Source organism: Schistocerca piceifrons, chromosome X (genome assembly GCF_021461385.2).
Source record: "Schistocerca piceifrons isolate TAMUIC-IGC-003096 chromosome X, iqSchPice1.1, whole genome shotgun sequence".
Lineage (NCBI taxonomy): Eukaryota > Metazoa > Arthropoda > Insecta > Orthoptera > Acrididae > Schistocerca > Schistocerca piceifrons.
In genome coordinates, this window is record NC_060149.1 from 561,529,079 (window position 1) to 561,673,257 (window position 144,179).

The 144,179-nt window shown below is 42.2% G+C and overlaps 1 protein-coding gene across 1 annotated transcript; it reads left to right on the forward strand.

The window, feature by feature from the left end:
- The first annotated feature begins 2,849 nt into the window (after nt 1-2,849).
- LOC124722520 (adenosine receptor A1-like) lies at nt 2,850-73,570 on the forward strand. The gene is made up of 3 exons (XM_047247671.1): nt 2,850-3,271; nt 28,591-28,791; nt 71,710-73,570. Exons 1-3 carry the CDS (start codon nt 2,850-2,852, stop codon nt 72,137-72,139), a joined length of 1,053 nt encoding a protein of 350 aa, XP_047103627.1. The 3' UTR covers nt 72,140-73,570.
- The last annotated feature ends 70,609 nt before the right edge of the window (nt 73,571-144,179 follow it).

The window sequence follows — 144,179 nt, forward strand, 5'->3', positions numbered from 1 at the left end:
CCTTACACGATGCATCACAACAACGTTTCACCAGCGAACGCCGGTCAACTGCTGTTTGTGTATGATAAATCAGTTGGAAACTTTCCTCATGTCAGTAAGTTGTAGGTGTCGCCACAGGCGCCACCCTTGTGTGAATGCTCTGAAAAGCTAATCATTTGCATATCACAGCATCTTCTTCCTGTCGGTTAAATTTCGCGTCTGTAGCTTTTTATCTTCGTGGTGTAGCAATTTTTATGGCCAGTAGTGTATTTGTTCACAAGCTTTGCGTAATAATAATTTGCACTTCGCCGAAGTCACTTATATCAGTCGGTTTCCCCATTTGCAGCCGGTATTTGGGCTATCTGCTGCACATACATACTTTTGTTACCGTCTCATGTATCCACAACGCCACCAACGGCATCAAACGTTGCGGTGGACAGTGGTCATAATGTTTTGCCTGATCACTGTAAACAGTGTTATGTGTGTAGAAGCCTGGTCTGATCTAAAGGAGAGTCTGAAGGCACTTTTCTGATCATGCCAAATTAATAAATAAATTAGAAATGGCTTGGCTCTGAGCACTATGCGACTTAACTTCTGAGGTCATCAGTCGCCTAGAGCTTAGAACTAATTAAACCAAACTAACCTAAGGACATCACACACATCCATGCCCGAGGCAGGATTCGAACCTGCGACCGTAGCGGTCGCTCGGTTGCAGACTGTAGTGCCTAGAACCGCACGGCCAATCCGACCGGCTAATGAAAATAAATCGAAGATGCTCTGACGTGATGTGAAATCAGAAAAAAGTTCAGAAATGGTGAACGTCGGAGTGTCGTGACAAATTATAATCTTTACTTAACCTGGGTTTCCAATTTTCTTAAATTAAATCAGTGAAGATGCTGATGCTTAAATAAAACTCTTCTCTGTGTTACGTATAAAACAACTAAAATTTTTCTATGATTTTCAGCTTAATCGAAAAAGAACACAAACTGGATTGTGTTTTGATTCTTGTGCTTAACGTCCCTTTTGCATATTCATGTTTCCCTTTGACTTGATGCTACCTCTGAGTTTCGTTGATAATTATCTGTAGGATAAAATGAGTTAAAACTTAGATAAAATGTTAACGATCCCGGTTTGTCATAACTGCAACATCAGTGTTTCTCTTCTTTCAAATTCCTACACTCTTACTGCTTTATTCTCCCTCCCTCTCTCTCTCTCTCTCTCTCTCTCTCTCTCTCTCGCTTTTCGTTTATAGCTATATTCCGTTATCCTCCGGAACCAGTAAGTTTTCTGTTTACGTCTTTCAACCTGACTCATACTTTCATAGCCATTTTCATTTTCTACTATTAGTTCGAGTCACTACAACCATGCCGACCGGTGTGGCCGTGCGGTTCTAGGCGCTTCAGTCTGGAACCGCGTGACCGCTACGGTCGCAGGTTCGAATCCTGCCTCAGGCATGGATGTGTGTGATGTCCTTACGTTAGTTAGGTTTCAGTAGTTCTAAGTTCTAGGGGACTGATAACCACAGATGTTAAGCCCCATAGTGCTCAGAGCCATTTGATCCATTTGAACTACAACCATGGGAAAAGCACCACTGGGAAACCGATTTGGGGGAAGACCGTGGCTTACTCTGCCACTAAATTAAATTCATTGAATATTATCCAGGATAAAATCATGAAAAGTTATCAGTGAACACTGTTCATAGATGCCGAACGTGCAATGTAATCAGTGTTGTTTGTAGCTCCATGGCAGGATAAGCACTTCCCTATACCAGATCCGATCCCCCTTGTTAGTATTCCTATGTACTCAGGAAAAGTGCACGGTTTTAGTATTTGAAAGTAATGGGAGAAACACAAGTGACAACGTAGATCTGTTATTTGCGAATAAATTCGTATGGTTCGCTTATCGTACTTATTATAGTTATATTACGACGTTTGGGCTACTGCTGTCACTAGAAAAAGGCTTAGAACTCGTAAACAAATTCCGGTGTTGACAGCAGTAAAAATTATGCCTGGTTAGACATAGGTTTTGTGGCAGCTGAAACTGAAGTTAGTATTATGACTTCTATGTTTTGATCTGATAATAGCAGTAATCAAGACGTTGTAATTGTTGTGTGCAGCTTCATACCCAACTGTAAGGAGATGTGAGTTACAGAGTGGGGAGGCAACTGTCGACGTAGGAAAACTGGAAAGAAGCAGTAATGATTAGCGAACATTTTAACACAGTCAAAATGGGATTTAATTGTATATCTCATTAAAAATAGTACAGCAAGAGACAGAGTCTAGTTCTCAATGTCAACAAGGAAGAGGCCCTATGAACTAAACCACAAAAGATGCTGCTGGAGCCGCGATTAGACGGCGTCGGCATAGCATCATATAGCGAAAATGTTATACGTGCGTGCTGTGTTTGATGAGTGGCTCCTACCAACCATTCTATATTGCCGCTCATAGCCCAGAGTCACGGTAGGTGTGGCTCAATGGGCGCACACGATTGGGTCCACCAGGTCCCGCGTCTGACGTTAACTTGCTATTTCATTGCCAGCTTTGACGCACGTCGGGTGGTATCAGTGTGTGCTGTCACAATAATAAACAAAAAATTCAGTACGTGATCTAGACGGTTTTCTTTGCAAAACTCCACCATGGTTGCAGACCTACAGTATTAAAGGGATTTATTTCATTTGTTAATTACTAGGTTTGCCTCAAAACTGGGGGCGAGCTTAGAAAGACTAATGTTTAAAGCCGCTACTTAAAGCAACCTGAAGATTCGGGTTGAAATCCCATCCCAGTAAAAATTTTCATGTGACGCAATATTCATTACGTTGAAAGATGGTCGCTATATGCGCAGTATTGTTGTCTGACCAGGACGTAGCTGGCATGGACCAGTCGTGCCTGCACGAGGGCCTGCCCGCCGTGCCCGGGGGGCTGCCGCTGCTGGCGGTCCACGCGGCCGTGGACGGCGTCATGCTGCTGCTCATGCTGGCGACGAACGCGTCGATCGTTGCGGCCATCGTCCGCCAGCGCCGCCGCCTCGCCGGCGTCTCCCTGTCGGCGCGCTTCGCCGCCAACCTCGCGGCAGCGGACGCGTTCGTCGGCGCTGCCACCGTCTTCTACCTGTCCTACCGCTACGTGTGCGCCTCGAGGGTGGGGCTCGGTGGCTACAAGTACACGTGCGTGTTACGCTTCGTGGTCGTCAGCAGCGCCCACATGACCTCGGCCTACAGCCTCGTGGCCATAGCTGTCGATCGCTACATCGCAGTTGTGCACGCACTCCGCTACAAGGAAATCATGAACGTCAGGTACGTGTAAAACGCTAGAGCCCGACGCACTCAGTCGGTGATTTTTATTTACCGATTATCAACACTGTTCAGCCAAAACTTCATGACCACTTAAGAGTACAGCAACCGTATGCAGAATATCTGAATTAAAAACAGTCTTCGCTGCAATTAATTTTCGAATAACAACGCGTTTCGCAGTACAGCGGAATGAGGTTGCATACAATGTCTGCTGAGGATGCACATAGGTGGGGCTCAAAGTAGTTAACTAACAGTCAGTATATTCAATGCTTACGAAAAAAGATCTAACAATGGTTGATTGGCTATAATGAAAGGAAGCGATTACAATTAATCAGACCAAAATCTCCCCTAACGAATTTTAAAATTATTCCAAGTAGATAAAAAAGTGACATCAGTCTTAACTAAATGAAACTGTAAGATAACCACCAAACATGGACGTCAACCCGATGACTAGGGATAAAAAAAGTTATTAAAACACCAGGTCCCTACCCGACTTTAAAAATATGTTGTTTAGGAATAAAACATTCAGAGTCAGGGAGAAGGGTTGATGAGAAAATAGGTGAAACCGAAATGTAACCCATTAAAATAGCATAACGAAATTTATGTAGAAGCTTCAAAAATCGACATTATTGAGTGTTAATAGCCTTGGTTCCTAACCAGTGAGCTGATAATTCAGCAATAATTCGTCGACCGTACACATATGTTTAAGGATTTTCAACTCTTGCAGCAATTCAGCCCGTGGTTACACGATTTATTAGTTATTTTTGACTAGGTCTCAGCGAGTTCGTCTTATGCGACTGGTGCTTCAGTATAGCGCAGAGCCGTTTTATGGTTTCTAAGATGTTGTAAAAGGAAAAGGTCTCTGCGTGTTCATGTCATTCGATGTGTGTTTCAGTATAGCACAGAGACATTTTTTAGTTTTTATACGTTGTAAAAGGAAAATTTTGGGATTAATAACGTTGTTGTTGTGGTCTTCAGTCCTGAAACTCGTTTGATGCCGCTCTCCATGCTACTCTATCCTGTGCAAGCTTCGTCATCTCCCAGTATCTACTGCCGCCTACATCCTTCTGAATCTGCTTTCTGTAGTCATCTCTTGGTCTCCCTCTACGATTTTTACCCTCCACGCTGCCCTCCAATACTAAATTGGTGATCACTTGATGCCTCACAATATGTCCTACTAACCGGTCCCTTATTTTTATCAAGTTGTGCCACATACTCCTCTTCTCCCCAATTCTATTCAATACTTCATCATTAGTTATGTGATCTACCCATCTAATCTTCAGCATTCTTCTGTAGTACCACATTTCTAAAGCGTCTATTCTCTTCTTGTCCAAACTATTTACCGTCCATGTTTCACTACCATACATGGCTACACTCCAGGCAAATACTTTCAGAAACGACTTCCTGACATTGAAATCTATACTCGATGTTAACAATTTTTTCTTCTTCAGAAACGCTTTCCTTGTCATTGCCAGTCTACATTTTATATCCTCTCTACTTCGACCATCATCAGTTATTTTGCTCCCCAAATAGCAAAACTTCTGTACTACTTTAAGTGTCTCATTTCCTAATCTATCCCCATAGATGCCTCATGAAAGCTAAACGCGTCGTTAATGAAAACATTAATTGTTTTTAATTCAAAAACTACGACCACTTCCTTACCAGAGTGTGTGTCTACCTTTAGAATGCAATACAGCTGCCATTCTGCGTGGCATGAATTCAACAACTGATGTTGATACAGAGTGATTAAGCAGACCACAATGGTGCGGCCATCAGTCTCCTACTCAGCCCGCAAGACAAGCAAGTGTAACCAGTCTTTCTGTTGATAAATTCTGCATACAAGTGTGAGTAAGTATTATAAATGTAGGCATAGAATGTAACTAAGGTGTAACATGGTAAACAGCTTTGTATTGACTTAGCGGGACGTAGGAAACCGCCTAAAAACGACAACGATGCGCGCCAGCAAACACACACCTCTTCTTAATCCGGGTAGATACGATCAGGAAGCGGTCGCGGTAACACGTGCAGCTACCCGGGCGGCTGATTCGAAAACTCCTTGGTAGTGTTGTGGAGGTATGTTTCACCGGACGTCTATGCACAGGTCATGCAATTCCCGTAAATTACCGACCGGTAGTTTGTATGCACAGAGCTGGCTCCCGACAGCAATCCAGTCGTTTCCGATGCTGTTATGGTCAGATGAATTACGTGACCAGAAATCAACACGAATTCACTATCACTCCCCACATACTTCTGTAACACAGTTCTGACCTCGTTAAACAGATATTTATCCTGATGGAAGATGTTATCGTCTTCGAGAAATACATCAAGCACGATGGGATTGAAGTGGACTGCTGTAATGTTCATGTAGACCACAGTTGTCACGATACATATGTTATCGTCATCGAGAAATACATCAAGCACGATGGGATTGAAGTGGACTGCTGTAATGTTCATGTAGACCACAGTTGTCACGATACATTTGATTGCTACCACAGCAGAAGTCTCTCCCCACCGGCCTGCGTCTGTAGCACAGTGCATGTTTAGAAGACCTCTTCGCCTCGATGGAGTATCCTGGAACGGCTATTGATCTGTTGTAACTAGAAACTTAATTTATCCGATCAGGTGACAAGTTTACACTGATATTAGGTCCATTTTGGATCATCTTGCGCTTATTAGGATCGATATCGACGTTTGTAGGTGAATCAACATCGGAACGTGGCCGCGCGGAGTGGCCGTGCGGTTAGACGCGCCATGCCACGGATTGCGCGGTGCCTCCCACCGGAGGTTCGAGTCCTCCCTCGGGCGTGGGTGTATGTGTTGTTCTTAGCATAGATTAGTTTAAGTAGTGTGTAAGGCTAGGGACTGATGATCTCAGCATCCTGGTCCCTTAGGAATTCACACACATTTCAACATAGAAACATGTAGGTGTCGTCTACCTTGGAGCTCCACATTTAACAATGTGCACTGAACAGTTTAGTCCGAAACACTTTTGCCTGCGCCAGTATTGCACTCTGCCGTCAGATTTGTCATAAACCGCCGCTTGTTGTGCTTTAAAGATTGAGCAAGCTCTGTTTCTATTGAGAGGCGTGAAAGTCTAACTCCTTTTCGTCTACTCATAGTTTCAGCATCCTTCAACCACTCTATAAAGACGCACACGATAGCAGCACACGAGCGGCAGACCAGTTTAACTTTTTTCGAAATGCTCGTTTCGAGGATGTAGGCTATAGCAATCAGCCCTTTGTCAAAGTTACTTATATCACTGTGTTTCATCATTTGTGACCCATGACATAGCTAGAAATCTCTCATTCGTCTCTGCTCTGTTTACACATAGGTAATAGGTATAAGTGCATGTATTTCTATTGGTGAGAAAAGACGGTGTAGTGATCAGCATAACATCAGTATTTATGTCATTTGCAGACTAATAATTAGAGCATTAGAAGCCATATACTTTTAGATTGGTTAGTACCATCAAGGGCATGCCATCAGTGCATATTTATTCCTGGGCAGCAGGTCAGATGTTGAAGTGACGACGGGTGGACATAAAACAGTTACACTATACTCACAGGCACTGCGACCACGCAGAAGAAAATCAGATCGTAAGGTTCGTGGCGTGCTTGTGCGAAGATTGTTGCACGCAGAGGAAAAAATCAACCAGAACACAGATGTGAGTACATATTAAGGTACCACATATAAAATTATCTGCCCTTACACCCGTTACGACCTACATATTGTCGGTACTGCGTTACATGCGCACAATGGCATTCGATCTTGCAGTGAATGGCGTTCATAATTCTTTGGCTCGTCGGTGTACACCCATTGTCTTTTCATGTATGCAGCCTGCATTTGTAGAAGACATGTTGTTAATTTTATGTTTCCAAATACGATCCTTAGCTTGATTGACTGCTTATGTATACCACTTACAGAAATCTGGATGTGTAATATAATTTTCAACAACTGTAAAACTCAGTAGTTGTGGAGCTCTAGATAGTATGACAGTAGCGATAGGCCGTTCGTCAGCTTCAGGGGTCATAACGATTCACTCTTTCAGGAAGTGAAATGGATGGTCAGGATTTAATTGCCCCTCGACGATAAGATAATTTGAGATGGCGCACAAACTCGAATCGAAGGAACTGTCCCGGCACTTGCCTGTATAATTTAGGGAATCCATAAAAAACACAAGTGTTGATGGCCGAATGGGGATTTGCATCTCTTTACTCCCAAATCCCTGAGTAGAATTTACAGAACGTGGTCAACATACTTACGGAGACGGTCCGCTGTTTTTCACTCAGTTAGGCTGCACTCACGTTGAAATCCCTACTTCTGGAGGCTCATCTGTTGTTATGCAATCTGCGGCACACCTTCCTTCCATAAAAAGGAAAAAAACGTTTTCCATACGTTTCCTGCATCACTAGTTATTTGTAAGCTTGTGCTTGTTTTTCGTTTTGTCCTGCCGGTTGACAAATCCATGCTGCAAACCGTGCTTGCTTGCATTTCTCATGTCTGCCTGCTGCTTCCTTCACGTCATCCGGATGAGCGAGTTACCTCCGTTAGATAGTATCCTTCCTCCATGGTCCCGGATACTGTGCGACTGGTCAGCAGGTAACATTCATTGCAAAACATACCAGGACAGGAAAGGGTAGAGTGGAAATCCTAATAGCTTCTGGCTTAACTCCTCAGATACAAGACTAATTTGCGGCTGATTAATTCCAGGTGGCGGCCTGTTTGGTATTTATGCAATCAGCCTTATAAATCACAGCTCTTCCCTGAAAGGAGAACGGGAAGCTAAGATTTTAATGTCCTTTCGATGAAGAGGTCATTAGGGACTCCTGGAGCGGCCAAATAAATCTAAATATTAATTTAATCGTTGATAAGATAGGTGCCAAACACACATAACTAATCGTAGGAAAGAAAGGTGCTACACTAAGATTCACTTGAAGGTTCAGGAAGTAAAGTGTAGTCTACCAACTACTGAGGTATCTTGCAAAACCCTCATTTAATTGATGTTTGAGTATTGCTCCTCATGCTTGAGTCTTTACCGGATAGGATTGATAGACGAGACAAGGAAGAGTCAAAGAAGAGCAGTGCGGTTCGACATGGGTTTGTTTAGTAAGGACGTAATCGTCAGGGGGATCCAATTCCATTGGCATATAGTACCAGAGAGACATTGTGTATCACGATTTGGTTTATTGTTTCAATTCTGAGAACTTATTCTCCCACATCAACCAACCAATGTATAGCTCCTTCAGCCGGCCGTTGTGGCCGAGCGGCTCTAGGCGCTTCAGTCTGGAATCGCGCGACCACTACGGTCGCAGGTTCGAATCCTGCCTCGGGCATGGATGTGTGTGTGATGTCCTTGGTTAGTTAGGTTTAAGTAGTTCTACGTTCTAGGGAACTGATGACCTCTGATGTTCAGTCCCATAGTGCTCAGAGCCATTAGAGCCATTTTTTTAAATATATCTTCTTCCTACAGATATCACACGAAATAGTATGAAGGTAAAAGCAAAGATTTCCGATGTTACACGAATGTTTATCATCAGTAGTTATTCCCACATACCATATGCGACGGGAAGAGAATGGCAAAGTAATAGTGATACCAAGATATTACCCGTCACACACTATAAGGTGGCTGGCAGAGTATAGCTGTGGATTTAGATGAATTTGGGATGGATCTGTTTCTACCATTTTTGGCCGCAATATGATTTGGGAATTTGTAACGATTAACACGCAGTGCAGTCTCGTAAAAACTTTTTCTTTGCTTTACAGTAATGTTGATACATACAAGACAAACATCTCATTTATCTCAGGTTGCACCTGATAATTCGTCTACATGTAAACTTTTACTCTACTATTAAGCTGTCAGTTTTACAAATTTCCTCAACCAGGTGTGTTGGCTTTGGAATTCAACATGAACTGTCAAATTCTCTAGCAAACATTCAACACTTAAGATAGTCTGTATAGTGATCAGATGACTTGAGGTTTAATGACAGCAGGTACGAACTGATCTACAAGAGGCGTAGCTGTATTTAAAGAAATATTTCTGTATACAAATTGGAGGTGGAGAGGGGAAGAACGGAAAGGAAAGGGAGAGAATCACTGTCAACTGAATCGGGACATTACGCAGAAACAGAGGCGTTGAGTGGAAGTGTCTACTATACCAGGACTCGAACCCAAGACCTCCTGCTTACTAGACAGGTGCGTTAACCACTGCACGATTCCGGACACAGCGTTAACGCAACTTCGCGAACTATCTCGACACGCCTCGCTGCTGATTCACATTCCCACTGAGCGCCACCTATCTGCAGTCTCTGTCCATTTTCTCAATGTTCGCTCTATGAGATTTCCAAAAAGAGGTCGGACGTATTTGTACATCCGTAATGAATAAGGTGGATCCATTGCCCCACTAGGCCTATTAAATTAAATGAATATGTAGTGTCTGTTCTCTCGAACGTGTTCATCATCGCTGCTGTGAAATACATCTCTTTCACTGAACAAGTGCCCATAGTTCATAAGGTATGCTTTTTAGAGTCCATGTTTACTGGACTTATTTTCTTAGAATGGTATTTCCTGTCATATCCCTGAATGCTGACCATTTCTGCTGGGACATCCTGTAGAGACGGACTCGTAAAGTTCCAGCGATGTAGTATGTACGGTCCGTAGTTCCAACTGCAGTAGCTGCAGGGCCTAGGTGTCGCTCATATTGATCACATGGACATAGCCGTTACTCCTCTTCCTAGCTTTTGATGCAGGTTTAATAGTCTTTATTTGATTACTGAAGCCATAATAACGTCAGCTCTCGACTTTAGCTATTAACTCACTTTTTGAACCCAGTTGTTGATTTTGGAGCCCCGCTGCCGTCTGTGGCGCTTTGTAAGACGATTCTGGGTATTGTTCGCGGCACTGATTCGGGCACACGTTAAATGATGTCGTACTGTTTCCTCGCCACTGTGTTTTCGGATATCGAATCATCTTCGATCTAAGTTTCAAGACACTACGTGGACAGCGACAATGACCTGCCTAGCTTACTGACAGGCTACGACACTTCAGTTACGAATTACAGAACGAAGTATGTGCACAGTCGTAAACATTCCCCGTCAATAAAACTGGTAATTCTGGGGAACTTCCCCCGTAGCAAAACACGAATTGTATTCTAGACTGACATATGAGACAAAACAGAAGAAATTTACTCTCTGATTAAAGAGTGTTAGTCTGGATGTGAATTTAAGCGGTTTCCTATAATACTTTAGATGACTGCGGGGCTCATTCTAGTTTTGCTCGTGAAACAAGGCACACCGCCAGTGAATAACATAAAACACACATCAAAAAAGTTTTGCATCACCCCGGTTTCCCGAACTCTTGAAGATAGACGTTGACTGTGGATATTTTATCACAGACACAGTCCCTTTGACTGTTCAGAGATATCGCTAAATCCGAGCAAAGATGTAAACAACCATGCATGAGCAGCACCTATTAGACGTAGGAGGTCCGACAGCCGATCAGTTCCACTCATTCCACCAGTAATGCGGCTCGTGTTGTCTGAAGTTCAACCATGCCTAGAGGGTCACTACCGCTGTTCGATCACGTCAGCATTGTTACTTGGTGCCAGGAAGGGCTCTCAACACGGGAGTGTCCGGACGTCTCGGAGTTAACCAAAGCGATGTTGTTCGGACATGGAGGAGATACAGAGATACGGGAACTGTCTATGACATGCCTCGCCCAGGCCACCCAAGGGCTACTACTGCAGTGGATGACCGCTACCTACGGATTATGGCTCGGAGGATCCCTGGCAGCTAAACTATCGTGTTGAATAACGCATTTAATGCAGCAACAGGACGTCGTGTTACGACTCAAACTGTGCGCAATAGGCTGCATGATGCGCAACTTCACTCCCGACTTCCATGGCGAAGTCTATCTTTGCAACCACGAGGACGTGCAGCATGGTGCAAATGGGCCCAACAACATGCCGAATGGATCGCTCAGAATTGGCATAACGTTCTCTTGACCAATGAGTGTCGCATAAGCTTTCAACCAGACAATCGTCGGAGACGAGTTTGGAGGCAACCCGGTCAGACTGAACGCCTTAGATACACTGTCCAGCGAGTGCAACAACGTTGAGGTTCCCTGTAGTTTTGGGGTGGCATTATGTGGGTCCGACGTACGCCGCTGGTGATCATGGTAGGCGCCTTAACGGCTGTACTATATGTGAATGCCATCCACCTACCGATAGGGCGACCATATCGGCAGCATACTGCCGAGGCATTCGTAATCATGGATGACAATTCTCGCCCCCATCGTGCACATCTTGTGAATGACTTCCTTCAGGATACTGACATCACTCGACTAGAGTGGCCAGCATGTTCTCCAGACATGATCACTATCGAACATGCCTGGGATAGGTTTAGCAGGGCTGTTTAAGGACGACAGGACGCATCAACCATTCTGAAGGATCTACGCCGAATCACCGGTGAAGAGTGGGACAATCTGGAGCAACAGTGCCTTGATGAACCTGTAGATATATGCCACGACGAATACAGGCATGCATCAATCGAAGAGGTCGTGCTACTGGGTATTAGAGATTCCGGTGTGTACAGCAATGTGGACCATCACCTCTGAAGGTCTCGCTTTATGGTAGTACAAAATGCGGTGTGTGATTTTCATGAACAATAAAAAAGGCGAAAATGATGCTTCTGTTGATCTCTATTCCAATTTTCAGTACAGGTTCCGGAACTCTCGGAACCGAGGTAATGTAAAACCTTTTCTGATTTGTGTATTTATGTTTGTATTACTAGATCTCGCCGCGCGGGATTAGCCGAGCGGTCTAGGACGCTGCAGTCGTGGACTGTGCTGCTGATCCCGGCGGAGATTCGATGTTCCGTCGGGCATGGGTGTGTGTGTTTGTCCTTAGGATAATTTAGGTTAAGTAGTGTATAAGCTTAGGGACTGATGACCTTAGCAGTTAAGTCCCATAAGATCTCACATACATTTGAACATTTTTGAACTAGATCTCGATGAAAGATAAAGTACAATGCCTCGATCTTGGTAGAACAATGATGTGGGTTCATGAAGGCTATCGCGTCACGGAAAGAAAGGAGCACATCCGCCATCAGGAAGTCATCGACAGGCGTGGAAAGTGCAGTTTCAGAGCTACTCGACGAATAACACAAATAACGTTAAAGTGCTGATTCGAGACTGCAGAAGATAGGGAGGTAGGTTAGATTCTTTATTTCTTTCTCACTTCGGAGCACGGACCACACAGCGAATACCATCTACACATGTGTTTTTGTTGACACCCATCAACACATACCTATGTCTTCTACATACAAGTTTTCATCTTTCTCGTTTAATAGGTGTATATTATAAATGTGGATGTACGCAAGTGTATGCAGACACGTATATATGTATGTCTGTCTGTATGTATGAACTGAAAACTGAGGTGACAAACCGTGAGAGGTGGCGCAGTGGTTAGCTCAGTGGAATCGCATTCGTGAGGACGATGGTTCAAACCTGCGTCTGGCCATCCAGATTATACTTTCCCGTGATTTCCCTAAATCGCTCTAGGCAGATACCGTGATGTTTCCTTTCAAAGGACACGGCCGATTTCGTTCCCTATCCTGGACGTAATAAGAGATTGTGCTCCGTCTCTACTGACCTCGATGTCGACGGGTCATAAAAGTCTATTTTTCTTCCTTCTTTCCTGAGATGAACAAAAGTCATGGGATAGCGATAACATATATACAGATGACGGTATTATCGCGTCCACAGGGTATAAAAGGGCAGTACATTAGCGGAGGTGTCATTTGTACTCAGGTGATTCATGTGAAAAGATTTCCAACGTGATTACTGCCACACGACAGGAATTAACAGACTTTCAACGCGAAATAGTAGTTTGAGCTAGACGCATGAGGCAATCCATTTCGGAAATCGTTAGGGTATTTAGTATTCTGAGATCTTCAGTGTCAAGAGCGTGACGACAATACCAAATGGAAGGCATCATCTCTCACCACAGACAACGCAGTGGCCTTCGCTTAACCACCGAGAGCAGCAGCTTTTGGGTAGTGCTGTCAGTGCTAACAGACGAGCAACGCTGCGTGAAATAACCGCAGGTTTCAGTGTGGGTTGTACGACAAACGTATCCGTTAGCATAGTGCTGCGAAATTTGGTTCTAATGGCCTATGGCAGCAGATGATCGACGCGAGTGCCTTTGGTAACCGCACGACATCGCCTGCAGCACCTCTCCTGGGCTCGTGACGGTATCGGTTGCGCTCTAGACTACTGGAACACCGTGACTTGTTCAGCTGAGTTCCGATTTCAGTTGGTAATAGCTAATAGTAGGTTTTGAGTGTGCCATAGACGTCACGAAGCCGTTGACCGAAGTTGTCAACAAGGCACTCTGTAAGCTGATGATGTCGTCATAATGGGTGGGCTGTGTTTGCATGTGATGAACTTCGTCCTCTAGTTCATCTAAACCAATGATTGAATGGAAATGGTTGTGTTCGGCTTCTTGAAGACAATTTGCGTCCATTCATGGGCTTCATGTACCCAGAGAACGATGGAATTTTTGTGGATGACAATGCGCCATGTTAGCCGGCCACACTTGCTCGCGATTTGTTTAAAGAACACTCTGGACAATTCAAGGGTATTAATTGGTTAGTGCTTTGCCCCGACATCAGTCCCATCGAACACTGATGGGACATAATCGAGAAGTCATTTCGTGCATAAAATCCGGCTCCGGTAACACCTTCGAAATTATGGATGGCTAAAAATTCAGCATGGCTCAATATTTATGCAGGGGACTTCCAGCGACTCGTTAATTCCATGCCACGTAGAGTTACTGCACTATGGAAGACAAATGGAGGTCCAACACGTTATTAAGAGGTATCCATGACTTTTGTCACCTCCGTGTATGTATGTATGTTCACCATCTCCTGCAACTGGTCGATTTCTGCCAAACTTGGTACACCTTTCACTCTTTGTCCGGAAAGAACCACTATGGGTGAAGAACCATCTAACTCGCAAAAGAGTGGCGCTGGGGCTGAAAGAGTAGCGTTGCTCACGCCGCGCAATATAGGCAGACTTCATTCGCTCAGTATTTGACAATGAGAGCACACAGTAATTTGGAACCATGTTTACACAAAATGTCCATCCTATACGACCCTTTTTCTCGCTGACACGACCCACAAAACGGTGAAAGAATAAAAGTTTATAGCTTACTACATTTTCCCCGTTCATGCAGTAGAACTGTCGCATCAGGCAAAAACTTTTAATATATTACTTCTTTACTGTTAACTCTATTTGTAACGCATTTTTACAGACGGCATTAACATACACCACTATATGTACCTGCAAAATTATATCGCTATACGATACATCGTTCAGGAGATATGACGTCAAAAGAACTGTGATGTATGAAAAACTGCCACTTCATTTATGACGTTTTAATTTATTGCGTCTTTATTACCGTTACTGTTCGCAACAAATTTGGCATACAGTATCCACATGTTTCGCTGAATGTTCCTACAAAAGTATGTCATTTTATGACACATATATCACGAGATATGATGTCAAATAGTGATATGCGTGGCAAACTGCATCATGACTTTTCAATTTATAACATCTTTATTACTAACTGTACACAAAACGCATTTGGTAGACACTATTCAAGTATACCACTAGATGTACCTGCTAAATTATATGGCTGTATGAAACATGCACCGGTGCCCAAAATTAAAGCAGCGAACATCTATTTCATCGTCTCGTGTCTAATTCACGGCATAATCATACACACTGTCAACAGACGCCCGTACGATGGTGTTTCGCGCGGAAGGTGGCATTCCGGCCAATGGACAACCACGCTAACGATGACACTAGGGCACCTATCTAACGGGGCAGTGTTTGCCGCTTAGTCCTACATCCACAATAGCTGTGTACACAGTCGAAGTATGGCACAAGGGAGACGCCTACCAGACTCTCTGCTGTGGAGGGCCATGAGGAGAATGGAAGAAATATGGGACTTAACTTCTGAGGTCATCAGTCCCCTAGAACTTAGAACTACTTAAACCTAACTAACCTAAGAACAGCACACACATCCATGCCCGAGGCAGGATTCGAACCTGCGACTGTAGGGGTCACGCGGTTCGAGACTGTAGCGCCTAGAACCGCTCGGCCACTCCGGCCGTCAAAAATGGAAGAAGGACAGTCGCAAACCGATGTGGCCCGATGGTTGGTTGGTTTTGAGGAAGGAGACCAGACAGCGAGGTCATCGGTCTCATCGGGTTAGGGAAGGACGGGGAAGGAAGTCGGCCGTGCCCTTTGAAAGGAACAATCCCGGCATTTGCCTGGAGCGAGTTAGGGAAATCACGGAAAACCTAAATCAGGATGGCCGGACGCGGGATTGAACCGTCGTCCTCCCGAATGCGAGTCCAGTGTCTAACCACTGCGCCACCTCGCTCGGTGGCCCGATGGCTTCATGTGAATCGTTCTGTTATTTCCCAGATATGGCGATAATTTATAGAGACCGAAACAGTATCCAGAAGATCCGAAGATCAGGGCAGGACCGACCAAGTATGATATGAAAAAGAGAGGAGGGTTATTTGGCTGTAAATACACGACGGTACCCCCTTAGTACTGCACGGCAACTGGCATTTGACCTCGCAGGGTCCGCTGTATGTGTTGTATCGAGATAAACGGTGACAGGAGGCTTCGGCATAGTGGTCTTTATTGTAGGAGAACTGCTACATGTGTACCTCTGATGCGTTTTCGTAGAAGGAAACGTCTAGGCAGGAGTCGTCAACATACCACGTCGAATAGTGGGTCAATGTTCTTTTTTCGGAGTTGAGTTCCGATTGGGTCTGGAGAGTGATTCTCCAAGCATTCGTATCCAGGAAGGAATGTGGAAAACGATTTCGGGACCCAAAAACTGTGGAAAGAGACCGATATCGAGGAGGATCCCTTATGATGAGGGCAGGAATTATGTGGACCTCTCGAACACTACTTCTTGAAATTGTAGGGATGTGTCGGCAAGGTTTAAGATCTTGGGACCCTATGAGCCGTTGTTGCGAGGTGGTGTGGACCCAGACTTCGTATTGATCGACGATAATACTCGACCTCATAGAGAACGGGTGGTTGATGTTTCCCTGGAAACGGAAAATGCTGCAAGCATGGCGTCTCCCGGTTTGATTCCCATAGAGCATGTCTGGGATGCACTAGAGAGACAGGTTGCATCACGTCAGCAACTACCAACCACTCTCCAAAACTTGCAAGTAGCTGTGCAGGAGGAATGGGCGTTATTGCCTAAACATGAGACTGATGACATCATTCATAGCATGCTCGGTCGATGTCGGACCTGTATTGCTGGCAGAGGTGGTCACACCCTATACTGAGCACATTCATCACTTGTCAGAATTTGTGCGCAAATCCGTTACGTGGGAAAAAACGAGAAAATTTTCGTCTACCGTTATACATGTAGGAGCTATATATGTTCTACATCTGCATCTACATCATACTCTGCAAGCCACCTAATTGTGTGTGGCGGAGGGTATTTTCGGTACCACTATTTGATCCCTCCAACCCTGTTCCACTCGCGAATAGTGCGTGGGAAGAATGATTGTCGGTAAATCTCTGTATTGGCTCTAATTTCCCGAATTTTCTCCTCGTAGTCAATACGCGAGATGTATGTGGGGGCAAGTAATATGTTGTCTGGCTCCTCCTGAAAAGTGCTGTCTTGAAATTTCAAAAGTAAATCTCTCCGTGATGCACAACGTCTCTCTTGTAACGTCTGCCAGTGGAGTTTGTTTAGTATCTCCGTAACGCTCTCTCGCCAGTTAAACGATCCCGTGACGAAACGGTCCGCTCATCGTTGGCTCTTCTGTATCTCCTCTATCAGTCCTGCCTCATAGGGATCCCAGATAGATGAACAATACTCAAGAAACGGGCGAACGAGCTCCCTATAAGCCACTTCTTTCGTGGATGATTTACATTTCCTTAAGATTCTTCCAATGAATCTGTGTCTGGTGTCTGCTTTTCCCGCTATGTGTTTTATATGGTCATTTCACATAAGGTCGCTCTGGATAATTACGCCAAGATATTTTACGACAAATACTGTCTCCAGCTGTATGTCGTCAATAGTGTAGTTGTACAGCAGTGGATTTGTTTTCCTACGTATGCTCAAAATGTTACATTTATTTACGTTCAAGATCAACTACCAGAGTCTGCACCATTCATCAACTCTCTGCAGGTCGTTCTGCAAATTCTTACTATCTTCTGCCTTTGATACTTTGGTATAAACAACTGCATCATCTGCGAATAGCCTTAAAGAGCATCCGACGCTTTCTACTAGATCATTTATATATATTGTAAACAGGAATGGTCCTATCACACTTCCCCGTGGAACTCCGGATATTACCTTTACATGTGTCGATCTAGTTCCGTTAAGAGCGATGTGTTGAGTTCTATCTGCAAGATAGTCTTGAATTCAGTGGCAGATCTGCTCTCCTCAAGCTCGTATTTTTTTTTCATTAAACGGTAATGTGGGACGGTGTCAAAAGCATTACTGAAATCAAGGAACACGGCATTAACCTTAGTGTCGTTGTCCTCTGCGCTGTGGATCTCATGGAGGAGCAGAGCGAGCTGAGTTTCGCAGGATCTCTGTTTGCGGAATCCATTTTATTTTTCTAAAGGAGCTGTTCATTTTCCAAGAACGTCATAATACTTGAACGTAAAACATGTTCCATAATTCTACAACAGATACACGTCGACGATATAGGCCTATAATTGTGTGGATCTGTCTTACAGCCTTTTTTAAAAACGGGAATTTCCTGCGCTTTTTTCCAGTCATTAGGTATTTTTCTTTGCTCAAGCGATCTACGATAAATTACTGCCAGAAGGGGAACAACTTCTTTCGCATAATCCTTATAGAATCTTAGAGGTATCTCATCTGGTCCTTAATCCTTTCCACTACTAAGCGATTGTAGCTGCTTTTCAATTCCGCAATCGGTTATCTCAGTATCTGCCATTTCGACGTTCGCACGACGATTGAAAGGAGGGACAGTGTTACGATCTTCGACGGTGAAACAACTTCGGAAGACCGAATTCAGTATTTCGGCCGTCTCTCTGTTATCTTCCGTTTCGGTGCCGGTGTGGTCGCTGAGATAATGAATAGATGATTTTGACCCACTTACTGATTTTACGTATTACCAAAATCTCCTAGGGGGTTTACTCACATCGGTTTACAACGTATTACTTTCAAATTCATTGAACGCTGCTCTCATTGCTCTCCTTACACTCATTTTCGCTTCGTTCAGCTTTTGTTTGTCAGCTAGATTTTTACTTAAATCTGAGATGAAGAGTTCTTTGTTTACGTAGCGCTTTTCTAACACGGATATTAAACCTTGGTGGATCATTCGCATCCCTTAAAAACTTACTCGGAGCATACTTCTCCAGGGCATATCGAACGAGGCCTTTGAATTTTTTTCCATTAGTTCTTCACATCTTCGTCCTCAACGCCGAATATTTCACGCTTACTTCTGATATATTCTGAAATTTTTATCCTGTCACCCTCGCTGAGCAAATATATCTTCCTAACTTTCTTAACATTCCTTGTAGGACCCGTCGTTACAGATGCTGCCACAGCCTTATGATCACTGATACCTTCCTCTACGTTGACTGATTCGACAAGTTCAGGTCTGTTTTTTTTTCCAGGAGGTCTAAGACGTTACCCTCACGAGTTGGTTCTGTAAGTATCTGCTCAAGGTAATTTTCGGACATGACACCAGAACAATGCCACACGGTTCCCTGTCTCTGGCACCAGTTTTGATGGCATAACACTCCCAATCTATACCTGGCAAGTTGAAGTCACCCCCTATTACAACGGCATGATCAGGAAAATTGCTAATGATGTTCTGCTAGCTCTGTCTGAAGCGTTTTACATCTACAGATCCTGACCGAGGTGGTCTATTTAAGCATCCGATCACCATTTTTGACCGTTCTTTAATACTCAATTTCACCCAGATTAATTCACATTCGGAATCCGTGATAACGTCGCTAGATTTTTATCGAAATTTTTACTGCAATAAACATGCCGCAACCACTGGCGATTAACCTATCCTTACGATAAACATTCCAGTCTGAACTTAGGATTTCGTTGTCACTGACGTCTGACTTCAACCAGCTTTCTTTTCCCAATATTATCTGTGCATTATAACTTTCAATAACCGATAATAATTCTCGGACCTTTCTGAATTCTTTACGTTGTTTCGACTTTACTATCACCTGTTTATACCGTTTCGTGGCAAAATAAACGCAACGTTGCAAAATTTCCGCTTGATACGTTAATTCTGGACAGTAGTGTAGTTCACAAGATATGACGTCATAAACATTGAATTGGATGGTAAAGAAACTGCAAGTTGAAATTCACATGAGATACAGGTGAAATATGTGTACAAATACGTGTGAAATATGTTAAATATATGTGATGTACATTGGATATGTGCTTACACAAGCAAAGCAGTGGATAAATGCTGCTCCTAAGCCCCTGGATAGATTTTAGGGATACTTGGTACAGGTATTTTTACTATCTAGAAAGGAATATTTCGTGGACAAGAACCAGCAACGCCCTATTGAGAGGAGGTGACGGCTTGGAGAGAGAAGGGGAGAGGAGGAGATGAACAGACAGAGGGAGTGAAGTAGGTGATGCATAGAAAGGGATGAGCAGGAGATGGACACCGTGGGCGCGCAGATTGAGAGAGAGAGAGAGAGAGAGAGAGAGAGAGGGAGAGAGAGGAGGTGCAGATGGACAGAGAGAGGGGCAGGAGGAGATAGAGAGTGGAGGGTGGAAGAAGTGTGCAGAGAGAGGGGGAAGAAGAGTTGGGCATAGTGATGAGGACGGAGAAGAAGGACTAATAGATGACAGAAATAAATACATACCTGGGCAACGCCAGGCACTCAGCTAGTCTTTCGTTAAAAGTCGGAGTCCATTGTAAAAATTTATTTTAAGTAGGCTCTCGGTTATGTAAGTTACTTCGTTAAATTGTCTGTACATAGGGCAGATAGTGCAATTAGAAGAATCGACGTTGATTTTTACTGTCATAGAATGCCTTTACAGTTTAGACAAAATTTCATTCCATTCCCAGTAGCTCATTACTAAATATAATTAATTAGCATTACAAAGTAGTACTAAATACAGTGATACACAGCAGGCAAGAACAGCTAGAGAAACAAAAATTCATTTGTTACCCTCTAATCTAATGATTTTTCTCCTTACATTAATAAAGAGAAACTTGAGCACATTTCAGTTAAGAAGATCTCCTCTTCATACTCTACTTTCCTTATACTACAGAGTATTTCTTTTTTAAAATCTAATGTCGAATCGTTTTATTCAACGTCTGCTTTGGTTGTTTTGAGACTCGCAATTCGAACAGTCCGTATCTGCCCTAACACGATAAAGTTTCGTGGCAAAGAAAGTACACCAGAAGACTAGCCCCACTATTAGGAGTCATGAAAATTTTGACTTTCGTTCTAGTCAACATAAGGAAGGCGTTCTCTCACATAACGTCCCGCTATCACTGATAACTTAAGAACGCTGCAGTACACTTAGCTCATTTGTTGAAACTCCTTAGATGTAATGCAATGCGAACATTTGCAATTTGTATGTTAGGAATGACAGATATTGTGTTCCACGTGAGTCACTGGTAAAGTTCAAAGATATTACTAAACATAACACTGATATTTGAATTACAATTAGTTAACTATTGAAACTGTTAAATTAAAATTAATTACTGTCACTAATAACACCATATAAATATCGAATAGTTGATTAGACTTACACTTTGGATCTCTCTAGAATGTCATTACCAACTTTTTTAATTACTGAAGCCATGACTAGATATTGGAGTAAATATATGAGAACGTGTATTGGAGTAAATTTGTGGGAGCGTTGTGGTAATGAAATATATGCTATAATTTCGATTTATAGCATGTTATGTGAAATAATTTTACAAAATTTTTCCTCGATTACTGTATGAAATTAATTAATACGTTTACTTTTATGCTGCAAGTAGCTTTTATTGGGATGACTTCTTGTGATGTGCCAATCCTCTTAACCCTTTGTCACAATATGGGCTCGAGGACTTGATTTAAGAGTGGATCTCAGGTATTTCATTGGCATGATTACATAATTGTCACTTCGTTGGCTAAGATGGACGTACCATATGAAGTCTGTTGCCACTTCCGTGTAAGTTAATGGTGCCTTCGTCAGCCTGTGTTTAGCGATGATTCATCTGTGACCGCTTTTCATGGGTTAGTCCCACCCTATTTCATATTCATAGCAGGCAGTATCTTGTGCAGTTAAGTGTTTCTGTCCCACCTACTTGGCTCATAAACGAGAAGTAGCAATTTCGACGTTTTAAATGCTTTCTAAGAAGCATCAAAACTGCTTTCATCAACTCAAATGGGTAGACTGGTCCGTCTCTGAGAGGCTAACCATATATTTGACTTGACACGACAAGGGATGAATTAAGTACATAAACGTGTAAATGACTCACCGTAAATATAGCATGAGAGTAAAATTTGCAACGTGCATCCACAAATGCTCTAATGATATAATCAGTAATAAAACTTGCTGTAGGGTATTCAGTAGTGAGTGATATTGGAATACACTGTTTCAGAGGAAACTTATAAGAGGCCATTATTCTAAGTGAGAATTTTGGAGTACTTGCTTAATACGTTTCTAATTAAGTAAATAAAAAATTACTTCCTTCGCTGTCGAGAGAACTAGCAGTACTGCGCGCAAACGAGAGCAACTGAGAAGAAACTTCGGACACAGTTCAACGGAGCTTATATTATTAGTAAAGGAGCAGTAATATTCAGATTTTTCCACCTAGTCCGAAAGACGTAAGAATTTGAAAGAATATGTAAATTTATTAATATTTTAATAGGACTGTGCTGTCCCGATTTTCAGTACACTATGTGTGTAAGTGCGTCACTCTGAGCAGTTATCAGCTGACGCTTACTTTTAGTGTGGCTACCAGAAAACCGAAAGCACCAGTGAAAAAAATCGTTCCATCTTTAGCAACTTAACTTCTATGTCTTACATGATAACTTACTCACTATGATACGCAACAAAGGATTCAGAGCGCTTTCCATTATTCTGTGGTTGCTTTGATATTGTCATCCTACTAACGCTACATATTTACCAGCAGCTTGGGAGACATTTGGTTTATCTAGAGTAGAAAACTCCATTACATAAGACGTCACTATAAACACGTCAGCAAGTCAGCCCAAAACTACAGAAATGCTACGTGGATGCTCGTCAGAGAAACCCATTACGCGAGCTACGGCGTTCTGCGCCAGCGTCGGGTCCCAGAAGTCATTAAGACGACCAAGTCAGTCTCAGCAGTTGTTTTCCATTCGCTGCTTCTGCACCGCCTCTCACCGTGTTCCACTTTAACAGTTCCAAACAAAGCTACGTAACCGCATGTTCGACAAATGTCATTTCCATGTTAATCGGTTCTTCAGACGAACTGATTTATCGTCTTACCGGGCAGGTCTCCAACCTGCCCCTCAAAAAAACATGAAACACACAGAACGAAGCTTACACGAGGCAAACGAGTTTCCTGCCTTACGTTAACTGGTGGATGTTGAAGCTGTTAAGTCACCAGAACCACCAAATCATGCAGTATGTGTACAAGCAACAGTCTTCTTTCCTTTTGTAGTGCCTTTGTTGCGAATCGGCGCAGGGTCGACATGATTGTTAACGAATTTGGCATGGCTGATTTAAGGAGTGGCCGAATGCCCTTAGTCTCGTCACTCCCTTACCATCCGTGGCGGCATATGTCTACCCAAACTTTCAGTATGTAGCGTTATTCGTGTGAGTTCTCTAAATGTTTATGAATCATGTAACTGTGGCGTGATTTGGATACCAACCCGTAATACACTTACTGGTATGTGGGAAACAGCCTAGAAACCACATCCAGGCTGACAGGCACACCGACCCTCATCGTAAATCCTCTCGCCGGATTCGATCAGGGGTCGCCGCACATCCCCGTCCCGGAAGACGCTCTGTAATACACCCAGGTATCCCGGTCGATTTATAATAATAATAGTAACAACACTAATCTAAATAACAACAAATTAATTATGTAACCGTATCCATTCACATAATAAATTTCGTATGTTTCATTTGTTATAACACTACGCATATCGATGTTTCGTCCATCACCTAGTTACACATTATATACAGAACTGTCAGACAGTATATTTCGTACCCTGTAAAATAGATCCTACTTTACTTTAACCTACTGTAATAGTCCATTTATTGCATAGATGTGAACCCAGTGTTTGTCAGATGCTGTGTGGCTTCTGCGGACGCACTAAGTTCAATAATGCTGAAATAGATAAAACAAATTTTCAGCATTATGTGTCAATACGGACAACACAATAAACAAACTGATAGTGTTGCCTAAGCGTACAGAAAGTTTCAAAAGGTTTATCCTATTTCGCAAGATCATGCATGAAGACAAAAAAATGGTTCAAATGGCTCTGAGCACTATGGGACTTAACTTCTGAGGTCATCAGTCCCCTAGAACTACTTAAATCACACACCCATGCCAGAGGCAGGATTCGAACCTGCGACCGTAGCAGTCTCGCGGTTCCAGAATGTAGCTCCTAGAACCTCTTGGCCACCCCGGCCGGCTGAAGACAGAAACTGGAGACGATTTTCAACTTATGCTCATCATCATCATCATCATCATTTAAGACTGATTATGCCTTTCAGCGTTCGGTCTGGAGCATAGCCCCCCTTATAAAAAATTCCTCCATGATCCCCTATTCAGTGCTAACATTGGTGCCTCTTCTGATGTTAAACCTATTACTTCAAAATCATTCTTAACCGAATCCAGGTACCTTCTCCTTGGTCTGCCCCGACTCCTCCTACCCTCTACTGCTGAACCCATGAGTCTCTTGGGTAACCTTGCTTCTCCCATGCGTGTAACATGACCCCACCATCTAAGCCTGTTCGCCCTGACTGCTACATCTATAGAGTTCATTCCCAGTTTTTCTTTGATTTCCTCATTGTGAACACCCTCCTGCCATTGTTCCCATCTACTAGTACCTGCAATCATCCTAGCTACTTTCATATCCGTAACCTCAACCTTATTGATAAGGTAACCTGAATCCACCCAGCTTTCGCTCCCATACAACAAAGTTGGTCGAAAGATTGAACGGTGCACAGATAACTTAGTCTAGGTACTGACTTCCTTCTTGCAGACGAGAGTAGATCTTAGCTGAGTGCTCACTGCATTAGCCTTGCTACACCTCGCTTCCAGTTCTTTCACTATGTTGCCATCCTGTGAGAATATGCATCCTAAGTACTTGAAACCGTCCACCTGTTCTAACTTTGTTCCTCCTATTTGGCACTCAATCCGTTTATATTTCTTTCCCACTGACATTACTTTCGTTTTGGAGATGCTAATCTTCATACCATAGTCCTTACATTTATGATCTAGCTCTGAAATATTACTCTGCAAACTTCCAATCGAATCTGCCATCACAACTAAGTCATCCGCATATGCAAGACTGCTTATTTTGTGTTCACATATTTTAATCTCACCCAGCCAGTCTATTGTTTTCAACATATGATCCATAAATAATATGAACAACAGTGGAGACAGGTTGCAGCCTTGTTTTACCCCTGAAACCACTCTGAACCATGAACTCAGTTTACCGTCAACTCTAACTGCTGCCTGACTATCCATGTAAAGACCTTTAATTGTTTGCAAAAGTTTGCCTCCTATTCCATAATCTCGTAGAACAGACAATAACTTCCTCCTAGGAACCCGGTCATATGCCTTTTCTAGATCTATAAAGCATAGATACAATTCCCTGCTCCACTCATAACACCTCTCCATTATTTGCCGTAAGCTAAAGATCTGGTCCTGACAACCTCTAAGAGGCCTAACCCCACACTGATTTTAATCCAATTGCTTCTCAACTAATACTCGCACTTTCCTTTCAACAATACCTGAGAAGATTTTACCCACAACGCTGATTGAAGAGATACCTCTGTAGTTGTTACAATCTTTTCTGTTTCCATGTTTAAAGATTGGTATGATTACTGCTTTTGTCCAGTCTGATGGAACCTGTCCCGACTCCCAGGCCATTTCAATTATCCTGTGTAGCCATTTAAGACCTGACATTCCACTGTACTTGATGAGTTCCGACTTAATTTCATCCACCCCAGCTGCTTTATTGCACTGCAATCTATTGACCATTTTCTCCACTTCCTCAAACGTGATCCTATTTCCATCATCATTCCTATCCCATTCTACCTCGAAATCTGAAACATTACTGATCGTATTTTCACCTACATTGAGCAACTCTTCAAAATATTCCCTCCATCTGCCCAAAGCATCCACAGGATTCACCAGCAGTTTTCCTGACCTGTCCAAAATACTTCTCATTTCCTTCTTACCTCCCTTTCGAAGACTGCTAATTACACTCCAGAATGGTTTTCCAGCAGCTTGACCCAATGTCTCCAACCTGTTTCCAAAGTCTTCCCAAGATTTCTTCTTGGATGCTGCAATTATCTGTTTGGCTTTGTTTCTTTCTTCAACATAACTTTCTCTGTCTACCTGAGTTCTAGTATGTAGCCATTTTTTATACGCCTTCTTTTTCCTTTTACAGGCTGCCTTGACTGTGTCATTCCACCAAGCTGTTTGCTTCCTCCTACTTTTACACACTACTGTTCCAAGACATTCTTTAGCCACTTCTAGTACTGTGTCCCTGTACCTTGTCCATTCCTTTTCCAATGACTATAATTGACTACATTCAACTAACTGGTACCTTTCTGAGATCGCTGTTATGTACTTGTGCCTGATTCCCTTATCCTGAAGTTTCTCCACTCTTATCCTCCTACATATGGACCTGACCTCCAGCGCTTTCGGCCTCGCAATCCCAATTTCACTGCAGATTAAATAATGATCAGTGTCATCAAAGAATCCCCTGAATACACGTGTGTCCCTCACAGCCTTCCTGAATTCCTGATCTGTTATTATATAGTCAATGACAGATCTGGTTCCCCTGCTTTCCCAAGTATACCGGTGAATGTTCTTATGTTTAAAAAAGGAGTTTGTGATTACTAAGCCCATACTGGCACAGAAATCCAAGAGTTGCTGCCCGTTCCTGTTGGCCTCCATATCCTCTCCAAATTTACCCATAACCTTTTCATACCCTTCTGTTCGATATCCAATCCTGGCGTTAAAATCACCCATGAGCAGAACTCTGTCCTTGTCCTTTACTCTAACAACTACATCACTGAGTGCCTCATAAAAGCTATCCATCTTATCTTGATCAGTCCCTTCACAATGCGAATATACTGACACAATCCTAATTTTCTTGCTAGACACTGTCAAATCTATCCACATCAGTCGTTCCTTTACATACCTTATTGCGACTACCCTGGGTTCCATTTCTTTCCTGATATAAAGCCCTACACCCCATTGTGCTATTCCTGCTTTGACTCCTGACAAGTAGACCTTGTTTTCTCCCACTTCTTCTTTCTCACCCCTTACCCGAATGTCACTAACAGCTAAAACGTCCAGCCCCATCTTACTTGCAGCCTCTGCCAGCTCTACCTTCTTCCAAGAGTAGCCCCCATTCATATTAATAGCTCCCCATCTCATTACCATTTGTTTGCCAAGTCGTATCTTAGGAGTCCCTGGTTTGTCAGTTAGAGGTGGGACTCGTCACCTCCAAAGGTCCGAGGCATTTTGCTCTGATTGTTGCCAGCATCATATTTAAAGTACCAGGGAAGCAGGTTGCTAGCCTTACTTGCCCCGAGTCCCATTGGGTTTTACCCTTAACGGCTGAGGGACTAACCGGTGGATTTGGTAGTCTTTGCCGTATGAGCACAAAGGTGACCATGACTTACAATATGTCCGAGATGCCCAGCCTTATTCCAAAGTAACTGGTATCCCGACTGTCGGGACCACTTACTTGGCCACTCATACGTTGCCCGTGGTTCATGAACTAGGACATGACTACAGGAACCCACACCATGAACCACTTATGCTTTTAAAGTAAAATTTTACCGTGGCGACAGTTGTAAGTTTCTGCCGGTAGGAGATTTCCTGGTGCAGCTCTCTCATTCTTTCATTACCCAGTATGAGTCGAGTCTTGATGCCGATAAAACAGGAAAAAGTCGAGTCCTGCAGTCACCGTGTCGTCAGATGGAAGTACATTATATGACGTTTTAGTCTTATAGTCATATAATGAAATTCAGTACAGAGTAAGACCTTATTCAGAGTATAAAAAGCGAGTAATAAAACTTAAAATTATATGTGAAATCCAATGCATTCGACTTCAGTCAGTTACTGAAAATAAGGGCCCCGCAATGAATTGAAAACGACTGACAGTGCTACTCAGTACAGTACGCAGTCGGTACTCTGAAACAGGTTACTTTAAACGGAAAAAAATGGAAATGAGCGTTTGGCGTCGTTGGCATGGAGGCCCATTGCTGGCAGGTCCGGCCGCCTTGGTGCAGGTCTTATTACACCCGACGCCACATTGGGCGACCTGCGCGCCGGATGGGGATGAAATGATGAAGACAGCACAACACCCAGTCCCTGAGCGGAGAAAATCGCCGACCCAGCCGGGAATCGAACCCGGGCCCGTAGGACGGCAATCTGTCACGCTTACCACTATTTTTTTAAATCTCATTTTTGATCTATATTTTTCGTTGAATTTGTTCGGGGCGGACGTCCGATGACACTCGTTTAGGTTCTACGTTGATCCCTTCACTCAGTTTTTTGTTACAGAGGGTAGCTAACCCTCTGACCCTACACGCTGAGCTACCGTGCCGGCATAAAAATCTCATTTTGTTCGCTTTCGTTCGTTGCATCTGCTCGGGTCGGACGTCTTCAGACACCCGTTCGTCGTTGATCGGTTAGTTCAGTTCTGTTATTACAGAGGGCAGCTAACTCTCTAACCGAACACGCTGAGTTACCGATCGCTCAGCTATCGGGGCGGACACTTTAAATTATCACGCCAGATTCGCATGAGCGGTAAACAGTGTCAATGCCAGGACAGACTGTCAGAAGTAACAGCATAAGGAAAATCTAACGAAGTTACGATCGGTATAAATCAGATAGCATGAGAACAGGTTTCTCAAGATACAGATCGTATGACGAAATATGCGACCAATATATGTTACGAGGCTTCTGGGGTGGTCATGACATTTGGATGAATTCCCTGTATTTCTTGACAATTGTCGTACAGTACTTCCTATATGAATAATGATAATCTTCAACTCAACAACCAAATCCATTGTTTTACAGGCGATGGGCTGTCATAATCGCAACTGTATGGCTGGCCTCCATAATGATAAATCTATCACTCTTTGCGTGGAATAAATGGGAGCCTGGAGCTGAATGCGAACTGGACAAAATCGTTCCTCTGGGTTACATGATAGCAGCCGGGATCGCAACCCACGGTGGCATCATCGTGGTCGTGGCACTGGTGCATTACCGGATTCACAGGTTAGTCTGCCTATCTAAACACATTCTGTACTACAGTTCTTAAAGCTCGAGTATTTTTCACCCAGGGTCGAGAGAAAAATTTATCATCATTAGATCTACCTGATTAAAATATGAGATAATGTTGTTATATCCTCCTACATGCTGAAAAACGAAAGCAAAAAAATGGCTCTGAGCAGTATGGGACTCAACTGCTGAGGTCATTAGTCCCCTAGAACTTAGAACTAGTTAAACCTAACTAACCTAAGGACATCACACACATCCATGTCCGAGGCCGGATTCGAATCTGCGACCGTAGCGGTCTTGCGGTTCCAGACTGCAGCGCCTTTAACCGCACGGCCACTTCGGCCGGCCGAAACGAAAGCACAATATTCAAATACTGGTGAATATTTATTCCTGAATTGCCACTGTAACCAGGATTATTTAATTACAGTATCGTTCTGATAGCTGACCAGAAGGTAGCATAGTCGAATGGCGTTTACAAAATAAATTTCCCTTGCCTATTTGGCAATCAAAAGGGGTATATACATTGATTTATGCACTGAGAACACTAGACTCGTATTCGGGTGGAGCTGTTTTCTGAACCCCGATCACCCGACTTGCTTTACATTTTCTATATTATACAGATGTCATTTGAACCGAACAGTGAAATAACTTATTCAAAGAGACAAAGACTGGTTTCCTTCACCATCACTCTGCAATTAACCTAATAATCAGTCTCTAACGGTCTCAAGGTCAACGGGACGCTAAATTACAAACATTCTTAATATTTCTCTGCAGCGCGATATGACACTCTTCATGGTGACTGTTCCACGAGATATGGACAGAACGGGCTGAGACTCCCTTAGTGCCCTGCTAGAGAAGTACGTAACGAGCAGTCACAAGGTTTCGTCTAGGTCTGTTGATTTCTTAAAAATATCGGTAATTCGATGTATCTGTATTTAAAGACATCATTATTGCCTCTCGATATATCGAAAAAAGAATCTATGTGTCGCGGGAAAAAATACCGACGTACCGGCCTATAATAATATCGGCCACACGTTGTAAATATAGTGCCAGTTTCAGAGTTTTATACTGACGTATTTTATTATAAGATATCCTGTACATCAACAAGCTAGGATTCTGCATGTCCTCCTTAGTGCAAGAATTGAAAGGAAAACGATGCGCGTTCAGGACTGGCGATAACCACTTTGCTAACAATGGTAACTGTATATAAGTATCTTTTCATTTCTGCCAACGCCAGCGACCTGCCAGTTGCAGTTTCAAAGCTGCGTGGTGAAGCTAAACGTTGCAGTTTCCGCCCGTACCGCCGAGCGCGGGTTACGTCACCATTTCACCTCACACGTCCCCACCTACCACAAAGACCAATCTCGCCATTATGATTTTTGTTCAGTATTTCCAGAAACTGTTTTTGAAGAATGCCGATGTGGAGAAATAGCACACTACTTGCGTTAAAAATCGTTTTTTAACGCAATTTTCTTGTTCTTCACATCGGAAATCTCGTTATTCCATTCACATCGTCAGCCCCACCTCCCCCCCCCCCCCCCCACACACACACCCCTTCCCAGGCCCCAGTAAAATCGGACTTCTTCTTTTGTGCGATCTATATTTGCTTCACACATTAATATACAAAGACTGGACGTAACGAAAGCTAACAATTAGTAAGATTCCTTCACACAGTGAAAGTGAAATTATGCTCTACCACTACTTCAAAAGAAAAGCGTTAAATATTTACCGAAAATTGTGAAATAATATAATGTAAAAAAATATCGGCACTCGACATTAACACTTTTATAGCGATATATCGATGTATCTGGGAAAATCCTCGCCGATATATATGGAGACATTTTGGAAAATATATGGACATATCGATATTTTATCAACAGCCCTAGTTTCGTTCATTCTCTCTCTCTCGATCCGATAATCACCGGTAACAATGCAAAAAAGTCTCTCTTCCCAAACTAATTGTTCCTCACTGTGGCATGCTACTGCAGAAAGTGATAGCGCTTCCTCCATGTAATATGATTGTATGCATTGGACGCTTTGCTGACGTTCGTAAAGATGCGCAGATTTACGTTCACGCTGTTAGCGTGCTCATTATTTCCGTAACATTAGGACTATCAGTTTCGACATGCGTTAGTGAACTGGTGTTTTTTCATAGCTGCTAAACGGAATAAATCTATTACCATCTTCTAACGGTGTATAGGTCGTTGAGTATGCAATCAGAGGATTTTATGAAACTGGAGAATCCGGGATGAGGCATGTGCTAGGTAGTGAAGAAATGTCTCCCTAATTATCATAAGACAAACTTGTTTTAGCAGTAATTCAATGCCCTAATAAGTAAATATGCAGAGGAATATAAACATAAATCTATCAAGAAAAATAGCAAACCATCCGTGAGTGTTACAAGCATTTTTAATATCCATACAGTGGATAGTCTTAATCGTAAATAGTAGCTTCTGTTTTGGGAGTGTACTTCGCTCACGTCCTTATCTCAGCTCTTCGTAAAAATCATAATCATAATCTTCTATTAAATTCCTCGCATATTGAAACCATAAGAAAATGTCAGATATCACCATCTCTCTGTCACTGTTGTAATGTTACAGTCCATAAGAGTTTTTCCTATAAAAGATATATCGTTAGTTTTCTTTTTGGCACTGTTATGTTGGACGAACCATGCAAACCGTCTCCTTGAAACTGGGCTAGAAGGTTTCCTTTTCTATAACACAGTTTAAATCAAATCAGTCATGACTGTTGAGCTATGATACTGCCCATAAGCAGGTTTCGGATCTCTGTTTACAGCACTTCAGCATTTTACAAGGCGAACACTGGGAACGTTCGTAAAATACGGCTAAGCCTGAAGCTAAATTGTCGTTTACCTTAAGTACAAGATATAAATTTAAATCGTCTTGTTCGAACTTTAAAACTACAAACAGGGTACATTTGATGAAAGAAAGAAGGAACATTACAGCATTATGATTATCATTCAGTCGATAATGAGACATTTGGAGACAGAAAACAAGTTGGAACTGAACGAAGATGAGTCGGGAAGCTCAACATTTTCGTCTTGGTTGCTAGACCTTCTATCGCTACTTATTTTTCTATGGAGTCAGATCTTTGAGTTCTGTATAGTCATGATTTATAGCATAGAATTCAGTTTGTGTTACCTTCAGGAATGAAATCTTATTCCAAGAACAAAAATGATTATAACGTATGTGAGAGAAGTTCATTGAAATAAGATTTCGGCCGAGCAAAAATTCCTGTTTCCCCGTAATTTTAAAACCCGTGTATTCAGATAATATCAGTAAGATCTATATTTGTTCAAAGCTATTTAGAATACAAACTGATTTTTTTTCTCAACAGATTAACAGCAGTTGTCTATAGTCTCATTTTCACAACATCGTATCAGCAACCACTGGTCACATTGGATGAAAACTGAAGATTCATAACATAACAGTAATTTACAAACGCATTTAGACACCTCTAACTGTCATAAAATATCATAAATGAACGTTAATAGTGAAGTAACACTAAGGATTCAGCTTTACTGAAAAATCTGTTTTCACCTTACCGAAGGAACGACGTTGGAGTTGGCTCACAGTCACTAAAACAGCGGAAAGCACAGATCTGCTTGGTCAATCTGGAGTTAGAGTCCATTTCTCCTCGAAAGCGACATCATTGCCTTGATAACTGATTCAGACACTCAGTTATATGTCATGAGGCAATAAGAACAGTCACTGGCCGGAAGTCACATAATTTTCAGCAATCAGCTGCACACAGAATTTGCTAACTTCTACCTTAAATCTAGTTCATCTTCAGATTCATAGGACAGCGTCCATTCAAACGTTTAGTTTTATTTCATACGATTGGAGATGCCACCTTAATCTCAAACATAATTTTAGGATGCGCATCGCCGTGGCCGATCTTCTTATTTCTTTGACAAAACTGGCAGTAGAGAATCTGAGACGGACATCGTCCCAGAGCCGAATCTCAGTATGAATTCAGATGTGCGCTACCACCTTGAGAGCCATCAAAACTGGACCTACGTCCGTGCAGCTTAACTGTCGGGATGAGTCCACTTCTGTTGTTATCCGAAGCGATTTCTGAACAGCGACGCTGCAGAAGCTCCACACGGCTCCTAGGTATCACAGCGTACTTCTTTTCTCTGCTTGTGGCATAGCTGTGTTGGCCGTATAGTTTGAGCACTCTGCTACCTTCCCCTTGTACAGTATAAACTACTTTGCCACGGCCACTCTCAATATCCGTAGAACAGAAGCGATATTTTAAGACACTTCGGAAGCTGAACACCAGTTAACTAAAGAGTATCGCTTCTTGAAATAAAATCTTCTTTAATACCGTAACTGGCCCAGCATCATCACATAACTATATATTCCCATACAAAAATAGTAAGTTGAAACAAGACGCTTATAGAATCTACACAGCAATTCTATACCCTATTTTGTCTCAAAATTCAGAGATAAATTACAATATTAACGATAACCGAAACATTAATGCACAAGTGCCGATCATGGATTTACCGTAGAAAATATAGCAAGGTCGAATTCCATCAAGCTAAATGTGCCATTTCAGTACAGCACTATTAATGTCACCAATGACTATGAGTATCCAGACCACATATACAGCACAAACATCAAGGTAACATATACTGATAACAACGGTCTATGTGAGATGCATAGGAATAAATGGAATGCCTCCTTCAGATTTTCTATCACCGTGGAAATGATTTGAGGAATACAGTAACGTATCTCTCAAGATCAACCCAGCGGCCCTAAATAGTAGGCTGTTGAAAATATTTTTCCAGGCCACAATCTCTGTGCGATTGAACGTAAGTTGAAATTATCAATCACTGCATAGAAGTAAGGACGCAAAATATGTTTTGAGAGTACTGCATGTTTATACAGGTAGGCTGATTCAAATGACTCTGAGCACCATGGGACTTAACTGCTGAGGTCATCAGTCCCCTAGAACTTAGAACTACTTAAACCTAACTAACCTAAGGACATCACACACATCCATGCCCGAGGCAGAATTCGAACCTGCGACCGTAGCGGTCGCGCGGTTCCAGACTGAAGAGCGTAGAACCGCTCCTCCACTCCGGTCGGCATTTATACAGGTAGGCCCAAGAGGAACTGTCAGTACTGAAGGATATGGCAGGAACGCTCAGTCGAAGAAAAAATGTCTAGTAAACATTGCCTCTAAAATGCACACCTTACAAGGTATGTGCACTTTTTCAGTAGAGGAGACGTATTTCACAGTAGTGAAGATGAGCAAATGCTCATAGTTCTTAAAGTAAACATTTACAAATAAGAGCCCATGTTTACAAGTCAGTTTCCTTGGAATGATCGTTCCTGTCATTGCCCTGCATATTGACCCTTCCTTTTGGGACACTTTGTGTACCGTGTAAATGCCTTAACTGTGGATACATCGAAGCTGCACTGCGTCATTATTTGTTATTTTATTCTACATAGCCCTTTCGTAAATGCAACATGCACAATTGCCGTGTGTCACATAAATATTAATAAGATGACTTCCATGGAATAAAATGCGTTACATAACGGAAATTGCCTCTGAGGTGGCTTTTGAATGAGAGTCTTGAAGTTGTATATCACATAGCGTAGACGAGCTCAGATAGTCATCTGCCGACAATGTCATGTAAGATACAATTTCCACCATCGGGGTCAATACAACTGTTCATATGTTTTAATGCGTACCACAATTTATATCAGGCCTCTCACGACAGAACTGACCTCCAATTCATTGTCGAAGAGATGGGCTACTGAGCTTATGTGTTTCTAGGAGGAACGTTTAGTAAGTAATGCAAATCATGGTTAGAAAAGGCGGAATTTGTTGTGGGACATCGTAGAATATTCCTGCTTCAGCTCTCATAGTTTCCTGAAGTTCCGCTAGGTGACGGCACCAAACATAGCCTTCTAATTGGCGCCGGTAACGGAGGTGGGCTCCAAGCAGAGAGCTGTCATAGAGTTTCGTTTGACGGAAAACTAGGGCATCGTCTACTGAGACCTGGAAGAGATCAAAAGCACGGTGAGTCGTTCGATGAGGCGTCTGTCATTATCGCAACAAGGCAGCGCCAACCTGTCCGAGCTTCCTCTAGCCAGCCGGCAGCACACAGCATACAGCAGTGGCTCCTGAAGTGTTGGAAGGTGCGAGCAGTCGAATTCAAGGTGGTCAACGAATCACGATCAAACAACTCGTTGCACAACTGTACGTCTCTGTTGGTAGTGCTCGCTGAAATTCATTGGACTGTTCTTTCTCATACACCATACAGCCCGGATCTCACACTTTCTGGCTTCATTTGTTTGACCCAATGAAGGATGCACTCTGCGGAAAGCTGTACATGGTTGATGGGTAGGTTATTGAAGCAGCAATAGTATGGCTCCGACACATAGAGCCCCTTCCAGCAAGGTGAAGTGAGGCTGCGCAACCGAACGGAAATTATGGTGAAAAGTAGGGTTTGGTAGCCAAAACACTGGGGATTAATACGACGTATCTGAATCCTGAATGAAACCAACCTGCTTTCAGAAAAAAAATGTGTTGCGTTACTTATAGAGTGCACTTCGTACATGGAAGTACAAGGTAAAAGTATTTCTCTCAAATTTAGCTGCTCAGTTACATACCTCTACGTACGTATCTTCATGTCGCGAAAGCTATGTTGCTAACATGCTGTATCTACTATCACATCTGTACGTTGTAAACCACTAAAAGTGCACGGCGGAGAATACTTACCATCATACTACATACTAGCGTTTCTTCATTTTCCATTCGCGTAAAAAGCCCGTGAAGATTGGCTGCTTGAATGTCTGTGAAAACCATTAATAGACTGGCCAGTGTACCAAGCCAACTGTTATTAGTCAGAAGCGCGGTTTCGGTACGCGTCTGTTGTCTCGTTCAACGAGCGCTAAGAAATCTTAAATTCGTGTAATTGCAGATTCTTGTACAGTGGTAGGTGGGGGGTGCCACGAACCGTATACTAAATACTGTGACCGGTGGGATGTTAGGGGGGGATGGAGGTCGTGTAGGGGTCGGGTGGAGGTTTTTTTGAAGGTAAATTTTTGCGTGTTTCTTGAACAAACTGAAAACGACATCCACTAGCCAAAATAAAATTAACTTAAATTTACTATATAAACAGAACTTACTCATTTTTTCTTGAGGACAAATAGTTTACACGATGCAAAAATCGCAAATGGTTGAAAATTGTATGTTACTTGTACAAAATTACAGTTCGTTGTTAAATTAAGTGAGTAAATAACAAATAATAGATGAGTGTACCACGTTTAAGTGCAGCAGAGACATATTAAGGGATATATTGTGTTATGTTGTTGTGACGCCATGGAAGGGGAAACGGGTGTAGGATAGAAACCTGTGGAATAGAACGTTTTCAGAACCACTTCCCACCTTTAACGGTCTGCAGCCTAAAGAGAGAACAGGTCAGTCTTCATTTTTTCTACCCGATTATGCTACAATAAGCAACTGCAGGATGTTTCACATGTTGCGCTGACGCTTTCATAGCGCACCTTATAAATCAGTGGCAACACAGTGACCAATACACCAGAAAAGAGGATGTTTATTTTTCACAAAATGGTACTAACTCTAGACGGAATACAGATATGAGTCACTGATAATACAAACGCGAGATACACATACAGACAGAATCTACATAAATCACTGCACACTGCTAGTCGGGAAATTAGTTCTTAGTTATCCTATAAAAAACTGTAGCGTACTTCTGAGGAAAGTCACTTCACCCACCACGAGCTCTCCTCATTCTGCAGTGTTTACCAATACACCATACCTCCCCAGCATTTTCCATCCAGTTCTCTTATGTAAGTATTCAAAATTCCACTGTGATCCCCTATATATATATATATATATATATGGTGAGGCAGCTAAGTCATAACACCCCTTATATCTCCCCAACCGTAATAGATAGTAGATACAAAGATGCCGTTTGCATAGTGAATTAGCCGGCCGGTGTGGCTGTGCGGTACTAGGCGCTTCAGTCTGGAACCGCGTGACCGCAACGGTCGTAGGTTCGAATCCTGCCTCGGGCATGGATGTGTGTGATGTCATTAGGTTAGTTAGATTTAAGTAGTTCTAAGTTCTAGGGGACTGATGACCACAGATGTTAAGTCCCATAGTGCTCAGAGCCATTTGAACCATTTTTTGCATAGTGAATTGCAGGGACAGGGGCTACTTGAACATAAAATATTTCATGTTTGTGTTATTTTTTTATTACAGAGATATGAGGCCATCTTTGGTTTTTTTTAAATGGAACCCTATGTTAAATTTTAGCGTAAGATGATGGGCCTAAAAAGACGGTTTCAAATATGTTTATATCATATTATTTAGGCGAATAGTTTTTGAGACACAGATATGTTCTCGTATCGTGTTCGTCCTTCGAAGCGGCGTTGACCAATACGACCTTCCCTGTTGCGTAGACTAAATGGTAAACGTCGCGAGTTCGTCCTTACACAAACACGCCCATTTACCCGACAATAGTAATGCATACTGCGATATTTTGCACAAAAATTAACTGATGATGTCGCGCAGATATTTATCAGTTATTTGACAAGTGTGGTACCTAAATAACAGACAACATACAGTATTAAAATACTACAATATGTTGTTGCATTTTAAGTAACAGAAATACAAATGTAAATGAGGAGGCCCTTATTGGTCACAATTATTTCCTAAGTATTTGTTTTTATTTGACAATATTTACTATAGATCACAATACGAAGCAAATACACACAAAGATACAAAATACATATCGTACTGTACATGATAAAAAACTTTACTGAAGCATGTGCTCAAGATGCTTCCCCTCTGCTGCAATGCACTTTTGTAGTCGCCGTTCGAATGATTTGTGAACGGCGGCGAGGGTGTCACATGAGATATCACAGGACGCTTCGATGATGCGTTGCTTCGTATCGTCTGGCGTTGTTGGTATTTGAGCATACACTTTATGTTTGATTGCTCCCCACAGAAAAAAAGATCAAGAGTGGTCAAATCAGGAGACCGGGCAGGCCACTTCACTTCAGCACGTCGTCCTATCCAACAATACGGGAACTTTCTATTTATCAGCTCTGTAGCCACACACACACACACACACACACACACACACACACACACACATATATATATATATATATATATATATATATATATATATATATATATATAGTGGTGTTATTTTTAAGTTTATTGAATGATTACTCATTTGCAGTTATTAAATGAGTTTTAATGGGAAATACGTTCCTATAAGCAATATCTGGGAACTGTTTAACCTGTAAGTGTGATATTGTCAGTGACCTATTTAATGTTGGTGGGAAATTGATTGGACTGGTAAATACAAGATATTTGAAGAAGAAATTCCAGTTACGAATGCTTCAAAAACCAAAAAGCATGGTGTTGTTCATGCATCTTGCTGAAAAGAGTAAACCAGAGCAGACTAAATTAAATGAGGTGACTCACTTCTGAAAGAAGCTCTGGCAGAGTAACAGCCTACGTTATAGAGCTTCAAGTTTACATTCAGCTCACATAAAATTTTGTTTTATAACTATCTATTCTGTGCGGAACGTGGTGATGATGAGTTTCTTGATAAACAAAAGTCAGAAACTCAACAAATGCCGCGAAGGAGTTTTATGTTGACTCCTCCATTAAGGGCAATATAATTGCAGCTTGTGCACAGCAGAGGACGGGCGAATGGGGAGCCACCATCTGAAGACATATCGGCTCTGTTGTGGCTGTGCAAGCAGCAGATGCAGATCATCATGACGATAACTATACAAAGTTCTTAAGAGACATAGGATATACATCGAGAAGAAGACGACACCTTGACCATAAAGAAATATCTGCATCAATGGAGGTGATTTTCAGTTACATAAAGATAAATGACAACTGCTGATTCATCTTGGATGAGCTGTTGGCGTTAATTTCCGGAAAAATACCTCGTATAGTGTCAGTCACGGACAGAACGAAAGACACAAATGGGGTCTGTGGTAGTACTTATCGATACCATCCCAGAGGCGTGGCGAAGTTAGCAACGGAATTGTAAGTTTCCGTCAGACGTCGATAGTGGTGGTGGTGGGCAGACCCAACAGTCAACGCTCAGTGAGCCACGCCTCCAGCGGCTCTGGACTATAAGCGTCCTCTGCCACACCGATATAGGACGGCCGGCGACAACCAGACGACCCACTTGCACTTGGAGGCCATTCGATGTGACGCCACTGTCTGTGCTTACTACAGCGAGGATCTTCGTTGTTGATTCTAATTCTTGCTGCACTATTTGTAATAAGTCTTCGTATATCCATCATTTTAATTTGCCGCTCCTTGTATTGGCCGCGTTTGCAGTTAAAATTGTTGGATTTGAGGTCCGCCAGTTATGCAAACCATCGTTTTTCTCGGTACCCAAACATGTTTCGGCACCACTGTGCCGTTATCAGTGGGTTTACGTTTTTATTTATTCTTTACATTTGGTGTGCTTGAATTTTCTGGATCAATTGTGTGTTAATTACTACAGGAAGCTTGTCATGTTTTCGTGTGGCAAGTACTTCCATTCTCCGCATAATGCTGAGATGATGTGACGCAAACGTAACTATAACACACACTGTGTTCTAGTGAAGTGAAAAGTGTTTTACTACGTTATTTGTGAAAAATACTTTTTATAGTTACGTGTGCATCACAACACCTCAGCATTATGCAAAGAATGGAAGTACTTGCCACATGAAAACCTGTGGTAATTAACACACAAGTGATCCAGAAAATTCATGCACACCAAATGGAAAGAATAAATAAAAACGAAAACCCACTGATGATAGCACAGTGGTGCCGAAACATGTTTGAGTACTGAGAAAAATGGTGTTTTGCATAACTGGCGGACCTCCATCCAAGAAGTCTTCGTATGTTTGGAGAAATGCAAGTTAAGTAAATCTTCTGTGTGTTAACTTGTTCGCTAATAATTTCGGCTCCCCTCCAGCTTTCTCTATGAAGAAAGTTGCCACACCACTCTGTAACCCACACCTCCGTATCACTGAGTATGAAGTAGTAAACAACACGGAGCACAATGTTTTCAGCACAATTCGCAACACAAAATCGTTGGTGTGCTTTTGTAGTACAAGGGAAAATTTTTAAAATACGTGTGCCATTCTGCAAAGAGCAAAGACGAACAAGAAGAACAGAAGTGAATAGTAAAATCATCTGCCACAGTTATATTGGAAGATAATAGCACATGATAGTTTGTAGACACCTTTTTTTGTACAAAGTATAAACAGTGTATATGGTATGTCGACGACGGAGAAAGAATCCTGCGATGGCTGCAGATAGCGCCGCTGGTTGCCCCAAAGTCGTAACACAACACACACGTCTTATACTAACACGTGTAGGTCCAACTGATGATGGACGTTTAAACCATAGAGATATGTTGTGGATATAAATAAACAGTGACTGGGAATAGTAAACTTGTTGTTTCATTCGATATCTTGAAAGATATTAAGTCACTATCTTATCACAACTTTTTTTCCATTTGTCACAAATTCTGTCAAGAGGCTAAGAAAATAGTACCTCATATAGTCCTCTTCTTCATGGACTGCATTTCAACGAATAATAGGGCTAAACAGCAAACTGAAAAAAGTGGATATTGCAGCCATTCGCCATCAGTCGTCCATATCACTTGTCGTCCATATCGCCAACCACATCACTCACCGTAAATACGGATCAGAAACTTGATCAGTCTCCTTTCTGGCCTGGGTTTCAGTGAGCTTACTACAAAAAACAACATTGGAGCTATAAGCTGTCTGCCACACTGAAGATACAGTACTAAGTGAGATATTCTGTCACTGCATACTGTATTTTCGAAAATGTCGACTACCTTTTCTCAGTGACTGGGATGCTTTTCACAGCATGGGGGACAAAACACAGTATCCCGACCTCAACTCTCCATCATATGAAGAGCTGCAAGGCTTAAATCAACTCTCTCTGCAACAAAAGTAGACCATCAAGTGTGGGGCGGCGGTTAATTTGTAAATATATATAATTGCTGTATAAATGCTTGCAATACAAATGTTTGAATGTTGAATCAGTTTCAGGCTTTTAGAATGTTGTTAATGCTGTCTTTCGCCGTTCTCAACATTGGCTCTCTATTTCCTTTTTAGCACCCAGAAAGTGATTTAACAAAACGTGAAGCCTGTAATTAGAGTTCCTAGTGCCCACTTCATCTGAGAATACCATTATAGCTGCAGCTTATAGCTCTGAGGAATTAGGAGATTGTCCGGGATATCTAATCAAAAACGATTTTCCAAAATAGTTGAGTATATTCTGAAATTCACTGATGAAAAACACAAGTATCCCTACAACCTAACTAACAGAGCAGTTCAGAGTCTAATGCGCTGATGCAACTATAAATGTCCGAATTAAATGTTAAAAAGAATGCTCGCCATAATTTGATGAGAGTATTTCATCAAACACCACGCTGAATAATTGGTAGAATGTCTGTCCCGCGACGGCACGTGAAAATACGACAATACGCAAACTGAAGCTAGATAATGAAAATCATCCCAGAATTAACCCTTCACTTGAAATGATTTCATGGTTCCGCGTATCTCTAGTAACTTAATACAGCACCCGAGGCTGTTTGTAGCAGTGATACCGATGCGACGCGACTCCCGACACAGATGACGTGTTATTCAGCGTCTGGAGAGAACTGGGGCCTTCCTTCCTCGCGCAGCGTTCTTATATATAAAGCCGCGGTGCGGACGGCTAAGGGAACGCCTGATCAAATCGGCTCTCCCGGCTAGCCGCTGGGCTAGTAACGCACCACTTCAAGTTACATAATAATTTATAGCTTCTTTTGCTGATGGCCGATGAAGCTCTTAATTTAAATGTGCCTTCAGCACGCAGGTAAGTATTGATAATAAAATTTTGACGTGGCTAAGTTAAATATTTTGGGCGAGAGAATTAATTTAATTACACTGCATGCAGTAGATGAGCTCTGACCTGGTCCTTTTGAGATTCGCTATCGCTATAATTTTATAGGTATTCAAAAGAAACTTTTCACATCTTTATAGTCATAGCGGACCTCCAACCCATTTAAATCTAAACATCCTAGCCTTATTTATTAGCCTACTTAATCTATCTTGCTTCCTCCAGTTTTGACACGAAAACCAGAAAATCATGAATTTCCACTAAAATCTTAATTTGTGAAATCCAAAGTACTGTTTTTATTAAATCATTATGAAAGATGAATCTAAATATAAATTTTGAAGTCTCTAGCTCTTTTCTGTTGCACCAATGATTTTTTTTAGAAAAATGTCCAAATTTCGAAAATGGCTGAAGTTATCGAACTGATATTTAACACACATTAACTTAGTATTATTCCTGACATGCTAGAAAAGTTTTAGGTCATTTGCTTGATTTTTAAGGTATTGCACAACATTTACGACGTCAGAGCTAGTTACAGCAGACTGGCTGGCACAGAATGGAAACTGATGTGAATTTACTACAGCGTGAGTAGGCTGCTTCCCTACATCACCCTCTACTTAAATTTTTTTTGTTTATGAATGTTAATGAATGAAAAAAATATTTAATTACAAAAAGGGAAGCAAGAGTACAGTTTAACTCCCTATGAAAAATCAAAATTGAAATATAAACATGTAGAAACATTAAAGAAAACTGATTACCTACATTAATTAATTAAATTGTGGGCATGTTCACTGCCTTTTAAACAATGTCATTACTCAAAATTTTTACCAAAGTCAATGAAATATTTTGGCATACATATTGCCTTAGACAAACAAACACATACAAATTGAAAAATTATGAAAATCTTAGATACATTAAATACTTTAAATACATTTTTACATACACAAATTCAAAGAAAATAACATGATACATAAACAGATGATTATCTCTTAGCAGTCTTTTCTAAACCTGAAAGAAAAGTTCACAAATACTTTTTACACACGTGGTTGTAGCCGCTTTGGCTGGCGTTCTACACTTCCATTCACAAGGGTAGAGGAGGGGAAGTTGCTATGGTGTGCGTCCTTCACGTGCTCTCTAAATTACATGGGGGAAAGGGGAGGGGTCACTGTGAGTTGTGTCCAAGTCACTCCACGCTTTCACGCAGCTACCAGGCTGCCATTATCTGGTTTGTCCTGTAGAACAAACAAAAAGAGTGCCTCAGACTCTGTTCACTTAATATCTATGGGTGGGTCACAATGAAATGGGGATATATACATTTTATCCTTCAATATTTTGCTGGAACAAAGTTAACAGAACTTTTTCAATTTTACTCTTACGGTTACTTAACTGTCATAAAATCGTTAAACAAATGGCTCAAAACGCCTTTAGTCATGTACTAGAGAAAATTTATGCTCGTAAGGCATATAATCATAAATCATATTTAATCTGAATTTATTATTTCTGGGCCGGAACACTGAACCAATGCTCGGTACATTCCTGATAAATCTGCATTTTATTTACTTAACTGACTCATCTTTGATTACCTTATTCTTAGAGATAGTATGAGTATGATTAGTGGTTGTTTTCTCAGCTTCTTAGTACATGAGGGTAACTTTTGGTAATAGCACAGTTCTGAGTGTTCAAATCACACTACGTTTAGTTGACTACAAAATCCACTTATTGGTCCTCTGTTGTTGTGTTAGTTCCACATCTGCAGTTAGGTACTTACTTGCTTTGAAGTATATTTATGCTGAGCTAAAATAATATTTCGCGTCTGTCAGTATGTTATTTATTTATTTTGCTAGTGTATGTACTTATTTAACACTCACTCCATTAATATTTAAAGCATAGGATAGCACATTTATTTCATATTCATAGTGTATTGCAGCTTATTAGTTTGCTCACGTGGCAATCCATTTCCACTCGATCGGACGCTGAAACCTCAGGTAGTCTCTCTCAGGCCTACCACTAAAGTGCATCAAGTAATTATGGACGAGCGTAATGCTAAATTCCTTAAACCTATAGGACACCATGAGCTGCTCTGTCTCATCTAACATAAGGGTACCTATGGTCGCATTCACGCCTCCAACTCATAACCTCAATACGTGTAGGTCTATCCTGTCACACACTACACTAAAATAATGGCCAGCTCCAACCTTATAAATACTTCAGGGACGTGTCCTTCACGTCTCAACCACAAACACTGCTCAATTCTATTACACTGCCTTTCCTTGCTACACAAGGTGATTTCATCCTTACAACTCATCTGCATATTTTTCATAACACTAAGCAATCTCTTTCTTACTGTTTACTAGTTAGCTCTAATGCATACACTAGGTTTCACTACCACTTCAGATCCTGCTTGTACATGAATTCATATATCTTTTTAAATTACTGTTGGTGGACCATTTCCAATAAAACAACACTTTGTAGTTACTATATTACCAGGGTACTATACATAATTGTTACTCAAATACATTTGTATCTTAATTACGTCATACTTCCCTATTGTTTGTCACTATTAGGTTTGTCACATTAGGTATTTTTCTTCACTAATCGGTAGATAGAATGGTTACATAACTCATGGCTTGATAGCCATGACAGAAAATTTTCATGTCTGGAAAGCAGAGGTCGAAATTTTTGTGGATAGGAAAGATGAAGAATGAGTGAGACCTGAAATGGAAAGAAGATCTCACACAGCTGGGACTGCACAGCTGCCACACTGTGTAGAGGTTACAGAACAACCTCCTCCCTACAGCATTCATTGGTTTAATGCTGTATTGATAACCATACCGGAAAATTTAATGTATGAAAGAAGAGGTCGAAGTTTTTTTTTGAGGACAGGAAAGAGGAAGAATGAGTGAGACCTGAAAGGGAAAGAAGATATCACACAGCTGGGACTGCACAGCTGCCACACTGTGTAGAGGTTACAGAACAACCTCCTCCCTACAGCATTCATTAGCTTAATGCTGGCTTGATAGTCATAACGGAAAATTTTAGTATTTGGAAAGAAAAGGTCGAAATTTTTGAGGACAGGAAAGAGGAAGAATGAGTGAGACCTGAAAGAGAAAGAAGATCTCACACAGCTGGGACTGCACAGCTGCCACACTGTGTAGAGGTTACAGAACAACCTCCTCCCTACAGCATTCATTCATAACCTTTGACCACGCCACGTCGATCTGAAAATACCTTATGATGCCTCTTTAGAACCTGTCTAATTTCTTCCTTTTGATTAGCTGAAATCTTCTCGACTTCCTGCAATTTAGCTTCTATTTTGTCTAAAATAATTGCTTCTTCTTCTTCTTCTTCTGTGTTCAGCTTACTGTTACTAAGATTAACACCTTCGTCCCAATACCTCCTATTTTTCAGAACTCGTATAGGCAGCTCCCAAGTTTCATCATCAGTTATTACATGTTTATCACTAAAAGGTACTATAATTACTCCGGTTATTGGCAAGACCATTTTTAACTGCCTTCTTTCAAAGTCAACAACATTCTGATATTTTGTCAAGAAATCTATGCCAATTAAAACCTCAATACTGAGATAGTTTACAATTAAACATGGATGATCAATTAAATTACCATCAATGTTAAAGGGCAGTAAAGCTTCTTGCTTTACCGTTTGTGACACCTTGCCAGTAGCACCAATTATTCTTAGTCCTGATACCCTCATTACTGTAAGCTTGTCTTTACCAGTCAATGCATCAAAGAAGGACTGAGATATTGCACTCACCTCACTTCCACTGTCTAAGAGACTACGTACATTGATACCCAACATATTCACTATTATTATAGGGTGGCTTATTCTAGGTTGTACAGGTGGTTCGTCAAATTCATCTAGTAGTTCCTTTTGGATTTGTCTCCAACTAAAGTGATCGACATCTGTCTTCATCACATTTAGGTCACAGTGTGTAGGGGTTTCCTGAATTACATTTTCAGCTGCCTTTTCCAGTCGGTCTATTAATTTCAAATCGAAACACCGCACGACTTCATTACATTTAGCTTGCTGAACATAACCCAAATTACTGTAGTCTGAGCGATTCTGCGCCTCCAGACCGGGCATAACACTAGTTACAGCTAAACAACTTTCACCATTATCGTCGGTTTCCTTCTCAAGTGACAACTGGTCACAGCTACTGGGTTCATCGACCTCCAACAGCCTACCCTCTACATTCTCACTTATCTCCTGTCCAAAATCTGTTAGTAAATCATCAACATCCTGCACAGGCACTTTAGATAAGAGCACATCATCTTCATCGTAAATATAAGCATGAATTTCTTCTGCTTCTTCACCTGTCAATTCAGTATTTTGTAGCTCCTTCCTATCGTTACACTGCTGCGCCTTCTCTTTCTCTTCCCACTTAGAAAGCGTCTCTAACACGGTATCTATCAAATACTGTGAGTGATCTAAGATTTCTGTTGTATCCCTAGATGCTACCGACACTTCATCCACATGTTCAGTTTGAGTATTCTGATCTGTCTTACCAATTCCCTTAACTACTGGCATAGGAAAAGTAACCGCCTGGTGAACGCCAGTGTCCTCATTGACGGGAGCTAGTTTTCCTGCCTCGGCCTACTGCTGTTTCCTTTAGTTTCATTATAGTTGACTGGCACAGCATTACTTTCCGTACTGTTGTTTACATGCATATTTCTGTTTGGAACAAAATTATTATCCCTTGGACGCCATTGTTGGTTCTGATAATTATTTCCCAAGTTCCTACCTCTCTTAGGATGGCGAACACCTACTGTTCTGATGTTTACATTGCCATTTTGCTCGTTCCTAAAATTACTACTATTGTTATTAGCATTTCTGTTATTACGTGCTAGCTCCTCATTGGCAGCAACACGTTCTACACGTTCCAGATATTCAATGAAACGATCCAGATTGTCTCTGTGGGCAGATATAATTCTAGTTTGCCAATACCATGGCAGTTTGGCTTCAAGACCTAGTATAATCATTTCTGGTTTTAGCTTTTCCGCCAAATGTGACAAACGTGAAATCCATGACCTAGCAAACTCTTTAATTGATTCCTTGCCTGCATTGAAGCGTTTTTCCACTCCAAAATTCTCTCAACACTTCATTTTGCTTATTGCTAGACCAATACTCATTAATAAAAGCTGTTTTAAATTCCGCTAATGTTTTACACTTTAACATAACATCAGCTGACCAACGCATGGCGTCACCTGCTAAATGCCTTCTAATAAATGAGATTTTCTCTCGTTCAGACCAGGTTGGTGGAATCACATCTTCAAAATCGTTCCAGAAATCTAGCGGGTGGATATTTTTATCTGGATCAAACCGCAAAAACTGCCGACACCCGATAAAAGCGGCATTTGCAGCTACAACTTGCTGTATACTACCATTACCAGAAGTTACTGAAGCTACTTTACTCTCAATGTTAGCAATGTTAGTACTTATATTTTCTACTTTCATTTCCACATTATCTACTCTTTGTACAATATGAGTAGTATAAGTTTTGATTGCATCTATGTCTGCTTGACGTATGTTTACTTTCATATTAACATCTTTAAATCTATCTGAGCACAGTTCAGACTCCGCCTCGATTTTTTCTGTTAACTTGTGCTCCAGCTTCGCATCTTCCATTTGGAAGTCCTTGCGAACCTCAGCAACTTCGGATTTAACTGTTTTATACATTTCAGAAAACTGTTGAGCAACCTTTTTCTTAATATCCTCATGATTGTAATCAATTTTACAATTCAAAATGTCTAGATCCTCTTTCAACTTATTGCAACCAGCCTTGAAGGTATCGTCCATTACCTCCAATCGTTCATTAAAATTTATTTGGCTGGCCACAATTTCATTCTTTAATTCAGCATTCATTCTAGCTGACATTTTTGCATGACTGCTTTTGACCTCAGTTATTTAAGATTTTAATTCAGCATTACTACTTTTGACCTGTTCACTTATTTCAGACTTTAATTCAGCATTATTGGATTCTAATTTATTGTCCATTGCCTCAAACCGCATATTAAAATTTGTTTGACTGGCAGCTATTGCTTGTAATATAACATTTAGATCAACAGCCCCAGCATCTTTGGGTTGCTCATTAGCTGGCTTTTTATCACACTCAGATGACGAAAAACTAGCTCCAACACCAGAATCATCAAAACTAAATGAAACTTCTGATTGATTAGTCATATCTAACTGCTCCTTCTTAAACTCTACCATCTCTGATGACTGTTTCATTTTTAATTCATCAGAGAAACTATCATCCAATAAATTTACAATTTCTACTTTCTGCTTTACTACAGGGGTCTCTATTATTGAATCTTTGCCCCTTCGCACACTACTGTCAGGAGACAATACTTCATGTTTCACCTTAACATTACTACTTTTATGCATATTTACACTTGAATCGTTGTCTGAATTTACAGTTCCCTCAACAGACATAGGTTCTAATTTAAGTTTAAACTCGGTTTCTTTTGACGGTTCCATCGCCGACAGTCTTTTAGTGCAGGTTAGTAAAATTTTCAACAGCTTTTCACTTAACTTAGTTCCTTATGCACGACGTATGGCGTTGCCGGCGCGGCGTACCAGGATTCCTGATGCGACGTGGCACGTTGAACTGCAGACGGCTCTCCGACGGCTGTTGTGTGTTTGCGTGGCCCGCAATTGCAGGCGCTGCGCCGGCTGCTCCAGCGGACGACTGCGGTGCGGCGAGACTGGCTTCTCGCGATGCCGGCAGCACCGCTAGACTCGGTGCCAGCTCCGTCAATCCAGATGTGTTGTTAATCCAATTGCGTCGTCCACATGCACACGTAACACATTCACTGTTCTATACTCAATTGCGTGTCGCATTTCATTCGCGAATCCGAATAGTTAAAAAATCACTTTCACTTAGTTGATTTCCCGGTCGATGCACCATATGTGGGGCGGCGGTTAAGTTGTAAAAATAAAGAATTGCTGTATAAATGCTTGCAGTACAAATGTTTGAATGTTGAATCAGTTTCAGGCTTTTAGAATGTTGTTAATGCTGTCTTTCGCCGTTCTCAACACGGGCTCTCTATTTCCTTTTTAGCACCCAGAAAGTGATTTAACAAAACGTGAAGCCTGTAATTAGAGTTCCTAGTGCCGACTTCATCTGAGAATACCATTATAGCTGCAGCTTATAGCTCTGAGGAATTAGGAGATTGTCCGGGATTTCTAATCAAAAACGATTTTCCAAAATAGTTGAGTATATTCTGAAATTCACTGATAAAAAACACAAGTATCCCTACAACCTAACTAACAGAGCAGTTCAGAGTCTAATGTGCTGATGCAACTATAAATGTCCGAATTAAATGTTAAAAAGAATGCTCGCCATAATTTGATGAGAGTATTTCATCAAACGCCACGCTAAATAATTGGTAGAATGTCTGTCCCGCGACGGCACGTGAAAATACGACAATACGCAAACTGAAGCTAGATAATGAAAATCATCCCAGAATTAACCCTTCACTTGAAATGATTTCATGGTTCCGCGTATCTCTAGTAACTTAATACGGCACCCGAGGCTGTTTGTAGCAGTGATACCGATGCGACGCGACTCCCGACACAGATGGCGTGTTATCCAGCGTCTGGAGAGAACTGGGGCCTTCCTTCCTCGCGCAGCGTTCTTATATACTGTATAAAGCCGCGGTGCGGACGGCTAAGGGAACGCCTGATCAAATCGGCTCTCCCGACTAGCCGCTGGGCTAGTAACGCACCACTTCAAGTTACATAATAATATATAGCTTCTTTTGCTGATGGCCGATGAAGCTCTTAATTTAAATGTGCCTTCAGCACGCAGGTAAGTATTGATAATAAAATTTTGACGTGGCTAAGTTAAATATTTTGGGCGAGAGAATTAATTTAATTACACTGCACGCAGTAGATGAGCTCTGAACTGGCCCTTTTGAGATCCGCTATCGCTATAATTTTATAGGTATTCAAAAGAAACTTTTCACATCTTCATAGTCATAGCGGACCTCCAACCTATTTAAATCTAAACATCCTAGCCTTATTTATTAGCCTACTTAATCTGTCTTGCTTCCTTCAGTTTTGAGACGAAAACCAGAAAATCATGAATTTCGACTAAAATCTTAATTTGTGAAATCCAAAGTACTGTTTTTATTAAATCATTATGAAAGATGAATCTAAATATAAATTTTGAAGTCTTTAGGTCTTTTCTGTTGCGCCAATGATTTTTTTAGAAAAACGTCCAAATTTCGAAAATGGCTGAAGTTATCGAACTGATATTTAACACATATTAATTTAGTATTATTCCTGACATGCTAGAAAAGTTTTAGGTCATTTGCTTGATTTTTAAGGTATTGCGCAACATTTACGACGTCAGAGCTAGTTACAGCAGACTGGCTGGCACACAATGGAAACTGATGTGAATTTACTACAGCACGAGTAGGCTGCTTCCCTACACAAGGTATTACGGAACTTAAGATATCAGTGTTCTAGACTTGAACACGATCAGTCCCATTCCACCCGACATATTCACACGCAGCTTGGAAGATGTGTTGTGAATGTCTGGTAAGTGACAACAGTCAGTGTAGCCTACACTATAAGGACCAGTAATTTCTGTTGCTAAAGTCAGTGAATGAAGTGCAGTAAGTTTGCTGCCATTCATCGCCAAGCAACTACTACACGGTGTACACAGGTTCACATATCTATTCCATTTCCCATCAGCATTACATAGGTCACTGACAATATCATATTTCATATTTAAACACTTCCCCGTCATTGTTCCTAGGTAAGTATTTTACATAAAAACTAGATAACTGTAAACATGTACTAACTTAATAAACTGAAAATAGCGCCATTATATAAACACGAGCAGTGTGCGAGTTTGTCTACTCACATTAGAGAACAGGATGGGAAACCTATGAATGTGTGTCTTATTGCATGGACGAGAGACCTCAGCTGATGATACATGTGAGAAAAACTACCACCACAGCTGTATCTTGTGAATGTCTTTATTCTATCACACGACTACTTTCGGCGGCACATTACCGCCATCCTCATGCCCCACGACTGTCAGAAAAGTATTTGATTTCCTTGGCGCATTTACTGTGGGATCCTTGTTACTAGCACACGTGTCTACAAAACGGTGTCGAGTATAGACTCTTGATGAAAGCTAGACCACGTGTGGTAATAACAAGGATCTCATAGTAAATGCGCCCAGGAAATCAAATACCCTTACGGCAGGGGTAAGGCCTGAGGATGGCTGTAATGTGCCGCCAAAACTACTCGTGTGATAGAATAAAGACATTCTCAAGATATAGTCGTGTTGGTACTTTGTCTCATATAGGAAGCGAAACGCTCGGGTGGCACTGTCTGTAAACCCCAGTAACAGCAACGCTTGTTATGGGAAAAGTGGCTTTTCCAAGAAGAACGCTATAACTGCCATGAGGGATGACAAGTACCACACTAGCACTGTGCAGCGATTTATGTAAATTTTCTCTCTACCTGTTTCATGTGTTAGTATTGTCAGTAATCCCAGTTTGCATTTCATGTAGAGTTCAAAAATGGTTCAAATGGCTCTGAGCGCTATGGGACTTAACTTCTGAGGTCATCAGTCCCCTAGAACTTAGAACTACTTAAACCTAACTAATCTAAGGACATCACACACATCCATGCCAGAGGCAGCATTCGAACCTGCTACCGTAGCGGTCGCGCGGTTCCAGACTGTAGCGCCTAGAACGTCTCGGCCACTCCGGCCGGCCATGTAGAGTTGACCCCGATTTATGAAAACTAAACATCCTCCTGATGGTGCATCTGCGCACTGTGCTTCCACTGATTTGTAAGTCGCGCTGTGAAAGAGTTGTTGAACCTTGTGAAGTATACTGTAGTTGCTTCTCGTGACATAGTGGGGTAGAGAAAGTGAGGACTCACCTGCTCTCCAGTTTGCAGGTGGAGGTGTTTGACCACATTCTGGCAACCTGCTTTCCCTTACACTTCTACCGTCCAAACCATCACAGCCCCATTTTCAAAAATGTTCAAATGTGTGTGGAACATTACGGGACTTAACTGCTAAGGTCATCAGTCCTTAGGCTTACACACTACTTAACCTAAATCATCCTAAGGACAAACACACACACCCATGCCCGAGGGAGGACTCGAACCTCCGCCGCGACAAGCCGCACATTCCATGACTGCAGCACCTTAAACCGCTCTGCTAATCCCGCGCGCCTCACAGCCCCATCACATGCTTTAATTGTTAATGCGACTCTGATGCAATTAGATACGGTACACATATTTAATAATTGTTGTTAAGACACTTAATTTTACAATAAACATAAATTTTATATCTTTAAAACACTAGTTTTAATAATTTCTGTTTCTGCTATCCCCTGCATCACTCAACCTATTTTCATAAGGGGAAAAATGAACGGGATTTCTGTTAGTAAATTTAGTGTAGTTTTATTTTGTATTGGAACACGTTTTCGCTAGAGGATATGCCTTTCGAGTTATTCAAGAAGAACTTATAAAAATCGACCTTCATACGCCACGCTCACACCCCCTCTTGTCCGTCAAGGAATTTTAGTGTGTTATTAATGGTTCTCCCACCTAAAAAAATTGTGACTACACGAATTATGTATCCTATTCTTCATTCATAGGCTGTACTATGTTGCGTAACGTAGCGTGTTGCGTGTTAAGCTAGGCGACTTAGGAGGTCAACTGGAGAGTATGGTACTAATTCCAGGTAGTGCTCCTCCTCCTACTCCCCTTTCTCCCCCCCCCCCCTCCCTTTTCGACAGCGTGGCGAGCCGACGAGAAAACGGAAGAGGCGCTTATGTGACGAAAGGAAGCGTACAGGCATTGACATGGTGGTTATAATACACCTTGCGTTTGATACAGAGTAGCAGGTATTTTAAAATTTATGTAGATTCGCAGATTCTTCTTGCAAAACTGCTTTACCTGAGAATAAGAGGGTCTGATGAAAAGTAAGGCCTCAGAATTTTTTATGTAAAAACTGCTAAACATTTTAAATAAACAAACGCTATTAACATTCTACAAATTTCCGAATTGTAGTGTGTAGCATCGTGGTGTGTAACGAACTATGTCGATGCTCGAGAAACAAGGTGCTGTAATCGAGTTCCGAATTCGAAGAGTTCGTCCACACATGGAGCGCCCTTTCCTTCAGGCACCCGGCCAGCTTCTCGCTTGTGGCTAGAAAGCGCTCACGGTACTGTTTCTTGATCGCTGGATAAGAAGTGAACGCCTTATTGGCTGGTCAACACGTTCACCTACTTTGGTGCCTCTGTACATTTCTTTTTCGGTCAAACTCAAATATAAATTCTATGCCCAAGTTTCGACGACTCGATAAGATCTAAAACATAGCGTTATAGCAGAATGTCCGATCATAGCGAATGAATATCTTCAGTCTATTCACGCTTCCTTGAACCAGCGACTGAAAACAAGTACTGCTATAGACAGTGGCCATTTCGGGCACCTGGTGACATAAATGCTATTTTAAGGTTGTGTTTGTGACCACACTCTTTTACGATTTCATTTTATTGCTATTTCTGATTTAATTTTTCCAATTTGAGGAGTTCTCTTCACTTTAAACGAAGTTATTATGTGAAATATCTGTACCTGTTTTCAGTTTTAAAAATACATGTGGCTGTTGGCAGACATCTTTCATTCAAGTCTCTGGCAGAAACAAGTGCTGAACATATGAATAGTTAACTGGTGAATCATCTTCAGATGCCACGTCCTTTGCTCTAAGTTGGTGTGTTGGTCCAACTTCATGTAACCACGTGTGATTAGCATCAATTTCAAATTAAACTTTTCTCCACTATTCCGATTTTGTAAGCAGATTATCTTAGTTGCGTCATGTTGGTGAATTTCATCAGCCTGACGCGACGGTTCCATACAACTACACGATCTTCCATGGAAGGCAGCAAATTGGTTCAAATGGCTCTGAGCACTATGGGACTTAAAATCTATGGTCATCAGTCCCCTAGAACTTAGAACTACTTAAACCTAACTAACCTAAGGACATCACACAACACCCAGTCATCACGACGGAGAGAAAATCCCTGACCCCGCCGGGAATCGAACCCGGGAACCCGGGCGCGGGAAGCGAGAACGCTACCGCACGACCACGAGCTGCTGACGGAAGGCAGCAATTACATGCATGTTTAACGAGAAAGATCTTAAGTTCTAAATACAGTAATTTCTCCTAACTGCTAGTCGCATTTTGCAGAGCGAAACGTGATCGAATTTGTATAATTTAGATCTACTATAGTAACAGAAGAAATTACTATAGTTTCACTGGAATCACGATATCATGAAAGGTGTATTGAACCCTCAGCCAGGTACTTTGTTTTGAATAGCAGAGTAATCACGTGGATGTAGAAAGGCTCGGGAAATATCTGAGGTCACTAGCTGACCTGAATTGTCAGGTGTTCAGATTGAACTACGTAAAGCGTGAACCCTTTTTATTCCATGAACCGTCCAAGATTCCAAAACGAAGTTCTCGGCATATAATTGTACGCAGAGGTACTGAAGCAACTATGTATTTTTTAAAGAAACCATTATTTTTTGACGGTATTAGAAAGTACGTGAAAAGTCGAGTACAGTGAATTAATGTTTGCGTTGAAACTTTCACAGAAGTATCCGAGAAAGGAGCTAAAATTAAAACGTATGGCGGTCGGAATCGGGTATTGCCAAACGAAAACGGCAAAGTGGACCTCTCATTCCACGATCCGTCGGTATATACAACAGAAAAATAGTGGATTAAACTCAGAACAAAATTACGCGTCTGTCTTCTCACTACCATATGCCTAAAAATTCGTGTCGATTTCTTGAACGGTTCACGCAGTAAAATGATATGGCTATGTACATGAGACAGAGGGTGTGTGTGTGTGTGTCGGGGGGGGGGGGGGGGAGAGAGACTGTGTGTGTGTGTGTGTGTGTGTGTGTGTGTGTGTGTGTGTGTGTATATTTGTTGTGTTTATGTGCGTTTGTGTTTGTGTGTATGCACAATTCGTCGGACCGTTTTACTGGTTTCACCAATACAATGCTTTGCCAAGATACGTGATAACTGATTAATTGCGTATTGATCTTCTGAAGCCTTCAATGAAGTACAGTGGAGAAAATGGTTCAAATGGTTCTGAGCACTATGGGACTTAACTTCTGAGGTCATCAGTCCCCTCGAACTTAGAACTACTTAAACCTAACTAACCTAAGGACATCACATACATCCATGCCCGAAGCAGGATTCGAGCCTGCGACCGTAGCGGCCGCGCGGTTCCAGACTGTAGCGCCTAGAACAACTCGGCCACCCGGGCCGGGCGAAGTACAGAGGAATCAGTCTACAAAGGTCACTAATACTGAGATAAAGCCAAAGTTTATTTAATTTATGCTGTTCGTAAGATATTTAATATCGTAGCATCATTAATTTCTTAACTCTTTTAGGTTTGCAAATGAGTTTTAGGAATAAGTATTATCTGACAATGTACTAACTTATGGAGAATGCATAAAATGCATCAGAACATACCTAGAACTCCTATTCTGGAATCAAAAATACCGTACAGTTTCCTTCTAAAAAGCTGTTGATATCCATATCTCGGAAATATTCTTAATATTTGGAGCCATTTTTCATCAGTTTGCGTCATTCGAATATATTTTAAGGTGCGTTGTTTTTCTAAACGAGATACCAGTGTTACGTTTTTTGAAGATGTTGCCAATCTTATGACAGTTAACTGTGGTACGATATGGTGCACCATATTGGTTTCCGTTATGGTAAAATGTTTCTGGTGTGATTTCCATTGTGTGTTACTGCTACGTGTTGCTACATCGCGCTCTATAGAAGTTGAATCTCCATCGATGAAAATCTATCTAGATGGCCGTTAGGAGGCATAGTATTGCCGCAGCGTTGTGCTCTCATTGCGAGCGCTCCACCAGTCTCGCCACGTGATTACGTCGCCACTAGTGTTCCTTGCAGCCGGGGTAAATATCTCCCCAGAGTTATCTCTGTACTCGCAACTGATATTGTCGGTTAATATCATCACTGTAACATGAACTACTCGATAAAAACCTCGCTCCACACTTGGTTCTTCTCTTTGGCCATGTCACGATTTGTGTCTCTCTTTGTTGTTGACCTGTTGACATCGTTGTGGCAAAGTTATTGGCTTTGCACCTCGTTGCTGTGTAGGCCGTTGTGGGGTTATCGTAGTCTGAGAGTTGTCCACCGTCAGTCTACCTTGCTTAGCTCGACTGCTGCTTGGCACCGTGTTTTCCTCCGCAGGCGGCCTTTCCTCCTTCAGGCTTCACCAGTTTCTCTCCTGGGTCTAGGTAAGTTCCTGTGGGACCAAACTGCTGAGGTCATATGTCTCTAGGCTTACACACTACCCGGGGGGGAGGGGGGGGGGTCGTAGCAGCGCGAACCGTGGCAAGGCGCATAACACCCCGCGGCTTTCCTGGTTTCCGACGCCTCCACTCATGTCTTGATCATATTATCCATTAACTTCTACAATGCTAATGATCATAGTTTTCCTTGACAGTCCTTTTTGCCTAGAGGTGTTCTATATACACTGATAGCTGCCATTTTTTCCTAATGAATAACACTGAAAAGAGATTTTTTGTAGATATAGTAGAAAAAAATGCTTCAAATGGCTCGGAGCATTATGCGAATTAAATTCTGAGGTCATCAGTCGCCTAGAACTTAGAACTAATTAAACCTAACTAACCTAAGGACATCACACACATCCATGGCCGAGGCAGGATTCGAACCTGAGACCATAGCGGTCGCTCGGCTCCAGACTGTAGCGCCTAGAACCGCACGGTCACTCCGGCCGGCTATAACAGAAACAAACAGGTACAGATATGATACACTGACAGACCACAAGAACATACGAACAGTTAACAGGCATATAAATACTATACACTACAACATTCAGTCGACTATGGAAATACAGACAGAAGACACAATACTGTATCTCATCATCCAAATCACAAAATCTAACAGGAGACACAAATTCAACATTTTCAGAAGCGAAACAGCTACAGACATGGTAATTAGCTAGGAATCAAACCACCCACATTCTCAAAAACTGCAGCCAGATATATGATATGCCTACTATGCAGAACAGCCGTAAACAAAAATAACTATCAAGAACAACTAAATATTGTTCAAATGTGTGTGAAATCTTATGGGACTTAACTGCTAAGGTCATCAGTCCCTAAGACTACACACTACTTAACCTAAATTATCCTAAGGATAAACACACACACCCAACCATGAGGGAGGACTCGAACCTCCGCCGGGAACAGCCGCACAGTCCATGACTGCCGCGCCCCAGACCGCTCGGCAGCTAAATATTATCATCAGTGTAGCACATTACAATGAATTCAACAGCAACCCGGTATCAAAGCTTCACAACAGCCTTGAAATTAATATAAAGGCAGAAGACAGTTGTCCCATTTTCAAATATGACGCCTGACTATTGCAACTAGATGTGGCGAATGGCCTTGTGTAGATAATGAACAGTCTGTTTCACAAACGTTTGCAGGGACCGTGGCGACAGGTAGAGGGTTATCCGACTTTGAAAATGGGACGGTAATCTGTGCAAGGCGGACAGGTCATAGCATATCTGCGATTACATACGAATTCTAGGTCAACTGTCTCTAATGTAGATTCTCAGTTTCGCAGATGCAATGTTTCCACACGAATAAACTGCCACACAGGAAGGTCACAAGTGTTCGGCGAATGGATGTCACATCGCCTCCACAGAGCCATACTGTATGATCAACGATTTGCTCTGGATCAAATCACCACCGAGTTGAATGTGTGGCTTCGATTTCCCATTTCTGTCACAATGGCACGGAGACAAATGCGCTGCATAGGCTTCAGTAGTCGACTACCAACTGATGGTCACCGCCCATTCGCAAGATTTCGCGGCACTCATTGCACAGAACGCTTTTTTCTTATTCTATTTCGCTCGTTTTTTAAGTCTATCCTGATGACTAAGGAACCGAATATTTCTGCGCTACTATTACCTACATTCCTTGCCTTTTATTACAGTTTGGTTCCATTCACAAAATGGCTGCGGTAATTACTGAACCATCTGTTGCATTTTGTTCAGACTTTCAGCTTTGCTGCAGGCTGAGTTATTCTGCTAACTTAATATTATGTGGTATTTCGACAATTTACTGTTCTTCTCATTCTGTTGTACTTTAATGTATTTCTTGCCCTTGGTGGGATCTCTGTTTCTAGAATTTGGTTGACAGTTAAGGGTACCCATCAAAAATACCACTCTGTGCAATTTCTGTTAGCTCTTATCGGTTTTGTTCTGTTTAGTATTTTGATCTGTTGTCTAACTTTCGTCATCCTCCACTGTAATTAAATTTTCTGGCCCAGGGTTAACGTTTGACAAATCACCAATATTGTGTTTCTATCGTTTGTATAATGTTTTTTTGCATTTCAGAGACACAGAAGTAGCTTCCAAAGAAGCCATCTTATTTGCGTGTGAGCCTTCCTTACTCATTAAGATAACAGAAGGAGTGCTATACTGCGTAACCACCTGAGACTCTTAGAGAAGCTAATGTCGTTACAGCAACCACTAATGCGCGTTTCGTGTAGCTCGAGACTCGTTTGTAACTGAGACAAAGAAATGAGGAGCCTTTAAGAGCCTTCGGCCATCGCAACCAAATGTGAAGCAATTTACTGTAGTAAGAGCGCATTAAAAGACATTATTCTTCATTCTTCTTTAAATACATATGCACAATTTGGCCTGCAGTACCTTCTGTGCAAATCACTAACGATATGATAGAATAAAGAACCTCTTTTCCTTCTCTTCTCAGCACGTACGAGGCTGATATGTTCGATAAAATGGGTGAACGCTGGTTTTCTCATTAGAAGTGGTTATCAAAGTATATGGCCACAACTCACAAACTAAACACACCACCTGAGAGCAATCACATATTTAGTCGTGAAATATGAAGAATATCTGCCAAGAACAGACATAAGTGGACATAGAGCTCACTTTTATCGACAACGTCTTCATTATGGCCTTATCTTTTCTTCTTCGTCCCAATTCATGTACCACTTTCTTCCATAAGTTCTGTATAAATTCTACACAGCAATGTTTTAATTTCACTAACTATTAGATGACATTACGTGTAATTCATTGAATCAGTTTATAAGTCTTCAGGGTGTTCAGAGCGTATAAATGGGTTGCACACAATATGTCGAACCTCATTGTGGGGTAATCACATCTGAATATGGCAATGAAGTGCTGAAACCAGTTATTAACACTGTAATTACAAGGCGATCTTGACGTGATAAGTAATCATTATACACTGCACAACACAATTAAAAGTTAACTTCTTCGAAAACCTGCAGTTGTCTCTCATTGCGACGCTTAAGTTTGAAATTTGAGTCAAATTTTCCTACAACATTCTTCTGCAATGGTGTAAAAGTGCGGCGCATTGCGATGTCACCCTTTTGACGGCGACGCTTCGAACAGCAAGGTGTCGACACATACGGAAACAAGGCCATAGCTCAGAAGTTCACATGTGGTTTAAAGTGAGTTAATGATCTCACATTGGCACCAAACTTCAGCAAAATTCTGTCCAACGCCATAGAGGACTTGTCACACCCACTCTTACCCATAATTCAGCCGTTCTTTTAAGGCCTCTGCGATAGAGGTCAGAACTGCGACACGCAACGCTGAAATCACGCGGTATTCTTACGGGTGACCGAGGAAAGCATTTCAGACAAACCGCCATTCAGAATCGACACGAAAATTCCTCAGGAGCTGGCATAAAGGGCAGCAATGAAACCACCATTTACCTTGGGGCTTGGAGTAATGCGATGAGCTAGTGGACGACATTCTTGACAATTTTCTATGCAGCCGACAACACCCACCCACTCACCCACTCTAAGGATATCGTAGAGCTGCAGCCCTACTGAACGAGATCTGGACCTTTTGGAGCATTTGCAGTTTTTGCTCTGGTATATACTTTGAAACCACAAAGGACAGTTCAAAACCATAGTACGAAATTTGAACGTGATCTGAAGCAGCAAATGGTGTTTATGATTTCTCAGCCCTCCTGTTTGTTTAAGCCCTCTTGCTTACATTGGGTACCTCACTGCTTCTGAAATTTGATTCAATGAACAGTCGTGATGTTCTGACGATGTGTTCGAGGCTTCATACAATACTGTAATTCAACGTGAAAATATTTCGATGTATGAAGATATTCCTAAGCAAAGGATGGTTTCACTGGAGGCTACCTGGATATTTACGGCGCTGGAGATGACGTAAACATAAAGATGAAGTAAATACTTTCTACGAACGGACGAACGGGGTTCTACGAAAACTAAAGCTGCAAAACTGTTTTTGGATTTCATATCAGGATTATAACTGCATTATAAAATGTAAAAATCTTGTCAGATATCGGCTATTTGTTTATCAGTGTAATCAAAAGTCCATTCGACCCATAGCCGTTTGTTGTTAATTTCTGGTTGAAGCAAGGTTAGAAGTAAAGCACAGAAGAGCAGAAACTTTCACTTACAGCGAACCATAGACAGGCCTCCTCAAAGCGGAGAATGTATTGTTAATAGTTATTTCAGACATTTTTATGTCTAAAGTATTGTCGTGATGGACAGCATTCTTGGAAATTCGTTGACGTTTCCACAATTTGCATGAACGTCGCATCTTACAGATCTTACAGCAATGAATCGAAAGTTTCATACAAATAATCCGTCTAATATAATAATCGAGCAGCACTTCCGAATCAAATGTGAATGTTGATGCAGCTGTTTCCATTGACTCATTTCGTAATGACATCCTCATTCATGAAGTCCTTATCTCCTAATTCCACAGAAAGTTTTATTCTTTCGATGCTCACTACGTTACTGTTAATTTGCATTAATGAATGTTGCTTATAATGGCAATAAAACAGTGCACTCATTAATTTTGCTTCAGGAGGATCATGACCTGCTGAAATGGCGCTGTCTCAAGTAACGTTACTTCTTTTCTCAGCGAACTTCAGCAATACGGTTTCAAAACAGTCTTTTCTCTCTTCATAATGTTTCGCACATTTTGACACGCTGAGCTTTAAACTTGGAAAATTCTTGACCACGTAAGTAACACTCTCTCTCCTTTTTTTGTTAGTTTCTGTCAATGCCGTCTTTTCATCTGAAACACTGGTCGGTGATGCTCCCCTGATATTATTCATATTTTTTTACAACATTGTATCAATTCGTCATTGTAAATCTCTACATAATAAGATCTTTCTCCGAGAAAGAGTTGCAAACATATAGTAAGCGTAATCCAATTAGGACAAGAATAAGGCTCGATAGATAATATTTCGCTTCAATAGCTGTTCATCTCCCCGACTCGTAACTCGGAATAATGCTGACAACAAAAACTCTTATTTTTAGGGCGCCGTCCCTCAGTCGGCAGAAACGGAACACTTTTAATATTACTTCGTTGTCCTTCTGTTTGTATGTGTTTTTTCTCAGGAACCGTTACAGATATCAAGCTGACGTTTATATCACATGCTAAGATCTGAGGTGCAAAAACTTTACGCTTCTAAGTCATTCCAATAAAAATATAGAGCCGTTTTTTGATACTCACAGTCTCATGCATCCAAACGCATAGGGTACTTCCCGTTAAACTAAAATCATGAAATTTGGCAGGAAGCTCGGTTTAACAGTAAGTGTAAAGGAAAAAATTCTAAAATATTTGGTTTGTAATTATATCACACAAAAAATATTTTTTTGCGATTACGAACTTACACTGCATTTGTAACCTGTTAAAAATATTAGGAACTATTGTAGGGATTTGTATATGGGTTTTTACTAACAGGCAGATTGCATCACGAGCAAGTATTCTGTGTATAATTTCCAAATATTTCGTGACACTTGGCTGAGCTACGATGACGTGGAGCCTCCTACCGCTGTGAAAACGATGCATTTGCCATCTAGCGATGACTGGCGTAAGGCTGCGTGACTCCCGATCCACGCCGTCTCATTCTCTCAAACATTCCCTGACAGTCTGTGCTTCCGACACGTACAGCATCTGTAATGTTTCAGACCAAAGTATTACTCGTAAATGATGCACCATTGACTTCCAGTGTTTTTTATGTGGTTTCAAAATCCCATTGAAGTGTTCCACAGAACAATTCTAGATTCGCATGACAGCAGTAGCCCTATGGCCGGCTGTACCGTTCTCTTCTCTGCTGACTTCCACAGACCTTACCAGTTATCGAAAAAGGGAGGAGTTCAGACGGAGTCAGAAAACCTGTAGTTAGAGTAAGCTTACGTCACCCATGGAAATCGTAACAGTGTGCTTACATTTCACGGCGTGCGGTTGCAGCTGAAGCTAAGTGCTGACAAAGTCGTTTATGCACTGTATTTAAATATTAAATTTTAGTAGTTTTCAATCGTTCATCCAAATGTTAGGAATGTGTTTACATTTCTCGGAGTGCAGTTGCATCTATAACGGTACATATGTTCTGACAAAGTAGTTTGTGCTCTGTTATTCGTTTATTAAATTTAGTAGTTTTTAACGGTGTCTCGTGCAGTTTTTGACGAGATAACGGATTAATAAACTCTCTGAAACTTTCGGTCTCTGTGTTTGTTAGAGGTGTTTAAGCACTGAAATCATCTTTTAAATTTAGTGCGGTAGTTTTCAGTTGACGTTTCTTATTGTTTGTAGCGAAATATTTCAGTAAGACTTCCGTTCACTGTGTTGAATTTCGTTGAGTGTTCCAGTAGTCGCTTGGAGTTTTGGTTTTAAATTTTGAGATAAGAAATTATATGAAGTTTTTGTGGTAGTGGTATTAGTTGTGGTTCAATAGTACAGGGTGTTTCAAAAATGACCGGTATATTTGAAACGGCAATAAAAACTAAACGAGCAGCGATAGAAATACACCGTTTGTTGCAATATCCTTGGGACAACAGTACATTTTCAGGCAGACAAACTTTCGAAATTACAGTAGTTACAATTTTCAACAACAGATGGCGCTGCAAGTGATGTGAAAGATATAGAAGACAACGCAGTCTGTCGGTGCGCCATTCTGTACGTCGTCTTTCTGCTGTAAGCGTGTGCTGTTCACAACGCGCAAGTGTGCTGTAGACAATGTGGTTTATTCCTTAGAACAGAGGATTTTTCTGGTGTTGGAATTCCACCGCCTAGAACACAGTGTTGTTGCAACAAGACGAAGTTTTCAACGGAGGTTTAATGTAACCAAAGGACCGAAAAGCGATACAATAAAGCATCTGTTTGAAAAATTTCAACGGACTGGGAACGTGATGGATGAACGTGCTGGAAAGGTAGGGCGACTGCGTACGGCAACCACAGAGGGCAACGCACAGCTAGTGCAGCAGGTGATCCAACAGCGGCCTCGGGTTTCCCTTCGCCGTGTTGCAGCTGCGGTCCAAATGACGCCAACGTCCACGTATCGTCTCATGCGCCAGAGTTTACACCTCTATCCATACAAAATTGAAAAGCAGCAACCCCTCAGCGCTGCTACCATTGCTGCACGAGAGACATTCGCTAACGATATAGTGCACAGGATTGATGGCGGCGATATGCATGTGGGCAGCATTTGGTTTACTGACGAAGCTTATTTTTACCTGGACGGCTTCGTCAATAAACAGAACTGGCGCATATGGGGAACCGAAAAACCCCATGTTGCAGTCCCATCGTCCCTGCATCCTCAAAAAGAACTGGTCTGGGCCGCCATTTCGTCCAAAGGAATCATTGGCCCATTTTTCAGATCCGAAACGATTACTGCATCACGCTATCTGGACGTTCTTCGTGAATTTGTGGCGGTACAAATTGCCTTAGACGACACTGCGAACACCTCGTGGTTTATGCAAGATGGTGCCCGGCCACATCGCACGGCCGACGTCTTTAATTTCCTGAATGAATATTTCGATGATCGTGTGATTGCTTTGGGCTATCCGAAACATACAGGAGGCGGCGTGGATTGGCCTCCCTATTCGCCAGACATGAACCCCTGTGACTTCTTTCTGTGGGGACACTTGAAAGACCAGGTGTACCGCCAGAATCCAGAAACAATTGAACAGCTGAAGCAGTACATCTCGTCTGCATGTGAAGCCATTCCGCCAGACACGTTGTCAAAGGTTTCGGGTAATTTCATTCAGAGACTACGCCATATTATTGCTACGCATGGTGGATATGTGGAAAATATCGTACTATAGAGTTTCCCAGACCGCAGCACCATCTGTTGTTGAAAATTGTAACTACTGTAATTTCGAAAGTTTGTCTGCCTGAATATGTACTGTTGTCCCAAGCATATTGCAACAAACGGTGTATTTCTATCGCTGCTCGTTTAGTTTTTATTGCCGTTTCAAATATACCGGTCATTTTTGAAACACCCTGTATTAATAAAAGTAGTTGCTTTCTTAGTAAAGAGGGAAATTCGAGATCACTATAGTTAGTCCTTTAAATTGTTGTACTGTTGTAATTGAACTTAGGTAATGTAATTTTCTCAGTAATTTTTAACATTTTACCATGAGTGAGAAGTGTGGTCGTAGGTTTGTGAGTAGTGGGTTACGGTGCGAGATTTCTTGAAATTCTTTTCATTGGGGGAAGTGCAGTGGGGAAGCCAGTGGGCATTCTAGCGAGAACTTCTTGTGGAAATGCGGAATTAGTAGCAGAAATGATTCGATAGAGGAGCAGTGCGTAAGACCTGTGCCCAGCAGGTGCAGTTACAAAAAGCAAAGGCGAAACTACATAGGTTGAGGAGGCTGTAGGGCGCTGGGGAATGGGAACTGGCGTTTGGTAAGAAGGCAGCTAGGAGGATGAGATATTCAAACAGCTGTACTTTCTGTGTCACTAATAGATTTGACCAACTGTCAGAGCTTAGTGGAGAGGAGCCTCTAGTAGTTCTAGGTGTAGGAGACATTCAGCAGCCCACAGCAGTTACGATGCCTAAGCCAGTTGCAAATTCTAACAGAAAGAAAACGGTTCTCCTGCTAGGTAGTTCGTAAGGCAGAAGTGTGGGCCAGCAGTTGCAGGATGTGTTGGGGAGTGAGTACCAGGTCACCAGCAATGTGAAGGCTAGTGCAAGGTTGGCTCAGGTGACTGAGAACATAACTTAACACTAATTGTGAGGGAAACAGATACCGCCGGCCGGGGTGGCCGAGCGGTTCTGGGCACTTCAGTCTGGAACCGCGCTGCTGCTACGGTCGCAGGTTTGAATCCTGCCTCTGGCATGGATGTGTGTGTTGTTCTTGGGTTAGTTAGGTTTAAGTAGTTCTAAGTCTAGGGGACTGAAAACCTCAGATGTTAATCCCACAGTGCTCAGAGCCATTTTAACCATTTTACGGAAGAGGATCAAGTAGTGATTGTGGGTGGAGCTGGGAACAGGCTTGAAAGGGACGGGGAGTATGAGTTGGTGATGATCTGATAAAGCAGCTAGTCAAACTAGTGGCATTAATGTGCATTTCGTGCAACTGTTTCGGCATCATGACCGGCCTCATCTTAATGCTGCTGTTAGGCGTGTTAACATTGGGCTTGTTGTGTTATGCCCAGTCGTCTAATATAGGGTGCCTAGGGAACCTGCTTTCTCGGATCGCTAGACAACAAGTCAAGCAAATCGTATTAATGGAGTTTATTACAAAATGAAATGATTACAATACTTATCTTTGTGAGATATAGACGTGACGCAAGCAAGGAGCGACAAGCAAATATAAGGAAGCTCTTCAGTATGTACAATTCGTAATACAAGTGAACCAATACAGTTTTTGTGTCACTGCTGTAGCGTTTGTAGGACGCCTCGTCTTCAACTAGGGTCGCGACCAGGCGGCGCGGCTCTTATATTCCCTTCTCCCACATGCCGCTGCCATCTCGGTGTCGTCCTAGAGAGGGATCCGTCAGAGCACTATTGGCTGACATCGTCTCACAGCCCTCTCTGCTATAACATTCCTGGCCGACGTGCCGCAGCTTAACGTTACGCCGTATCAGGGCTGGAGAAGGCGCTGATGGCGGATGGCATGGCTCACATTGCAATGGTGCCAGTTGAGTCTGTCAGTAGATCGGGTGCGACTAGGCACGGCCTGCACCTGAATAGTTATGGGAAGGGGAGACTCACAGAGCTTATAGGTGACAGTGAAATAGGCGGTGGTGGGATTACTCATGGGAAAATTCCTGTAGTAGTCGGTGTTAGAACTGCACCTTTTTTAGACTTAAGTCAGCTGATAGGTCTCCCTACTTAAAGGAAGTCCCTCTTACAAAAGATTCATCTTCAGAGGAGGCCGGATATCCGAGTAGTGAAGCAATTAGCATATTTCATCAAAATATAAGAAGTATTAGAGATAAAGTTCGTGAACTGCTAATATATTTTGACTAACATTACTGGTATATCGAAGCACCAATTAAATAATTTGACAATTCAGAGGCTGCCTTCACCAGGAAGCAGATTAACTGGCTGTTTTTCAAGTTCTATACAGAGTGGGGGAGTGGCCATATAAGTAAAAAACCGTATTCCATTTGAGTCCGGAGACGTATCTTGGCACTGCACTGAACAAGTATATGAATGTCGTGCAGAGGCAGTTGAATTTCGTGAAACCAAACTTCTAATTGTCGTTGTTTACAAGTCACCTAACGCTGGCTTCGGATCATTTCCGCTCAAGTTAAGGAGGGTTCTTGATTCAGTTTATAGGAAGTACCAAAAATTAGTTTTATGTAGCACTGCACTGAACAAGTATATGAATGTCGTGCAGAGGCAGTTGAATTTCGTGAAACCAAACTTCTAATTATTGATGTTTACATGTCACCTAACGCTGGCTTCGGATCATTTCTGCTCAAGTTAAAGAGGGTTCTTGATTCACTTTATAGGAAGTACGAAAAATCTGTTATACGTTGTGACTTCAATATCAGTTTTGTATGTGATTGCGGAAGAAAAAGGACTTTGGAAGATATCCTAAATTCATATGATCTGATTCAGGCTATGTTCATTCCAACCACGGTACAGGAGAACAGTAGCACAGACATAAAAAAATACCTTTATTCATTCTTCATTACTAGATCGGCATTCTGTTAGTGAAAGGGTGAAAGGCCTTTCAGATCATGACGCAAAAATTTTAACACTAAAAGGTTTTTGTAGTCTTACATATAATTACAGACTATTTAGGCAAGCTAATCCAACGGCAATAGAGGGTTTTTTAAACATCGTTGTTGAGGATCAAGAGTGGCAAGATGTTCATAGTCCAATAACATAGATGACAAATATAATATTTTCCTTAACTCATTTCTCATGCTTTTTAAAAGTTGCTTTCCGTTACAATGTTATACAGGGTACTAGCAGTAAAAGGCAGCCTGGGTGGCTGACTAGTGGGATAAGGATTTCGCGCAGAACAAAGTGAAAATTATGTCAGACTGTTAGGAGTAGTCACAATCGGGCTACAGTAGTTCATTACAAACAGTATTTTAAGGCGCTTAAAATGCTGTTAGGAGGACAAAGAGTATGTGGTATGCAAATAGAATAGCTAATTCACAGGATAAAGTTAAAACCATATGGTCAGTCGTGAAGGAAACGTCTGGTTAGCAACAAAAGTTCGACGATATAAAGTCAGTTTGTAGTAAAATATTACTGTTACTGATCAGTCAGATATACGTACAGCATTTAATAACCACTTCCTGAAAATTTCTGGTGAATTAAATAAAAACCTGGCTTCTATGGAATAATATAACTCTCTTGGAAAATGTGTTTGCAAGACTGATGTCTGAATTACTCTTCTGTGTTTCTAGAAACATCCCCCAGGCTGTGGCTAAGCCATGTCTCCGAAATATCCTTTCTTTCAGGAGTGCTAGTTCTGCATGGTTCGCAGGAGAGTTTCTGTAAAGTGTGGAAGGTAGGAGACGAGGTACTGGCGGAATTGAAGCTGTAGGGCGGGGCGTGAGTTTTGCTTGGGTAGCTCAGTCGGTAGAGCGCTTGCCCGCGAAAGGCAAAGGTCCCGAGTTCGAGTCTCGGTCCGGCACACAGTTTTAATCTGCCAGAAAGTTTCATATCAGCGCACACTCCGCTGTAGAGTGAAAATTTCATTCTAGATACATCATGTACATGTTTAGCAAGTTTTGCAGCACACCTGTTGTGAAAGCTAGTACGCACTGTTGAGACTCACTACCGCAGTTCCTTGTAGTGGACCCGTTATGGTAGCATTCTCTGATGTCTCACAAAAAGAATCGAGTCCACATCTAGGTTTGATTCAAACACAGCAGAGAGCTGAAATAAAGCAAAGTGGCAATAGTTGTTGAATTAGTTTCTCGGAAAACGTTTTATTTGTAGCATAAAAAATAAGATAAACACATTTTTGTTTTGCAAGTTTTTTCACCAAATAATTGTTCTTAGACGATTGTAGGGAAACTATTGGATAAAATATTGCATTATTTCAAACTGTAAATCTCACGTCACAGTGTGTTGACGAGATGGTTATCTTTTCGTTATTGCTCATAGTTATTACCATGCTTCAAAGTTAGGTAGCTTACTACCAGTTTTCTGAACTGCTTCCAGTGAATTAAGATTGTGAACTACGTTTGCTTACCTGAGAGAAACAGAAACTGACAATACGAAATTGTCATATTTCGAAATGAATATTTCCTTATCACTGACAGATGAATGCTAGGTTAAAATGCAGAGTGAAAAAAAGTCGACCAGACGAGATTCTATTCTACAACGTTCCAGTCTCAGCTACATGGTCTTTTGCTACGCCCCCAGACCATATGTCAACTAGATGTCGCTTGCTGCGTTCCCGGGTCACCGCGGCTATCCCCCGTTGTGGTGGCTGTTCGCTAGGTGGTAAAATAATAGATTTCACAACTTAAATTTACTTAATCATAATTCAGAAAATTTGTAGGAAAATTTGTAAATTACATACAGAAACCGTCCCCATTTATCGATGTTTCTATTAGTCAACACTATATCTAAATTCCTACAGCAGTTCCCGGGATAAGACTGCATATACAGAAGGTCGCGAGCAAGTGACTTCAATTTATGCACAGAGGAAAAGAACAGAAGAAGACGAAGAAGAGCAGGAGGGAGAGGATAAGAGATAACAGCTGTAATTTGGTGATATCAGCATATGATTTTTCCCCTTATCCACACCACTATAGAAAAAGAGGACTTAAAGTGAACCACATTCTGCAGCTGCCTATTGCTATGTCGAACAGGTGGCCTACAATTTTTCGCTGCAGAGCCATGAAGTTCATCAAAGAACATTTTTCTCTAGGTCAATAACAGTGCAGATTACGAAATGCTGAAAGCTGACTTCCAAACATTCGAACTGGTTGTTTTCAGATAACCCACATTACGTTTTCAATGAATGATGGGACTGTCACGGAGCAATGGTCCTTATATTCTTGCAAGATAAAGTATAATCTGTTCAAATAGCATGCATATTCTGAATACATGACTGCCTCACACAAACACGTCATAATATTCTTCATGTCAGTCTGAGCTTCACGCATTTGCTTTAAATTCGATGTTCTTGTTTACACAAAACAAAAACATCAAATGTAAAGCACATGTGTGAATCAAAAACAGACATGAAGAATATTATGAAGTGATTTTTTAGAATACGTGTGCTGTTTCAACTGCAACAGATTATGCACTGTCCTGGAAATGTGTGAGGCCCGCACCGGGACAAAGCGCTGTCCACTGGATGACTCTGAAGGCGCGGAGGACATGCTGCTGAACGAAACACTAATGTAATCGTAAACATTAGACGTCTAAATATGGACGTGATAGCATGAAACCGTTTATACACTGAAATAAAGCATTTTAAAATAATTTGTCGTTGGGTGCGTCATTTACCAATAATCATTGGGATTGTTCGTGTTGGTATGAGAGAACTACGTGTGACGATAGCACGCCTGCTTAGGAGCTGCCTTATGCCACTTTCAACAACAGGTGTGAATTAATGATGCAAGTTGCACAGATAAATAAGATTACATATTACAAAAGTGTGTCTACCTGATTTCTTATGATCATCATCAGACTGTGCGTACATGGAATTTCACATTTTGATGTATAAATTCCGACTTTTAGTCCAGAATCGAGTTTCCCTATCTCAGTTTGCGCTTCTCCACCAACCCGGAAAATTATTGATGGAAGGTGTGATAAAGAGGCCACTCTAAAGGAAACTGAATTTTCAACAAATAATTTTTACTGATAGAAGCTTGCCGCTTACACAGTTTGTATCTACATACTATAAGGTGTCATATAAAATATTTTTATATGGAAAGGGAAATAATATATGGGAACTGTGTGCGTATCTCGGAAGACTTACGTAGCGGGCATTTTCCACTACCTAGTGGGGTTTTTTGGCCAGTGAGATCGCAACAGCATCCCATGTTCGTCCTTCCGAATTCTGGACGCCGTTTCTTGGCATCTTGATGTCCTTAGTACCTGAAACAGTACCAAACGGCTGGAGGAGACCATTTTCAATAGTATTTTTCACTAGGCCAAATTTACCTGAACAGGGACAGTTTTAAATATGACAAAGTAATTAGTTCTAAATCGTCAAAGGGCTATAGAATGACGAATGACAGTTTGTATATAAGTAGGTTTATAAGTGACTCTGATCACTAATACCATCATGGCATACAAAGTTTCGGAAATTAGTGTTACAAGCTTCTAGGACTAGTAGAGGGGAGTAAGTAGATAATATCGTGAGTTAGAACCCATGTCCAGAAACGTACCATTTCCGTGCTACAATTATTTGAAAATATTTTGGTAACGTGACCACTTTTACAAGTAACCGATTCGGCATGAGCCAGTTTTTTACTTGTTTTGCAGTTCCGCTCATTAATAACCAAAGAAATGGCTCCGGTAGTCGTTGAATGGTTCTCTTGAAGGTGATGCAGTACGGGATCTTGCAAGTCGGATGTGAGATGTCTCCATCGAGCACCCAGTCACGCTTGCTGACAGTTAAGGCACCCTCCCTCGAAGAAGTTGCGTAATTGTGGAAAAAAGGGTATGCGAAGCAGTCGGATATTTTGGAGAACGATCTTGACAAAGGCGACGAGCAGCTCTTCCACTATCGTAAGCTTTGCCATTCAAAAGGATCATGTCGGTGTATTCTGCAAACGTGAACTCAATCATGTTGCTCCAACACTCAGATACGTGATTGTTGCTCGAACCAGGTCAGAGATATAGGATAGAAGTCAAATGAAGTAGTTATTTCGACGTAACTTCCTCCACCATCACTACACTGTTGCATATTTACCTAAAAAACACGCTTTCAAACGACTGCAGCACGGAAACAGTGTGTTTCCGAGCATGTGTTCCTGATCAAAATATTATGTATTCGCTCACCTTTACAAGTTCTAGAAGTTTGTAACAGGAATTTCCGAACACCCTGTGTGGAATTAACTAACTCTTATAGGGATAAAACACTGGGCCACTCTTCCGGACAAGTAGTGTGGCCTATTCTCCCGCTCTTACATGCCGTTGACATTAGTGGTTCACAGATGAAACGAGCAAACCGAAAAACCCTACAAGGAAGTACATTTGTAGACAAAAAGTTGTTGTTCAAACTTTTAAGTTCTAAAAATGTATTACTCTGTGTGTAAGTGAGATATTAAGAACAATAAAAATGTCGTTTCTGGCATCAGGTGACTCAAAATCAGAAAAACTTTTACTAAGAAGTGACGGAACCAGATTCTTCTGTCAAACTCACTGACGATAATGATGGTACATATTAGAACTAGTCTGACATCTTCTCTGCAAGCAGCACTAAAGGTGAGGGCAAAAAATATGTAATGACTGCTTTTCCCGCCCTGGACTCTTTACTAAACCTTTCCCACTGTCATCCCGCTGAAACAGCGTATAAATTTTTTATTATTTTGTGCCCACCCACTGAAGTGCCTTTGAAGTAGGTAGAATTAGACTCTTTTCGTTTTGTTTCGCCTATGAGAGTGATGAGAATGCTTGTGTGTCCTGCAGGGAGGCAGTTGCGGTGAAGTGCCGACGACTGACGGGCGACAACCAGCCATGCCCCGGGGGGTCGGCGGCCAACGTGCTGCGACGCACCATGAACACCAAGTCTGCTCGCGTCCTCCTTCTCGTTACCTGCGTCTACCTGGGCTGCTGGGCGCCCTACACGCTTCTCTATCTCGTTAAGGTCTCCGGAATCTCATCCCCAGCCATCGACCTTGCCCAGAACCTCGCCTATACTTTCGCCAACATCAATTACCTCGTCAACCCATTCATCTATTCGTGGAAGAACGCGAATGTTCGTCAGTGTATTGTAAGGACCCTCCAAGACCTGGGACTGTACGACAAATCTGTATTGAGTAATGCAGTCAAGAGTAATGTTTCTGACAGGAGGACTAGCAGCAGGACACCGTCGAGTGAGCAAATTATTCCTACTTAGTGGTCCATCATTCCAGTGTTTCGTTTATCATTGAGGATTCATCATTCGATTCGTAGCGAAGTGTGCTGCGGGTATTTTGTAAATGGACGAAGTATCAGGAGAAACGATCTGTTGAAAAATGTCGTTTGTCCGTCGCCAGTGGCAGTGTAATGTGCAAAATCTGTTGAAAAATGTCCATCCAAAGTGCATTTCAGCAACAGTCAGAGACGTATCCAGAACATTACCATAGTATAAGAAAGACATATCATATAATTAGTAAGTGCTAGCCTGAACAAATTTCTTTTCCTTTTTTTGTGTATATAGTGTTGTAAATTATCACCAGAGAACCTCTTACAAGTACGGATTTTACACATGCGTAAAGAGATAATTATGAACGGGACTGTTTGTGTAATCTTCGAAAACGTGACTGTAATTAATAACTGAGTTGAAGGACATTATAAAGCACACTTACGTTCTTAGAATAAGAATTAGTAACAAAAATGGTAGATGTTATGCATTGGCTTTCTACTCCTACCTTTCTTTTAGTAATAACACCCTATGTTTAAATTTTACTACATAAAACATGAATTTCGAGAATCCTCTTTTGATATAGTAATTGGTGAACATCTCATTCACAAACTGGAAATGGGTGCAGTTGATAATGTAATCACACATAATTTTCTCTGTCTCACTGTGTGTGTGTGTGAGTGTGTGTGTGTGAGAGAGAGAGAGAGAGAGAGAGAGAGAGAGAGATATGAACATATTGGTCCTTTTAATTTGATGATGTAACTACGATCAACCGTTTTCTGTGTCAAATATACATTCGATTTTCCTGCTTTACTTGTTGTAAACTATTTGTTGAATTTTTAAATATACAGGCAAACACATAAATTTTTTCAGTGTAAACTACTGCACTAAACACAAACGGAGCTCTGTCTCCCTCACTTTCCTTCTTTTTCTACATTTTGTCTCTTGTTGCATTAATTTCTTGAGTAATATATTTGAGATTTTTTACTTTCATGGACGTAATTCCCAGCTTAAATCTCTGAGTGATTCTATTTTTCTACATAATCAGTCATAGCATACCTCTAGTGATTAATAACTTACAAAGTAGTTGTTCTTATTTCCATTATCATACCTCTAGTTGAAGAATCTACGTTTTAGTCCTATCTCTACATTTCAGATACAGTGCACCCACATCTACTATGTGAACTTTCGTTACATCATGCTCACTGTTATCAAACATACACCAAAACGTAAACAACCAGGCAACGCTGTCACTGATATACCAGTGTGAACATAAACACATCCTGCATCAAAACAAATGAGGCTCCGAGAACCATTAGAGCCTTACGCGCAGAAACAAAGTGTGGAGAAAAATAGATGTTTGTGAAAATGAAATTCATAGGCTAACCAACAGTCTCATAGGCGTGAACTGTGTTTCGACCAAGCTCCAACATTCTATATTTCCTAGGAAAAGTAGAGTTCATCCAATTTATATTATGAAACATTAATTAATATTTTGGATTTTATGTATTATTAATGTTAATTCACAAAATTTATATATTTAGGATAGTAAGAAGAATATCTTGTCAGAGTTGCAATGTTTGTGATTATGTGAAATTAGAATCAGAACATAAAGAATAGATACTAAGTGTGCCACACACACAATAACTACGACCTTTTTCAACACTGCATAGTACTCGTCGTCATACTCGTTAAACACATTCTGTGTTTCAGGTGAAACAGCTGATACACATTTAATTATGAAGTATTACTACAGCGTGTATGATGTAGCACTAAATTATGTTGTCAGTCCTAGATGGCAACTGAGAAGTGCAAAAATGCAAAATTATGCTTTGTGCCTTTGGACCATATGGAAATTGAATATCCAAGAAAACAGTGACACAACTTTTTTGTAAATGTTCATGTATTACATGTGGATACAGATATAGTGTGGATATAGATGGAGATGAAGCTGGTTCACCATACAATCTACAGGTAACAGGATGATGCACATATGCCACAGTCTCAAAACTGATAACAGTGTGCTTTAGACCCTTGTGGTTCTCAGCACCTCAAATGTTTTATTTTATCTGCTACACAATCAACTTATTTTTCACAATTAATCTGGCTGTGGTTCTTGGTACTAGATGAACTGAGTTAATTTAGATGATATAAAATGATTTGTGTGTAGATTGTAATTCTTGCCTCACCACAGAATAATGAAAATTTCAGTCTACTAAAGTATTTGTTGTGAATTTCAAATTATTTTGTGTATCTAAATTGATATCTATTGTATACCATTTTCCAAACTGTCTCTTTTCTCCTTCATCTAATTAATATTAGTAATACGAAGTAGTTAAAAATCAAGTTTCCTATTTTTCAAGAAAGAAGTTTTAAATCGTCTACATATTCTCAGATATATCTAGAGAGTACGATGAATGTCGTTTTTGATCAGGTACTTTTGGTTTAACATGTTCTGTGGTTATCTTTGCTTGATGAGGTGGCATATAACTTTCTTGACATTTGGAGTGACTAATTAAAGAAAATGGTGGTTATTTTAGAGCAGTTTATTGCAGTAACATCTATTTACAAGAAACAAATGCACAGCACAGTTGATGATCGTAAAAACTGCTGAAATCTGCCTAAAAATCAATTATGCCTCATTCTGCCTGTTGTCCATATTTTAGCCACTAACAGGCAAATTACATGAGTATTAGTAACAGTTTAAAGTATTTAGTAACATCTGAGGCGTTTCTGTTCACTGTTCATTAATGGAAAGCTTTCATTGCCTCAGTAAAGATATTTCTTTATTCTTCCGCGGCATTTTTTCACACAGGAAATCTCAGCTTACACTGATTCTTCTGATTTTAGTGAAACAGGCTCACTTCAGTTAATTCAGTAAGCCTGTTAGAGTTCTTCAAACCTTAAAAGAGTTTTTATATGCTTAGATTTCGCAACTATGACAAATCAGAATTTTTATTTATTACAATCTTCACGTAACACAGTATGTGCAGTTTTGTGAGGAAATATTTAGCGTTTATGTTTCAGCAGTTATTCAAATGTATAGGACCCAGTTAAGGCAATAGCTAAGGCTACTTACATTTCTTAATATTTTGCTATTATTATTCGAACAAATATAAGATCTACTTAGAATGCCAGCAGAATTAACTGTGAAATTTTAAGTTGGCCAAAATGTAATGAATTAGGAATTCCCTGAAAGTATTTGAAATCTTGTTAAGCGTTCATCCTGAAGTACTATCAACAGTTTCACATAAGTGTCAATTAAAGTCTCTGTGGCAGTCCATCGTTAGAGCCCTATAAATCTGAACGACTGTATACAAGAAAAGCTGTTGCGAGAGTTTGAAGGACCGGACTATACTCTAATAAGAAAGCTGTAATTCTGAATTCGTTTTACAATAAGTGGGGGAAATATCAATTTCCTAATTTTCATACGTTTTTTTAAATATTTCATATGTGATGACCTTAAAGAATGATGTAAAGCATGAAATTTCTTCATAACCACAGTGATCATATTTGCGTCAGATATTTTTAACGTATCTGTTTCAAGTAATTTCGGTTTGGTGTTTTTCAGGTATTTCAGTGGTTTTTAATAAATAACAACCTTATTTTGTTAACTCAAATTATGTTACAGTTAATAAAATGTTACATGCTGTTATACTGTGGTCGAATGAATTTCACTCTAAAACCCACCGTTTTGTCCCTATCTGGGGAGGACGTTTTCAAGGGGGATCGTAGCTTTGTTGAACGTCCGGTTCACACCCTAGCTCGCTATTGACTACAGCAGAATTCCGCTTCCGCGGGCTTCCACGTAGCGGGGTGACGTCACATACTTCGAATACGAGAGCGCATTTGGTCGTTGTCCACTAACGTCATCTCCTTTTGCTGTGCCCCATTGTGGAACACTGTTGCACTTCTCCTTCAACACCGGAATCCAAATGTCATTCAATTTCACGCTCTCTTTTTTCCTGCTGAAATTCCTGGAGTATTTTGCAGTCTCTGTGGCCTCTCTGTATAGCATTCATGATGCCCGCTCGTGGCGGCCAGTACTTGAGTCTAATCAAAATCAATGTGCTGGTCTCCTGACTGTAAGGCATGTTCCGCAACAGCTGGTCTGTCAATCTCCCCTCTCCTTCAGTTGCCCTTGTGCTCTTAGAGTCGTTTTTTGACAGTTCTTTTTGCAGTACCCACATACACCTCCCCACAACTACATGGAGTCCTATGAATTCCAGCTTTTTTAAGCGGTTGGAGAGCGGTGATCTTGTATCTTACTTGTAGGAGTGTATATTACAGCGATGTTCCACTTATTCAGGATTTTGCCTGTGCGGTCAGTCACGTCCTTAATAAATGACAGGAAAACTTTCGATTTCACCAGCTGATGAGCGTCGCTACGATTTGGTCTTAAAAATCTTTTCACCTCAGTGAACGAATAACCTTTCTTGAGCAATGCATTGGTGAGATGGTTGAATTTTGCGTCAAGTATCTCTGGTTCGTATATTTTCATTGCTCTATCTGCCAACGTTTTATGATGTCTCGCTTTTGTTGTGGGTGATGGTTTGGAGACCGGTGTAGGTAATGGTCAATGTGCGTGGGTCTTCGGTAAACAATGTGATCCAAGCTACCATATTTTTTCTTAAAAACTTCTGCGTCACGAAAATTTCATCATCTCTCTGTCTCCTCCTCCTCGGTAAACCGAATCTTCGGGATGACTCCGTTCAGATGTTAGTGAAAACGATCCAGTTCCTCCCTGCCATGCCACCAGAGAACAAACGGTCATCCACGTAACGGGTCGACATATTCAGTCTCTTGTTAGCAGTTTCCAATGCCTGCTTGTCGAATTTTTCCATAAACAAGTTCTCTATAACCGGGCTTAAGGGGCTCCCAATAGCGACACCCTCCGTCTGATCATAGAACTCTTCGTTACATTCGAAATACTTGGACGTGAGGCAATATAGCCTGAAGACCACCACGTAGCAATTTTATCGATGATGCCCAAGCGCTGGAGAAATCGGAAGTTCTCCTGCCATTCATTAAGGACGTGACTGACCATATAGGCAAAATCCTGAAAAAGCGAAACATCGCGGTAGTCTACACACCTACACGGAAAATACGGAAAATCGGCCAACAATGCTCGCCAACCCCTGGAGAAAAGTGGAACTTATACAATTACATGTAGTTGTGGGGAGGTGTACGTGGGTACAACAAAAAGAACTGTCCAAAAACGATTCGAAGAACACAAGGGCAATTGCAGAAAAGGGGAGATTGACAGATTAGCTGTTTCGGAACATGTCTTACAACCATGAGACCAGAACATCCATTTTGATTGCACTCAGTTACTGGCAGCCGTAAGTGGACACAATAAAAGTTTATACAGAGAGGCCATAGAGATTGTAAAGCACTCCAGGAATTTCAGAAGGAAGGAGGAGACGTGAAATTTGAATTCTGGTGCTGAAGAAGTTCCACCATGGGCTGGCAGCAAATGCCGACGACGGCAGACGACAGAGGTCTATTGCGCTCACATATTCAGAACATGTGACGGTCACGCCTCTGCGCGGAAGCCCGCGGAAGCGGAATTCTGCTGTAGTCAGAAGCGACCAAGGGTGTGAACCGAACGTTCAACAAAGCTAGGATCCTCCTTGAAAATGTCTTCCGCAGATGGAGACGAAACGTCGGGTCTTAAAGCGAAATCCACTCGACCACGGGATAATAGCCTGGAACACTTTATTAAATGTGACATTTCCGGCAGTTGAACTTTACACTTTACACAAACTATGTTAATGTAACTCCATACATGGGACTGTCTTTTCTGGGAAGATATCTAGTATCCGTAAAGTGTTATTATATTTGTCGATCTCAGATAGATGAGTTGTTTCATTAATGTCTTTTACGATGAATTTTTCTCTGATTATCAATTTTCTTTCTATAACCTAGTATTCAGCCTTATGTTTTAGTTGCATATGCCATTAATTTCTTAATTTATTTGTATACATAAATATTTCGTCTATTAGAATGCTAGTATAACTTTCTTCTTTTAAGGATTGCTGAGGGATGAATTTTTCTTTCTTATGGAATGAGAGGCTCCTATCTCACTCCTTATATAAAAGTTTTTGCAATATGAACAATATCATGTTGTATTATAGAGAGAAAAATTGTTACCTTTTCTAAGATTTTGCTGAAAATGATGGTACACGATCACCCACTTTTGTTTCTTATTTGTGCCAAATAGCTAAATTTAAACATAAGTATATTTTCCTGTTTGTAAAACATTTCAGTTTTATTCGTTCACATTCACATTTTCTTACAAACATTCGAAACGCTTTGATACATAGATACTTTTCTAAAGAGACGTATTTTGCGTAACTTTACATTATTTTAATTCTTTATCAAATCATTAATACGTCTTTTGAATATTGCGACAGCATCATTGAACAGAGGATATTTTTCACAAGACTTCTGTTCAAAGTATATTTACTGTTGTACAGGGAATCGTCAACTAAGAATAATTTACATTCTATGGAAGAAGGGAACCAAACTGTATTTGAGTCAAATAGGTACCAAAAAAGGAGAAGAATAGATAATAAGCTTAGTCTGTTATTCTTCCTTTGCACAAATTGAAATGCATTTTTGTAATATGAAATGATACCTGCATTTGATAATTGTGGAAGAATGAGTACATCTGTCATCTAAAAATTACGTAAAAACATCAAAGGGTGGTTTGTCATGTTTATCTAATAGGAAAGTATCTACTGTCAATTTAGTATATCCAGTTTAATTCAGTGTATGATAATCATTTATAGTAAGTGAGTCTGCTACGACACTACTATCAATTCCTGTTGTTCAATGTGGACAATCATTCTTCAGAAAAGTTCAGAACTTTTTGCAATAAATCATTCTATTGACAGGAATGTTTTTCCACAATATTTATGCTAATGTCTATTAATTTAGAGAGTTCTGTTATCTTTCTTCATTTCAGTTCCCTCACTAATGGAAATTTTTATCTCTGTACCAATTTCATTAAACTAAGATTAAAGAGTGAAAAAATAGTAATGCATTCTCCTTTCATGATCTTCTGAACAATTTTAGCATAAATGATAGCATTCCTTAAAATGTCATATAATCATATGCTAATTTAGGATCATTAAACATCACTTGATGATGGAGGGACATCATATTTTATGTTTTGTCTTCCACTTGTCATTAAAATGGTCGATGTTTGCAGTTATTTGTAATTTTATTGCAAATTAAATAATTTTCAAAATTTTGGTACCTTCAAGATGTGTCGTTAATGTTTCATGACTACCATTGAACGCTATCTATATGGTTTCCTTTCCTGACAGTTTTCATCATTTTTCATGTAATATTCATCTGTGAATCTTAGTTTATTGAGATATCAAAGAATGATTTCATGTTTTTAATCAGTAAGTGTTTTTGGCTTGTATATTTTAACTTTATTTGAACTGTATCCTTCACAGTGGTGCTGACGTTCCTGCAGAAAATAAAACCTGAAGACTGAAAATGATAGAAGTTGGCATGTGGGGTGTGATGCCTATAGTCGCTTACTGGAACAAAATAAAGAGTAGTGAGAGGACAAAAATTCTGTCAGAGACAGCAAAGGACTTGGAGGAGCAGTTGAATGGAATGGACAGTGTCTTGAAAGGAGGATATAAGATGAACATCAACAAAAGCAAAACAACGATAATGGAATGTAGTCGAATTAAGTCGGGTGATGCTGAGGGAATTAGATTAGGAAATAAGACACTTAAAGTAGTAAAGGAGTTTTGCTATTTGGGGAGCAAAATAACTGATGATGGTCGAAGTAGAGAGGATATAAAATGTAGACTGGCAATGGCAAGGAAAGCATTTCTGAAGAAGAGAAATTTGTTAAAATCGAGTATAGATTTAAGTGTCAGGAAGTCATTTCTGAAAGTATTTGTATGGAGTGTACCCATGTATGGAAGTGAAACATGGACGATAAATAGTTTGGACAAGAAGAGAATAGAAGCTTTTGAAATGTGGTGCTACAGAAGAATGCTGAAGATTAGATGGGTAGATCACATAACTAATGAGGAAGTATTGAATAGGATTGGGGAGAAGAGAAGTTTGTGGCACAACTTGACCAGAAGAAGGGATTGGTTGGTAGGACATGTTCTGAGGCATCAAGGGATCACCAATTTAGTATTGGAGGGCAGCGTGGAGGGTAAAAATCGTAGAGGGAGACCAAGAGATGAATACACTAAGCAGATTCAGAAGGATGTAGGTTGCAGTAGGTATACAGAGAAGTTGCAGCATTAGAAAATTGTAGCGAAATGCAGGAAGATCTGCAGCGGATAGGCACTTGGTGCAGGGAGTGGCAACTGACCCTTAACATAGACAAATGTAATGTATTGCGAATACATAGAAAGAAGGATCCTTTATTGTATGATAATATGATAGCGGAACAAACACTGGTAGCAGTTACTTCTGTAAAATATCTGGGAGTATGCGTGCGGAACGATTTGAAGTGGAATGATCATATAAAATTAATTGTTGGTAAGGCGGGTACCAGGTTGAGATTCATTGGGAGAGTGCTTAGAAAATGTAGTCCATCAACAAAGGAGGTGGCTTACAAAACACTCGTTCGACCTATACTTGAGTATTGCTCATCAGTGTGGGATCCGTACCAGATCGGTCTGACGGAGGAGATAGAGAAGATCCAAAGAAGAGCGGCGCGTTTCGTCACAGGGTTATTTGGTAACCGTGATAGCGTTACGGAGATGTTTAATAAACTCAAGTGGCAGACTCTGCAAGAGAGGCGCTCTGCATCGCGGTGTAGCTTGCTCGCCAGGTTTCGAGAGGGTGCGTTTCTGGATGAGGTATCGAATATATTGCTTCCCCCTACTTATACCTCCCAAGGAGATCACGAATGTAAAATTAGAGAGATTAGAGCGCGCACGGAGGCTTTCAGACAGTCGTTCTTCCCGCGAACCATACGCGACTGGAACAGGAAAGGGCGGTAATGACAGTGGCACGTAAAGTGCCCTCCGCCACACACCGTTTGGTGGCTTGCGGAGTATCAATGTAGATGTAGATGTAGATGTACTGGGAGATGAAAAAGCTTGCACAGGATAGAGTAGCATGGAGAGCTGCATCAAACCAATCTCAGGACTGAAGACCACAACAACAACAACGAGAGGACAAAACTACTTCCAAACAAAATACTACCAATTTATCTGTGTAACATTTGTAGGAGTGTATATCTTGGGCTTGCATGAAATTCCTGCTCACTGGAAATCAACTGGAGAGTACTGATAGCCAAGGTGATAAGCGCTTTCACAGCATCTTTAATGTTACTGCTATGCACAATAAAAGTAGTGAATATAACAGATTTCCACTGTAGAGGTCGTGAAAGCCATGTTCCTATTGTCGTTCTTCAACTACCTCAGATACAGGACCAGAAATTACAGAAAGTGACAATGAGAAGTACTTGAAGACTATTTTGTACACACTACGACAGTTTAGCTCTAATTAACACCTACTTTTTACAGTCTACTTGAAGATAAATGAGGTAACGGTGATCATACTGCAACATAGAAAGCGTATTAGCCATTGAGAAGCTGTAATTTTGCTTTCAGTTACAGTAAACCTGATAGGAGACATAGGAAGGCGAATTCTGTTTCTTAGAAGCTGGGAGAGAGACTGTGATAACTAATTTAAGATTTCGATTGATGAGTTACTGGGTGCGAAGCTTTTGTTGAAACACTTTCTTGCACTAAGGAGTAACGTCCTGCTCTGTTAATAAAATGAACCTTCACTTGTAACCACACCGTCTCGTTTCACATCATACACGTATGGATATTGCACCACAATGTGGCACATGATATTCACGGAAGGTATACTTCTAGGAGCGACCATTTTTACTGCGCTGTTTAGAGGTCACGTAGGTTAATTTTTTTCACATTTTAACTTCATGCAGTTTTCATACAAGTACTAATTTAGGTAGTTGTATTAACATTCTGCAAGAACTGCTGCTTCATTCTTCAACTCCATTCTCACAATGGTTTCCCACTGATATCACTACATACCAATATTCAGTGACACCGAAACCCTGCAAAAATTTAGGTCTTTATAGAAGAGATAATTCGCGTAATCTCGTGTTTACGAAATATTTCTTCAATGGCCATATTACAAGAGTTTTTTCCATCGAAGTCCAAACGTCCTACAAGAAAAAGAAAACAAAAGAAAACCAAAAAAGGAAAGAAAGAAATCTTGCAGGACGAATAACATGAAACGTTTTAACGATAAATGTTCGACACTAGTTCGATGTTATGATTACTGACCTACTTCTAGGCAACATATATAATTTGCAAGCCACCGTGAATTGCGTGGCTGGGAGTAGGTCATACCATACTATTCATTTCCTTTTTTTTCCAGTCGCAATCAGAGCGAAGGAAAAACGACTGTCTATATGCCCCCGTAGAAGCCCTTAATTCTCTTGTGTTTGTGGTCCTTACGCGATATATTCCTTGTCGCCATCAAACTCGTTCTGTAATCTGCTTCAAATGACAGTTCTATAATTTTTTCAATATTGTTCCTCAACAAATACGTAACCCTGCCTTCAGGGATTCCCATGTGAGTTCCCACAGCACCTCTGTAATAGTCCCGTATTGATCTAACCTACTGGCAACAAATCTAGCAGCCCACCTCTGAACTGCTTCGATGTCTTCCTTTAATCTGATCTCTTTGGGATCCCAAATACTCGAGGAGCACCTACGAACGGATTGCACTAGTGATGTATATGCAGTCTCCTTTACGGATGAACCAGCCTTTCCTAAAATTCTCACAATAAAGTGAAGCCGAGCAATCGCCTTACCCACTTCAATCCTCACATGCTCGTTCCATAACATATCGGACTGCAGCGTTACGCCTAGATATTTAATAGACATGACTGTGTCAAGTAGCGCACTACTAAAGCTGTATTCGCATATTAAGTGATTGTTTTTCCTACTAATCTGCATTAACTTTTATTTTTATAAATTAAGAGCTAGCTGCCATTCATCACACCAATCAGAAATTTGTTGTCAGTCATCTTGTGCTGCCCTACACTTACTCAACGAGGAAACCTTCCCGGACACCATAGAAGCATCAGAAATCAGCCGCACACTGCTGCTCATCTTGGCCGTCAGATCATTTACGAATACAGAGAATAATAGTGGTCCTATCACATTTCCAATGGACATTCCTGTCGATATCCTTGTCATCTTCGATCCTGTGAAATAAATCTCTTCCACTGAAATCTGTTTCCTTTCCATATTTTGGGAAAATTGTTATGGACAAAAACAAGAAAAAATTGTCTGGTAAACATGGGATATAAAACGCATAAATTGAGAGCTATGAGCACTTGTTTAATGAAAGAGCTTTTTCTCTGTAGCGAAGATGAACTAGTAGTCACAGCTATGGTTTAATTTGTGACGGTACTAACCGGCACCCCATACTGGTACCTTTGACGAAAAAAAAAATGAATCGGAATCTCAGATTTTCAGATGTAGTACGGTAGAACTTTATTTCTTTACCGTTAAAAATGTTGTTTTCGCACTTTCAAAATACACATAAGGTGTTAAAATAAAATTTTATGAAGTGTGAATTTAAAAAAACCTTCCCCTCCCCCCTCACCGGAAGGTCACAACACCGGAACCTCCTTTTCTACAAATATACCTTAAGAGATATGAGCACTTGTTCATCTCCGCTACTTTGAAGCACAGCTCTTCTAATGAATAAGTGCTCATAAATTTTAACATATGCATTTTAGAGCACATGTTTACCGGACGTTTTTTCTTGATTTGATCCATGCTACTACTTATAAAATACGGAAAGCAAAGAGCTTGCAGTGGAAGAAATTTGCTTCATAGTATAAAAAAATTAAGAATTGCTCATAGCTCTTAACTTATGCGTCTTAGAGCTCATGTTTACTTAACGTTTTTTTTCTAATGTTCATACATCCCTCAGTATTGTACATCACAGCTAAAATCCCTGAATATTTGTTAGCAATTAATGGACATAATCACTGTGCTGAGTACGAAACACATTAAACTAAATTATTGTTTCTCTTGTGAAGTGTGAAAAGATTAGGTGAAATGGAAACAACACAGATGCAGCGCAAGAAAAAGTGGATTCATAAAAGACGAATATTGATGTCCAACCAGGTTTGTTTCGACTTCATCCTCCACTAACAATGGAGGAAGAAGCAGTGGACTTCAGAACATGTAAACTCGAACCAAAAAACACTGTAAGTAAATTGTACGTCAATTTTATAACGAAATATTCTTCGTAATCTATTAATATCAGCTTGTAGAGACATAATATGTATGTCATATTTTCGGAATGATAATAAAAGTTGCTTTATAAATAACAGTTAAACGTGTTGAGTGGAACATAGCTTGTAATTTGCAGAGAGCTTATGACAAAAACCAACAATAATTGCATTAATGCACAGTTACAGCCTAAATAACAAATGTGGTCATTTTATCAACCTTATCTCATTCCACTTTAGCACAAGGTTCCTTCTCATCTAATTATGGAAAGAACGTTAAAAGCTACCAAAGTAATAGACAGCAAACGCAAAATAGCTTATGTATTGGTCTAACTCCTACCTGAATTACATCTTTCATAGAAAATTATTTTTCTTCATGTCATGTCTTATTGTATTTTTCCTGTTTGTCAGTATACACACTGAGGCAATGACATGGTTAAGTTAGGTTAGTGTTGTTTAACGTCTCGTCGACATCGAGGTCATTAGAGACGGAGCGCAAGCTCGGGTTAGGGAAGGATGGGGAAGGAAATCGGCCGTGCCCTTTCAAAGGAACCATCCCGGCAGCAATGACATGATAGTAAGAATTTACTTTAATTTGTATACATTTCCATCAACGAGCGGCTACTTTAGTCAGACACCCGACCAGTGACCTGTCGTGTGACAATAACGATAAGCTCCATATGTTTACTATATTTAATTACTTGTTCAATATGCTGCTTTATTTCCAGAGGCTTCTAGCCATCCTACAAATTGAAAATGAAGTCTCTTCTGAGCTAAATGTAAACGTTGGCTTCTGCGGCCGTTGTCACAGTCAGTAAAATTCTTCTGGGTTTGAGGCCGCATTGTCATCTATAAAATTCCGACGTTTCGGCGACTGTTGCAACAGTCGGAAATTTATAGGTGACAATGCGGCCTCAAATGCAGAAGAATTCGACTGCCTCTTCTGAGCTGTTTTACAATATTCTGCGGCAAATATTTCACAATTATTTTCCACTAGGAAAAATTCTTCGTTTTATAGTGTAGTCATTCCCAACAGAGGTAAACCGATTAACCTCATTTTTAAAGCAACCGTCGCATACTGTCAGGCACGTTCGAAAATTATTCCGTTTGAATATTTCTACTTAAAATACACAATGGTGTTTCTGCAATCAACTTTCACTAATGTACAGACCCTAGTGCCCTTGATGATAGGGTTTAGTTTGCTTTCGCCTTGTGTACCACAGAGAATAAACAGACGTGAAACACGTTTTTAGGGCGTCGCATTTTGCAGCCTTAAATATTGTAAGAAAGACGTTCTCCTGCATGAACCAAAGTTGCTATTTATTATGTTGGATGACTAATTTCGTATTTAATCAGTGTGGACAGGCAAGTAGAGTGTGTTTCAAGCAACAAATACTTCGTCTGGACACGTAAACATAAGTCATTAAAAAATATTGTGGTAATTTCTTATGCATTCAGTATTACATTACTTGATCAACATGATATTGCAAAGAGTGATGTAATTCGCCAAAGCTGTTGATTTACACCACACTTTTCTTTATAAAATAAGCCGGGGTGACATACAATACAGAACAACTGGAACATAGTCACCATGTCATGTACACCTTCCAATGATTTCAAATAACGTAATGAAGAATAAACAACCAGAAATGGGAAGAAAAATGTAATATTTTCCAGTCAAAGTAGGTATAGTGCTACATACAGTTACATATATTCTGAATACACGTTATGATCTCAACTATTCAGTGAACAAAAAGAAAAAGAAAAAGAAAAATATTCTTCTCTCGAGACATGGAAGAATTCTTCAAATGTGGGAAAACAGATAGTCACTTTAGACGATTTAGCGTTCGTTCCTAATTCACATTGCGGATGGATTAAGTTCTCAAGGTACTGCAAGAGGAGGACAAGGCGACACAGATTATTGATTTGCCAATAAAGCGTAACCCAGTTTCCTCGGCGTCTTGTAGTTAACTGAAACGCTATTAATAACGTGTCGTGCTGGGGGACCTAATTCAGTCAAAAGCTACAGGGCGCATTAGGCTCGGGCTGACCCTAAATTATCCCAGCTGCCTGGTGCAGAGCTGTACACAGAGTTTCCACTGATTATACACCAACTACACTTACTACGTTCAAGTTCTCACCTGATACTTAGTTTAAATGTAATTATATCGACGTCCCACATTTCCACAACAAACAGTTTCCAAATTTTCATCGTTGTCATTCGAACTGACAGAGGTCTCAAACTTATAACAAGTACTTCGCTCTCGGTGGTGATGACAAGATTCTGGGCAATTACGTGTCGTCCATTTGTGTCTTCATCCATCAAAATCGACTTACTTATGTTCTGCTGGCCTTATCATAGAAAACAGATTGCAGCTTATGGTGTTAAATTTGTTAGTTGCTTACAGCCTTGAGCATTTAGGTCGTGCTTTGAAGCAAAATCTTACGTTTACCGATCCTCGCAGTGCTGAAGGGGACTTCAGTATACGCTATGCAACGCGCGTCCAAGTTCTTGGACTTAATTTTTTTCCGCCTATTTATTCTTTATACTTCACCAAGAACAGTTACACTGATTTTCCAAATTCAAAGTTTACCGGATCGAGAATGACTGGCTCGTAGACCTCTTTCGGCAGCCGAATTTGCGCTATTTGCTTAGACTACGCTATAACCGTTGTTCCCCTCGGCCAGACAGAGTAAAATGGTTATAAATTCTTCCCATAATGTGTGGTGGCTGTGGGCCTGGAATCAGCAGAATAAAAGTTGTTTCCTAAGCTGAATTAATTCTTTTTCTTTCCTTTTCTAGTTGTCCCCACTTCTTTAATTACTGATAGATTTTTAGATATTTTATATAGCAAGGATGAGTCCTAAAACAAAAATTAGTTTCTGCAGCACCAAAACATAGACGACTCGTATTTAACATATTCATCGAGTGATTATAAAATCTGGGGTCTAATTACTGATAGCCATTTTCTATATATCCTGCAACCTAGATGGTACTGCAACCCGTGACTACCAACAAAAACATGTAATTTGAGTACATCTAGCTTTCTATTATTCAAACATTAAAAAATGGCTCTGAGCGCTATGGGACTCAACTGCTGAGGTCATTAGTCCCCTAGAACTTAGAACTAGTTAAACCTAACTAACCTAAGGACATCACAAACATCCATGCCCGAGGCAGGATTCGAACCTGCGACCGTAGCGGTCTTGCGGTTCGAGACTGCAGCGCCTTTAACCGCACGGCCACTTCGGCCGGCTATTCAAACATTAAAAATTCAAGACAGATATAGTGATACAACGAAAGAATTTTAACATATTAATTAAAAGTAACGATTTATTGACTGTAAAACTATGTTACTGCAGGTTGACGTGCTTTTGTGCTGTTACTGGTATTTTTAAAGAGTCTTGTAATCCGCTTCGGCGAAGCTTACCATTCTCAGAGGGAGTGTCTGTCTGGTACAAGACTTATTGTGTCATGAATGTGTGATGCTATTACGATTTGCCGTGAATAATACAGAATATTGATCGTGGTATCTATATTACGATTTTGCTAAAAAAAAATTCTGTCACGTTGTTCGGCTTTTTTCCGACTTAAAAGACAGTATTTGCAGTTATTAGCGTGATCTACATATGCACTGCAAAGAGGCCACAAAAAAACCGGAAGAAACACTATTTTCCCCTATTCGTTTGCCCACATCCCGCCAAACATACGAAATAGTAAGATATGTGAGTGATTGTTACGTGTTTCGCTCCCGTTTTTGTGTCAGTTCAGAAATGTTGAATGGTAAGGAAATGTGTAGAAGGCCTTCCTGCTGCAATAGGCGATTGTCGATATTTTTTCTAGATTAATACAAAAATATTTCATATAAGCAACACTCACAACTACTTTTCATGTTTTATGTGTAAAGTGTACTTTCGGTTACGAATAAATAAATTGTGTATTTAACAATCTAAATGTGGCAACAGTCACCTTTATAGTTGCATTACCCAAACCAGAGTCTTAAGTGGATGAAAGCAATAACTGTAGCAAGAAAAAGGATCTCCCCAGCTGTTAATGCCTCAGCCCATTAGTATATAGAAGTACTTTTGTTGTCATTTTCATCTGTGGTTACCAAATTCAGGCAGACTATAGATGATCATAAAGTAAGTATTTTGAGATCAGGAACCAATGGTCGGAAATGAATATTTGAAGTACTAAGAGGTCATTAATGACAATGTGTGAGAGTCACATGACTGTAGATTACATTAGATTAGATGTACTTTTCGTTTCAATAGATCCATTGTGAGGAGATCCTGCAGCATGCGGGACATGTCCGAAAAACAAAACCGCTTCTGTTGCCGCCTCGACTTTGGATACAATACTTTGTAAAACAATGATGTGGACGTTTCCCACTGAGTTACATGGAGTATCTGCTGTATAAAACTGCAGTAATATCTGAAAAGGAAATGTTTTGTAGGATGCTAGTTCTCTGTTTCTTAGTTCAACATGAAGTAAAGGTATTTGAGAGAGCTTGTTGACGTTTTGTGTGACTTAGTTCCCGCCGGAGGTTCGAGTTTCCCCTCGAGCATGGGTGTGTGTGTTATTCTTAGCGTAAATTAGTTTAAGTAGTGTGTAAGTCCAGGGACCGATGACCTCAGCAGTTTCGTCCATTAGAAATTCACACAAATTTGAACATTTTGTGTCTTAGTAAACATACATTGGGACTGGCAGTCGGCACATAGAAGTGTTGTTATGTTCTTAAGCTGTTCCTATTAGATGTGAGCTTTTGTACCAATAAAAAATTATATAATCGTTTCCGATTGTAAGCTCATTATCCCAAAATACCCCGTTTTGGGTCCTCTACACATGTATATTCTGACGCTGAAGACCTGGGACAGCCTACTGAAATCTTTATCTAAAGACAGAAATTTCGACTGGGAAAGCATTCGAATCAGATGCAGTTATCTGTAAAACCGGTGACTGAGGGCGCACATGTGGTAGCAGTCTGTGGGCATATAGCATTTCCTGGAAGTAACATCAGCACCCGAGCCGGTTTCTTACATAATGAAGTTTTTACTATGAGAGTGAGTTTAGTACCGAAGTATCTGCAAAAAGAGAAGATCCTGCGGAGGCTCTCATAAAAAGGAACGGCGTTGATGCACACTCATACGGCTCCCTAACAAGCGCTGAGAGTTTCATGAGCCTTCTGCTCTTCTGCCGCGTGTAGCCAGAGATAATAAGACGCTGGCGGCCGTTCGCGTTTTCACACCACTTGTACGACGAGAAGGAGTGTTCCGACCACGGAAATAAGCGTCCAGTCCCAAGCTGCGAAACCGTGCCTTGTCTAACCGGCAGGGTTCGAAAATCCCGCGTCTTGCTTTACTTAGCTTGAGAGTTTAGGTACTTCCCTTAATCACCGTTAGACAGTATACATCATCCACACAGGATTAAAATGGTGTCTTTGTTACATTGCAGTCTTAGATAAAATACTAACACTGCTCACAACGGAAGTACGAACTCATCTTCGATAATGTAGGTTCAAATCTCGGCGTTTTTATCTTTAAATAACTAGCCTGTTCGAAGTTCGTGGTACTTCTTTTCTATACACACAGCACAATACCTGCTTGACGCTCACTGAATTGAATACTTATCTGTTTGCTTTCACTTTAACTGTTTTCTGTTTATGATTATCTTGTACTACACTATCTGCCTCACAGCAAAGTTAGTTCTCTTGAATACGTGATAAATATTGACCCTTTACTTCTCTGCGTAAATATTTGTTACTTCACCGAAACTTCTTTGTAAGTAGGATGCCAATCATCCTTCTGAAAAAAGAAAATTCTCCATTCAACAACATCTAGTTCTTTGTCAATACCACTTGCTCTTATACCAGCAAATATTTTAGCACAATCATACTACAAGGTAAATAAAATCTCAAGGTGAAATAACGCAATCAAGCACTACGTCTACAAACTGCACAACGAACTGGAATCTCTTAGAACAGTTAACAATCCCCTCCGGTAGGAAGTAATCTCCGGAAACACACCTCACAGTGTTTTACGTTATCTATGGAGAGAACTGTGCCCATTAGGAGTAATTCCGTTTACTTCATTTATCGTAACACCTGTTTGAATTGTTACTGCACCACGTTCATCCACGGAGGACAGTTTCTAAACTGTGCCCATTAGGAGTGATTCCGTTTACTTCATTTATCGTAACACCTATTTGAATTGTTACTGCACCATGTTCATCCATAGAGGACAGTTTCTAAACGCGTGTACAGAAGTTGAACATAAATTTATAAAAAAAAAGAAAATGAAAAGACAGGAGTAATCACCTCAAACGACCAAGATTTTCCCGTAAACAGAAATCCTTGTATGTGCATAAGGGATCCCAAACCTTTAGACTCAAATATATACGCACTATAGACGGTTAAAAAATCTTAAACTGAAATAAGCTGATGGTCAGCTCATGGTTGGGAACGATTATGTAGCTTTTTGTTGACATAAATAATTTATGCCTTACAGAAAAAGTCTAAGCTCAAAGAAAGTGTTCAAAGAGACGACCACCAGTCTCATTGCTTGCGTTGCAACAACGTCTAAAGTTTTGTCCCGTTCTCTGAAATATCCCTTGCATCTAATGTGCATTGCCATAGACAGCTAGGACCCAACCAACAAATTTTAGCCGTAAATTACCTTCTGCCGGGTTTCATTTGCCACCGATTTGATTTTGCCCATGTGAGAATCCCTGGCGGGAGGCGACGTTCTTCTCAAGGAACACTATTGGGGAATTTAGAGAACCGGCATTTGATTTTACTGGCGCCTTCATTCATTGCGCTTGAGGACCACGACGGTAGGATACGAGAAATTGGGGCACAACTAGTGGTAGAGAGTGCCCTCCGCTTCACGCAGTACCGTGGCTTGCGGAGTATCTGTGCAGATTTAGTTACAGAAATAACATTATGCAAGAGATTATTGTGAGATCGATGGTCATGGGGCAAATCATCCGACTCCATCCAACGACGAGAAATATTATATATATCGAAAATATCCTCTTATAGACAAAAGCAGGTATAACTACAACAAGATCATTCGAACGAGGTGGCAGAAAATACGGGGCTACTAGTTTATCTTATAAAACTGCAGCCCGTGAGCTGATAGAGAATCGTTAAATGTGTAGCTGGCGGCTACACGGGTAGCGGAGGCTGTGTGGCGTGGACTGGGCGGTTTTTTAGGTTAGAAGGCCTCGGGAAAGTACGGGATGGGCTGCAATCTCATAGGGTGCATGGCAAATACAGGACGTGCTTGGATTAAGGAACAGTCGGAATTGTAGTAGTAAATTGTTGTAGTTGTGCTGGGAAAGTCCCTGAGCTTCAAGCGCTAATAGAAAGCACAGAAGCTGAAATCGTTATAGGTACAGAAAGCTGGCTAGAGCCTGAAATAAGTTCTGCAGAAATTTTTACGAAGTCTCAGACGGTGTTCAGGAAAGATAGATTAGGCAGAATTGGTGGTGGAGTGTTTGTGTCTGTCAGTAGTGGTTTATCTTGTAGTAAAGTCGAAGCAGATACTCCGTGCGAATTGGTATGGGTGGAGGTTATACTTAACAGCCGAACTAAGTTAATAATTAGCTCCTTCTACCGACCCCCAGACTCCGATGATATAGTTGCTGAACAGTTCAGAGAAAATTTGAGTCTCGTAACAAATAAATACCCCACTCATACGGTTATAGTTGGTGGGGACTTCAACCTTCCCTCGATATGTTGGCTAAAATACTTGTTCAAAACCGGTGGTAGGCAGAAAACATCTTCCGAGATTGTCCTAAATGCTTTCTCCTAAAATTATTTCGAGCAGTTAGTCCACGAACCCACGTGAATTGTAAATGGTTGCGAAAACACACTTGACCTCTTAGCCACAAACAATGCAGAGCTAATAGAGAGCATCATGACTGATACAGGGATTAGTGATCACAAGGTCGTTGTAGCTAGGCTCAATACCGTTTCTTCCAAATCCACCAGAAACAAACGCCAAATAATTTTATTTAAAAAAGCGGATAAACTGTCACTAGAAGCCTTCCTAAGAGACGATCTCCATTCCTTCCGAACTGACTATGCAAATGTAGACGAGATGTGGCTCAAATTCAAAGATATAGCAGCAACAGCAATTGAGAGCTCCATACCTCATAAATTGGTAAGAGATGGAAGTGAACCCCCATGGTACACAAAACAGGTCCGAACGCTGTTGCAGAGGCAACGGAAAAAGCATGCCAAGTTCAGAAGAACGCGAAATCCCGAAGATTGGTTAAAATTTACAGACGCGCGAAATTTGGCACGGACTTCAATGCGAGATGCCTTTAATAGGTTCCACAACGAAACATTGTCTCGAAATTTGGTAGAAAATCCGAAGAAATTCTGGTCGTATGTAAAGTACACAAGCGGCAAGACGCAGTCAATACCTTCGCTGCGCAGTGCCGATGGTACTGTTACCGACGACTGTGCCGCTAAAGCGGAGTTAGTGAACGCAGTTTTCAGAAATTCCTTCACCAGGGAAGACGAATGGAATATTCCAGAAATTGAAACACGAACTGCTGCTAGCATGAGGTTCTTATAAGTAGATACCTTAGGGGTGGCGAAGCAACTCAAATCGCTTGATACGGGCAAGTCTTCAGGTCCAGATTGAATACCGATTAGGTTCCTTTCAGATTACGCTGATACAATAGCTCCCTACTTAGCAATCATATACAACCGCTCGCTCACCGATGGATCTGTACCTACAGATTGGAAAATTGCGCAGGTCACACCAGTGTTTAAGAAGGGTAGTTGGAGTAATTCATCGAACTACAGACCTATGTCATTGAAGTCGGTTTGCAGTAGGGTTTTGGAGCATATACTGTATTCAAACATTATGAATCACCTCGAAGGGAACGATCTATTGATACGTAATCAGTATGGTTTCAGAAAACATCTTTCTTGAGCAACGCAGCTAGCTCTTTATTCGCACGAAGTAATGGCCGCTATCGACAGGGGATCTCAAGTTGATTCCGTATTTCTAGATTTCCGGAAAGCTTTTGACACCGTTCCTCACAAGCGACTTCTAATCAAGCTGCGGGCGTAAGGGGTATCGTCTCAGTTGTGCGACTGGATTCGTGATTTCCTGTCAGGAAGGTCGCAGTTCGTAGTAATAGACGGCAAATCATCGAGTAAAACGAGGTGATATCAGGTATTCCCCAGGGAAGCGTTCTGGGACCTCTGCTGTTCCCAATCTATATAAATGACCTGGGTGACAATCTGAGCAGTTCTCTTAGGTTGTTCGCAGATGATGCTGTAATTTATCGTCTAGTAAGGTCATCCGGGACCAGTATCAGTTGCAAAGCGATTTAGAAAAGATTGCTGTGTGGTGTGGCAGGTGGCAGTTGACGCTAAATAACGAAAAGTGTGAGGTGATCCACATGAGTTCCAAAAGAAATCCGTTGGAATTCGATTACTGGATAAATAGAACAATTCTCAAGGCTGTCAATTCAACTAAGTACCTGGGTGTTAAAATTACGAACAACTTCAGTTGGAAAGACCACATAAATCATGTTGTGGGGAAGGCGAGCCAAGGGTTGCGTTTAATTGGCAGGACACTTAGAAGATGCAACAAGTTCACTAAAGAGACAGCTTACACTACACTCGTTCGTCCTCTGTTAGAATATTGCTGCGCGGTGTGGGATCCTTACCAGGTGGCATTGACGGAGGACATCGAAAGGGTGCAAAAAAGGGCAGCTCGTTTTGTATTATCACGTAATAGAGGAGAGAGTGTGTCAGATATGATACGCGAGTTGGGATGAAAGTCATTAAAGCAAAGACGTTTTTCGTCGCGGCGAGATCTATTTTCGAAATTTCAGTCACCAACTTTCTCTTCCGAATGCGAAAATCTTTTGTTGGGCCCAACCTACATAGGTAGGAATGATCATCAAAATAAAATAGGAGGAATCAGAGCCCGAACTGGAAGGTTTAGGTGTTCGTTTTTCCCGCGCGCTGTTCGGGAGTGGAATGGTAGAGAGATAGTATGATTGTGGTTCGATGAACCCTCTGCCAAGCACTTAAATGTGAATTGAAGAGTAATCATGTAGATGTAGATAGATGTAGATGTAGATCTGAGAATCACTTCAGAAACGGCGATCGATGCGCTGAGAACATCATCACAGTGGAAGAGGCCTCATTCTAGAATAATACAAACTACACGGACATCGGCACTGCAGTACTGCGCTAGACGATCCTATGACAGGTGTCAACTCTGGTTCAGAATTAACTGACCCATGTACTGTTTATTATAGGGTACACCTTCGAAGGGTGTTTTTCTCGGGCCAACGGAGTATTATTTGTTAGTGATTGTAGTCCCACAAAACCCAGCACCAACGGCTCATTGTATACTGTGCGTGGAACTCTTAGCCGAGGAACTCTGGTAGCCATATGTGGTTTCAGTCACACAGCTTTGCATATATATATGTCAACGGTGCCAAATTTGGTCAAATTAGGATGACGCCTATTGTGAAAATTTTCTGTGTACATTCGTATAGCTTTCTGGCCGTTGCGTCCTGTCGCACCATACATTAAATACATGTCTTCAAGTACATGTTGACAACCGGTCATTAACTATAAATGGTAGTAAACTCCACCGTGGTCATCGCATAGACGACTGCGTATCGTTTTTCGAGGTAACACCGCCAAGTTGTTTGTTATGAAACGAAGGGCGTTTAGTAAATTCTGTCCCATACGTATTACTCATTCATAACCTCCTACCGTTTTAACAGAGTGAATCCGGGAAGGATTGTAACCGGGGAATTATGCCAATTTGCTCGTGATACTTCACTGTGACAAGAGGGCGCACCATCCAGTGGTCCACAGCTTCCCTGAGTCCAAGTCCCGTGCGGCCAGCAGAAGGCGCAGTTGAAAGGGATATTTTTCATTTTCGAGAGCAAAAATACTGCAGTGTGTTTAAGTATTTAAATATGTGTGGCGAAATAGTCACTTATAGTTGTTTCTTGAAGTTCTCCTAGTGGATTGAATAACCGATGACGGAATAACCGCAGATATATTTAAAAACCATGATAGTGATTTATATACATTTCTTTCCAATTCTAGCCTTGTGTTTATCGTGTACTCTATGTCTTGAACTACGTGTGTGTCTGGTTACTGAACTTTTGCTGTCACACTGGAACACGTAGTACAATTTGCATTTCACCCAGATACGCGGGATAGACACTAGTAACACCTTTCCTTCTACATATTTTTGATTCGCAGACGATGCCTAGAACATACTGAGAAGCATTCTAATCGAAACAACATTCTTGGTGGATCTGAAAAATAAGTAACCCACACACTTAATGAATATGTAAGCCCAGAAATTACGTATAACGCAAATGTTGCAGCTAAGGCTGTGACCTTTACCGAGTTCTAAAACATTACACCGATACCAAATGTGGAAGCACCCCGAAAAGGAGAAAGAAATCTGCATCTGTGTTGACAGACCAGGAAAAACAACAGATTTTGGAAACAGTGCAACGCAAAAAGACTGATACAAAAAAATTTTCTCCATTCACCAAACGAGGGAGAAAAGTAAATTCGACTCCTGAAGACAAATAGTGTGTTGTGTGTAATAGAAACTATTAAGAAAAAACGGACGGTAGGCGGACTGGATTCAGTGCGTTTATGTAAGAGGCGGCTTTATAAAACGTGCACAGATATGGCAGATATGTTTAACGACAGTGCTGTAGAACAGTAAATATCAATCGTGGGACGGTCGGCAATTCCAATGCAAGCTTTTATTTTGTATTACTTGAAAGTAAAGGTCTAAGGCGCTGCAGCCATGGACTGTGCGGCTGGTCCCGGCGGAGGTTCGAGTCCTCCCTCTGGCATGGGTGTGTGTGTTTGTCCTTAGGAAAATTTAGGTTAATTTTCACATACATTTGACATTTTGGACATTTGAGAGTAAAATACATAATAAAACTGGTGATATTATCAAATTTTGTTTTACAAACTTAGACTGATCTTCGGGGTGAGATGTCTACTAGTGCAAGCTCTAAAAAAATCACTTCGGGACATGAAATTTATGATTTTGTCATACAAATCGCTATTCACTTTGAAGGAATCTTGCTGAACAGCTGTGATTAACTTCGTTTCTAAAATCTCGAAATACCCATAATAACTTCATGTAGAATCAGAAAGTATGGCATCTTACGCAGACGTACTATACGTACATTTCCGAAAATTGTTTCTAATCTCAAAATACTCAGCTACCGATCCTCTGCTATCTGTATAATTTTGTCTGTAAGGGCTTGGGCACGCTATGTTGGAAACGAATACTACCTGCCTGAACAGTAATGTCACTCAAACATAACGAAAAATAATGGAGCTTACCATTTTTCCGAATTTTACAAATCAATGCCACAACGAAGACATTTTGATTCTATTTTGAATGATACTCTCCTTCGAAACGGAAATAATTCTCAGTACCGTCCGACGTGTCTTTGTCGTTTCAAGGCTTTTTGAATGGTAGAGGGAGGCATGAAATGACTGCCGTAGGACAGCACAAATTCAGCCAAGATTAAGACGTTCATATGAGGACAGACAACTGCACCACTGAATTTGAACATGTCCCCAGCACTGATATCTGATGAGCTTATGGCTGAATCAGGATACGGTGAGCACAGAGCTTTAGGCGCGTATTCAAGATTAAAACTCCTGGAGGATTAAAACTGTGTGAGGGACCGAGCCTCGAACTCAGGACCTTCACTTTCACGGGCAAGTGCTCTGTTGACTTTTTTTGTCTCATTTTTTTCGCTATTGTCAGTTCTATTTGTTCGCGGCTGACGTCCCATGACGCTTGTTCAAGTTCATTGTTGACCCATTAACTCAGTTTTTTTATTACAGAGGACAGCTAACCCTCTGATCGAACACGCTGAGTTCCCGTGCCGGCATCGACTCAGCTGCACAAGCACGACTCACGGCCGCTGTGCAAAGCATTACTGCTTTGCTTCTGTCAGTACCTCCTCTGCTACTCTCCAAACTTCACATAAGTCTTCCAGCAAATCTTGTGGAGCTAGCACTCCTCGAGAGCCTCGAGTTCGAGTTTCAGTCTGGCACACAGTTTTATTCTGCCAGGAAGTTTCATATCAGCGCACACTCGATTGCATAGTGAAAATTTCACTCTCGAAATATCTCTCAGGCTGTGGTTAAGCCATATATCCGCAATATCCTTTCTTCTAGGCGTGCTAGCCCCACAAGTTTCGCAGAACTGAAAATTTCACTCCCGAAATATCTCTCAGGCTGTGGTTAAGCCATATATCCGCAATATCCTTTCTTCTAGGCGTGCTAGTCCCACAAGTTTCGCAGAACTTCAGTGATGTTGAGAAGGTACGAAGAGCAGTACTGGTGGAAGTAAAGACTGCACGTTCCGCTCATGCCACCACAACCAGTTTGGCGAGGTCGACGTGCCTGTAAGCCCTGTACTTCTCTTTTGTCGACAACTCATGGCTGCTACATGAAGATCCTGAGAGCAACGGTTTCCTCGGTACGCCTCGACGCTGACTCGGTGGATCAGTTGTGCGAAGCCAGCAATCAAGAGGGAGTTTATCCAGTGCGGCATAGATGCGACGGCGTGGCACCGGGATACTCAGCACTATTATTATACTGTATTACGCGAACCTTATGTCATCTTACCGTCATCGGATGTCCGTCGCGAACGCCAACGTATCAAAGCCAATATTCTGTCCCGTCAGGGCAACAAATTACGAGGCGTGGTTGTGCGGTCACACCGTCAAGACACCACCGATGAGGAGTGTCCGTCCATGCTTCTTGTCATATACGACCTCCGTCGTCGACGACGTTCCCTCGTCTCATCCCTTAACATTCAAGATGGCAGCCGCTAATCGTTACCCACGATTTTACAATCATGAAACGGTGGCGGCGGCGGCGGTTCTCCCACTCGTCACCCACACCCTTAATAACACGGGGGCGGCTTACTTGGTGATAGCGATCACAGTGGACGAGGTGGCGACGAAATAATCCCCCAGTCTCTGGCGGCCTTCCGGTTGAATTTTATCTGAACTTCAGCGATGGACCCAGATGTCCCAGGTCCATTCATCTTTTTCAACGGCGTTCTCATACCAGGGCCTCAGCCGACAGGGGGAGTGGACCTCACCAAATTTCGCCTCTTGAAATTACACAAAGCAGATTACAAAATCTACGCGCTCTGCACATGCGTGCAGAGTTACCCGCAGTACTTTCTCAAGAAAAAACATCGCGAGGTTGCGTGTCCACCCTCCAGACGTTCACAGGTGAATGTCGGGACCTTATTGCACTGACTGCGTCCTGCTGCCTCCGTGCAGCGTTGACGTGGTTAGATTTCAGCAGCGGCTTCTACCGAGTCTGCCATCATTTTTTCTTCTTCGAATACGGAATGCATGTGGTTTCCCAAACCAGTAATAGACGCCATTTACTGCTTATTTTACAATGCAAGTCCATGGTCCAGCTGATCTGACGATTGCCTAGACCGATCACTGTCTGATGTACGGTAGCCAGGCATGCTCTCTTTCCACTATTTTGTACAAGATCACCACGAGCCTCCCATCAGAGGCCTCCTTACATAGCATAGCCACATGTTCTACTGCCCGGAGTATGTGGACGATCTCCTGTTTCTCGCACACTCTCCCACAGAAGTACACCATGCCATAGCATGGAACTAATATCACAGACAATTGTCAGATGGTCACCTCAACGTTATTAAATGGATGATCATGACAGCTGGACGCAAATTCCAAGACATGGGCCACTACCATGTCCTACTGTGACAATGGTCCGTTACCTGGTTATCGACTATACGGGCTCTACCCAGCGTGCCACAGCGAAAACATAGTGTTGAATGCTGCATTCAGCTCCAGTTCTTTACCACATTCGCCACTACCCCGCATGCAGCCTGAACTCACTACATATATGGCACCTAAATTGGTCCATGCCATCCAAGTATCCCTCTACCATGGCTCTTGGGACGGCAACACCAACAGACCCTTCGGTACTTCATTTCGGGTGGCACCATATTCAAAATACGATACTAGATCCTCACCCTTCCTCTTACAAAAGGTGGCCTTGGTCTCGTCCTTTTCCTGGCCAGAGCCATAGCATTAGGTATATACACCATACTGAGACATTGGGGGGAAGTTTCATCATTACTTACGAAATGTATCTCGGAAATCCACATGCCAGACTCACCTGCACAACCAATTAACGTGGCTCACGATATTCCACCGCTGTCCTATTTTTCCACATATTTCCTTGAGCTTGGTTGTGTACAAATGCTCTTGCAACAATGTGCCCACAGTGGGCGAAGGATTTTTATAAGTTGTTATTGATGCACACACCTCCATCACCGCCACATTGCATTGGAGGCACAATGTCCTGACTTACAGTGGCCGACAGTATGGAAGACTGTCGACGCACTTTTCCTTCCGTCTGACTTCATGCCATTTCTTACCACATTGTCAATGGCAAGTTTCCCAGCAACCAACAACTACACCATATCGGTCTGGCCGCATTGCAACTTTGCAGAAGTTGCCTGTGAGAGGGCACTGACGAGCACCACCTTACATGCACTACGAAATGTGAGGTCTGGTTCCTAACACAATGTATATTGCCTTACTACCCCCAACAGCAACAGTCCCCCAATCTCCTACTTCTCCCACACACTTCTCATTTTCCCTCAGCTAAGCAGCATCCTATCACTTGGCTACAAGGTCACTATTTTGCCTGCCTTTTCTGTGATCCATCACACTACACACTTGAATTTTGATGCCATATACTGGAAGCTCACGGTATGCACAAATGTCCTCCCACTCATCGTCGGCCATTTGACAACTATTTGAGCAATGAGATCAACAATCTCCTCCTCTAGATAGTGAGCACCCAATCTCCTATGTTGTTGACATGTTTGTGATCATTCTGGAACGGTGTAGCATTCCAGTATCTCCAGACGAGCGATCTGAATGTTCGCAGGGAGAGCAGCACACACGAATGCGTATTTCTTTTTTTTCTGAATTTCAATTTTGTTTCATGTGATTATCTGCCCATGATGTCGTTGGCCTGTCCTATAAAGCTGACTCAATCTGGTCTCGAAGATACTCATACTCAGAAAAATCAGAACACCTTGAACGACTAGAGGGACGTTCGCATTCACAAGACATGCACATAAGTATATTCTGCAGAAATTATTAGCATTTGAACGTTGTCTGCCCGTGGATTCAATGTCAACATCGAGATCATGACGCAACACCACCTATAGGTAAAATGTTCCTGCAACTCTCGTTGTCGCTATAAACCGAAGGTTATGGATCAGTCTGACTTAAGCAAACATAGAGGATGACTCGCAGATGTATGCACGAACAGTGCCATCAGATCAGTGTGTTTGAAAGAAGGTGCATTATTAGCAGGAGAGAATCTGATGCATCCGTCCGGGAAACTGCTCCTCGTGTGGGACGAAGTGTTTCGGCAGTGTAACGGGAGTGGGCAGAATGGTTCAAGGAAGGCCGTAGATCATGACGAGATGGGTCAGGTCGCACAACCGAGACCACCCCCCGAGAACATCGACACCTATTCCGAATGGTATCTGAGTACAGATCTGCTTCCTTTTCGGCTCTGGCGCAAAAGTGCAACAGTGTAACACTTTGCACACTCTCAGTGATGACAGACCATCGCCGTTTACTACGACGTGGATTACGTGCAAGTCGTCCATTTCTCCTCCTACCTTTGATAAATGTGCAAAACATACTAGACGGCAATGGTCTATGGAACGATGTCGCAGGGGACAGGAATGTCATCAGAACGTGTTTTTGGACGAATCCAGGTTCTGTCTGTTTGAAAACTATGGCCGCATATTGATTCGCTGCAAACGGGGAAGTGGCATCACAGTCACTGCATTAGTAGAAGACATACAGTGCCAACTCAAGGCCTTACGTGTGGGGTGCTATAGGGTACAACCGTAAATCGCAATTTGTGCTTGTCCAGTGTACTGTGACTATTGTGACCAACGGAAATGACATCCTGCGACCTGTAGCTATACACTGTCTGCACAAAACCCATGGCGCCATTCTTCACCAAGCCAATACACAACCACATGTTGCTGCATGAACACGTGTATTCTTGGCGTCAAAGAATGTCAGGCTTTTGCCCTGGCCTACCTGATCATCAGATTTGTAGTCAATCGAAAATTTGTGGAACATGGTGCAATCACAAGTGAAGTGCTGTGATCCAGTGCCAACCACCACAGAAGAACTTTGGAACCAAGTGGATGCAGCATGGAAGGCTACACCACAAGACGCCATTCGTGCGTTATACACATCGATGCCACCATGCATGGAACAAGTTATCAGCACCCATGGCGGACCCTTTGTCTACTAGGCAAAAGGACGCATGCTGAAGCGAGATGACTGAAATGCTAATCACTTCTGCAGGACACACGAATGTACAAGTCCTGTGAATATGAGCGTCCTATCTCTAGCCATTCAAGTTGTTCTTTTTTTTTAACATGAGTGTATATTAAAAATTTAAAAAAATTTAAATAATAAAATAAATGGAAATAAGGAAACCAATGTAGTCAGTTATCGTCATATAATTCCTTTCTAGACCCATCAGTCATAGCAGAGAAAGAGGGGACGTCGCAGCCAGGCTTTGGGTTGTGAGCTTTGCTTGCTTTGTGCTCCTGCCCTCCGCACCACTCTTCAGTTTTTGAGATCAGGTAAAAACTGTTTGTAGGTCACTTGTTTGCGAAATGAAATGGCTCCAGGTTCGAGTCGCAGTCCAGCATACAATTTTAACAGGCCAGGAAGTTTCATATTAGCGCACCCTTCGATGCAGACTGAAAATTTCATTCTGGAAACTACCCCCGGCTGTGGCTAAACTACATCTTCATAACATCCTTCCTATCAGGAGTGCTAGCACGACACGTTTAACAGAAAAACTTTTTAACGTTACACTTATTTAGGCAACCTATTCAGTCAACTAGGGCTGGTAATGGGGAGAGGTGAATCTGTTTGCTCAACAGGGTGGGGTCTGTGCTGTGAGGAGGCCACTCGATTGCTCCATACAAGCTCAGGTACAAAGGCGTTCAACATGTGTCCAGACATGGGTAATTCCAGAGCAAAGAGAATTTGGACAGCTGTTGTTTGCATGGTCGGAGTGCAGATGAGGTACCAGTACCGGTGCATTGGAAATTTTCTGTTTACAACTCTTATTTAATAATAAATCACAGTTCCATAGTAAAGCAAATCTGAAGACATCTGCGATCTCAGAAAATGGAGGCACATTCATTGAAACAATAATATTTTGAATATCTTAAATATTACAAAAGTTAATAATTTATAGTTACTGAACATACAGACAATAAACCTGGAAATTGACAATTTATTAATGCTTCATGCTATTTCAATGAACACTGCCTCGGATGGTGATGTAGCTCTATTGCTATCATCCCTGGAAGCTATACACGCGTATCTATTTGTTTTATTGATTTATTGCGTTTTTATATCTTTTTAGTTATTTTAATGTCTGTCAGAACACCATATTCTCCACAGTAACCCAGTAACTGACTGCAGCATGAATGCCTCATATCTTGTCATATTTGTATAGTTATTCATTTAATATTTTGCTATCGTTTCAGTAAATTTATTTCACTGTTGATTACAGCTGATGTTATACACCATTGTAACTTAGAAGTGGTCAATCGCATGTTTTTGCTGACATCCATTGCAGAGAGTGCCAATAGACGCTTCTATTGAGTGGGTCTAAGTAACTGTTTAATTAATATTTAACAAGATATTACTGTCAGTTAACACAAGTGCACATGACCTAGAATGCTGGCTTACTTATTTCTGAAAAAAACTATTGTTTACGCTGATTATAAATAGTCTGAGACTGACCAAATGATTATTACATTCCCTTTATTAAACATGGTTATATTTTGTTAGTTTAGCATTGGCAGTGGTGAATTTGAATCAAATTGTGTCTGTTGAGCACAAGAATGTTGTATATTTGGTGGAGTAGGTTTTCAGCCGATGAGAATTAGGTAGTGGGGAACACTACTGGAATCAAGTGAAGACAGGAACATTTTGATAGGTGCTCTCAAGGGAGTGAGTCAGGACACCTTACGTCGATACATGGAAGAAGGCAGACTTACCTGAAGTAACGTGTGACATTCAGTCTTGTAGGTTACTGATTCTCGACGGTGAGCGGCAGCTGGAATACATTAACTTTTGGAGGGACTTCAACTTTCGTGATGTCTGAATGTGCTCCAGTTCACAACTTTAATTTATTATGTTTGCATTATAGAACTGAAACCCGACAGAACATGAATATGTACTCTTTGTCTCTTGTGTGTTGCAGTGTAAATCGTCATGCTGAACTCTGAATTAATTTTAGCTGGCGCGTATTTCGTTTATTGTGTTCACTAAATTGACTTAGTTTTCGCGCATCTACTGTAACAATTTAGTCTGCGGATTGAGCTGCCATTTTTGGATCTCACTGAACGCCATTTTATTGTATTTTAAAAAGGTTATCTTTGTGGATCTTCTATAGCTGATAATTGTAGGACCACTTTCCGTTCATTTTAGGTTAGTTACTTGAATAAACGTTATTCAGTTTAATTCTCCTGTGTCGTCTGCAACAATTTCTGATGACAGAACAAACCTTTTTTATTAATTATTCATTTGTCTTTTATTTAATAGTACTGATTGTTTTATTGATAAGCAATTCTGGCCAAGGGACAGACTATTTGACCACAGGATCACTAGTACATATTATTATATGTAGCGAGTTTAGATGCAGGGGATGAAAGCAGACGTGTACGGCTCCTCCTTATGGCTTAATCGAACTATTCTTTTTAAACACAGCTGTGCGTAGCCCTATTACCTAGGTATGTCAATACGGAGGTAAAGTCATAGCTTTGTGAAATTTTGAAGGTAGGAGGTGAGACAGTGGCGGAAGAAGTAAAGTTGTGTGGAATGGGCGTTAGTAGTGCTTGGGTCGGTCGTCGGCGGAGCAGTGCGGACGAGGCTGTTCTCCGCCCTGCTGCAGCGCCCGCTTTGAGGCGCTTACGTGCTACAGCAGCTTTTGCGCCATAGGATATCTTTCGAAGTAAATGGTCTATTCATACCGGAAATCGACGATAAAATTCAGCTTCTCGAATGAAGATACAGGGTGTTTCAAAAATGACCGGTATATTTGAAACGGCAATAAAAACTAAACGAGCAGCGATAGAAATACACCGTTTGTTGCAATATGCTTGGGACAACAGTACATTTTCAGGCGGACAAACTTTCGAAATTACAGTAGTTACAATTTTCAACAACAGATGGCGCTGCAAGTGATGTGAAAGATATAGAAGACAACGCAGTCTGTGGGTGCGCCATTCTGTACGTCGTCTTTCTGCTGTAAGCGTATGCTGTTCACAACGTGCAAGTGTGCTGTAGACAACATGGTTTATTCCTTAGAACAGAGGATTTTTCTGGTGTTGGAATTCCACCGCCTAGAACACACTGTTGTTGCAACAAGACGAAGTTTTCAACGGAGGTTTAATGTAACCAAAGGACCGAAAAGCGATACAATAAAGGATCTGTTTGAAAAATTTCAATGGACTGGGAACGTGACGGATGAATGTGCTGGAAAGGTAGGGCGACCGCGTACGGCAACCACAGAGGGCAACGCGCAGCTAATGCAGCAGGTGATCCAACAGCGGCCTCGGGTTTCCCTTCGCCGTGTTGCAGCTGCGGTCCAAATGACGCCAACGTCCACGTATCGTCTCATGCGCCAGAGTTTACACCTCTATCCATACAAAATTCAAACGCGGCAACCCCTCAGCGCTGCTACCATTGCTGCACGAGAGACATTCGCTAACGATATAGTGCACAGGATTGATGGCGGCGATATGCATGTGGGCAGCATTTGGTTTACTGACGAAGCTTATTTTTACCTGGACGGCTTCGTCAATAAACAGAACTGGCGCATATGGGGAACCGAAAAACCCCATGTTGCAGTCCCATCGTCCCTGCATCCTCAAAAAGTACTGGTCTGGGCCGCCATTTCTTCCAAAGGAATCATTGGCCCATTTTTCAGATCCGAAACGATTACTGCATCACGCTATCTGGACGTTCTTCGTGAATTTGTGGCGGTACAAACTGCCTTAGACGACACTGCGAACACCTCGTGGTTTATGCAAGATGGTGCCCGGCCACATCGCACGGCCGACGTCTTTAATTTCCTGAATGAATATTTCGATGATCGTGTGATTGCTTTGGGCTATCTGAAACATACAGGAGGCGGCGTGGATTGGCCTCCCTATTCGCCAGACATGAACCCCTGTGACTTCTTTCTGTGGGGACACTTGAAAGACCAGGTGTACCGCCAGAATCCAGAAACAATTGAACAGCTGAAGCAGTACATCTCATCTGCATGTGAAGCCATTCCGCCAGACACGTTGTCAAAGGTTTCGGGTAATTTCATTCAGAGACTACGCCATATTATTGCTACGCATGGTGGATATGTGGAAAATATCGTACTATAGAGTTTCCCAGACCGCAGCGCCATCTGTTGTTGAAAATTGTAACTACTGTAATTTCGAAAGTTTGTCTGCCTGAATATGTACTGTTGTCCCAAGCATATTGCAACAAACGGTGTATTTCTATCGCTGCTCGTTTAGTTTTTATTGCCGTTTCAAATATACCGGTCATTTTTGAAACACCCTGTACATGTCCCCAAGCGCTGGAAGAGGAACATGCTAAGGATCCACACACACACACACACACACACACACACACACACACACACACACAAAATTACGACGGAGATTCACTCCACCTGATACCTCGTGGTCAAGGAATATTTTCCGGCAACATGTAGACTGCACATCATTGTTCTAGCTGACTCCCCAATGTGCATTTGCTGTCATCCGATTGACACGGATTAATATCGCCTGGAATTTGGATCTTACACGGATGTGTGAAGATACTGGCCTTCTATATCCGAGTGACGCCCCACACGAACAAGCCAGCAATGCTCCTTCGCACAGTGAAGACCCACTTTTCCCGAGTAATGACACATGTGATTAACTGGATCGAAGGAATTTCAGTGTATACTACGAGTTTTCGGGACGCTCTCAAAGAAGCGCTAGACTTTTGGACTTTCTTACAGGAAGGATATTCAGATATCGCCGGACCCTTGCTAATTACTTAAACAGTGTATTCAAAGAGCCCCCTCGCAGCAGAGTTGTACCGGATGAGAGAAGCTGATTCTGGTGGACAGTGATCTGAATTTCGGATTGGGCAATTGAACAAAACTGTATTCCAAGAAGACGTCACCCAGTTTTGGAAGAACGTCGAATATTTTCTGATGTTTAGAGTGGTCGTCGTTCTTGTGTAATACAACCGGAAGTTTGGGCTAATTTGATTGTGTTTTCTTTTATATTGTTTAGTAATAAATTACAACACTGTCCCACAGGTTTCATTTTGTACAGTAATTACATTATGCACACCATTGTTAGGTCCATGATTTTCCACATTGTCACCACTGTAAAATTTTTGTAATTGTGAAAAAAAAGAATACTACTACAGTTTGGCAATAAAAGAGTAAAAAAATTAAAATTTGGTAAAGCATTTGCCCTTAAGAAGCAAAATTTCTGAGTTCAAGTCTCCGTACATCACACAGTTTTAATCAGGCAGGAAGATTTCTCTCAGCACACACTTAATTGCAGGTGGAAACTTTCACTTTGTATTGAAGATGTTTACGTCTGTATTTGCAGCTCCATTCTCAATCCACCTAACAGTGTGTGGCGGAAGATACTTCCGGTACCACTACAATATCCTTCTCTCAGTCGTTTCGTTCACGAGTGATGGAAGGATGAACAACTGTCGACGAACCTCCATATGAGCCCTAAATTCTCTGATTATCTCATGATGGTCATTTTGGGAGGTATATGTGGAAGGATGTAATAAGTTTCCCAATTCTTCATGGAAAATATGGTCACACAAACGCATGAATAAACATCGCGCCGCGTGGGATTAACCGAGAGGTCTAGGGCGCTACAGTCATGGATTGTGTGGCTGGTCCCGGCGGAGGTTCGAGTCCTCCCTCGGGCATGGGTGTGTGTGTAAGGCTTTGAGCTTATTTAACATTACAGTGCTCAAACGCGCAGCTATTCATTGGACCACCTCTCTCTCAACTATCAATTCAACTTCGTAAGAGTCGTATACTCATGAAAGTGTGAGCCTCTTCTTTCGTGGATAATTAACTTTCCCTTAAGGTTTTTCTATTGTGTCTAAGCATTGTATCTGTTTTCCTTACAATTAGAATTAAATGGTCATCCCTCTTCAAAACGTCTCTCTCTCAACAACTAATCCTTCTGGTTTTACGGCTACTGGAGTTTCTAGTGACATATATATAATACCGAATTCGGAAAGCAATGCATCTCATCGCGTACTTATCACCTTACCAAGGCTACTCCTACAGTTTACCAACACCTCATTAATACTTTTCTCACCTTCAAGAACGTAAGTATTTCTTACAGAGCACTTTGGATGACCTTTATAAGGTTTCAGAAAGTAATTCAACAATCACTGTAGGAAGTGGTTCCTCTACCATAAAAAATCACCCTGTGCACGCCATTGTCTTCCGTTGTGGTGGTAGAGAGCTACCGATTTATTTTAATCAAAAACTAAAATGTCTTTTACACTTCAAGGCTTTTCTAATGACATGGTAACACTCTTCATCCTAATGCATCTACCACAGAGAAAATGAGACGCGGTTTCACAGTAAGGAGGGTAATTTCTACAATATAACATTTATTACAGAAAAGGTCGCTGTGACAATTTTACATGTGAAATGCATTTATTGATGTACTTAATGAACGGATATGAAATAAGAAGACTTGAGATGCTACGGACGGCTGGTACATACAACTTATATGAGGCGCAGTCGAACGAAAACCGAACAATCGTTACAACGGAACCATGAAATGGTGACATTCAAAAGTAACCACCACATGCATTAGACATTTATCCCACTGGGAAACGAGATGACCGTTTTGTAGAACTTGGTCGGCCGCTGACGTGTACACAACCGCACCCAGTCTTGCATTACCTCGCCCGACTGAAACCGACTTTCAAGCATGTATTTCTTCAGGTCGCCAAAGATGTGAAAATCATACAGTGAACAATTCAGGCTGTACAGAGAATGTTGCACTGTAACCCAACCAAATAGTTGAAGCGTAGCGTTCGACCGATCGTAGTTTGGGAGCAACAGGAACTTGGGTGACCAGCTTTGGATTTATTTGACGAGGGACATGTGGGATGATTGCCATGTTGGCTTCGCCGTTTGCCCTCGGGGTCGAAATGGTTGCTCCACATAAGGTCATGATGACGTTCGTCTTCGACTGCAGTGTCCCTCTGCTTGTTGAATTCCTAAAACATCCAATGACAGTCAATGTACAGCGCTACAAAGACATTCTGTAGAAATTGCGACACGATATAAAGTAAAACGCCCAGGAATGCTGCCAGTCTGACGATTTGGTTGAGAAACAATGTAACATCCTCCGTACAGCCTGGATCGTTCACCGCGTGATTTTCACATCTTTGGTGACCCGAAGAAAGATATTCGAGGAAATGAGTTTCTGTCGGACAAAGAACTGCAAGAGGGCGTACGATTCTGTATTCGTCAGAGGCCGACTGCGTTCTTCGAAACAGGCATGGGTCGTCTCGTTTCCCAGTGCAGTAAATGGCTTAATGCGTGTGGTGATTGCTTTTGAATGGAATCAGTCCATGGGCCCCATGTGGTTCGCGTTCGGTTTCCATTTGACTGCCTCTTACATTTTCGCCTAACATTTGATTCTATTCCCAGTTGCTACTGTTATTAGTACTTCTGAATGTTTTTCCGATCATCTCAAAGTGTGGTTCACTTTTTCGACTCTATTTTTCATTAGTTGCAACAAACGATTCTTTATTGTCATTCAGCTCCTTATCACATGGAGACATTGAGAGCGACAAAATCCAAAGAAACAGAGAGAAAACTTCTTTGTATGATGAGACTTTTGCCTGTGATATGACTAGTGTGAAGTCAACGTTGCACGGAACGGATACTATATATTTTCACTGTGAAGTGTACAGCTGTTTTATTACTTTTGCGTTGAATTATTATGTAGGAGACACTGCACGAATCTCAATTTAAAATGATTTACTATCCAATAGTTCTTTGCTTTCATGTAGTTACGTACATGCTACGCGAAACGTCAATCATGATCTTTTCTGCTTGCATCTTGTGAGAATGTAAAACTAAGATATAAACTATGAGATTTGGTGCTGCTGTTGGAGATACGAGGAAGTGATATTCACTGTTTAAATGGTAGTAAAAGATGAAATTATCGTGTGGCGTGGATGGCCGGGAGGTCCCGTCCGGGGAAATTCGGCCGCCGGGCGCAAGTCTTATTTCACGTGACGCCTCATTGGGCGAATTGCGCGTCGGTGATGATGAAATGATGATGTGGATAACATAACACCCCGTCCACGGGTAGGGAAAATATCCAACCCTGCCGGGAATCCAACACGCGCCCACCGCATGGTAAACAAGCGCGTTACCACTCAGCTCAGCAGACGGACTAATAGTATTAGCGTTTCTTACATCATGAGTACTGAGAATTGGGTTTTAGACACCTTAAGATGAAAATACCTTCCAGGTTCATAGCATGAGAAAGTAAGTGAAGCACTCAGAAGATGTGTCTGATACCAGTGGAATTTCGTTCATGTACACACCATCGGCGGAAATGTAAATGACTAGAGTTGAAATTCTCTGTCACAAGCAGAACTGCTACAAGTGTGCATTAGTGTCCTTCATGTTGACCGTTGTTAAGAGGCTTGGTGGAGTATATAAGGGGCGTGAACAGCGCCAGATGTTAATTTTTCTCTGTGAATGACAACGGAAATACTGATGGGCCAAAACATTGTGACCACATGCTTGATAGCTTGTCTGTCCGTTTATGGAAAGAAATACGTCACTGATTCTGCATATCAGGAATCCGACAGTTTGATGGTAGGTTTGTGGAGGTATGTGGCATTATAAGTCTACGAACATTTCATCTAATTCGTTTAAATAACGGGCCGCTGATTTGCGTTTGTAGTGAAGGCGCCTTGTAGCGATAGGTTCAAAAGGATTTACAACAGGAGAATTTGGTTCCAGAGACATCAACGCGAGTTAACTACAGTGCTCCTCAAACCACTGTAGCACATTTCTGGCTTCAAGACATGGACACTTATACTGCTGAAAGATGGCGTCGCCGTCGGGGAAGACATCAAGCATGACGGGATGACTGTGGTTTGCAGCTGTCAGTGTGTCTTCGATTAATACTACACGTCCCTTGCAAGCGCAGGAAAATGCCTCCCACAGCATATGCTGCACCCAGCAGCCTGCGTCCGTGGCGCGCTGCAGGTTTCGAACCGCTGTTCACCACGATGACGGCGTTTGTGGACAACACCATCAACCTAATGTAGCAAAAATTTGATTTACCCGGAGAGTCGACTGTCGAATCTCGATGGTTCCGTGTCCACTGCAATCGTAAAAAAAATGGCTCAAATGGCTCTGAGCACTATGGGACTTAACATCTGAGGTCATCAGTCCCCTAGAACTTAGAACTACTTAAACCTAACTAACCTAAGGACATCACACACATCCATGCCCGAGGCAGGATTCGAACCTGCGACCGTAGCGGTCGCGCGGTTCCAGACTGAAGCGCCTAGAACCGCTCGGCCACACCGGCCGGCACTGCAATCGTAACTGACGATGTCATTAGGTCAACATATGAACACTTGGGAGTGGTCTGCTGCGGAGCTACGTGTTTAGAAATTTACAATGAACGGTGTGCTTCAAAACGCTTGTGTGTGTACGAGCATTATACTCTTTCGTAGAGATGCCGCAGATCAACATTTGTCCTACTTTATAGAGCAGAGAAGCCTCCAAACTCCACGTTCTATGAAGAGTCATAGATGTCCAACCATTTAGCGCCTAATGGCAGTTTCACTGTCCTTCTACCTCTTTCCATAGATGGTGACGACAGTAGCTCGTGAACATTCGACCAGCTTTGCCGTTTCCGAGATAATCTTTCACATCTCTGGGTAACAGTAATCTACCTTTTGTCAAAGTCCCTTATCTCAGTGAATTTCCCCATTGGCTAGGGTGATCCCTAGCCCTTGTCTGGTCCACTTACATATTTTTGCTACCGCGTCACGTGCTCGCAAGGCCACCAGGTGGCGTTCAACATCGCGGTGGGGAGTAGTCATGTTTTGGCTGATTGGTGTATTAATCACTGATCTGATACAGCATTATCGGCACCTGACAGAGTTTGAGAAAGGCACCTACATTTGGCCAGCTGGTCGAACATCCAGATTTGTGGATCATGTGACTGTGCCCCGATGTTGGACTGCATGGGAACGTGAGGACAGCCGTACTCATCAGCAAGGTTCTGGTCGACCACGTCTAATCACCATAAGGGCAGGTCACTTTACTGTGCACCAAGCACATCTTAACACTTTTACCCCTGCGCCTGCCGGCCAAGGATAATTAGTGGTAGACTCCCTGATATATTCCGCGTCACCCCGCACTGCTGATTGGAGACTGGTAGCTGCCTGACTAGGGAATTACCATCCTGGGGGTAGTCTTCCATTAAAACTACTAAACATCGCTCTGCGTTTGGAGTGATGCCATGATTGTGAAGCAAGGAATGCTGTCTGAGTTCAATGATGAAGCGCATCTCTGCACTACTCCCGTATGGCGCTAATCTGGTGAGAAGTCCCACTCTTAAAATGAATGGGTGATGCAGACCGGTTTCACTATGGGCGTCATGGCGTGGGAAGCCTTCTGGTATGGTTACGGGTCACAGCTGATAGGGTGGAAATTCTAACAACGCAACGGTACGTTCTAGTGTAACATACTGGGTGACACTATCGTCGTGTTATTGCAGTGCTTGTCCACACATGGTACGTGTCTCCATGAACTGCCTGTCTGATATTAAGGCAATTCCGCGCCAAGAAAGATTCCCAGATCTTACTCTGAGAGACAATGTGTGGGAGAAGCCCGGATGCCAACATCGTACCAGTACCAGTGTTCAGTATTTCGAGGATTAGTTACTACATTTGTGGGCCAGCTTACGTCAGCTGATAGTACAACGGCTTTGTGACATCATTTCCTACGAGTCAGCGCAATAATCCAAGCCAGAATGGGTGCAACGTCATACTGATAATTGGTCTCATACAGTGATGTTCCTCGTAAATCTGACTGAACTTTGTAAACACTGAAATAATATTACATGCGTTATCAATCTCTGAAGTTTCTTTTCTTTTGCTTTTCCTGTGGATACTTCCCTTTTTCTGTCAGGTACTGTAGACGATTGGGATTTGTAGGGAATAGTATTAGCTGCTCTTGTAATCTAGTTGCCTCCTCGTAGCTGTCGGAATTCCAACACGCTGGCTTCCATTTGAATTGGTGGTAATATTTTCTGGAAGATGCATGGAGGGTGTCGGTCGCTCATTAGGCGCTTGCCGGCAGAGAGAAACCTCACATGTGGCAGTAATTACCTCGGCGTGTTTCCAAGCTAGGAAGCCACGTGGCCAGTAATGAGCTCGATTTCTGTTCAGAAACGCGCCTCGCATAAAGCACAAGTTTTTTCAGTTTACAGTCCTGTCTGCCTGTACGAAAACAGTGCACGAGTAAAGGCACAGTTTGTTGCCCATGTAATGCCTACATAGAAGTTCAGACATTTACTTGTCGTTTATCAATACATTACATCTACTTTTTCTTCTTACAGAATGGAAGTAATATAATCATTTTCCGCTGCAACTGTACGCTAAGCAATTTTAATGTTTATCCTGATCGATAGAGAAGTAATACAGATTTGACGTGCGCACGTAGTTTAGTTTCCGCACACAGCAGTATTAATTTCATTATTCAACCGATGAAAGTCACAAAAACTGATGCAATAAAAAAAAGAGATGCCAATAATTTCTGTGTGTTTAAGCTTTTGCAAGTGCCTAGTGACTGCCGCAGTTGGCATGAGTGTCCACGTGGTCCTGAAATACAAACTGTGTGTGTGCATGTGTGTGTGTGTGTGTGTGTGTGTGTGTGGCTCAATCGAAAAACATTTTGCCAGTCTCTCAGCTTATAGTAGTGCAAAACAGGATCCGATTCATTCATTACTCTGTTGTGGATTAGTAGCAGATTCGCGATACCCAAGAAAATCGAGTTCCAATCACTGTCTGACACAAAATTTAATTTAGTCCATCAAATTCATCTCCATAAGAGATTTAAATTCATTTTACTACTGTAGAAGATAATGATACTAGCAACAGAAGTGCTTTGATCAGGATTTATCATGTTGAAATGAAGTGTTCAAGTGTAAATTTTTTTCCTTGAATGTAGTGACAAAATAAATCAGCTGGAGGTTGGTGATAAAGCACGCTGAACCTCGTTTTTCTACTGCAAGTTCTCGTTATTGCCACTTACTCAGTGCTTAAGTGGGTAGCTCTGGTTCACTGGAGGGCAAATTCATAGCTGATTCTTCTCCACATGAAAATAAGGAAACCACCTAATTTTTCATGTTCTTTCCCCCCTGTTTACCTTTGTTTCATTTCGGTGATGGAGCAGCTTTTCACTAAGACTATTACTTGCTTACTCACTTGTACGTTACTCAGAAACACACATCTCATCGCCTATGAAGATATTTGACAAAATCTTGATATTAGTTCACTGTTCTGGCAGGTCCAAAGGTTCTAGGTCACAAGATGTGACGTTAAAACAACCGTTCCCACGTAACTGTTGCTACACTACTGGCCATTAAAATTGCTATACCACGAAGATGACGTGCTACAGGCGCGAAATTTAACCGACAGGCAGATGATGCTGTGATAGGCAAATTATTAGCTTTTCAGAGCATTCACACAAGGTTGGCGCCGATGGCGACACCTACAACGTGCTGACATAAGGAGCGTTTCCAACCGATTTCTCATACACAAACAGCAGTTGACCGGCGTTGCCTGGTGAAACGTTGTTGTTATGCCTTGTGTAAGGAGGACAAATGCGTACCATCACGTTTCCGACCTTGATAAAGGTCGGATTGTAGCCTATCGCCATTGCGGGTTATCGTATCGCGACATTGCTGCTCGCATTGGTCGAGATCCAATGACTGTTAGCAGAATATGGAATCAGTGGGTTCAGGAGGGTAATACGGAACGCCGTGCTGGATCCCAACGGCCTCATATCACTAGCAGTCGAGATGACAGGCATCTTATCCGCATGGATGTAACGGATCGTGCAGCCACGTCTCGATCCCTGAGTCAACAGATGGGGACGTTTGCAAGACAACAACCATCTGCACGAACAGTTCGACGACGTTTGCAGCAGCATGGACTATCAGATCGGAGACCATGGCTGCGTTTACCCTTGACGCTGCATCACAGACAGGAGCGCCTGCGATGGTGTACTCAACGACGACCCTGGGTGCACGAATGGCAAAACGTCATTTTTTCGGATGAATCCAGGATCTGTTTACAGCATCATGATGGTCGCATCCGTGTTTGGCGACATCGCGGTTAACGCACATTGGAAGCGTGTATTCGTCATCGCCATACTGGCGTATCACCCTTTGTAATGGTATTGGGTGCCACTGGTCACCTCTTGCTCTCATTGATTGCACTTTGAGCAGTGGACGTTACATTTCAGATGTGTTAGGACCCGTGGCTCTACCCTTCATTCGATCCCGGCGAAACCCTACATTTCAGCAGGATAATGCACGACCGCATGTTGCAGGTCCTGTACGGGCTTTCTGGATACAGAAAATGTTCGACTGCTGCCCTGGCCAGCACATTCTCCAGATCTCTCACCAATTGAAAACGTCTGGTCAATGGTGGCCGAGCAACTGGCTCGTCACAATACGCCAGTCACCATTCTTGATGAACTGTGGTATCGTGTTGAAGCTGCATGGGCAGCTGTACCTGTACACGCCATCCAAGTTTTGTTTGAATCAATGCCCAGGCGTATCAAAAAATGGTTCAAATGGCTCTGAGCACTATGGGTCTTAAATTCTGAGGTCATCAGACCCCTAGAACTTAGAACTACTTAAACCTAACTAACCTAAGGACTTCACACACATCCACGCCCGAGGCACCAGGCGTATGAAGGCCGTTATTACGGCCAGAGGTGGTTGTTCTGGGCACTGATTTCTCAGGATCTATGCACCCAAATTTCGAGAAAATGTAATCACATGTCAGTTCTAATATAATATATTTGTCCAGTGAATACCCGTTTATCATCTTCATTTCTTCTTGGTGTAGCCATTTCAAAGGCCAGTAGTGCAATTCTCTTATTCAGACTAGGTTTAGAGGCACCTAACGAGACAAACCAGCTACCGCCCCCCCACACAGTTGAAAGAATTTGTCGTTCTCGATTACGTCTTGGATTGAGTCATTAGATATGGGACCAGTACTATGGAATTTTCTCTTGTATATACCTTTTACCCAATTATTTTTCGATACATTTGCCCAGTTACTGGCGTCCAACAATCTGCTCTCGCTAATGCCCAGCAGTTCACTATTTTTACCCAGCTGCCACTGACCATTCGCAGGAAAGAATACATTAGGCTTCAGCTAGGATATTTCATGCTAAATTCCTGCATTGGAATATAAAACGAAAGTCTCTTCAAAGCATGATGAATGGGGACGGTGTATGTGTAAGTAAGGTAATTGAAATCATACCTATACTTTCTTGTCATCTCTGCCTATCAAATGGTGTTCAAAACTTCCACCTTCAACGTCAGTGAATTATTGTATTTTCTATAGACAAATGCGCACTTACCCTCAGCTGTTTCTCTATAGTTCTTAATAATGTACTCTTGAACATTTTAGTCACGAACTAGCGATTCCTGCCTCCGTAGATGTCGGCGTCTGTACGGTCCAGTAACATTAATGTGACCACCACTATGCTCGACGTCAAGACAGACGGCAGGTGGCAGTTCTAGCAGTTGAGGGTATGTAAAGCGTGTCGAGGCGCGCGGGGGGGGGGGGGGGGGGCGGGGGGAGTTGCGGCGGCGCGGAGCACAGTGGAGTCTTTGTCGTCATGCAGTAGCAGAGAGATAAATAGGCCTTCCAAAACTGAATGATCATTGGCATTCGGTCAAAAGGTGGAATGATATCAGAAACGGCTAGGTTTGTAAACTGTTCGCATGCCGCAGAGGTTAAAGTATACCGTGCATGACAAAATAGTGCTATCCAAAACCACTAACTGTGGTGCACCAAGGACTACAGACGACAGGGGTAAGCAGTAGCTGCAGAGATGTTTACAGGCAAATAGATGTGCAGCAGTTTAGCAACTGATCGCCCTGACGAACCAAGTGGCTACCAATAGTGTCTCCTCAACGATTTTTAAGCTAACATTGCTGTGTGTGCGCCTGGTTCACACACCCATGCTAACATGCTATCTGCTGTTCATCGGAGAGGAAAGCTAGAATTTGGGCGGCAGTACCATATCCAGACGTCCATTGAATGAAGACAACTGGTCTTTTCAGAATCACTTTTATGTTCCATCGGACAGAATGTCATTAGCATGTTCGACGTGAAACGTCTGAAAGAAAACACTTAGCAACAATTGGCGGAAGGATCCAGGCCAGAGGAGGGAGCGTTATGGCCTGCGGAATGTTTACGTGGCACTCCGTGGATAAACTCGTTATTCGGAATGGCACAATGGATCACGACATACATGCCTGTAACCTAAAGGGCCATGTCCACCACTAAGTGGAGTTTTTTTCTCCTTGTCATGATGGCACCTGCCAGCAGGACAGTGTAACACGTCGTACAGCTGGCAGTGTAAGTGCGTGGTTCGAAGAGCGCCAGGATGAGTTTACCGTACTACCCTTCCAGAACGCCATTGACTCCCTTCCTGCACGTCTCGCAGCGACCCACGCTGCATAAGGTGGTTATTCAGGTTTTGGACAGGTGGTTACATTAATATCACTGGACAGTGTATATTTAGTCAAACCTCAGGAACTGAAACAGGTAGACAGACTAAAGTGATCAACGCGGTTGTAGTTTGTTGTGGTCTTCAGTCCAAAGACTGGTTTGATACAGCTCTCCATTCTACTCTATCCTGTGGAATCCTCTGCATCTCCGAATAACTACTGCAACCTACATCCTTCTCAATCTCTTGGTCTCCCTCTACGATTTTTACCCTCCACGCTTCCCTCCAATACTAAATTGGTGATCCCTTGATGTGTCAAAACGTGTCCTACTAACCTATCATCTTTAGTATTCTTCTGCAGCACCACATTTCAAAAGCCTCAATACTCTTCTTCTCTAAACTGTTTATTGTCCATGTTTCACTTCCATACACGGCTACAGTCCATACAAATACTTTCAGAACGGACTTCCAGCCACTTAAATCTATAATCGATGTTAAGAAATTTCGCTTCTTCAGAAACGCTTTCCTTGCCATCGCCAGTCTACATTTAATATCCTTTCTACTTTGACCATCATCAATTATTTTGCTGCCTCAACAGCAAAACTCGTCTAGTACTTAGTCTCTTTTCCTAATCTAGTTCTCTCGGCAGCACCTGATTTAATTCGACTACATTCCATTATCCTCGTCTTGCTTTAGTTGACGTTCATTTTATATCATCCTTTCAAGACACTGTCGATTCCGTTCAGCTACTCTTACTTTTGCTTTCTCTGACAGAATTACAATGTCATCGGCAAACCTCACGGTTTTCATTTCTTCTCGCTTGATTTTAATCCCTACTCCAAATTTTTCTTATATTTCCTTTGCTGCTTCCTCAATATAGAGATTAAATAACATCGAGAATAGGATACAGCCCTGTCTCACTCTCTGCTAAACTATTGCATCCCTTTACTTCCCATCGACACTTGTGATTGCCATCTAGTTTCCGTAAAAGTTGTAAATAGCATTTCGCTCCCTGTATTTTACCCCTGCCGCCTACAGAATTTGAAAGAGAGTATTCCAGTCAACACTGTCAAAAGCTTTCTCTAAGTCTACAAATTCTGTAAATGTAGGATTTCCTTTTCTTAACCTGTCTTCTAAGGTAAGTCGTAGGGTCAGTATTGCCTCACGTCTTTCCCGAGGTCAGTTTCTACCAGTTTTCCACTCGCCTGTAAGGAATTCGTGTCTATATTTTGCAACCGTGACTTATTAACTGATAGTTCGGTAAGTTTCACACCTGTAAGCACCTGATTTCTTTTCGTATATGTTGCTCACCAGATAAAAGAGTTTTGTCATGGTTGTATCTCCCAAGACTATCTGTAGTTCTAGCGGAATGTTGTCTACTCCCAGGGCCCTGTTTCAACTTAGGTCTATCAGTGATCTGTCAAATTCTTCACGCAGCATCACATCTCCCATCTCATCTTCATCTATGTCCTCTTCCATTTCCATAATATTGTCTTCAAGTACATCGACCTTGTGTAGACCCTCTACATACTCCTTCCACGTTTCTGCTTTCCCTTCTTTGCTTAGGACTGGTTTTCCATATGAGCTCTTGATATTCATAGAGGTGCTTCTCTTTTCTGCAAAGGTCTTTTGACTCTTCCAGTAGGCGGCACCTATCTTACCCCTAGTGATCTATGCTTCTACATCCTTACATGTGTCCTCTAGCCATTCCAGCTTAACCCTTTTGCCCTTCCTGTCGATCTCGTTTTTGAGAGTTTGTACTCCTTTTCGCCTACTTCTTTTATTGCATTCTTTTATATTTTCTCCTTTCTTCATTTACACTCAATATCTCTTGTATTAGTCAACGATTCCCACTAGCCCTCCTATTTTTACCTACTTGATCCTACTCTGCCTTCACTATTTCAACTCTCAAAGCTACCCATTCTTTTTCTGCTGTATTCCTTTCCACTGTTCTTGTCAATAGTTCCCTAATGCAGTCTTTGAAACTCTCTACAACCTCTGGTTCTGTCTATTTATCTAGGTCTCACCTCCTTCAATTCCTATTTTTTGCTGTTTCTTCAGTTTCAATCTGCAGTTCATAACCAATAAATTGCGGTAAGAGTTCACATTTCCCCAGGAAAAGTCTTACTGTTTAAAGCCTGGTTCCTAAAATTCTGTCTTATCGTCATATAATCAATCTCAAACCTTCTGGTATCTCCATCCCTGTCTCACGTATACAACCATCTTTAATGATTCTTAAACCAACGTCAACACGGTAGACATCATAATAATTAACAGTATGTTTCTCGAATATCGTAGAGAGTAGAACACAAGTTTAAATGCAGTCTTTCCTTCAGAACTTTCCATATTATCATATCGTGGAAACTTGCTGAACTTTCGAGAAGAAAGCGAAACCACATGCTTCGTAATTACTTTAGGACATTCATCATACTAACTAAAGGCAATGCTTTGATCTGACTTTGACTCACTGTTTCATGTCGCAGAAAAATGATTACATTGTTCGATACGCTCAATACAAGCATTGTGAGATACGGATACAGGGTATTGTGTTTCGTTTGGTTGCAATTGGAGATACCTCTTTAAGGAGTAGACTACATTAAACCTGTCCACACAGCCGTAAGCCATGAATTATTAACGTGCATTACTAAGTAAAGATAATTGTGTTACGAATAATTGGAGAACGTCGTTCTGTCGTAGTGCAACTGGTAACGAAAGGAAGGGAAAAGAAAATTAGAGTTTAACGAACATTCGACCATGACGTCATTAGGGATAGGGCATCATCTCGGATTCAAGAACCATGAAGAAGGAAATCGGCCGAACCGTTTCATGGGAACCATCCCGGCATTGCCTTTAAAAGGTTTATGGGAACTACGTAATACGTAAATCAGTATATCTACAAGGAGTTTGAATCACCGTCCTTCCGAATACAAATCCAGTTTGTTACTATTTTGCCACACTCCAAGTCGAGTAAGGGAATCCAGTAATTTGAAACAGGCAAAATCTGGAAACTACGTTACTTAACATTAGTTTGACGGTTTGCAGTGACAAAGGCGTGGTCGGATGTTTCGCTTCCCTCTTGGTTAACAGCAATTTCCGTCGTTGTCAGTCCGGGATGAGACGGGGCAAACTAACAGGCAGCGGTGGCTACACTGGAAGCCACGCGGAGGCAGCAACAAGGGGCCCTTGTTCTGCGGACCGCTTGCAGACTAATTGGGATATTTCTGTCCTCTCCCGGAAATTTACAGCCAGCGCGCGTTAATATTAAAAGCACGATGCCTAATTGCCTATTCAGAATCGTCTAGAGTCGTCTCATGGCACAGCCTCGTTGTCCTGAGTAAAAGTGACGGCGAGAACAGTCTGAAATCGACGATGGTTCCCTCAGTTACATTAATAAAGTGGAATAACCACTGCAATCTGTAGCGATCTATCAAAATTTATCGCTGCATTGTACATGCGAGAAATGGAAATGGTCCGTGCTCTTGTTTTCCTTAGTCAATCATCCACTTCAGTGGGTATACATATAAAGGTAAACATCTAAACATCGAAGCAATAAATTTATCAGAACGTTAGAAACTAAGTAATTGAGTCACACAAGTAATTTCTGGGAAGTGAATACAATCCTTGTTTTGAATTTAAAACCTATATGCAGTATTTCAAGAGAGAAGTTAAATGAGTAAGATCCAATAGCTTGGAGAACTTTTATTTCTAAAATTTCTAAAATGTAGTTTTAGAGTTAGACATAGGTGCCTTTGGTTGAAGCAACTTACTTATGCTTTAGTACATGAAAATTACACTAAGTTGAGATTAAGTTTCTAGATACCTCAAAACCGACTTCAGTACACAGTTCATCTCATTTCTACAAGTAGGTCCCCTCATAATGTTTCAATGTTACTTCACGATGGTGATATATTATGGATAATTGTTCAGTTTGTTGTATGTTCTCGCACTAACGACTTGTGGATATTACTGAACGCATGACTCTAGGAGAAGCAAACGGTACGACTGAAATTAGTCAGAGATTAAAAATAAGTACCAGTCAAATTGAAATATTCGAGGTTCAACACGTGAAGGGGTTGCATCTGCTGGTAACTGAAAGCATCGGACCACTTTTTACGACATTGTCCTTCTTTCCAGAGAAAATGGTTGTTAGTCTTTTAGTGATAATATTTCAGGAAATAAATATTTGTTTCCTGAGATACAAGCCATGTTGTGTAGCGTTGGAGATATTTTTGCATGTGTATGTATTTTGAAATTCATTGAAGTGCTTGTCGTAAAACAGGCCTATTAGAACCGTTTCATGTTAATAGGCTTTCAATGTGAGCACTACCAGCAGCTGGGCTGTTAACGTTCTCTAATAAATAAAGGTAAAGATAATATGATTAATTGTGCTATGTCATAAGTTATCTACATGTACTGTAGCACCGTCAAACTTCTGTGTGTTATGGTAACATGCCTCAGGAAGAAAGAGGAGTTTTTATACTCATCTAAAACATGTTTATGCATGTACCTATCCAACACCTACATCTACATGCAACCCCTGCGGGTTCGGGGGTCAGAAGAGGAGCGAGGTATTCCTGCCCGTTGTAAGAGGCGACTAAAGGGAGTCTCCCACTTTTCGGCCTAAGATGGTGTGGTCCGATTTTAGGGTTTGACCCCTACAGCTGGAATTTTTCCGAAGTTCTGGCCATTTGGGGAAGGATGCCTTGGTGGTGCATCATATATCTCTCGTGCGCTAAGATCTTCTGCACCTATTATTGTCATGGCACTTCAACATCACTCATATTCCAGCTGTTTGGGCGAGTACACCTTACGGGGTGCATTATCTCTATCGATTGTCCGCTGTCTTTTGCCCATGGCGTTACCTGATTTCCACGCACCCGTTGTCAAGCATGGTTGCCAGTCCGTTGTGGAGGGCTCGTCATGTATCCCCTTGGTCGTAGCCTCCTAACTATCCAGAGATTTATCATACAATGTTGTCCTTCACGGGCGGTATTGTCTTCACTTAAAACGTCCGAGCTGACTGCGGGAGACATCCTCCGAGATAAAGCAGCGAACTACAAAAAGAACCCGAGGAAGAGCTGCCTATATAATAATATAGGCAGTAAAGAGGGCGCCACTGCCCATCACGTGGCCTCAGCTATGTGACTGTCTCTGGTAATGCCAAAATTCTCGATTGAAAGTAACCGATCATCACGTTTTCGGTGCAATGCTGACATCCAAATTTTATCCAGTTTAACACCTTCCTCTTATGTCCCTCCCAGAGCGTCACTCACCAGGACGCATGCCTAGATGGTCTCTTACCAAGGCTGAGTGGGGCACCTTCACCTCTGCTACCACCGTTGCATCTATGTTGCATGGCAACAGGTGATCCGGACCATCACTACTATCATTGTTGCAGCAACTGATTTTGCAATCCGTTGTTGCTGAGGTTGCCCTGGTGGATGACAGTTCCTTGGTGGTCGATGAAAATCGCTGCAGCCATTAGGGACTGTAGATGGGCCCTTCAACGTCGTAAATGGCACCCATCCCTGGAGCACGTAATTGCCATCAAACGGCTCCAAGCATGGGTCTGTCAGCTCATCAGTTGACGCATGCAGTAGCGTTGGAAACGATACGTCTGCACCACAGAAACATGAACCTGTCCATTCCAGGTTTGGACCGAGTTCATACGCCTTTATGGATATCAGACCGCTGCAGGTATACCTGGAATTTCCAAAAATGGAGCTGCATACATTGATCCAGACATAACTGCAGAGCATCTTGCCAAGCATTATGCTCACACTTCTTCATCTGAGAATTACTGGAGCGCCTTTCGTCTCCAAAACGTGCAGATGGAACGACATCGTCTATCTTTTTCTCCACTTCACCCAGAGCCGTTTAATGCTCCATTCAGTGAGTGCCCTAGCCAACTGTCCTGACACAGCACTTGGGCCGCACGGCATCCATCACCAAATGATTAAACATTGGTCAGTGGATTATCAAAGCCCCCTCCTTGCTGTCTTCAGCCACATCCGAAGCGTTGGAGAACTACCGTCACCTTGGCGAGAAAGTATCATTGTTCCAGTGGTAAAACCAGGTAAGAACCTTTTAGATACGGATAGCTATCGTCCTGTCATACTCGCCGACCTTCTGTGGAAGCTCCTCTATCGTATGGCCAGCCAGTAGTTGTGTTGGCTCCTTAAGTCTTGGCGCCTTCTGGCTCTGTCCCAGACTTTCGCCAAGGTCGCTCCACCACAGACAACTTGGTATATCTGCAGTCTGCCATCCTTATGGTCTTTTTCGGCGTGAAAAATGTATTGCCGTCTTTTTTGAGCTGAGAAAAGCCTACAAATACTTGCTACTTTGCACAAGAAGTCTCCAGAGCCCACTACCGATATTTATACAGAACTTTATGTCACTCCTTACTTTCAGAGTTCGAGTAGGTGCCTCACACAGTTCGCCCCATACCCAAAAGAATGGGATTCCACAGCGCTCTGTACTAAGTTGCAAGCTTCTTACTTCCCTTTGCTAAAAGCCGCGTGCCTTCGCAAATATGTTTCCTAACAGAGTCTGGACGTCTGGGTGCCAGTGACCTGTCCCATGGAAATTCGCAGATAGCTAACAGTCGTCTCATCGGCTTCCTGCCTAACAAGGGCCCATCCTTTGCTGTATTTCCGGTCTTCAATACTCTTCCCAATGCAGTGGCGACTCCTTGGCACTAGTCAGCCTACTTGGACACGGCCGCCGACCGACTTACGCCATTCAACGTGTCTGCATAATGGGATCACAGAACTCGGCAGTCCGCAAATGTTTTCACCAAGGTTGCGCAGAAAAAGCTCTCCCCTCGACCCGTAGACACTGTACGCTTTAACTGCAGTCATTTAAATTGGCACCCTGTTCCTTTGAATGCAGGTAAAGCTTACCGCTATTCTTTCACTAGAGCACAAAATCAAGAGCTTCAACTACTGCTCACCACTTCATCATCATGTGTGAAGTCAGATCGTATCCAGGTATAGCAACCATGTAATAAAGATCACTTTCCCTAAGAACATTAGGCAGCATAACAACGTATTAGAAGTGAAAGTGCCCTGCAATCTCTCAAAGTCTCCCTGTTCCTCTCAAATTTATTCCTGGGAAGTGTCACATTTTAAAAATTAGTTTGACATGGAACGGAATAAATTTTGAACCTTTGGTTGGGTACCAGCCGGAGTGACCATGCGGTTCTAGGTGCTACAGTCTGGAAGCGCAAGACCGCTACGGTCGCAGGTTCGAATCCTGCCTCGGGCAGGGATGTGTGTGATGTTCTTAGGTTAGTTAGATTTAAGTAGTTCTAAGTTATATGGGACTGATGACCTCAGTAGTTACGTCCGATAGTGCTCAGAGCCATTTTTTTGTTTTTTTGTTGGGTCATTATCAAAGAAATTAACATGAATCAATATTAGTTCACCATAAACACCCGCACATTGTTATACCCGTCTTTACCACATTCAACCAGGGGTTATCCATACACTCTCCGCTGTATGTCTACAAAATTAAAGTGAGAAATAAAAGTGTGATGCGTGATCCATCGGGTCATATTCTTGAAGACCGAGACTTAAATGGCAATTACTAAACGGTTACAGGATCATGCAGACTTTTATCTACTCATTCATCCTGAAATTGGAGCCAGAGATGGTTATTTCCCTTACCAGAATATAATCATGTTGTCTTGATGATTCTCTCCCCATGGAAAATTACTACCCCTGCTCAATTACACAAATGGCTGCATTCATTCCTTGACAGAATATCGATCACAAACGTTGTCACATTCACTCAATATAAAAGATCCTTAGTTTTCATTTCGCATGTGTCATTTGTTCCGCTTATTTCTTTAATATGTGTCAATCTGTTCCTCTGGTCCAAAGATGTAAGTGTCAAGACAATAACACAACATATAAGTGACATAAAAACAAGTGAATCTTCACACAAAACGAAAAATAATACATGAGTTCATTAAGAGAAAATAAAACTTGATAAGAAAACACTGATAATACATGTATTCTTGCAAAAAAAATGAAATCAGTAAGGCACATATAAAACAAACTTAATTGGAAACAACAAATACCTCCTACAGCTCCCATCTCAAAGGTCTTTAGGGGGTCCGATGTTTTATTAAGTTTACAGTTGTGACACGATTAAACACAGCACTACACATGTCTTGTAACAGGCTAGATGTGGCAGGTATGAAGGGTGAGTTTGCGAAGATGTGTTACCCCTATTCTTCGGCGTGTGGAGTACAGGCAGCACCGTTGGTGTGGCAGCACCTTGTCTGTGGCAGCAATCGGTGGCATCTCGATTAGTGACCGTCTTGGATGACGTGGTAGTCGCCGCTGTCGAAGACCATTCATGGGAACACTGATCGATACGTGACTCCAGACACGTGAGTACCTCCATTCAGTTCTCCGCAGGCAGCCGCATCCCAATGGCCCGTGGTCACCCTTCCATTCAGAGGTAGGTCCCTAAGGGCCTGAGAGTGGGAAGTGGCAGCAAAAGTGCTCGCGAGGTCGCAGGGCACCAGCCCTTCGTTGACAGCTTGTGACGTGGAGGCTCGTTCGCACCTGCCTCCATTCACGTAGCCCGATGATGTCATGTCGTCCATCTGCCCTGTGGTCACTATGTGGGCCACAGCCCCGTGGAGAGAGCTGCGTACCCTCCGTCTCACAGGGCTGGCAGATGACCTTCACTGTCCTGTCTGCTTGGCGCCAGGTCTGCCCAAGTGCTATGCCCGTTCCATTGTCAGCGACCTCGCCCACTGCCTGATACGACGCCATCAACTCAACTTCCATAGTCTGCACAGTGCTTACATGGAGATTTAGTGTCGTGTTTTTACAAATATGTTAACAGCATAAATACAAATGGTTCAAATGGCTCTAAGCACTATGGGGCTTAACATCTGAGGTCATCAGTCCCCTACACTTAGAACTACTTAAACCTGTCTAACCTAAGGGCATCACACGCATCCATTCCCGAGGCAGGAGTCGAACCTGCGACCGTAGCAACCGCGCAGTTCCGGACTGAAGCGCCTAGAACCGCTCGGCCACAGCGGCCGGCTGCATTAATACAGATAGAATTATAATGAAATTATAAAGTATTGCTTTACATGATTACTCCAAGAATAGAAAAAAGTAAAGTCGTTAACAGAGCTCTTTTGACAAAAATTAAATTTTATTCTATTCTACAGTACTTATTTGATTTTACTTCAACAATAATTTTAAATGATCAATTTTCTGTGTCTAAAACTTTATAATCTTAAGTAGTGGTGAGGTGTTGTAATGTTTGATAGTGTAGTATTAATTGCCCACAACCTTTCATGCGCTCAAAGTACTAAGCTTGCTTAGAGTACACATTCATTTCAGTCATTCTCATTCCATCTAAGTCTACTACTTATTCATGTAACTCAACTACTATAAAAGCTATACAAACTAATAGATTTCCCATTACTTTTTGTTGTTATGGTGGCACTAACGCAGGTGTATGGCGTCTATCTCGATGAGTGCAAACGTCACTAGTCTACTCTCTCTCTCCAATGTGGCAAAACACCCGCTGCAAAAGTCTCTTTTTTGCTGAAACTGACACAATATTTTCTCAGGTTGGTGTACAAATTTTCCACTCCAGCTCCTTGGTGAGAGATTTCGCCTGATGTTATGCAGCCCACATTAAAGAACTGTCATACGGATCCTACTTTGTGACGATTCTCGGTCGCAATCTGCTGGGGAAATGAAAATGCTCCTACAGCGTTTTCGATGGGAAGTGTCTGATCTCCCGCGCTACAGCCCGTAATTGGATTCCTCTATGTTTCATCTCTGCTGACATTAACTACTGGCTATGAAGACAACATTTTCGCACAGGCAACGAGCTATAGATGAGCGTAGAGAATTGGTGGGAAGCACAGGCTGCTGCCTTCTATGACGAGGGTATCGGAAAGTTGGTACAACGTTACGACAAATGTCTAAGTCGATGTGATGTCTATGTAGAGCAGTGGCTGGAAGCTGTAGCTAACTGTTGCAGATAAAAAATATTTCTGATTTTCAAAGTGGTTTCCATTTCGTGATCAATCTAAACTTACTTTCCGAATAGCCCTAGTATTACTGACATTTGACAGCAAAGCTACATGTCTTCTGTTCCTCTCTTTCTCACAAATTGATGGTGTGGCTCTCTCACTCTGCAAAATCATACCAAAGTGACTCGCACAAGCCGGCCGCGGTGGACAAGTGGTTCTAGGCGCTTCAGTCTGCAACCGTGCGACTGCTACGGTCGCAGGTTAGAATCCTGCCTACGGCATGGATGTGTGTGATGTCCTTAGGTTAGTTAGGTTTAAGTAGTTTTAAAGATCTAGGGGACTAATGACCACAGATGTTAAGTCCCATTGTGCTCAGAGCAATTTGAACCATTTTGAGTCGCACATTCCGTGCTCACCCCACATAGTACAAACTATCGACCAAGATCTACCATTCAGGCGCTCGCGAACTACTCGCGGAAGGCCACACGAAAATCATCGCACAATAGTGCGGAAAACCACATGCGAAAACCACAAGCGAATAACCACAGTAAGCGACAATCGCATAAGACGCGATAGCTCATCAGTGTAACCACACTCGAATAAAATATCACATTCGCGAGAAACATCGCATCAAAGGCGACATCCAGAGACAAAAAACACACCAAAAATACATCGCGCCACTCACGGTGACAATAATCAGCCCACAGCGAAGACACTTTGAACTGGGCGAAGGTCACAAACCATGGCGAAACACACAAGAACGTCAACACGCCTCTTGCGTAGAACATCCATGGGCCTCGCAGACTGATCTCAACTACGCCCCCCTCTCACACACTATGCTACGAATCATACACCGTACCGGATCGTACAAGGGCGTTTACTGCAATGCACCTACAAGAAACAGAAGAAATTTGATTGTAGCTGAACTCCAAGATGTTACGAGAAGAATTCCGTCCCCAATACTAGTGCAACTGTTTCGGACTCGAAGGTACAAAAATTCTATCGTTTTTGTGACACCTGATTCTGTCGTTCCGTGCAAACTGTAAAACTGAATTGAGAACATACTAATTCGCACGAAATATGACTCAAATAAACAACGAAGTTTCCGTCGTGTAATCGGTACATTTCTCTCTCAACAGTTTTAATTAGTCACCTCTGGGATGACCAACTCTACATCTATAAACTTGATACATGTTACGAAGAAATACTTGTACAGTGAAATTCTAACAATTCCTCACTCTTACGACTCGCAGTAATGGGAGATGTTACTATGCTAATTACCATGGTGGAGTTACAAAAAAAATCTAAAGAAATTATTGTTGTGTTTAAAACTATTATAACTAAACAAAACATACGCTACTTTGCTTAAGCTCAGCTGTCACCGACCATTAAACTTTCTGTAGCCTGTACAGAATAGTAATCTACCAGTAACGTTTCTTCTAGACCGTCGTATCCACGCGTAATACCATTGATGAGCCTAGGTCAGAGTTCAGAAGCAGATGCGTTTTATGCCTCTTCTGCATTGACGTTGGTTGACATTTCCTCGCGGCCCTCGACTTGGGTTGCAACCCCGAATCTCAGTTTCCTCAGCCTGACCTGCAATTCCGTTTGCTCTTTTGTTCATACGCTCCCATCTTCTTTTATCATTGAAACCGGATTCGTGGTTTCGCCATCCATTGTTTTGTGGTCCGTAGCCTTCATTCCTCCTTCCATTTCAGCCTGTGTTGCGTAGTACATAATTATTGAGGTTCCCATTCCAGTCTCTTCGTTGGTCAGATTCACATCTCCCGAAATTTCCCGACCTTGAATGGTTTCCGTAAGGCGTTCCATTCCGTACATTTCCGTTCCTATTATTGTAATGTTTATATTGTGCCCACGACACAGGGACTACTACGTATGTGTCCGACTTTCCTCTGTGTTCTTTGATATTCCCTGCTCGGAATGCGTACTCTAATTCGTAAAGAGTGTTACGGGAAGTACTGAGATACACATCACACCTACCAGCTAATACTTGTTGATACGCTGACGAAAGTTTGGTGCAACAGTGACGTATGCTTTCACCGGTTCGTCAAGATACTGGTTCATGTCAATCATTGCCTCAAGGAACTTGATTGGGATTTTGTAGCCTGAACTCTCGGAATATTTGCCAACAATCATCTCGTATTTTATGGTCTCTAGCGTCTCTTTGGACCAGTAGATATTTAAGAAGCTTTCCTTGAACTCCTGGTGACTTCTACACGTCGCCGATATTCCGCGCATTTTCTCCGCAACTGACTCTTGTAAGTGTCCGCAAGTAATGTCTAATTTCTGTTTTAAAGACCAATTTGGAGGTAAAGACAGGTCAGATTGTGATATCCAAGTAAGTGAGTGAGTAGAATTACCCTAATCTCGGAAAATTTCAGATTTTTTGACTTGTAAGAAGTTTTGAGACTCAAATGGCATTTCGTCAACAACTTCCGTCCTACGGTAAATAGCAGTCCTTCGGATGCCCTCGATCGACGTCCCCTTATTTGTGCTCCCTCCATGGCTTAGAGAAAATGCGACGTTTGTCTCACCATGTCCTTTGTTCGCTGCTAACTGTATGCAGTTATCCGTTCCGTACGAATTTGCTTCTGGTTGTATTGCGTTCGCGATTGGCCGCATTTGAAATAATTTCCTTAGCACCTCCTCCAGTTTCTTCTCCATACGCGTGTTGATCGCTTCCTGTTGAGATTGAACGAAAGAAGAGTCCGAACCTCTTCAGTCTCGCTCACTGGAATTGCAGTTGTCACGTCCGAAGAAGTCCCTAATCGCGCAGCTCTGACTGTAAATTGCCCATGGCCGCTGTCGCATGAATATCCGTGGCTGCACATATTTTCGTGTCAATGTGCTGCTCCGCGTCATTTTGCCGCTTTTCCACGCTTTCGACCTTCTTGTTCAGATTGACCACTGCTTCTCGTCCTTGCTGTTCTGTGCGTTTACTCGCTTTCGATGCCTCAGGTGCTACCCGTCTTGCGAAACTTGCTACTGTTTTGGCGCTCTCTGCAGTCTTCTTAGCATCATGTGCAATCTTTAAACCTTTAGTTGCTTTGGTGTTTACTTTGCGTAGGTTTTCCTGGAGTTTATTCGCGCATGACTTGTGTTCCGCTCGCATCTGATTTACCTGAGCACTGATATTTCTTATGTCCATCCTCGTCTCATTAATTTCCTCCTCCAGTTTCTTCTCCATACCCACTACAAATGCCACCAGGTTGAAGTCCTCTTCCTTTTCCTCAGTATCATGACCGACCGAACTTATACTTTATTTCTGCAGTGTTGTTTCTGCGTCATTGCGTTCTGATACCGCCCTATCTTCTCTGTCCGGATGTCTAATAAGCACTTCTGCTCCGATATGTTGTGGTACGCTCACATCTTCTATCACAAGCGATCTGATACTGTCTGTCCCCTCAAGAAAAGCCATATAACTTTCGTCTCCCTGATTTCCTTGTTGCACGACTTCGTTGTTGCTAACACCGTTCAACAGCAACACCTCCCTTCCTTCAAACTGTGCCTCCTCCGTTTCACTGCATTCTTCCTCCATGACGTACGCTTTATTTTCCCGGTCTCAATCTACTTGTCCCCGTGCCCTACTTCTCGTTTCCATTCAGATTCTCTATCCACAGCAAACATTAATTATCCGTGTAACCCGTAGGCAACAGTATTATCTAATTCACAAGATATACGCAGTAAAACACAATGACGTCAAAAAATAATTAGCAAAGCATTTTGCAGTTCGAGACTACGACAATAGTACGCGAGATTCAGAATCAAAACCAACCAAATACAAAACAAATACTACAGTCAACAACAGAAAAATAATAAGACAACGCCGTTAGCAACGACGGCAAAACGGTCGACAGGTGACACAGAAGTCGCTGACACAAATACACTGTAAATAAAGCAAATAAACAACACAATCAGAACATTAAGCATTTACAACATACTAATGAACCATGTTTTTCGTTTTTTTGTTTTTTATTTCATCATAATGTAGACCTGTTTGGCAAGGACGCTAAATGACATCGTCACAGACGTGCTAAGGACCTAGATCCTGGCAGCGGTTCGCCAATTCCAAGCTTAATACTTTCTTTTGTAATCAAGACTTTAACAAAAATGAAAATGGTAAAGTTAATCAGAACACAGGGAGGAGTTGTGATCTAAATAACAATAAATTTATTCATTCTTAACATCACAAGACAAAAAAATGGCTAAAGAAACGACACACAAACATTTTTATTTGACTTACGCTTTCACTAATATGGGGTCTATGATGGACTAAGTGATGAGTTGGAGATCGACACTCGACACTAACCAGAACACTAGTCACTTTATCTGACTTCATACACGTGAATCCGTTGTAGGGCACAGAAACAACTCCACAATAAAGCATCTATATTCTACAATTCCATAAAGAAAAATATGGTTCCAAAGAACAAGGTGCTGAGAAGCATATATTGGAGCCTTAAGCTGTAGCAGCGAATACTGTAGCCTCCTGCTGGTCAGGGAGGCACACCACGATGCGTTCGGCGGCTGAAATCAAGGTCGGCAGAAATCTGTTACTAATGGCGCTCGCCCGAAAAATTCAAGTACTCGATCTCGCGTTCGGCTAATTCGGAACGCAGGTACTTACGTATGAGCCTCTGAAACCCCGGTGGATTCCAGTGTGCAGGTGGATCCGTTTTCAGGTCTGCCAAACCAATTTGACTCCGTCCCAAGACTATGCATGACGGAATATATCAAATGTTTAGACGGCCGACTCAAAACAAATAAATATACCCACGCATCACTCGTTGTGTGTGTGATGCTAGAAGCAGTGACTGGCACAGGCTCTAAATGCACACTAGCAAAGGACACAAGTCTCCCTGTTTAGGCAAAGACCTGCACTTCTTTACTAGTGAAGCGCCAGTACAAGAGTGTCCTCTTCTATTTCTCACCGCTTTCCTCGCCAGCTCGGTAGCAACGCACATTTACATCCTTAGAGTATTCCTACTTTAGCATAAGCCAATCACCAGCTGGAGTACTGCATTTGAAGATGGGAGACTGCCCCTTGCTCTGCATACACAGATATCACCAATCACAGACTTTAAAGATAATTGGGAGAAAAGGAAAAAAAGATTCAGCTTCACTGCCTCTTTCCCATGTGTTTACGCCATGTCTTTCGCTGAGAACATGACCTGGATGGAACCACAGTCCTCCATAAAAATATCATTATCTCCCCTCCTGTGTCGATTTCGAACTTTCCACAGAACGGTCATAAACTTGCTAAAAACCTTATGCCCTCACAAATATGTTTCGTAACAGAGTCTGGACATCTGGGCGCCAGCGACTGCCCCACTGAAATTTGCAGAAAGCTCACAGTCATCCCATCGGCTTCCTGCCAAAAAAGTGCCCATCCTCTGCTTTATTACGGATCTTATACTCTGCCCATTGGAGCGGCCACTCCTTGGTGCAAGTCAGCTTACCTGGACGCGGCCGCCGACCGACCGGTGCCATCCAACGTGTCTGCACAATGAGATCACGGAACTCAGCAGTCCGCAAATGCTTTCACCCAGGTTCTGCAGAAAAACCATAGACTTTTACTGTAGTCGTTTAAATAGGCACCCTATTCCTATGAACGCAGATAAAGCTTACCGCTATTCCATCACTAGAGCACACAAGCAAGAGTGCTAACTACTGCCCACCATTTCATCATGATGTATGAAGTCAGATCATAACCAATAATAGCAACCAAGTACACTCCTGGAAATTGAAATAAGAACACCATGAATTCATTGTCCCAGGAAGGGGAAACTTTATTGACACATTCCTGGGGTCAGATACATCACATGATCACACTGACAGAACCACAGGCACATAGACACAGGCAACAGAGCATGCACAATGTCGGCACTAGTACAGTGTATATCCACCTTTCGCAGCAATGCAGGCTGCTATTCTCCCATGGAGACGATCGTAGAGATGCTGGATGTAGTCCTGTGGTACAACTTGCCATGCCATTTCCACCTGGCGGCTCAGTTGGACCAGCGTTCGTGCTGGACGTGCAGACCGCGTAAGACGACGCTTCATCCAGTCCCAAACATGCTCAGTGGGGGACAGATCCGGAGATCTTGCTGGTCAGGGTAGTTGACTTACACCTTCTAGAGCACGTTGGGTGGCACGGGATACATGCGGACGTGCATTGTCCTGTTGGAACAGCAAGTTCCCTTGCCGGTCTAGGAATGGTAGAACGATGGGTTCGATGACGGTTTGGATGTACCGTGCACTATTCAGTGTCCCCTCGACGATCACCAGTGGTGTACGGCCAGTGTAGGAGATCGCTCCCCACACCATGATGCCGGGTGTTGGCCCAGTGTGCCTCGGTCGTATGCAGTCCTGATTGTGGCGCTCACCTGCACGGCGCCAAACACGCATACGACCATCATTGGCACCAAGGCAGAAGCGACTCTCATCGCTGAAGACGACACGTCTCCATTCGTCCCTCCATTCACGCCTGTCGCGACACCACTGGAGGCGGGCTGCACGATGTTGGGGCGTGAGCGGAAGACGGCCTAACGGTGTGCGGGACCGTAGCCCAGCTTCATGGAGACGGTTGTGAATGGTCCTCGTCGATACCCCAGGAGCAACAGTGTCCCTAATTTGCTGGGAAGTGGCGGTGCGGTCCCCTACGGCACTGCGTAGGATCCTACGGTCTTGGCGTGCATCCGTGCGTCGCTGCGGTCCGGTCCCAGGTCGACGGGCACGTGCACCTTCCGCCGACCACTGGCGACAACATCGATGTACTGTGGAGACCTCACGCCCCACGTGTTGAGCAAATCGGCGGTACGTCCACCCGGCCTCCCGCATGCCCACTATACGCCCTCGCTCAAAGTCCGTCAACTGCACATACGGTTCACGTCCACGTTGTCGCGGCATGCTACCAGTGTTAAAGACTGCGATGGAGCTCCGTATGCCACGGCAAACTGGCTGACACTGACGGCGGCGGTGCACAAATGCTGCGCAGCTAGCGCCATTCGACGGCCAACACCGCGGTTCCTGGTGTGTCCGCTGTGCCGTGCGTGTGATCATTGCTTGTACAGCCCTCTCGCAGTGTCCGGAGCAAGTATGGTGGGTCTGACACACCGGTGTCAATGTGTTCTTTTTTCCATTCCGGGAGTGTATATAAGCACAGCAGCGGCGAATGAGGAATCATTCTAATGGCGGTGTGGACCGCACATGGGGAAACAGATTGAGATAAATGACTGAGAAAGGGCAGATGTTCACGGCCCGGTGACTGGAAACGATCTTTTCGGAAACGAGAAGTAGGTCGACTGACAGCATGTCACTGTCGTCAGCATCTACGAAATTGAAGGACGAATTATAAAGCACACTAGATGGTGATCTGCGGCAGATGAGAACTGATATAAGGATGTTACCAAGCGATTTAATCCCACTACTTGTAGGAGAAAAACTGTTTCGAAAACGGTTAGCTATTTCCCACAACATAAATTCATCAGCAGAAAAGTGGCTAGAATCATTGAGTTGTGTCAACGAAACAATATGAGAATAATGTCGACCTCCCTGAGGATACATTCTCATAAGCGAACAACTTGGACATATCCTTTACCACTGCTCAATGAGAGATCAGATCCGTCAAGTTGCTGTCAAATACCGTTCACACAAAGTAGTTCACGATGTATAAATCTGCAGAGGTGCAAACGTCAACTCGGAACAATATCTCGTCCACATCAACGTCAAATTTACCCCAGAAGAGTACAATCGAGAGTACACAACTCCAGAAAATGGAGAGAAAAAGGACATAAGAACTAACATAAAAGATGGGCACAGTTCCAAAAAGTTATCATACTGAGAGCAAATCAGCTAATCCACAAAAGAAGAGCACGAAACAACCTTTGTGGGATTAAGCATGTGAAGACAGTTTGGGAGAACGAAATAGAACCTTCCAGAAATATAACAATCACAAATCACCGGAGATTAAACCACAGCTTTTAGAGATCAGAAAGCAGATGTCTACATTAATCAGACAGACAAAGAGGATACATACGAGAGAACGGTATTAAATTATTGAAAATAATTTTAAGGAACACAACAGGCGTGACTTTTACAGGATGGTCAGTGCGAACTCCGTGAATAAACACCACAGAATATATGTATCAGAGAGTAGGACGGTAAACTAGCTCCGGCAAAACACGACAACTCTAGGGAGCAATTTCGATACTTCTCTGTGCTACACAACTGTCCAGAACCACCATCAAGATGTCCCAGGAAGGATGTTACACACACGCTCAGTATCTCAACCAGCCACCATAGATGAAATGCATAAACATACCCTTACATTCAGAAAAGCATAGGACACCTTGGGAAGGGGCATCAATGCAGAGTTTTAGAAGCACACGGGGGCGACGTACATGAGGAACTTACGCAAATCAGTATGGGTATTTGGCACAAAGAAAACTTGCCGGAAGACCGGAAGTACACACTCAGGCACCCACTACAGAAGAAAGATGACAGAACAGACATAAATAACTGCCGAGCATTTCCTCTCCTTCAATCATATGCATGTTCTTAGCATCTTTACTTCAAAGAAGACAAACATAGCGTGAAAGTAGGATAACCAGTTTCCAAGCGAGGTTTCTGCCCGTGTACTCTTGCGTAACACAAATCTTCAAACTGAAAACAATACTGAAATACAAGGCAGCCAGAGACAGCTCAGTCATGTATACTTCCGTCGACTGCAACAAGACATGACTTGGTTGGCCGATAGTTTCAGTCTGATATCATAGAAAGGCAGGGACTACACAAAAGACATAAGGCCTCATTAGCCAAACACGCACGGATAAAAAGTCAAAAGTAAAATTCACTTGGGAAATAGTAGAACCCTTTGAAATTAAAAAAGTTGTCACCAAGGAGATGGACTCCTCATCTTCAATCTCATCTTAAAGTTCTTAGGGAATGGCAAAAGGAATTAAAAAATTAAACTCTCAGGAAACCTGTTCTCCTTAGACGAAGTAAGATAACATTATATCTGCTGCTTAGCTTTCGTAGAGGATTTAATGATACTGGTGGACAGTAGAATTGCAGTAAAAAGATAGAGGATTCAAACAATGCGATGGAAACGCTGCTATATGAAATCCTTAAAAAACTGAATTGTCCTGTGCTAAATTTAACATTCAGAAATTAAACATGAGTACGGCAAACTGAAGAACGACGAATTACATGCAAACTTCTTGGCGTTGACGAAACGGGGACAGACAGAGATTGAAATACCGTACAGCGACAGAGAAATCGTCAAATACTAGTAGCAGACCATCATCTTGAGCATGAAGCTCTTTTGTCTGTGTTTGCTTTAACAATAACATACACTTTCTTTTTCGTCATCGGTCTACTGACTGGTTTGATGCGGCCCGCCACGAATTCCTTTCCTGTGCTAACCTCTTCATCTCAGAGTAGCACTTGCCACCTACGTCCTCAATTATTTGCTTGACGTATTCCAATCTCTGTCTTCCTCTACAGCTCCCTCTAGTACCATGGAAGTCATTCCCTCATGTCTTAGCAGATGTCCTATCATCCTGTCCCTTCTCCTTATCAGTGTTTCCCACATATTCCTTTCCTTTCCCATTCTGCGTAGAACCTCCCCATTCCTTACCTTATCAGTCTACCTAATTTTCAACATTCGTCTATAGCACCACATCTCAAAAGCTTCGATTCTCTTCTGTTCCGGTTTTCCCACAGTCCATGTTTCACTACCATACAATGCTGTACTCCAGACGTACATCCTCAGAAATTTCTTCCTCAAATTAAGGCCGGTATTTGATATTAGTACACTTCTCTTGGCCAGAAATGCCTTTTTTGCCATAGCGAGTCTGCTTTTGATGTCCTCCTTGCTCCGTCCGTCATTGGTTATTTTACTGCCTAGGTACCAGAATTCCTTAACTTCATTGACTTCGTGACCATCAATCCTGATGTTAAGTTTCTCGCTGTTCTCATTTTTACTACTTCTCATTAGCTTCGTCTTTCTCTGATTTACTCTCAAATCATACTGTGTACTCATTAGACTGTTCATTCCGTTCAGCAGATCATTTAATTGTTCTTCACTTTCACTCAGGATAGCAATGTCATCAGCGAATCGTATCATTGATATCATTTCACCTTGTATTTTAATTCCACTCCTGAACCTTTCTTTTATTTCCATCATTGCTTCCTCGATGTACAGATTGAAGAGTAGGGGCGAAAGGCTACAGTCTGGTCTTATACCCTTCTTAATACGAGCACTTCGTTCTTGATCGTCCACTCTTATCATTCCGTCTTGGTTGTTGTACATATTGTATATGACCCGTCTCTCCCTATGGCTTACCCCTACATTTTTCAGAATCTCGAACAGCTTGCACCATTTTATATTGTCGAACGCTTTTTCCAGGTCGACAAATCCTATGAAAGTGTCTTGATTTTTCTTTAGCCTTGCCTCCATTACTAGGCATAACGTCCGAATTGCCTCTCTCGTCCCTTTCCTTTTCCTAAAGCCAAACTGATCGTCACCTAGCGCATTCTCAATTTTCTTTTCCATTCTTCTGTATATTATTCTTGCAAGCAGCTTCGATGCATGAGCTGTTAAGCTGATTGTGCGATAATTCTCGCACTTGTCAGCTCTTGCCGTCTTCGGAATTGTGTGGATGATGCTTTTCCGAAAGTCAGATGGTATATCGCCAGACTCATATATTCTACACACCAACGTGAATAGTCGTTTTGTTGTCACTTCCCCCAATGATTTTAGAAATTCTGATGGAATGTTATCTATCCCTTCTGCCTTATTTGACCGTAAGTCCTCGAAAGCTCTTTTAAATTCCGATTCTAATACTGGATCCCCTATCTCTTCTAAATCGATTCCTGTTTCTTCTTCAATCACATCAGACAAATCTTCACCCTCATAGAGGCTTTCAATGTATTATTTCCACCTATCTGCTCTCTCCTCTGCATTTATCAGTGGAATTCCCGTTGCACTCTTAATGTTACCACCGTTGCTTTTAATGTCACCAAAGGTTATTTTGACTTTCCTGTATGCTGATTCTGTCCTTTCGACAATCATATCTTTTTCGATGTCTTCACATTTTTCCTGCAGTGTAGGAGATCGCTCCCCACACCATGATGCCGGGTGTTGGCCCTGTGTGCCTCGGTCGTATGCAGTCCTGATTGTGGCGCTCACCTGCACGGCGCCAAACACGCATACGACCATCATTGGCACCAAGGCAGAAGCGACTCTCATCGCAGAAGACGACACGTCTCCATTCGTCCCTCCATTCACGCCTGTCGCGACACCACTGGAGGCGGGCTGCACGATGTTGGGGCGTGAGCGGAAGACGGCCTAACGGTGTGCGGGACCGTAGCCCAGCTTCATGGAGACGGTTGTGAATGGTCCTCGTCGATACCCCAGGAGCAACAGTGTCCCTAATTTGCTGGGAAGTGGCGGTGCGGTCCCCTACGGCACTGCGTAGGATCCTACGGTCTTGGCGTGCATCCGTGCGTCGCTGCGGTCCGGTCCCAGGTCGACGGGCATGTGCACCTTCCGCCGACCACTGGCGACAACATCGATGTACTGTGGAGACCTCACGCCCCACGTGTTGAGCAATTCGGCGGTACGTCCACCCGGCCTCCCGCATGCCCACTATACGCCCTCGCTCAAAGTCCGTCAACTGCACATACAGTTCACGTCCACGCTGTCGCGGCATGCTACCAGTGTTAAAGACTGCGATGGAGCTCCGTATGCCACGGCAAACTGGCTGACACTGACGGCGGCGGTGCACAAATGCTGCGCAGCTAGCGCCATTCGACGGCCAACACCGCGGTTCCTGGTGTGTCCGCTGTGCCGTGCATGTGATCATTGCTTGTACAGCCCTCTCGCAGTGTCCGGAGCAAGTATGGTGGGTCTGACACACCGGTGTCAATGTGTTCTTTTTCCATTTCCAGGAGTGTAATAAAGATCAACTTCCCTAAGAACATTATGCAGCATAACACCGTATTAGAGGTGAGATTACCCTGCAATCTCTCAAAGTGTCCCACTCCTTTTAGTGGCCATTAATGGGCTCACAACAACAGTGGGGTCCTCATTATCCCCCTTCTTATATGCTGACGATTTTTGTACTTCCTTCTGCTCCTCTTCTATTGGTGTGGCTGAATATCGACACTCACGGGCCCTTACCCATGGCCTTCGGTTTTCAGCCTCGAAGATTTGGGCCATGCGCTCCTGTCAGCACCGTCCTGTTCACCCGCATCTGGAACTTTACCTCAATGATAAGCTACTTAATGTAGTGGAGAATTTCCACTTTTTGGGTCGGGTATTCAGCTCCCGCCTAACTGGGCTTCCCCTTCTTTCTCAGCTTAAGGAGAATTGCTGGTGGCATCTTAACACTCTTTGCTGCCAGTACTACACCGATTGGGGTATAGAACGCCCTACACTACTGAAGCTATACAAAGCCCGTGTCAAGTCCTGTCTGGGCTATGGAAGCCTAGCATATGGTTCAGCGTCGCCCTCAGCATTGCAAAAGCTGGAACCTGTAGACCACTGCAGAGTTCTACTTGCAGCGGGGGCTTTTACAATGAGCCCAGCGGACAGCCACCTTGTAGAAGCTGGGGATTCTCCCTTGCAGATCAGGTGACAACAGCTGCTTCAAATTGCACTGCACACATTCTCAGCTCAGCTCAACATTTCAATTACTGTCTCCTTCTCCCTAACATGCTGATCCATCTCCCATAATGCCAGCCCCAATCGGGGACTCCAGTTGCAATCTGTGTCCAGTCCCTTCTCACTGAATTCAAGACTTTCCCTCTACCACCCTCCGTATGGGTCAAATCACATACACCTCCATGGTCCATGACACGACCACAGCTTTGTCTGGACCCGTTGCAAGGCCCAAAAGGCTCAGTTCCACCTGAGGCCCACTGACAGCAAATTTTCTCTGTTCTCGGCAAATTCCAGGGCACAAAAATAGTCTGCACTGAAGGCTCGTTGGTTGATGGGCACATTGAATTTGCTTACGCTCATGCTGTGAACAGCGCTACTTGATGCATGGCTGCAGTACCTTCACTGCAGAGTTGTAGCCATCTCTTGCGCTCTTGGGCGTATCTACTCCTGCACAGATGAGTCCTTCCTCATCTGTAGTGACTCCTTAAGCCACCTACAAGCTCTCAACCAGTGCTTCCCTCGCCATCCTTTCGTGATGACCATCCAGGAGTCTCTTTATGCCCTCCAAAACAGTGAACATTTAGTTTCCTTCCTTTGGACCCCAGGTCATGTTGGAATCCCGGGCAATTAACTCGCTGACATGCTGGTCCAATAGACCCTAGAGATTGGCGCACCAGAGACTAATCTCCAATTGGTCTTAAGTCGTAAAGTTTTTTGGGATCAGGGATACTGAAAGGTGCACCCATAGAACACCATATAAGCTAAGTTGTGTCAAGGAGACAACAAATGTGTGGGGGTTATCCATGCAAGCCACTCTCAGGAACTCCACTGTTCTTTGCCAGCTCTGCATCGGTCATACTTAGCTGATTCACGGTCATCTCCTTCATCGTGAGGACCCACATCAGTGTGGTTGTGATTCCCGCTGGACTGTGGCCATATATTCTTGGGCTGCCCATTTTTAGCCGCTCTGAGTGGGCTTTTAACCTTCCCACTTGAATGACTACAGTGTTAGGGACAATGCCTCAATGGCTCATCTCGTTTTACGTTTTCTTCGAAAGGAAGGTTTTTATCACTCAATCTATGGATGGGCGTCTGGCTTTCTCTCACAGGCCTTCACCATCTGTCTTTTGTAACTCTTCCTCGCTCTATTCGTTCACTCTGACCTTCGTCTTTTCCCTATTTGTGTTTCTCCAGTCTTGTGTTTTTCAGTTGAAGATTTTACTGTGTTGATAAGTGGCTGGCTCATTCTTTAGTATTCTTGTGCTCAGCCATTCCAGGCCAATTGCTCTATTATTTTAATACCTTCCACTGCCTTTCTTTCTTTTAGTGCACGATTTCTCCCTTTCGTTTGCCTCTTTCGTCTTCTGTTTCAGTATGGTTCCCAGTTAGTTTTACGCCTTTCTTACTTTCCCCGACTCCTTTTGGGAAATGTTTTAACCTGAGACCATTTTGCATGAGGAAAAAGGAATTGATTACCCTGTAGTTTGGTCCCTTTTCTCTCCAAACTAACCAATCATCCATCTACGTACATACTCGGCAACTCATCATACAATGTATGGCGGAGGATATCTGTTCCACACTGGGATAGCAAGGAGAAATCTAATACATTTCTCAGGAAGTCTCTGGTAAGATAATTGGGTATCAGGTGTGGTTCACAAGGCTTAGGCCTGTCCCATCCCTGAATAAATCGACCAAGACTTAAACGAATAATTGTAAGAACAGTTATTATTATTATTATCTTTAAGTTTGTTTTTGGGTTTTCAGAAATACTGTGGGAAGAAAGTTTATTTATGTTGCAGATAACGTGGAACACGTTGCCCTACGATCACCACGAAAGTTTGACGTAGCGGCAAGTGGGCAAGGAATAAAACGAATGCTGCAAACTACCGCGAGCCATGGAAGAGCCTGGGCCGCGAGGGCGTCGAGCTTCATAGGTCGTTGTTGGACAACGTCAAAGGAAGAGATATTCTGCTTTCTCTTTGTAAACAGATCGATCGAGTCTTGAAAGGTTCATGTAAAGCGTATAGGCTGGTGACACATTAGGTGGGGCCTGATGCCTGTAATACTTCCACAGTTATTAAAAAGTTGTTAAATGGCAAAACCAATAGTTCAATATTTATATAGATAAAAGGTAGTAAAGATATAGGAAAGGAAGAGTTGCGGCGTCAGAACGAAAAGTGATACATCGCTCAGCAACGAATAAGGACGTAAACAGCGGGCGTTAAGTGGTGAAAACAAATCAACTGATAAAATAGTAAGTCTGTAATTAAGCATAAAGCCACGTAACACTGCACAGGTTACGCATACTGATTTACACAATCGAACACTTCGATGCCCTCACCTCCTCTCGCATGGGGAACCACAGGGAATCGATCTAGGTCACGCATGGGTTATCATTAGCCCCTCCCCTCCTGCTTGCTCCCATTTCCTCCCCTTTCCTATTGACCAATGAGGATCATGCACCCATTCCAAGATTCGTTTTTAACTGGGGCACTTGTGTAGGATAGATTACTACGGAGCTGGACAGCATAGCGAGAGGATGTGTTAGTAGCAATTTTACGTATCACCTGAAGAGAAGACACCCACGCAGATATGCAAGTGCTCTCATTATTCTATGTGTTTCGTAGTTCCCCATTTGGTAACTGGAGGAGTTGTAGAGCACAGGGAGAATTGCATATTTGTTTGTAGCAAATAACATCACTTGAGATCTGTTTGTTTGAAACTATTTAATAAATCAAAGCACCAGCGGAAACCTCAGCTAGGTAGATGTGTAAGCACTCTCATTTTTACGTATTTCTTCATATTTTCCCCAGTTTTATATATTTTTTACCAATTTCCTGTTTTATAACTGTAGAAAATCTGGAGCATGCGGAGAGGTTATGTCTATTTATCGATAACAAATTACATCACTCTAGGTCTATTGGTTAGTTAGAATTTTACGTGGCATCAGCAAAACCTTACCTAGGCAGATCTGTAAGTACTTTCAGTTTTACGTATTTTTCATTTTTTTCAATTTTAGACATTTTTCAGCCATTTTAGAATTTCCATAGTTTTATATATATTGGTCAATCATGTAATACTGTTCCTGACGACGTGGTGCTCTTAGGCAATCACAATGCAGAATTAGATATGACTGATACTGAGACACACCTCCCAACTCCACTCTGGAGCAGGTCACCATAGGGGTAGGTCGAGTCTCTTTGTTAACAAAAAACCACGTCACTTGCGGTCCCTTTAATTAACACTTCGAGGCACCAGCAAAAGCCACACATAGACAGGGAATATGCAAGTACTCAAGATGTACGTATTTTCATAGTTTTCCCATTGTATCCAATTACATGAGTTACGTGTCAACATCGTTTCCTGTCGTGTCACGTCGCCTCATTGCAGTGCCAAGTCACGCCGCGTCACGATGTCACATCCCATTGCGTTGACGTCATGACGATGTCAGCTTTTGTCCCGATTTTTATGTCATTTCCAAGCCACCACTCTATTACTACTGTGTGACGTAATAATGTTAGAGATGAACAAGTTGTAGAAATAGTGACGCCATAGAAGCTTCTTTAAGAAAAAAGTATTGCATAAGAAATACCACACTACGTCACCAGATTAGGTGACGTCATAGTAAAATTACCATGGCTCCAACCAAAGTTTACTCTATTTGTAGCTCACATCTAGAGAGCGTCGTCCAGTATCTGAGACAACGCCAGTGAAAGTCACGTCACACTGATTCCGACGTGTATGTGTGTAGCCGCGAAGCCAGTGATTGCGTACGGACACAATGACCAGCAATTGACGAGAAAGTTGCGACTGATGCCTAATATTGCTGCTATATTAGTCTGGCCGAGAGATCTCGCGGTAATAGTGGCAAACAGATCCCACATATCAGACACTGGTGCACACATACATTACGAGAAACTCTTCATTTGTATTCGCCGTATACTGCCGATACGATATGGAACTCCTCGTAGGATCGTGACCACCAAGTCGTGAACGGGAGAGACCCTCGTGTCCGTCTAACACTACGCCAAGCCTTCTCAAATGTTCAGATGTCTGAGCAC

Excerpts from the sequence above, each read along its gene's own strand:
- LOC124722520 (XM_047247671.1), top strand. The coding sequence starts at position 2,850 with ATGGACCAGTCGTGCCTGCACGAGGGCCTGCCCGCCGTGCCCGGGGGG. Across the intron at positions 3,272-28,590 it reads AAGGAAATCATGAACGTCAG|GCGATGGGCTGTCATAATCG; the intron begins GTACGTGTAAAA and ends ATTGTTTTACAG. Across the intron at positions 28,792-71,709 it reads GTGCATTACCGGATTCACAG|GGAGGCAGTTGCGGTGAAGT; the intron begins GTTAGTCTGCCT and ends TGTGTCCTGCAG.